General features: G+C 44.5%; 3 protein-coding genes and 1 non-coding gene across 7 annotated transcripts; 1 reads left to right on the top strand and 3 right to left on the bottom strand.

The window, feature by feature from the left end:
* Positions 1-10,959: 10,959 nt before the first annotated feature.
* Positions 10,960-48,005, bottom strand: LOC126543558 (uncharacterized). Of its 2 annotated transcripts, XM_055062560.2 has the most exons (8): positions 47,246-48,005; positions 30,155-30,288; positions 29,483-29,545; positions 23,996-24,126; positions 19,542-19,606; positions 17,295-17,400; positions 13,511-13,576; positions 10,960-11,132 (listed from the first exon to the last, which is right to left on the bottom strand). In XM_055062560.2, exons 1-8 carry the CDS (start codon positions 47,316-47,318, stop codon positions 11,099-11,101), a joined length of 672 nt encoding a protein of 223 aa, XP_054918535.1. In that variant the 5' UTR covers positions 47,319-48,005; the 3' UTR covers positions 10,960-11,098. The 2 variants fall into 2 exon arrangements, with proteins under 2 accessions (XP_054918535.1, XP_054918536.1); XM_055062561.2 differs by lacking the exon at positions 29,483-29,545 and having other exon boundaries at positions 47,246-48,003.
* Positions 48,006-49,225: 1,220 nt separating this feature from the next.
* On the top strand, positions 49,226-49,422 carry LOC126546416 (U2 spliceosomal RNA). Its single transcript, XR_007602588.1, has one exon. It is a non-coding gene; the product is annotated as a U2 spliceosomal RNA (small nuclear RNA).
* A 9,006-nt stretch (positions 49,423-58,428) lies between these two features.
* Positions 58,429-76,439, bottom strand: LOC129380725 (uncharacterized). Of its 2 annotated transcripts, XM_055062558.2 has the most exons (7): positions 74,939-76,433; positions 72,120-72,182; positions 71,700-71,827; positions 68,187-68,242; positions 64,447-64,558; positions 61,303-61,368; positions 58,429-58,590 (listed from the first exon to the last, which is right to left on the bottom strand). In XM_055062558.2, the coding sequence occupies exons 1-7, from the start codon at positions 75,149-75,151 to the stop codon at positions 58,524-58,526; spliced, it is 705 nt and encodes a 234-aa protein (XP_054918533.1). In that variant the 5' UTR covers positions 75,152-76,433; the 3' UTR covers positions 58,429-58,523. The 2 variants fall into 2 exon arrangements, with proteins under 2 accessions (XP_054918533.1, XP_054918534.1); XM_055062559.2 differs by lacking the exons at positions 58,429-58,590; positions 61,303-61,368 and adding an exon at positions 63,243-63,711 and having other exon boundaries at positions 74,939-76,439.
* Positions 76,440-89,835: 13,396 nt separating this feature from the next.
* Positions 89,836-109,918, bottom strand: LOC129380131 (uncharacterized). Of its 2 annotated transcripts, XM_055062556.1 has the most exons (6): positions 108,755-109,918; positions 105,553-105,693; positions 104,672-104,753; positions 103,987-104,082; positions 93,443-93,588; positions 89,836-91,720 (listed from the first exon to the last, which is right to left on the bottom strand). In XM_055062556.1, exons 1-6 carry the CDS (start codon positions 109,090-109,092, stop codon positions 91,717-91,719), a joined length of 807 nt encoding a protein of 268 aa, XP_054918531.1. In that variant the 5' UTR covers positions 109,093-109,918; the 3' UTR covers positions 89,836-91,716. The 2 variants fall into 2 exon arrangements, with proteins under 2 accessions (XP_054918531.1, XP_054918532.1); XM_055062557.2 differs by lacking the exon at positions 93,443-93,588 and having other exon boundaries at positions 108,755-109,917.
* Between the last annotated feature and the right edge of the window lie 6,401 nt (positions 109,919-116,319).

The following is a 116,319-nucleotide window of genomic DNA, read 5'->3' as shown; positions in this document are numbered from 1 at the left end:
AGACGGTCAATAAGAGAGAGCAACGATGGATCTCTACGTTGTTCTTCGGCCACATGGCTGAAGTCTTTGATTGCTAAACGTAGGTGTCGAGGTCTGTTTCAGGGAAGTCAGATGGTTCAACGGGGTCACGGGATAGGCAGTCGGCGTCAGTGTGTAACTTGCCAGATTTGTACGGAACCCAGAACGTGAACACTTGTAATCGTAATTCCCAACGGCCGAGCCTCCCTGTGAAGTCTTTAAGAGTTGACAGCCAGCAGAGCACAGATGGGCTGTTGTGACCACGAACGGCCATCCAAATAGGTACGGACGGAATTTCGTGACAGCCTAGACGTGAGATAGGCACTCCCACTCAGTATTGCTGTAATCTTTTTCCGACTGCGACAGGAGATGGCTAGCACACGCTATCACACGCTTAGCTCCATTCGGTCTTTGGGTGAGGAAAGCACCTATCCCATGGCCACTCGCGTCGGTGCGAAGCTCTGTTCTAGTAGCTGGGTCAAAATGAGCCAGCTAGTGATATGCGGGCAGAAATCAGCGATACAAAGGAAGTCGCTTGGTCCGCGCCCCAAGGAAAGCTCGTATCGTTTTTTGAGGGGGTCCTTGAGGGGCCAAGCAATGTCCGCGAATTTGAGAACAAAGCGGCGAAAGTAGGAGTAGAGCCCAAGAAAGCTGCGTATTTCATGCGTGGCCCGAGGAACTGGGAACTCGCGGACGGCACGAACGTTTTCACGGTCTGTTTGGACAACAGCAGCATTAACTAGGTGTCTATAATTCCCTTCACTCAAACATTCCCCAAATAATCTTTAACACTGAACAACTTGTTAATCATAAATATACTCGATTTGCATTACCTAACAACTTCTTATTACCTAAAATCAAAACTACTTTTGGCAAATTCACTTCTTCGTTCACAGCGATGTCTTGCTGGAACTGTATTCCAACGGACATAAAGCTGTCTCCTAGTGTAGGCAGCTTTAAAAAGCACATATTCTCATATTTACTTAACTTGTGAACGCTGTAATGTAATTTAGCATGTTCTGTTTCATTATGGGTAAACTATTATACCTCTAACATTTCACTTTTCACCACATTTCACCATTTCACCATTTCATCATATCTGTCCGCTTGTTTCCTTGTGTAAGTTATTGTTAGAACACTGCCTCTAGGCTAAATTTCACTTTCCATGATTTGTTTTGTTTTTAATTCAGTACATGAGGTAATTCTGTACAGCGTTATGCCTTGTTTTCAGTTTACTTGTTTTCTTGCATTAATACATGTTAACAACTCTACCTCTTTCCTGTATTTGCATTAACCTGAATTGTTTTGCTACTTTTATTTGTTCAAAACGCAATTCTGTGTACTTTTATATAACGTTTCGGTTCCTTTGCTGTCATGTGTAATTATTTGTAGACAACTTTAAAACTTTGCTGCATTTGCTGTAACCTAACGTGTTTTTATCTTTCTAATTAGAACAGGAGGTCCCCCTACAGCCTTGAGCTTTGGGACCTCCTTCTGTATATCTTGTTACTGTGATTTTATTTTCGTGAGTGAATAAATAAAATTCTTCTTCTTCCAATTAATTTGATCTCGTGGCTCCCAAAGGTGCACTTAGATAGACTGAGCTGGAGGCCAGTCCTGCGAAATATGCCTAAAATGGCCGACAGACGAGGGAGGTGGCTTTTAAAGCTAGGCGGGAAAACGATGACATCGCCCAGATAACAAAGACTGGTCGACCACTGAAAACCACCTAGAAGAGTGTCCAGCATGGGTTAGAAAGTACAGGTGCATTATACAACCCAATATGCATGACCTTATTTGGGCAGAGGCCATCGGATGCTATGAAAGCGGTCTTCGCGCAGTCGCCGTCATCGACGACAATTTGCCAGTATCCCGAGCGGAGGTCTAGCGATGAGAAATATTTGGCATCATGGAGGCAGTCGAGCTCATCATCAAATCGAGGGAGAGAATACACATCCTTCTTAGCTACCCAATTGAGCTGGCAATATTCCCCGCAAAACCGCCAGCTGTTGTCCTTCTTTTTCCCAAGCACCACAGGGCTAGCGGAAGGGTCAATCCCATCTTTGTCAAGCATGTTCTCTACCTCCTTTTGGATGACTTGGCGTGCAGAATGAGACACTCGGTAAGGGTACTTGTGAAGGGGCTGGCATCTCCAGTGTCGATGCGGTGCGCCACGACATGTGTACGGCTTAGTTGACTTTTCTCAACATCAAAAACGTCAAGGCAACAAAACAGGAAAGCACAGCGTGCTTCATTTCGGGGAGGTAAGAGGTCAGGGGATACCATTTTGTTCAGAAGTGCCTTGGTTGGTGCTGGTATAGCAGGATGGGGCACGGTCTCATCGACAGCAGTGAATGCAGAAATTCTACATTCTTCCAGCGGTGACAGTTCGGCTAGTGAAATTCCTTGAGGGAGAGTATGCGTCGAAGTACAAAAGTTGAGGACTGGAAGCATAGTTCTGTTATTGGCAACAACCTATATGGAGTGACCAAGGAAGTGCGATGTTGCCCGAGAGGATGGAATCTGGGGATCTGTGAGGGCAGCGGCCATATAGTCAACAGCAGGGACCTGGGGAAACGGTGACAGAATGTCGTAGGTAGTAGCCTTATCAGGAAGTCGTAGGAGCTCCACGGAACGTAGGCGACCGTTACTTGATGCGGCGTCATCAGGACACAGTAACAGTTGGAGCCGCAAAATGCCAGTAGAACAATCCATGAGAGTGGGTGGTCAAGAAGTCAATACCAAGAATGACATCATGTGGGCGAGCGTCGAGAACAGCAAAAAAAAAACTGATGTTTGGTGGCCGGCGGCAGAAACGCGGGCAGTACACATACCAGTAACCGTGTTCGGGGGCCGTATGCTACTCGCACAGTAGAAGAGACGACAGGTGTCAGCACTTTTCGTTGGCGGCGTCGGGGCATAGAACTCATAACAGATATGTGGGCGCCAGTATCAATGAGAGCAGTAACGGTTACGTCGTCGACGAGAACACCGAGCTACTCTTCGTAACAATATACAAAGAAATTTATGATGCATATGCGTGATGAAATAATACACCAGGGCCCCTTCATAATATTGTTCGGTCTTGAAAGCTGTATTCTTTTTGTACTTGAACCTTCAGGACACTAACGTAAATGAATAAATATTAGCTGGACGAACTGAATGTGCAGCAAGTCTTGCAGATATTTTCACATCATACGCAGAATATTTGTTGCAATAACAACACTGCAAGCCTCTGAAAGCGTGCATATTATACTTTCATGCGAACGCATCAACTTGAGTGGAAAAGTCGGCGTTTGTAGCAAAGAAATGGACCTCTAATTCCCTCTGACTGCGATGCCACGTCGCATGCGCACCTCGATGGAGCAGAGCGGGCCAAATGGAACACGAGCTGATGCTCCAGGAGTTGCGTGAGGTGATAGGGTGCCAACGCTAGGCCATGCAATCCTCGCATCGCTTTTGGAAGCCTGCGTTGTCCACTCGTTCATTGTCAGCGCTAGCTCTCGCCTGCGTTCTAAGTTCACCTCGGCAATCGCTCTAAAGAAATTATAGTTTAAATACAGGACAAACTCGAAAGTGAAAAGATGACGGTAATGAGTTTCTAGCCCACGACCGCACGCTCAGAAGCCGAGTTTCGTACCCAATGGGCTAAACCAGTGCCACCGGAATGACGGGCCTGTGCACTCCGGTTTATGACATCAGGCCACTTGGACCGAAATTTTCATTTTAACGCCCGACGGAACGAAAGCAGTGACGTCAAAATTACCGCGGCTTATTCGCGAACTTCCTCTTTATATTACATGGCAGTCTGTGAGGTCACTTTCTCTACACGCCGGGGTTGCTTAGTAAGGATATGCGGCTGGGCTACTAAGCACGAGGTCACAAGATCGAATCCCGGCCACGGCGGCCGCATTTTCATGGGGGTAGATGCGAAAACACCCAAGCACTTCAATTTTGGTGCCGGTTGAAGAACCCCAGGTGGTCCATTTTTCTGGAGTCCCCCACCACGGCTTGCCTCGTGGTCAGATGGTTGTTTTGGCACATAAAACCCCGTTATTTTGTCAATTTCTCTTGTATGAAATTATTACTTGATCGCAACAAAAACAGTTTGCCGAAAATTATGAGAAAAAAAAACAAGACTACCAGCGCTTTCGTTTCGGTATTGTGCATCTTAATACGAAATTTTAAAAGATATGAAGCAGGTAAAAACCGTTGTCGCTCTAGAGGCCCTAGAACGAGTCATTATCGGCAAGTACTGTTGCAGATATACATAAGAGAATAGAACAAAGAGGGAAGAGTGAAGAGGGAAGTGTCCGGCCCATCATGACATTGTTCAAGCAGTGAATATCCTGATACTTCCGCATCATCGCCATTGGTAATGGGTAGACAATGCGGTTTTCTATATTCAAGACATGCTCATTGAAAATTATATTCGAAAATTATATTCGTGTAAAACACAGCTAGTATTATTCACTCATGAACTGCATCGCATCCTGGATCTCTCATCGTGCACTGACTGTCTTTTTGCATTTTATTAAAGCATTTGATAAAATATGCATTAAATTACTAGTTTTTATTCTAAGATTGCCAAATATAGACCCTAACCCTCTAAAATAAATAAAGCATTTACTTACTAACTGCTTCCAATTTGTTACTGCTAACGATCGTAACTCTCCACTCACTGAACTTCAATAGGGTGTACCACAAGGTTCTGTGCTGGGTCCAATATTATTTCTTATCTATAATAATGATCTGACCATTAAAATATCTTCTAACATACATCTGTTCGCAGATGATTCTGTTATATTCCGGGAAATTAAAGCACTGATGATACTAAAGCACTCAAAGCTTATCTGGATAATATAGATGACTGGCGCTGGAAGTGGCTAATGGAATAAATAATAACAAATGCAAAATATTCCGCGAATCCAGATTTAATTGCACTTCTAGCAACTATCATCGGAACAACGTTCCCTTAGATTTCGTCGTGTCATATAAATATCTTCTTAATCCATTACAAATACCTTAAATTGGAGCATTCACATAGAGTACGTCATTAACAATGCTAATCTCATGCTCTGGTAGTTACGGCGCAAGTTTTTCAAAGCACCAGCTACTTTAAAGTTGCAGCTTTACAAGACTCTAATACGCTAGAAACTTGAATATGCATCTGCAATTTGGGATCCAAGTCACGTTAATCTCATTACGTCACTCGAACTTGTACAAAACAACTCTACCCGTTTCATTTTTTCTAATTATAACCGTGCTGCGAGTATAACCTTATTGAAAACTAACCTAGCACTTTTTCCACTCGCTAACCACCGCAATATTGCCCGTCTTTCGATATCTCATAAAATTTTTTAACACACCACGCTTCACGACGGATTCATACTACGGCCTCAGTACTTTTAAACCGCGTCGATCATCGCGGTAAGATAGGAATTGATTCTTGTCACACGAACTACTCTTTCTTTTTCAGTCTTTCATCCCCCATAAATCTTAGGAATAGAACCACCTTCTCTCAAGTATCGTAGCCATCACCGATAACAAACTTTCCCGTGGAACAATCCCTAACATTGTACAATCAGTAGAATCATTGTATTAACAGGCGTGACGGCAATTATTTGTTTGCTTTACACTAATATTCTGTAACCGCTGCCCTCTTTAATGTAATACGGCCCTGAGGGTATTTTGAATAAATAAATAAACTATGTTCCTTCTATAAGTGATACTAGTTTCCTAAGCACCCAAAGCATAAATACTGTTACGAACAGGAAGGCCGATGCACAAACGTATATACAGCTATATACATGGGGAAATGTTAGTGGTATTTGTGTAAGCTGGAACAAAGTTCACATCTCCAAGAGACAGTCTACCACTTCCCATACGACTCTCACTTGCACGCAGGGTCCTGTCCAAATGGAACGTAACAATAATAAAATTTCTGTAGGACAAGCCTACTCCTATATCAGAAAATTAGCCTCTCCGGGCATACTTTGTTTCGCATGTCGGAACCGCCATATCGTTTGCTAAATGTGACGGCTGATACACTTGACATTCACTTTCTTACTCGGCGCACAGATGGAATACAAAGCACAGAAACTGCATTGGTGGCCTTCTTCTACAAAATCTAGCTGACGTGCACAGTGACACACAAGTCACGCACATCCGGTGCCTAAAACGTCATCATCATAAGGTCATTAGTTCTACGTTCACGCTCGAGCTGAGCAATGGAGGACAGCGTTGTGAAGTTCTATATGCTCGTTGTAAAGGTCATCTAATTATGGTGTAGAAAAGAAGCTATTCTTACCTCATGATTGTTCTGTAGTTCGGAGCACACGAATTTACACGAGCTATTTTTTGCAACTTCTCACCACATTTCGCCATCCCCTAACATATCCGTCAAATAATTTTTACCGCAGTTTCCTGTCTATGCATCCACGATTAAGTTTCGCAGCAATTCGTGTTGTCATAAGTTATGCGAAGTGAGGCTGGACCACCAACGAAGTCAACTTGCGCATGAAGCCCTAACACTGTAGTTGTGATAATATATCTTGATTATAAAATAGCTTTATACAAACGTTTTCTGCGAATCTTCTATGGAATAACCTACATTAACTTATTATTGATTTGCTTAGAAGACTGAGCAAGTGTCTGGTCCATAATTTGCTCGCAATCACAGGTTCGACATTTCTGCTCAGTGGTTGGGACCAGTCTGGTATTTTATTGCGGTAGCAATTATATGAACAGGTGTCGTGACGAACGTGCTGGTGGTAGAAGTGATTCGCGCAGATGTTGACAATGGTCGTACAACTTGTGGAATAAGCATAGACGTGATATCTTGCGTCGATAGACTAATGTGGGCAAATTGAGCGATCACTTAATACTACTGATACTAGTTTTGTAGTCATATTTTGAATATATGAATCGAGCAGCACGGTTCTGGACTGATTCTATTGCATTGATTAGATGTGTTCGATGTGAACACCAAATCGTGGAAGCGTATTCAAGTTTTGTTCGAACACAATTTCGTATGCTAGTTTACGGGCGGAAGGGGGTGACAACGGTAATTTTCTTCTGATGGAGCCTAGAGTTTTAGAGCTGTCGGCAATCAGTTCCGTGATGTGTTTCGACCAATTTAGATTGCTAGCGATTAGGATACCAACGTAGCGATACGTTTGTACCTACGAGATGTTGACTGTGTGCAATGAGAACGCATGGGTGATGTTAGCGCGCTTGCGGGAAATTTGAATAAGTTTGCATTTAGAAATGTTAAGCTGCATCAGCGACTTGGTGCACCAGTTCTCTATTAAATGCAGGTCGTTCTGACGAAGCGCCTGCATGAAAAAATGCAAAATGTAAAAATTGTGTCACACATTGCACTTACCATGAGCTCCCTCCCCTTTCCGCGTAATATAAACCTCTTATAACCTACAGCTATGTCGAAACAGTGGGAAACGTTGCTAATAGCTGCCGTATTGCAACCTCTACTGTTGAATACGACTTTTTTTTACCACGGCTGTGTTTGATCCAAACGAATTTCACTTCGCACAGAGAGTTTGCATAGCGTACCACCAGGCCTCACTAAATTTGGTCTTTGTGGCTGGTGTAGTTAGGCCAGAGCAGAGGGCTCAATTCTTCCCCCCTCGTTAGATACTCTCATAACATTCTAGTGTGCTTTCTTGCAAAAAGCGCCAATTACCCATCTATCTGGAACGTCACTTACACATCGCCCATTACATTTTCCTTACAGACGCCAAACATAACGAAGCTGCCTCCTTTAGTTAAGGGAAAACATTAGGCGAGCCTGTTATATCACGCGTGGTAAGGTAAAAATTAAAAACGAACATGGCAGTTTAGTAAATGTTCACAACCCGCCTAAATAAAAGATAAACGTTAAAGCTCCAAGACACATTACAATTAAAAGGCTGCCAATTTATTCAATGTACAAAATATGTGAAAGGCAGAGTTCTCTTCGGACATTGAGAAACCTAGCTAACGACATCCACATAATACTTTTGAACGCTTGCTTACAGGTATTTAATGCGAAAGCATCATATGCCCCATTGCGCGGAAATAGGTAAACCAGGGACGTCGGCGTCGCCACCGAGCCATGTGGTACCAAAAGTTACCAAAGGTGCAGAGAGTAAAAACACTTCAAAAATGCTCGGATCGACATCAGATTTACCAGGCAGATTGCTGTAAAAAAGTTAATGAATGGCTTTGAGATGTAAATTTGGTAAATATTGGTATGGGTGCAAATCGAACCCGTTCCTCAAGGGTGCGAGAGGAGCACGCTTCCCAGACGCCATGGTGACTGTGCCCTACCCCCTCCGTCCTTGATTGCGGGTACGTTTGTTTGTTTTCATAACAGTTCTTAGTACGATCGCTTGTCCAGTGACCATTCTATTGCTAGTGAAAAAGGTGGTCACACAACACTGGTCACCATTTCCGAATCTCTTGATATAAAACGATCACTCACATTTGCAGATAAGTTCCAACAGCGAAGCTTGGAGAACGAAATTATCTGATAGCGAAATCCAAACACCACTACTACTCCTTATTGCTCAGTCAGACCTGTAGAACTTGATCTTGGTCTTACAGTGCGAAATTTGAGCATTGTGAACTCTACTATGCAGCCAGGTTTCGGTTAGCACCACTATATCAGGAGAGCAGTCGCCAACTAAAGAAGATAGTTTATTGTGTTTCTTCAGTACACTTCTCATATTTGTGAAAACGAAAGAAACTTTTTCTAACTTGGTGATGGGCATAGTATGAGAGGGCTGTTTTAATGTGGGTGGAACCTTGTTTAGTGTCTGAGAATCTAATGCCCTATTTGAAGCCTCGACTTCTTTATTATCGTAAACACAGTAGGTCCGACGGCAGTAGACGAAACATTTTTCTTAAAAAATACATCATTGTAGCGCAAAATCTGTTATTGACGAATAATTTTTTTACTTCGGTGAGTTGTTTCGTTTCTTTCTAGATTTTGTGAAAAATCTCTTGTGAAACTAACCCATCGACCTTTCAGTTTGTTTTCGTTTTCCAAAATACTTTCCCTGGCCTTAAGAGAAATATAACTTGACAATCATGGGGCACTTTCCAGTAGCGCAGTAACCCAGCCTAAGCGCACGTTAAGTGCTTTCAGCCAACAATCGGACACCAAGAAATTACGCAATTGAGCGAACTTTAGCTTTTCACGAAGCGAAATTTGCTAGAATTCTCACATGCAGGTTCTGCAGGTTCTCACATGCAGAACTGTCCTCTAAATAATTTAGGCGTGAATGTAGTTCCGCTATCTCTTCAGAATAGCATGATTTATTACTTGTTTCGCTTGGTTCTATTAGGTACAAAAATAAACACTAAGTTCACAACCAAGTACCCCTGAACTGATACCAAAGCCCCTCTGTTCCAACATCGCCTGACTCGCTTACACCTCGTCAAGTAGCCTGCTTTCGTTCGTTATGCTGTGCATCTAGCTGCGCGTTAACTGCCTTAAACACTTTGGCCAGCTCATCAAACAGGCAAGCTATATCATTGCGACGCGGATTAGATTGCACTTGTCCACTCAGAGGTAAAAAAGTTACATCGTGATAGCATTCATAAATACCTAGAAAGAAACAGGTTATTTGCTTTTCCAGTTTGAGAGGACTTATAATTTCCAACATGGACAATAGTAAGAGGCTGGTTTAAGCCGATTACATTCCTGCTGCTCGATTATGCCCACTGAAATCACTAAGGCTTGCGCCGTTGCTTATAAGGTCGGTCCGCCATGATTACGTTGTTGATGGGGAGCCTCACATCAAGGGAGCCAGTACAAGCAGATTGAGCCACTGAAAACCATAAGCTGCAGTGGTAGCCAAAGAGGACTGCCGAGACATTGGTGAACAACACAGATCATCTGCTGGCTCCAGTAAAGCAGTGAAACATGGGGATGATGTCGTTAGAGGTTTCCAAAGATTAAGTGCAGCTGCAGGTGGTGCTACTTGGCAATGAGTGAACAAACCGAGCACTAGCATAAACTGGATAAAAAACTAGTTTACAGTCACCTTCGCTGCTGCTGAAAGATTCGGACGCAACGGGAAACATTTGTTGCATTGGTAATTAGGCAGAGTTTTCAGTTAGACTGGAACAACTTGGTTAAGTAGTGTATCCTACGAAGGCCCAATATCTTTACTATTGGCATTTTGCTCGATAATAAATATTTTCAGTACAACGAGTAAATACTGCATAACAGCACATGTGGACTCTCAACTAGAGCCATGTCGCCCTGCGGATACAGTTGATTGCCTCGTTATTCTAGACAATACTAGACGGACAAAACCGTTGTGGTCATACTCCCACTGATAAGCGAAGTCGCTATCTCCGCAAATTGGCATAACGTATCAGGTAAACAATCCACTTAGCGCTACCACGGCGTCTGCTCACGTTTATTTTGTTGTGTTTTTTTCTTAAGGAAAAAACTATCACATCCGGAGCTCTTTAGCGTGCCCCTGCACTCAAGTAAAATGAAAAAGAGTTTTGTTTTGACGGAGAAGTGAACATTCAGACCATATGTCTCACAAATTTCCAAGTCCGCACCTAATATTTCTCTACTCTCCTCTATGAAGTATTCTTAACGCGTCTCCGCCCTAGTTGACAAGCTTTAAAATTTCTAGGGTGGGCGCGCTTGCCTTGGTGATAGTGCGCGGTCAAGTTTATAAACATATTTATGCCCTCATGCTGTTAAACAAAGCGACAACCGCATGTATACGTCCACATTTCCACTGTCCACCCCTATACATATACGACTCGTCTATAGCACACTGGCAGCACTACCTGTCCTCGAGCAAGAGAAAAGACAGGTCTTAATTAAACCAACACAGTCACTTTATATATTTAATTTATGTACATTCAGGTAGACAAGAGAACCTATAATTCATACCTCGGCGAAACATGGCAAAACATTTCTCATTGCTCTTTATTACGGCGCTTTGGTCATTTGTCACAAAAGGGTTCTCTTTTTTTTCTATTTGTCCATGGTTTTTTTAAGAGCCTTTTCTAAAATGCAGCTGGTAGGCAGATATTTTTGTACTTGTTCTTAAGTGCTTGTCACGGTGTGCTTTCCGCATCGACTGAAATACAAAAAAAATATTATACAACCACATCGATTCAGCACCAACCATATTTCGAGGTAATCGCATTTCGCTAGATATACCGTTGTGTATGTAGTCGTTGAATTCCCTACATTAGTACAGCGTAACACTTAGCCACAAAACAAACGAGAAACTTCGCGTCCCTATACCCTTATGCCTTTTATTAAACGCACTCGAAGCGTTACAATTCCATCTGCGCGTTATAATGGGCCTAAGGGCAACGTTCCCTGTTTAAATAATGAGAGCGTGATTTGGCACGTTATATTTTGTTCATTTCGGTCAGTTACATACGGTGAGTTCTTTAAGCTTGCTCTAAATGAAGGTGCATATTTTTTACGTGTTTACATGAGTACACGTTTTCTGAAGCTGATGTTCTGCCTGAAAAAGCCCTAAACAACGTCCTCTTTCAAAAGATTCATTTTATTATTTCAAAATAAACGCAAAGCTCCACAGCTGCAATTTCTACCCATTTCACCAAATATTAAACAAATCAGAGAGGCACGACATAAGATTACCCGAATAGGAAGAAAATTCCTGCATGTCAATTTCGTAAGGTACATTTTTCTTGTATAGTGCGTTCAAACGACAATAAAGATAAACATTAGGTAATTCTAGGATGATAACGTAGTGTTGGAACGCTCTAAATTTATTAATTTCAGGAAAGAGATTGATTAAACGAGCAGATAGTGAAAGTCAAAGTTACAACACCAGAAAAAGCAGGTCAACGTGGTGTCACATGTTTCAAGGTCATTTTTCTGTACTTCGGCCATGGTGTCTCAGGAAAAAAAATTGAAAACTTGCGCACTACTGGCGCTGGCTCATTTAGAAATACAATGTAGTTAGTTCTTCCCACAGAAGATCTAAGTAGGCCGAAGCAGATGCCCTCAGGATTCTGGTTTCTGCGTCTTTTCACTCTCACCATGGGTCTTCTTAAGGTAACAGGTGTCCTTTATTTTTTTGTATTGTAGAAAGGCAATTTAAAAATACGGCGCAAATTATTTTTTTTTTTTCAGTTTGCACCTTGTTTAGAGTAATATATTCGGAAGCTACAACAAATTTTCGTAAGCTTATTGCGTTATAAAATCGCAAATTCTTGACTGAGGAGTTTCCGTTTGATATGGCTAGTGCAAAGTTCGCATATACGAAAGGAAACTCGACACCAAAAGAGCACGTTGAGTTACTTAACCATGTAGCGGCATGTGACCACCGCAGATTGAATCACTACATCTTAAATTTGCCTGCAATGGCAAATATTTGATAACTAACGGTAAATCTAACACTATGCTATAGTGTCCTATTCACTGGAGTGCGGATATAAGACTGTTTGCGACACTACAACTCTAGCGAGTGACGTAAATTAATAATCTATCTAAATATCTAAAGCACGCATTTTAAGCCGCAATTCCAGCCTGAGCACGCCAGTCCCACAGGTACACTCGAGAGAAGAAACTCATACAATATACTACAGACACACTGAGTACATACAGTGGTTCATGGAAACATTGCACAGACCATGAATGAGGGAAGCATGCATGCTTACTGTGTTGTAATATATATGAACAGGTTACATAGCGTCTATTATCTTTGATTAGCAAAGTGTAAAAACTGTGATCAGCGTTGGTGTCATGGAAGGAGACACAACCACCGGCGCTTTATTCACTGCAGACTTGCAAGAGCCATACAATATAGTATACAGAGCGGGTGTGCTGTAATAAATGGCGAGATTCGTCAAACAAACAAATGTTTGCAGATGACATTAGAAAGCATCGCAAAAGATGACACAAAAACTGATGGATTTGCAGAAAAACCAACGCCTGAGGCTACACTTAAGAAGAAAGTTATTTAGCAGTGAACAATTATAGTGAGCGCTAAGTCTCATTCTGCTAGGTGATCTTTACTAAAACATTTCCTCTGTGTTCCTTTCCCCATTGTTGAAAGGATATTATCTCCATGTCCAGCTTCCGTTCTGCGTGGAACATTTGTAAACTTCGCTTTCGTTGTTTTTATTCAACAGAAAAATAACTGGCCGACCAAATGGGCGCGAAGTTGAACTACATCGACTTCTTAGGTGTCGTCACTAGGGACGTAGTTGTTTTACTGCTTTTAGGGCACTGTATTCATCGTTGTTCTGTTTAGCCGTAACACCATGTGTAATTAGTAATCTTAATTTGATAACACAGCAGTTATTGCCCTTAGAAATTATATTTGATGAAGACCACTGATAAATATACAATGACTGCAAACAACCAGATAAAGAATTGCGCCAGCTACTTGCGATCCTCAGAACAATACTACCGATTTACAAACTGTGACTTCACTAAAATATTCTTAGGAAAGAGAATACAATAAACACTTACGAAAAACTTTCGTTCATGTACTGTCGGTCAGTCCGCTGAAAGCTTGTATACCTCGTTGAACCAAAGCTGAAATTCGGTAGGTTTCACTAGGTCCATGAACACAATACATTCAGGTGGAAAACACAAACAAATTGAATTGTGCACGCACAAGGCTAAAAATGGACATTCCACTACTTAAATGTTTAATTAAGTACTTTCCAACAAAACCCGTGTTTGATGCTGTGAAATGAGAACGTCGGATACAAAGAAAAAAATTAAAATAGCGCGCACGCAAAACGCTGATATGCGTCCCGAAAAGAGCGCCGAAAAGTATCCGCACACGTGCTTATAGCACTCGCAACCGAAAACCTCCAGCCCAGTAGCCGCCGTTTGCGTCGCACTCACAGCCAGTAGCCTTTGTAATGTCACTTTCCGTATGTGTACATCTGTATGTATTGTTACGGGGAAGTTGGGAGGATAGAAAGACTGTGTTTACCATATATACGCAAGCAGAGCCAGTGAAGGTAAAATGGCTGACTAGCAACAACACGCAGCAGCCAGCGTCTCACGATCTTCGTCTTCTTTTCTATTCTTTTCTCCTTCCGTACCAGGACCCCCGGGTGGTGAAGCGCCGTATCGGCGCATGGTAGGCGAAGAATTGCGAGAAAAATAAAGCTCAGCCGCGAAACGTGCACGATGTCAACAGGCGTCGGACCTGAGGATGGATCAAACTGTATCGGCGGAATCCCGTAACTGACATGCCGTAACTGGTACATGCCGCCCAACCCACTGGCCTTTGAAGGCTTCGTCAAGCCAGGCTCGGGCAAAGCTGCTGCTGTGAGCTCGCGCACCGTCGTGCTGATACCAAGTTCGCTTTAAAAACGCAAGAGTAAGGTCACAGCGAACATCTTCGACTGGGCCTTCCAAGATGAACAGTGAGCATGTGGTCAAAAAATATGGGGCCAATTATTCTTCCGTCAAAAATACCGCACCACACACTGAATGGCCATTGGTACTGGTGTCTGCTCAGCGCCACCCAATGCGGGTTCGTATCGCTCCAGTAATGTGCATTGTGGATGTTTACTTGCGCATTTCTGGAGAAGGTTGCTTCATCTGTCCAGACCACTTTGTCAACAAAATCCGGTATTTGGTCACTGCTCACAAGGGTCCAATTTGAACAATCAAGCCGCCATTGAAAGACTCTTTCTTGCAGTTTTTGATGCAGTTTGAGGTGATACGGATGCATTTCAGCCTTCCTAAGAACTCTTGACACTGAAGACTTTGAAATGCCGACCTCACCACTCACGTCACGCACGCTGGAATGAGGGTTTGCAGTCATGAAAGCCAAAATGTCTCCTTCAGCCTCTTCACTGATGGTCTCCTTTCTGTGCCGCGTCTTCTTGAAGCTACCTGTTTCTTTCAGCGTCAAGTAACTCCTCATAATTGTGTTCGCGCTCGGTCTTCCCCCACATTGCCAATTTCGGTATACCTTGGCAGCTTTCCTCTTGTCACCCTGTGCCGCTCCCAAGGCTAAGACCATGTTCGCCTTCTGCTCGCTTGAGTATGGCATGCTTTAGGCACTGCAAACAAGTTCTTCGAAACGCTTACGCGGCACGACAGTAATAGACAGTCGAGCTCACCTGCATCTAGCAGCTGACACAGCTTGGAAGAAAAGCGATGTTGTAACAAATGACGCTCTCTCTCGCACAGCTTCCAGATGTCTGATGCGTGTTTTGTATGTATTTTTTCTATTCCGCATCGACTTGAACGCTGGAAAATAAATTGCTCTTCTGGTCATATCGGCATTAACGGCTGATGATGGCGCGTTCTTCAGCAGCAGGTGCGAGCGGCTGCTGACGAAGTGCTTTTTCGGAGCGCCGTCGCCAGCCGCTAGTGTCAGAGCCGGCAAACGTTGAAGCCCTTTCTCGTAAGTGAAGGGAAGGGGCGGCGCTGGCGATATTTTTACAAATCACTCATGAGAGCGCTGTAATCGGGGCACATTCGGACGCACAGAGCGCGCTGTCACGTGGTATTTTTTAAACTCCGCGAGCTTTTATTTTTCCCGAATAAATACAGCCACGCTAAGTTTATCTCGTTGGAAGTACCTGGGTTAGGCAATATTTGCGAAGCTCCACAACTTTACAATGGACGTCTGAGCGTTTCAAGCTATATTTCAAAAGTTACTTAATTTATCTCGGCTAACTGCTCAAAAAAAATCCGAGCAAAAATATGGTACTGTAAGTTTAAATAAACGCTAACAACATTCACGCGATTTCGGTTCTGAAGAACGCACAGGTTTTTTTCTGTATGTATGTTTCTATGTATGTATGTAAGTATTTATGTATGTATGTATGTATGTATGTATGTATGTATGTACGTATATATATGTATGACAGTTTGACATGTAGCATGACATGACATATATGTATGACAGGTGTATGACATGTAGCACAATTCTACTTGTTCAGCTGGGCTGCTTCTGGACACAGACATTATTGGCCCGAAAATAAAGTACATTCTTCACTAATTAACCAGTGTTTCTAAGGAACTAATAAACTAACTACTCTGCGCTTCATGCTGCGCTTACGAAGTGTAGTCGACGACTTTTAAAGTCATATCCACTTTAAAGGAATTGTCAGGAAGACACTAGTGTTTAAATATTTGTAACTAAATTTTTTGGAGAAATGCATTAATTACTGTTTAGTAACTTTTTAACTACAATGCACAAAAAGGCGTTTTGTTGAAAAGTACGTGAAACAACAGTGTATAAAAACAGAGTAGGACAAGTAGTGCTAGTTTCAAGATTTGTTCCAAGTGGACGTGACTTGTGAAATACATGGCTTCCATTCATGCACTACAATACGCGTTCTAAAGCAATTACTTGAAAAGTCAATTATTAGAATTTTGGTAAATATTTTTTCATGCGTATTGATATCAAGCCTAAGTAATGTGCGCATCTTCGAGGATTTGAGCTTAGTAAGCAGATTTGTGCTAAATCGCACAGGCGAGCTTAAGAATACTGGTAAAGGCAAACTAAAGCACCAGATATATACGGGGTGATCATCTGTAAGTTTTCCGGAATTCTTCAAGATTACCAGTCGCAAATAAAGAAATTCTAAGCTTTGAGCTTGATTATTCAGAGATGCGGACATTAGTTGCACGAGAAATCGAAACACATGAGCAACTAATTATGAAAATCACTAATTAACTTGTTCATCTATTTCTTGTCACAGATAGCAATTTACGACTTTCAGCAGGTGAGTTCTCAAGGTTTATAACACTTGGAATGGATTTACAGAATAACACCCTCTTGGAGATAAACGCCATCAAAGTCGGCGCAAATAGGCAGTGTTGTTGCATTACATATTTAGGAAAACGCCCTTTTACGCATTAAAGCACAACATTAACTCGAACGCCCATGCATTTCATCCTACACATTGGCAAGTAATAACTCGAAACTGGTGTCATCCTCGAGATTCATTTCAAGTAAATACGTCGTAGACTCATTGGCTACAATTAGTAATTTGCAATCTGAGCCGTAAATATTTGTTTATGAAGGTTATTAGTAGATTTTTGTAAATTAGTTGACTATGTATTTTCATTAGGAGTGCTAGCAATATCCACCTTTTCGAATAATCCAGCTCATGGACAAGAATGATGCTATCTACCACAAGTGAGCTTTTTTCAAAATTTCGGAAAACTGAAAAATGATCACCCGTGCATGGCACCTTAGGCACTTGAAGCCAAGAGAAGTGAAGTGTCTGCATAATTGCGGCCGGCATAAAACAAGAAATTGTGAGCTCACATGAGTGCTGCTGCTCGGGCAGGAAAATCATAGGAGGTCGCCGTTTCAAAGTATACAACCGCAGCGCTCACATTCTCGCTACAAAATGTTCTTCTCGTCTCAATATCTGCAAATAAAATGCATAACGCAAAGTCGCTACTGAGGTACATTAATTTTTGTAGGAAGCGGACGTAATTGCTCCTACGTAAGGTTAAAATGCGAGCGTAACAACAACACTTTCCGTAACAGCAATTCTAACTGCCCGCCCTCTACGCACCCATGATGTGGCATGGGTAACTTCACGCGTACAGCTCACAAAGTAATGCCAATTAAAATAAGGAACAAAACTGACTTTCTCGGGGAAGAATAAGTTAGATAGTTTGTGTGCTGCCATTCATAAGTTATTCCTAATAGGGGCCGGCCAAGGCGCAAGAGCCGGCAGGCACAATATCAAGTTTCTCTTATGCTCATTAATCGTGGACAGTGTGCCTTTCAGATGTGGACGTCTATGAATACCTCAGATATCAAAATTTCTAACCAGCGCCTACAGGAACATTGCAGGAACTCTGCTGACTAACAATTATCTATTATTTTAAGCAAAGACAGTCTCGCTTGATCATATAGATGTCATGTTCTGAAGACTGTGGTAGCCTGTTTTGTCAAGCACAACGGTAAAAAATGCTCAAGCCAAGCTTCCTTAGGAAGCTATATCTAAGGTAGCCTTAGGTATAGGCATAGGCATAGGTCGCAGTTAACCCGAGAAATAATGGAAGCAGAGTAAACTCACAATCTATGTGACGAGTGCATAAGTACCCCTTCCATTGCTTTATCGCGACCTGAGCGAGATTACCTGGCCGAGCGCAAGGCAATCGTGGACACGTGAAGTGATTTGACTTGATGTGCTGGTTCTACGTATTTCCCTTTTTTTCTGTGTCTTTTCGTATTTGCCATGCACTTATATTATGGTCGTCCGCAAATAAAGATCAGTTGGAAGTTAGCGCTCTTTACTCGTCTCTATCCTTTGCCTACTTTCGTGCGCTACGCAAATACCGCCAGTATGTGCATATATGCTTGGAAGGTTTTGGAAATTTTTCAAATTGTTAAAATTGATAGAATCAACAATTATAACGATACCGTCATAAACTTCATCTAGCAGTCATTTTTTATGGACATCTTAAGTGTCCATGCAAGCCTTGCTTCGACGACAGTCTAATAAGCACTAGCTATGTCCTGGAGTGATTGGCACACATAGCTAAAGCTGGAGTAGCCAACACTAACTTCAACATGTACTTAATTTTTTGTACTAAGATTTGGTACCATAACAGAAAAAGATACACGGTACACTCGGCCTCATTACAGAAATAATAAAGGTGTAATATTGGAATACGAATCTTAATATAAAAAATATAGCGTGGTACAGCAGCCTACCTTACTAGGGGGGCTGACCAGACATAATTGAATATTACATAATAGAAGGCAATGCTCAACATTGACTCGTGAATCCAGAAAAAGGAAGTACTCTGTTAACGTAACCTAGGCGAAAGGAGAAAACGTCAAAACCAAGATATTGGTAACATCCAGGGGCACTCGCTAAAACAAAAATGCGACTTCTGAAATAAACAAACCTAAACTTGGAGCCCAAAGCAGGCAAGCTTTATTTTTCATCTAAAGAAGTTGTGCACACAATTTAAGGAAACCGCAGATGATGTGCAGAACCACTAACAAGATGCTGTAGATAACTTTTAGTAGGGTAGATAAAATAGCTTGCAACTCTGCTTGAAATATTGGTAAGTTTTTCCGCCTTGCCCCACAGACACACTAGTCCCACATAAACAATTACTTGCTTTGAACAAACATTCTTATGCTTCTGCGATGTTTTTGTGATGGTGGGTAACATTTTGAGGAAACCCAAACATTAATGTCCACGTAGGCGTTTTTTTTTTTGTATTGGTGCAAAATTTAACCAGCCGCTCCATACATTGCTCAATACGAATTGACACCAGCTCCGTATGTACACTCACAGGGAAAATCATACTCATCAAGGCTACAAATGGCATTTTAAATCCATAGAAATTCCAACTTGGAGATAAGAATCATTGTTACAATTTCCCTGCAGAGAACAATACACGTACCCCAGCAAGTACGTCGATAAACAGTGACCCACCGTGCAAAATTTGTGACAACACACGAAGCGACAGTTCTCGATGGCGGAAGGGAACCTCTTCCAAGACCCACACTGCTCTTTTAAGATACAGTGAAACTTCTTACCGAATAATTGGACAGGAACCTGGTCATTTTCGTGCTTTTGGCCGCTTTCTTTGAGGATAGTGTAACTGAAAGAAAAAAAATACAAGTGCAACTTACAATATCTCCAAATTATTAGTACAATAACCCAAACACTTACTGCTACTTTCACTACAAAACAACATTCCAATAAATCCGTACGACGATATCACGTACATGCGCAGATTATAGACGCCTAAAGCATATTTGCCTTTTATTTGGACGGAAAATTTGCCACACCTGGAACTCATTATCTATTTATTTAGTCAATTGCTTCTAAATGTAAATTTTTAGGGCTTCGTTCTTGTTGTGATCCTGTTAAAAAGTAAAGTAAAAATCCCGGTTCCTTGTTGAATTCAACGCGCTCTTCACGTCGAACCAGGCACATTGCGGTAGGTACGTTAAAATTTGCCTTAGTTTAGTGGAGTTAATGAATAATTACGTTTGCAATAATGAGAACGAAGCAAGCTGCGCCTGCAAAAAAAAATGTCCGATACTAGAAACATTGCGTTACGTACGCATGCATGCTTCTGTACTGTCACGTGCGAATGCCAACTGGCGCTTTGATGCAATCCGTGCGGGCGGCGTATCGCCAAGCAACAAGATGTTTTTCAAAAAGCGAAAAAAAGTGCGACCACCCAAGACGTGGGAATGAAACGTGAGAATAGAGATTCTTAGTGATGCGTAAGAAGGCTTGCATTAGCGTCAGCGTGCGACGCAACGCTAACGCTACGATAGGCTACATTTTGGGGCACAAAGCAGTCATTTATAATGGGGGAACGCAGCGAAACGCTAAAGGCTAACGCAAACATACACGGCGCCATCTAGAAGGCTGTTTAAATGGTTTCAAGACGAACACCTTCTTTTATAGATTGAAGTCTTCTTCAACTGTGAAGGGTACGGGCATCGTGCCCAAAGCACCTACCGCACGGCAGTTTATTTTTTGGCCGTGAGAAACACGAAGCGTTTCAATTTGACTTTTGTGCTCTCGTAAAACACGGCTATTACTTGCGCGCTAGTAAAACGCACTCATAATAATACCGAGCGCTCGCACACCCAACATGTTTCAACGGACTCAACTAACTCAATCACTTTGAACTTTGCCTACACGAGTCTTCACCTGGCCCTTACTGTCACCAAACAAAAAATATTGTGCATCTTTTAGGTCCCCAAGGACACGGGGCGAATATTGTATAACACATATGAATGCCAAAAATATATCTAGTGTTCAATTATTATCTTAAAACTTATTAATGTACAAAGTTTAATTTTTCCAATACATTGAACTTCAGATGCCTCCGAATCGTACAAAAAATAAATATTGTGTATTGCAGAGTTCTCCATGAACAGCGGCAAACATATCTTATAAAGGCCTTGTCACACTTTCACACAAGCACTTCAGAATTTTGTTGCAAAAGTTTTTTGTTTATCTACAAGCATTTAGCCTCCCACACATATTTACAATAGTGGTCCGCTTGTATTTTATAACATTTATCTCTGTGACATTTGAATTTATATCAGAGCTATGTCCTAAGTTTTTCATCGCTTTTCAATGCATACGCTCTAGACTGTTTAAATACATTATTGATCGCACACGCCGTAATTAGGTCCCATACTTTGAACTTTGTTTACCGATAAACCATAACGTCCGCCTAATTTTCTCTTAACAAAATATTTGTATAACGTGGAGTTCACTCGAGACATTGCAGAACTTGCCGTAAAATGGGCATATATAGCTTTCCTGGACTTCACAAAGTTATAATTTACAGAAGCTATATTCGATCCACATGTATTTAGGTTCACACACGAGTCCTCTATAATGCTGGCCCCAGGTTCGTGAAATTTTATATCGGTGGCATGTGTAGGCATGCGAAGACAATGACTATATTTGCACAGTTCATAAAATACATTCATAACGCTCTGGAGTACTTGCATAGGTGATTTATCTGAAGAGCCAGAACAGGGTCACACACTTTCAAGTTTGCCTATAGAAAACACATGGTGTTTAACTTATTTTCGGGAAATACCAAACTGTGGTACCACAGAGTTCCCTCGGGACACTAGGAAGCACATCATTAACTAGACTATAACGGCTTCGAACACTTCCTAAAAGGACCTTTTGCAAAGGCTGTATTTGATATACATGCACTTGGGCTTGTAAAAAAATTTGTCCGAGTGTTCATCTCTTTTCCTTTAATTTCATCTTTGTTGCTTGCGTAGCCATGCCAGAGAATTCGTCCATATATTTAGCCACTTTTAAAACACAGCCATTGTGCTGCGCCGCACTTGATTTAGTAATTTATCAATAAGTTACTACTAATTTATTACTAGTAACACCCCAACTTGTCCGAGACATTGCCCATACCGTGTTCCTCAATTTCACCAAATATGAACAAGGTGCCTTTTGCAGCTTAGCGAGGGCACCTGGGCAAGAAACTACGAACCTCGTATGACGCATGAAAACAGCAAAAAATACCGCGGGTTCTCTAATCATTTGTGACGTACTTAACTGAGGCAGGATCTAGAAAGTTATGCCACACATTGCGCATCACATACCCACCTTTATCGCTGAGGCTGAATTTAGTGTCTTTTTACAGGTTTTCCTGTGACTGTGTGAAACTTTGCCGATAATGGTGGTATGAGACTCTATATCTTTCATAAGTATCTTTCTGTAGACGGTACAATCAACCTACACAAACTCAACATTTATAGTTTGTTCGTTAAACATCACAAAATAAAAATCTCTAGGAAAATATTTTCTCATCTGAGTTTTATGGCTGTGTTTTACTTGTTTGTAAAGTACATCTTGCGCATTTTGCACCTCCCCTTAGCTAAAAAGAAGCCTGCCTATTCGGGCTTGCCCCGGCTTTGCTATCAAACTTTTGGTATATTTTAAATGCCAAGCATTTCTTGGATTGAAGCGCGGAGTGACACAGACAGAGACTAGAAGCAGACAGGACGAGCGCTCATGCTTTCTGCTTCTAGTCTCTGTCTTTGTCAGTTCGCGCAACGATCCCAGAATATGTTAATGTGCCAACTCGCCCAACTTTCTATCCCTTTGCAAGCATTTCCTTGCCAATAGTCGAAGTCAAGGTCAGAGCAAGGACACGCTCAAAGACCCTGCAGTTTCGTCTCCGAAGGAAGGTGGCCCGATCCCGTATATAGTGCAGTCTAAAATAAGAGAAAGTAACTTCTGCTCTAGAAACCGCCGCTTCGCGCCCTCATACGGTAGCTCGCCTTTGAAAAGCTACTGCGTTTGGGTTCGGAGAGCATAGGCGCAGATTATGTGCCGAGAAAAGCGCACATGCTCGAGAAGACTTGTGTGCTCTCGTGCCACGAGTGGCGGAACCTCACTGCTTGAGAGAGCAAGAACGTGCAGTGACCCTCACGTGATATTTCACTGTGAACATCTCGAACCCGACTAACCAGTAGTTCCTCCCGTTACGTGTAGGAAGTGTATGGCGTCACCCTGTGCCCCACAAATATGGTGACCACTACGCCACGTGTCCGATTCATCGTCCATGTGTTGGCCAGAGCAGTCGATCTAGCCCCGCGCGACTAGCTCCCGTACTGGAGTATGCATAGGCCTCTACTGTCTATATTCGGTAGCATATAGACGACTGATACAGCGTCACAGAAAATAAACTAGCGCTTAAGAACAGCATATGGGAATAAAAACTTTGCCCCAAAATTTTCGCCTTCCATACACTTCAAAAATGCTTTGACTGACATAAACAATCAAGGATGATTTCTGCCTTAAATTTTTCAGTGCCTCGTTTTCCCTGCTTGGTCCGGTCCTGCATGTTTAGTGCTGGTCTTTGTCCCATGGGTCGACTGATGGCGGTGTGGCTTCACAAAAGCCAGGGCTCCTTGAGTTGGCACCGTTTCCGCTCTATGGGGACATTTCTATTTGTATGGTAAAAGGGTCACTTCAACTAATGTCCTTTCTCTTTAGCAAATAGATGTGCTTCTATTCGTTAGTTCCTGGAAGACCAGCTGTGGTGTCCCTCACAGTGGTGAGCTGGAAGCTGCGATGCTGCGGCTCCATTATATAGCCTTCCTCTTCCATTCACCTTGCGGTAGCCCCATTATTTCCGCCTATTAATATTTACTTCTACAGACATTATTCGGAGACATCCTTAACCTAGTCACCTTTCCCACTTGTAAAAACTTTGCACCAATATTTTTTTAAATGTGTCAGAAAGATAACCATATTCTATAAGTAGCCCTCGGGGAGTTCATACCGAATGGCACAATAGCCTCCCCAGAAATAAAGTGAGAATGCTGATCTGCTCCCAAAGATACACCAATAGTATTGCGTAAAGGAAGTAGCTTGGCATGTTTGTCGAGTCCAAGATATTTTATTACTGTGAATTTATACGTTCTGTGCAAATATTGCCACCTTTACAATACATTTTAGACACGTAAAAAATACCAACCTTGTAAAATAATAGAATATAGTGTTATTTGGCGCACTTCTCGCCATACCGAACGCTTTCACGTTTTCGAGAGTTTTCTCACCGTCCACTGCTTTAGTCATATTTACGAATGGCACAGAAAAACTGTCATTCTGAAAAGACAGAAACAGCAAACGTACATCACTGGTTATCCTAATAATGCATAGGTGTTTTATACCTCCTTCTTTAACTTCGCAGGCCACTTCCACATTTTTCTACTGCCTGCACAAAGTTGGCGACTGGTTCGCCCAATGGCTAGACAGGAATCCGGTTTATCTTTTTTTCGTTTATAGAATAGCCAATCATGATCCAGCTCTAACCATAAAAATTTACGTATCTTTGTCGCCACGTATGAGATCTGCTAAATAAAAAAAAGGTTCCCAATAGTAGTACTTTAACGAAAAGATCCAGCGTAGTAGCCGGATGCTCTGCGAATTGGGCCGCAGGCACACATAAGTCAATAAGACCCGCTGCCATCTACTTTTCCTTAAATAAGTTAGCGTTTTGGTTCAATACGTGCATGCCACAAGTCTCATAGCATCATTTTATAACAAAAGCAACACCCCCCCCCCCCCGCCCCCCACTCTCTCTCGTTCGTTATGTAGCAGCTACCATTTCAAAAGTTGAAGTGATCTTTCCCGTTCTTCTTTTTTCAGGATCGATTCAGTTTACCCCTTACACTATTATCGAGGTCAGTCCGTGTTGCTACTGAGACGGTTTAAACTTTCTTTGTCAAGTACGAAATATGGCAACTTCCCCCGAAGGAACAAGCATTCACAACAACTGGAAGATTTAGCATTAAGCTTGGGCTTCCTAGAATGGCGTTCTTAAACTCAGATGCGACATGTTGGCAAGACGCAGCCCGCAAGGCAACTCCTACTGTGCCAAGGAAACAGCGCCCAGGCAGCTGACAGGCGTCTCACAACGCTACCGCGATGAGCGGTGTCGCCACTGGCATTGCCGTCGTTGCACATCAGCGATGGACGCGATGAGACAGACGGATACCGTCTGCCGTAGTGATAGGCTAGTTTCATTTTAAATAAAGTCAACTTCTTTTCGTTTACTATTCAGGCCAGAGCACGTACACAGCATGGGCGCTATGATCGTTAAGCTATTCCAAACTTTTCTATTCCATTTCTGCAATCACCCCTCCTCAATTCGTCGAAAAATCTGGCTACTGCCACTTCGCTTGTCTGTCACAGGACGTCACCAAAACCGCCACAACTCCCCATCTGATATTACATGTACACACTGATTATGCTTGATTGAACCGAAGAAAAGAAAAATAATACTTCTGATTCCACACCTTTTTTCGCCATCAGCTCATCGCTAATAGCCATAAGTTTTCAGGCTGGTCCTACTTCCTCTTTCCCTAACCCCACGGCACAAAACCCCGAAAACTCGCCACGTTAAGGGAGGTTTACGCATTACCTATGCATAAATATTTCGAAAAAGAAACTTATCTCTTTTTTTGAAATAGCGGAGACTACCCCGTTCTGATAGAAATAAAAGACGCCTGGTCACCCATCGCTCTGGCACTGGCTACTTGGCTGTGCCAGTGACGATGATTTTATTTGCGTATATTTAAAACATTTACGTGACCGTATAACGTTGTCGAGGCCTTTCAAGACGTATACGACATCACTTTCCGACCACTTTTTCGCTGAGCATCTCTTTAAGTGGCATTTTTAACCGCAGTTTTCTACCAGCCACCACAACCTAAGCAAGCGGAAGCGGGCCGATCGCAGACGCCGGCACCACCCTCCTCATCCGGTTGTCTATTTTCACTGCGCTAGCTCAGCTAGCTCGGGCCCAACGAAACCGCCTCCACTCCAGTGTGCTCCCCTCCTCTCGTCAGTCAATTAGATAAGAAATACCCGTCAAGGTTTTAAATGCTACTAGCTTTGAAAAACAAACAAAACTGACCGCCTGTAAACGAGAAGAGCGTTTGATTGGGCGATTCAAACCGCACTACGGGTCATCGCCCGATGCTTGCGTCGGCGCTTACGTAACTTTGACGTCAGGGGATTAGAATAAAAAGAGACTGGAATAGCTTGAGGGTATAAGGCCCCATCTAAGCAGGTGAGCTAGTGTGCTGACCGGATGCGTACACACAACGCCCATGTGAGCAGGCATTGGAGCAGGAAAAAGTAAAACGCTGCCCTTGCTGCGAGGCGAACGATCTTCGCGCTGACGCTACGTCCGCTTCGTCGATTTTCGAAGCCAAACGCAATACGCGTATCCATGCAGAGCCTCTTAACCTCCACGTGCCAGACGCGCATGCGCCGTAGAGTGGGACCGTACGACAACGGCAGTGGGGGTACCAATGGCGGTGGTGGCGCCTACGGCGGGAATTCGTCTCGAGCGCTCGTGTATTTGTTATCACAGTAATAAATTGATTGTGGCACAATCGTCGTCGCCATTCCTGTTACGCTTGTGCCATTTTCATAAACTTGAATTCGTTGTCTTGATGTTATTGTTACGCACATGCTCGCAGACACACAGAAGAGCTCGCCTGTCAGGGATATTTCGCGCCACCTGGCCCCACGTCGAGAACAAAGAAACGAGGCTAGTTAACCAAGATGCATGACGTATGACGTTTATTTACATAAAGTATGGGATTTGCTTATATATTCTGTTTGCTCTCGGAAGCTAACATAGTGAATATATGGGAAGCTAAAGAACCACGAATATTTTTTCGTGTACACTATCGGTGATGTATAAAGACAAAATATATTTAAAAAGAAGCTGCAAACTGCCGCCTTTTGCTCATGGTGATCTTGTCTGACGGCATTCCATTTTAATTGTTTTCTTTTTCCCGCCTTTTACAGCCGTTTCATTTAAGAATGCTCTGTGGTGGAGAAAAGCATTATTTGACAAAAACAAGGAACCAAGCCAGCCAGCACGTACTACACTGCTCTGTTGTTCTACCTGTCTACAAATGGATACTCATGCACAGAATCTCGCCGAAACATTTGATTGAGATGCCTTGCCTGTCTCACGAGATCGTCGCTGTCCTGTGACTGAAACACACAAGAAGCCAACAATCACTGACACCAAAGACAACATAGGGAAATTACTTATGCTTAATAAACGAAGTAAAGAAATGATAAATTAATGGAAATGAAAGTGGATGAAAAAACAACTTGCCGCAGGTGGGGAAAGACCCCACAACCTTCGCGATTAATAAATGAAGTAACGAAACGAAAAATAATGGATATGAAATTGGATGAAAAAACTTGCCGCAGGTGGGGAACGGTAAGTTGTTTTTTCAACAACTTTCATTTCCATTTATTTATCGTTTGTTTACTTCATTTCTCAAGCACAAGTAATTTCCCCTATGTTGTCTTTGGTGTCAGTGTTTGTTAGCTTCTTATGATATGACTAATAAAAATCGGGCCCATCGGTTAACCCCCTTTCTTTTCGTGAAACAACGTATGTCTTTCGTGTTTATTCAATATATCTGCACTATGCTCTCTGCCCTGGAATGTACAGGGAACTGAGTGACAGTCAACTGCCAGTGATTTGTACTCAATGCAGTCAACGAAACCGCAGCTCCCGCTTAGTCTTGTACTTGTCTTACTAATGGCCACAGTAGCATGTCCTCCTATGCGCCCACCTGCTTCAAGTGCATTCGTAAATACAACCATATTCACATTAATCATCATTTGCAGTCCTCGTCGCTGCCCGCCCTACAATAGGCGGTGAGTGGATGAGTAACATACAGATCGGGAATTTCCTTGGAAATGGGCGCAATCGAACCTTATTACACAGATGGTCATTCAGAGGTAATGAGAAGTGCACATGAAGGGAATGCAGAAGTATGAGATAAGATGAAAACAGGAGGAGAGGTAAACGCCCAGTCCGCGAAGTTGCCCCTTCGAAGATAGCGCAACAGAAGCACTTTAAAAAAGCCTACAAATAAAAAGTAATCAGGGTTAATCACAGCGTCACTGCAAGCCTGCGAAAACTCGCTATGTTGCAAATAAAACGAAGGCATCAGTGTCTCATGCTTTACAAATATAAAATAGTTCAAATTACGCTATTAAAAAGACCCTACCGGTGGCTTAAGCCTTCCTAGTCTCGAGGAAGACCTAAGGGAAACAAAAAAGCTAAATTATTCTTACAGGAGGCAGTCATCTATCCTAACGAGCTCAGGAAATAAACTTTGTCTAATGTAATTCTAAAAATAAAACGGCACGAGTCACACAAAAGGACATTGCACATAACTGTGCATGCGCTTAGCATGCTAACAATTATGTGCAAGTGACTAGCAGCTATCGTCGACTCATCACGCGGAGCTTGCCACGTACTGGTGGTGCTGCAGCCTGTCAGCGACCAGCACACAAACGACGCGCCCCACTACTAGGAAACATTTGGTCTATCGGACAGGCCACAGCGACAAAGTTCAAGGAGGATATGAACTAGCAGTGCCACGTGGTTGATGATAATGTCGGAGAACATGCCTGATCTATAATGTGCCGTCAATCTTACATGACACTTTACGTCACTGGTCACCCTCGACAGCAATTGAAGACAGGCGGTCAGCTTCCTTCCCAATTTTGAGGGCAATGTGCTATGTCATCCACTGACATAAAACGACTCCTCCGGTGCATCTAGTAATATCGCAGCTAATGACTACGATGCTACTCACAGAAGGGCTGCCATTATGTGCTTTCAAAAAGCGAATAAGAGCCTTGCGTGAACCGTGTAGAGTGAGAACAACCATGTCATGTAGTATCTCAACAGCACATTGTAACAGTCGTACCAAGTACAACTATTCCTGCGATTGCTGCGAAGGCCGAGTAATCTATTGGTGCAGCTCTGCAGGAGTTTTTTTTTAGTATAGGAAAATGCGGCAGCAAACAGCGTTCTCCACCACTGACTGATGCGTTGATGAGCACATTATGAAATGATGTAGTCTTATTGTAATGCCTGATTCAATCATGCGATGAAACCCTGGCACAGAAAGTTGGCTTTTTTTTGTATTATACAAGACGGGTGAAGCTTCTCGTGACACGTAACTGCTCCGTTATTGCGTCAATCTGTGCATTAAACAAAGTGGCACGTAAATATTGAATTTCTGAATCTTTGAACGAGATCGCGGAAGCAGCCGCTCCAAGAGCGGCTATTCTGATAAGGGCTACGTGCATTCTTGTCCTTAAAGCACTATTATCAGGCTAGTAAGTATGGATTCTGAATGTTAAGTAGCGCAAATATAGGGGCAGGGAATAATTGCCGACGCTATTTTGTTTTCGCCTCCGTCCATATTTACGCAATGCCCAAATTTCGCTCCTCAGCCTGTGTGAAATGGTGAGTGCTAGCCCTGTGAGTCAAAGTCGCTGCCCCTCACGGTAAAGGTTGCTGCGCACTTCAGAAGGAATATATACTCTTTCCAGAATAATATAAATAAAAGCACAATTTTGATGCTTTAGTTGGCATTGACATGGTCCAACGATGTGAACTTACCGCCTTGGCACTTTTTACCACAAATTTCACCATTATTTTATTATTTCTGAACTCCTTCTGGACCTAGTCAAAGATAGAATGTAGTTACATTAAATGAATGATTTCTTTGAAAGAGCGTTGCCGTATTTCTTTTATGAGATCACAGTGGCGAATCGTCTTTCAAGAAGTCGCAATGTTTCCATGACGTAAAGTGTTAGACAGTACGGTGGCTTCCCGATTTCGCCGCCACAAATTACTATGTTGTAGTTTCAATAAGTGTGGAAATGCATCAATGTAAATGTGGGCGAAACAATACAATAGTTGTTCACAATAAAACAATTACTTCACTAGTGCTTTTCATTCGGGTTGGCTCCTCTAAATCCCGCACTGCGCTGGAGCAAGTGCATAGTAATACACCAGTTTAGCTCCCGTTCTAACGGTTTTACTTTTGCATATATGCTCCCGAATATCGTGTTTTAAAGAAAAATTCGTGTACCTTTGATGATGAGCAGATGGCTCAAATTACCTGAAATGGCAACTGTTCCAATCTTTGCACTGTTTCTTTGTCATTATGCCTAGCAACAGGCTCACAGTTGTACACTCGGAATAGCTTCATATTGTTGCGCTAGATTGCTTCATACCGCATCTTTCATTTTTTAGAACCATAATATCTCAATGCTACAGGAGACTTACCTCTAAGAAAATCTTCTTAAATTCTTCAAATGGCCTATTTTCGTTTGTAGCAGAGAAATTGATAGTTTTGTCGAAGAAAATGCGCGCTTCAACGGTAACGCCAACGCCTATGGGATGAGGTTCAGAAGTCGGAGCTGAAAAATTTAGCAATACTACATTATTCATTCTGATGGCTTCTGCTGTCGGCAAGTGCATTGCTGAATTATCGATCCCGATATCTTATATTACAGGCATTAGCGACATAAAAAATACCCAGTTCTCCTGCAATCCTGTGAAGACCTTAGCGCAGATTTTTGTGGGAACTGAACTCTGCAACCGATTTTCACAATGCCAGTGGACGCTATTCATTGTTCGTGTGACCAGTGACTCGCTGCTTTTCTTGCCGTTATTTTTCCCTGCTTTCCGTGCTAGCGTTGTGGGGCACTAAACCGGTCGCTACCGTGGTTACCACAACTGCATCTGCCCGACACTATTTCTTCTCCTGAAGATTTACGGTGCGCAAGAACAATCTCTCCAAATGTGAGACGCAAGAAAACACACACTTTCTTGGGAAACTGGGCTTTACAATACAATTTTTCGTAAAATGATTTTTTTGCCACTCCTAATGCCACACATCATTAGCTAAGGCTGCCAGCCGATGGCAAAGAGCACTTACGACAGTGACAGTGACAAGAACTTTATTAGAGTGTCCTGAGGAACTCGATTGGGGGGAACCGAAGGCTCCCCGATCAAGTTGGTGTCTCCGCCCACGACGGGACAGGGAGGTGGTGAGCACTTACGAATGAAAAGTTTTCTGGATTCGGCCCTTGATGTATGCCTCCAGCCACCAACTTGTGTTAAACGGTCTGAAAGCGGGACTACTACTTCTTCAGGGCACATCAAGTTGCGTTTCTATCTTACATTTACCCTGAGAGGCACAAATGCAGAAAGTTCGGCGGCTTAACTTCTATGTTCGCCGCAATGCCGAAACCAAAGATGTCAGATTTGACTTCAGTAAACAGAACCCGTACATACATCTTATTCACATAGGGTGCGACCAGAGAGAATGAACTTCAATGACAACGCTTAGTCACAGCATTGAAATAATGCTTCGCTACCTACACGCCTGTTAACTAATATTGTTTAGCAACGTCGTTGCTCTCATTTATTTAGTTCACTGCAGTCAGCAATTTTCTCCGAATGTGTATAATCTGTGTAAAGAGAGTAGAAAAAAATATTTTACGATATATTAGTACATTACCTTTCGATATGTGCCAGACCAAATTACTCTTAATGGTACCAAAGTGACGCAAAAATAAAAACGAGTGATGACGCGTCTTGGAGTTCCCGAACCAGCTTGGGGTGGCGTCATTTGTTTTGAGTATCTCCTTCGTCCCCAATAATCTTAAATGGTAATTATGAAATGCATCCCATTCCGGAGGAGTCAACTTAGCAAGTTTTAAGAAGTTATGCTGCACGATAAGGGCCCTACTGCGAAACCCCAGTCTGAAAGTCCTGAAGGTACACTGACGTACTTCGGCTAGAGTTACGGCAGGAAATTAAAAAGATAAATTGACTTTCATCTGTATTTTCACATTTCCCAACTTATTTTTATGAAACTAACAAAATGAATTTTGAAAGCGTGCTTTCTCAGTCTTAGTTGATCTCGTGTTTTTCTTGTTCTCTTAGGCATTATTCTTCTACTCTAACCGTACCCCTTTCTGATACTCGTAAAAGGAATACTATAAGGAATGTTTCTACGAACACTGAGTAATTTGTAAAAATAGCCGTTACGAAACAGTTTGTTCAGAGACATGGAGACAGTGGAATCGACTACGAAGTGATGGGCGATACGTGGCAATTAGCCGCTAATTAACAAAAAATCATTATTTAACGTTTAAGCTTTCAGTTTTCGGGGGCTCATTGTAATTCGCAAATTGAAGCAAGCTCACAGTGCGTGCCATATCAACTTTTGAACCTGGAAAAATGAGATAACCCGCGAAACTGGGGCACGGCGAATTCAGGCTATCAGAGCGCGCGAAACGAAAACTGGGAGGCTGCAGCAAGCGCAAAGCCGCGCCCCTCGAAGTGACGATCTGCTTACGTCACCCAGCAGTGGGCAGCCAGTGCGCTGTGGCTTTGTGCTCGTCACTATCGCGGCACTCTGCCTGCCTGCTGCCGGGTTAAATTACGAAAATTACTTCTAAACGACCTCAGGGAATGACTATACAACGCCTTCCACCGCCAAAGGTATACACCAGACTACGGCTGCAAAGAACAAAGAGGGAGCTTCCTGAATAATAGATTACAGGGACCCTAAAACTATTCTGACGATGTTGTACAAACGTACTCAGTCGTTGTGGCAGGTCCTTCTGATCATGAACCGGCGCATTTAAGCGCTCCGCGGGAAGCTTGAAATTTATTATAAGCTTTTAAAGTCAATTGCTCACGATCTCTTGAGCTTTCTGCCGACCTTACAATATGCGTAGTTGGGGAACTTGACGTCAGTTGGTTGAGTTGTCCGATTAGCTCACCAGGTAGCGTCATCGATAGTTTTCCCAACGTTAGGGTGAATAAATGTTCGTGAGAGCTGTAATGTTCGTTACTTTCTTTCTACAAAAAATGGAGGACGCTTAATCTTCGCCTTGAACAGTGGAACGCGATAGCATTCAAAGATTCCTGACTGCTTCTCACGCTTCCCGGCCACTGCAGCTTATGCAACCGTAATGTCTACCAGGAAACGCTGGTGGCGAACGCTATGCACGAAGGCAAGTGAGCGAGCGAGCTTTCTAAGAGAAACGTGGCCTCTTGCGTGGGCTGCGGATGCGCGGAGGCGAGCGCCATCTGGGTGGTGTTGTTGCAAGGAGCCAAGCACAGCTAGCCGCTCTATGAATGCTACAAACGCTAGAAAAGGGGTTTATATTATTGTTTCCGCATAACAAAATTATGTTTTCTGCAATGTCCAAATTACAGTCCGACGGTATGATTTCCGCAGCTTGTGCTTAGGCTGTGCTTTACGATTTTTTGACGCGTCTTACTTTGAGGCATTCAATTAGTTCAATAAGGTCTCTGCGCCACGCGGAGGGCCTGCGTGGTGGTGGATTGGCATGATTTTTCGCGAAACGAACTCCGACACAAGACGCCGACATCGGGCTTTTTGCGACACGGGGCCCTTAACGCTATCGCCTTAAATGTAACACAGAGAATACACAACGGCAATTCATCACTACATTCAGGCACTTCCCGCACACGTCAAATAGTGTCTGTATGTGTTATAAGGTGCTCCATGCTAACGCGAGCTGCGGGGTGAGTGTTGGTCCCACGGTTTCTTTTCACGAGCACAGTGAATCGCCCTTTTGCTCTGTGGGCTGCAAACTTAGCGATTGGCGACATGTCAAGTTGCGACACCGTGTCTTTCTGCAAGGCGACTGTTGAGCGGAGTGGCTGCAGCGAATCGGGCTGTCAGTTTCCGATCGGCGCCAAGATTTCACTCCGGAGGATTATACAACAATAGAAAGTTTTAGCGCGTCCAGTATTCCGGTAAGCGCAGGCGAACTGGACGTTTTGCTGCATGGGTGGATGCGAAAAATGAGCGGCCTGCACGGTGCAGCTATCTGGTGAGACAGAGCTCAAAGAGAGAAACTGAGAGCTACTATAGCAACAACGAAGTTTATTCTACTTTGCTGTTGGTGTCAATTTCCGGCAGCAGCGTAATTGTGAACACACTGTCGTTTTAAATGTATAACACATTTGCACTACGCTGCATCAATATTAGCTCTGCGTTTGGCTGGTTAAGCTCTGCGCCACCAAGTCGCTGCAGCGTGCAGACCGCTCAGGACTCTCACATTTACGGTAGAGCCCCTTATCACAGCGGTAGTAGCGTCGAGGGGCTTTAGTTTACGCACATTCGTCAAAACTCCCAGCTCTCCTGCACTACCGAAATATTGGACACGCTCAGCATGGTGACAGGACGCTAGCAACACACGCTCCTTGGACAGCTCTCGCTGAGGATTGACGGTCAGGCGGCTAGCGGAGAGGATGGATAGGCTTCGAGCGCTGGCTCCAATGCACCGGATGTAGACGACCTGGCGTCACATCGGGACACAGAGCCAGCGAAGGCGGAGCTTAGGCCGGATCTATCGCAAACAACTTGAGGAGAAAAAGCGTGCCTAGAGAGGAGGGTAACTTGTAATCCTCCATAGCCCTCCTAATATGAGAAGCTTCGCCTAAATCGTGGGGCGAATGTATTACAGCCACTGTACCCTACGCGTCTACAAAATTTGCCCAAAGCGTTTCAGGGACCTTTCAAGAGACGGTATCGATTTGCAGGGCTCACGGAATATAATGTGGCCGGAAAGTATTCAATAGACTACACAGGACACAAAGTTACTCGAAAATGCGATGTGACGGCGCTGTGCATATGGTCACTAAACGTGCCAGAAACCCTTATATGAGCATGAAAGTGACAACTACGCCAATATAGCATAATCTAGAGACGGGGAAACAAGAGTATACGTACTTCTTAGGCTGTTAAGAACGGCCAGCTGCAGTGCAAGTTTTGCCAACCGGTTGCGACTGTGGAGGCAACATTCCGGGAGCGTCGCCGCACACCTCTAGCCACGGCGTGACTAAGTCGACTGTGTGTGAACAACAATGCGTGCGTCCTCGACTCTCCATCGCTGGAGCCGAGTTTGACGAAGTCGCCATTGTAAATAAACGGGCTCGGTGGACCAACTATTGTTACTGAGCCGCGGGAACGTCTCCTGACACCTCTTCCCACGCGCCGACCAAGACGCCAGACAATGGGCGGCCGGTGGGCGCGCTGCAGTTCGGGGAATAAATGCCCCTACGGTTCCGGGTCGTCTCCCCTACGGTGCTTGGACGGCCGTTTCCGTCACCTGGGTATCGGGGGAGGACCGAGTGTTTAAAAACCGCTGTTCTGCGGCTGCTCAGGACACTCTCTCTCAAGCGGTCATGTTAGACTGATGTACTTTCTCAAACAGTCATGTTAGACTGATATCGATACTGTAAATAAACCCATATTCCTCGTTCTCAATGAGAAGCAGTCCTTCCCTTCATCAACGTCCTCAGCGTGGATAAGTTGGACGACGGCATGGGCCAGCTACCTTCTAATTCATGCCCGACACCAATCTTGACAACGGATCACGAGCGATGGGATTGAACCCCCAATCATAACAAGGCTTACGCTGACGCGTACGTGCGTACGTAAAACTTTATTGGCAACAAGAATCAAAAAGTCATTATGCGGCCAGGAGTCCATAGGCCCTGGCGGCGTCCTCAGCCCGCTTACTCTCTCTTTTTCCTCTTTCTATTCCCCTTTCTCCCACCCTCAGTGTAGGGTAGCAAACCAGGTGCTCTTCTGGTTGACCTCCCTGCCTTTCTTTTCCTTGCTTTATCTCTCTCTCAGCCAACTGGACAACTCGATGTTGTTGGTCCGGTTCGAGCGGAGTAGAGCAGCCTCCCAATCCTTGGCATTTAAAACTGCGAGCCCTCGTAACGGTGGGTTGGCCGGGTAGGCCCATATTATATGATTAATGTCCTCTTGTCTGTCGTGGCACCAGAGGCCGATTTCAGAGTTTTCCCGAGGATAAATTCTGGAACGTAGCTTTAAGTTGGCGAAAGTGTCCGTTTGCAATCTCCGCCACGTGACTTCTTGTCGCTTGCTTAGCGATTATTCGCCTGCAAGGTATAGCTTCCTGCTAAGGCGATAGTGGGTGGTGATTATAAAGAAAGAAACCATCCGTTCCCTCACTGATGCCAGGTCATCGTGGCCAAAAGCGCGGTGGGTAAAATCTCGCGCGATGGAGTGGGCCACTTCGTTTCCGGGCAATGAGCAATACGCCGGTGCCTAGGTAGTCATGACGGGGCGCCGATATGAGCTTCGTTTCAGGATATTATAAGCCTTGGGGGAGACATGCCCGTTAAAAAGATTACGAACAGCTGACTTGGAGTCGCTGATTATAATCTTGCAGTTGGAAGAGGCGATGGCCAGGGAGAAGGCTGCCTCCTCCGCACAGTCAATGCCTTGGATTTTAGTCGTACCTGCGGACGTGATAGCACCTCTGCAGTCTGCCACGTCCATGGCAGGGGCACTACGGTCTTTATATGGCGATGCGTTCACATAGTCTATATCTGCGTTATTGCGATATTGCTTGGGCTTTGGCTAGCCGGAGCTCCCAATCGTGAGTGTACCGCGTATTTCTCGGCAAAGAGAGTACACGGATGTCTTTCCAGTGTAGAGGGTCTATTGGCGGCATGGAGTTGCCGTCTGTCGGAAGCATCTCACTTGCGTAGTATGAGGGATCACGCGGCGCGCTACTCATGGGTTTCGCATACGGCGCTCAATAAAAACACCCCGCGGCAGCCCTCCTGGGCATTTATGTAGGTACTATCAAAACGAGGGAATTTTTTGACCGTCGATATAATAATCTTGGGCAAAGTGAAAGCACGGAATCTTTCACAGACGCTATCTCTTTACCGAATACGTACATTGAACGCCACTGTGCGCAGTCGCCGCGATGGAGTCTCTTGCTTGCGTGAAAGGTAGCCAAACGCTGAGAGTAAACTATGTGAACTATGTTGTTAGAGAGGGCTGTCTGTATAACCAAATGGGGCATAACAGAATGGAGCCTCAATCCAGCGATCGAACCGGTTCGCAGCGACCGACTGTGTGTCTGCATGAATGTCCGCGCACAATGTTTTGCTTTCGCTGTGAGCGCGTTTTCGCACCATGCCGTGAGCTTTAGGCCGCAGAATATGAGCATTTGACAGTATACTAGCAACCATTGTTGCATGGACGTTATCAGACCTGTTAAAAAATAATTCCGTTCTAGAGACTTCGACGCCTAGCTACGGCGACTGTGATTTGCTGTCGCGACGATTCAATCTTTTTTTCTCTTCTAAATTCTTGGATATTTCAATATTATTTCTCAAGTTGCGTCGCACTGTATGTTCTCGGTCTTCTCAACATGCGATTTCCCTCTGCTTCTTTCTCGTAATCCAGTGCATTAATTCATAACATGAACAAGACCATACGCTGTGCCTTTTTTTAATGTGCGTCTCACCGCTCCCTTTCCGCTCCAGTGAACTTGCCAGTATCTAGCATCAACAAGTTCATAGACCAAACTGTCATGACATCAGCCGGGCATCGGGCGCGGGCGAGCGTCTCAGTGCGCGTTTTCTGCTACTCACCGAACATAGCGCAGTGCCGGGGATGTAGCAGAAATGTTCCTCACGTTTGTGCTTGCTGCATACCCGAGTTGTAGCCGATGGCTGTCTGCCGGTTCTAAGTTTCGCCAGCCAAGCTTCACGCAGCTCCTTTCCCTGAAGCTACGTGTGAATAAGGCTGACACAGGGCTCTGTACAGTAAACGAAGTGTTTGCTGTACCTGTGTGTTGAGTTTGTTTATCATCTCAGTATGTAATCCGTTGTCATGAATTAAGTAGTCGAGAATCCTGATGGTTTTAACTAGTGGGATTGGTTGCGCCCCCGCCAATATTCTGATCTACGGGGGCGCACTGCACCTTCTCTGCACCTGGCTGGGGCCTCGTAACAGGAGAAGCTTAGACTGTTGCGAAGAACATGTAAGTCAGCACATTTTCGCCTAAAACTGCATCTGTATAACTGCTTCTTGCAAGGTTTCTTCTACTTGGGCATCATTTCCTCTGTTAACCCAAAAGGTAATGTCGTCCCCGTAGAGACTGTAGTGGACATTGGAGATACGGTTAAATATCTCAGGAAGCAGGAACTTGGCGACATTGAACAGGAAAGGGGACAAAACCGATCCTTGAGGTGTGCCGCTATTTCCTCATCTTATGGCGTTGGATCTAAGGTCGCCAAGATGGTGCTCTGCCGTTCTATTAGTGAGAAAGCTACCGATGTACATGTAAGCCTTCTCTCTTACACATAAGTATTGAAGCCGAATGAAAATTTGGGAGTGTTTGACTCGGTCAAACGCTTTTGTGAGGTCGAGCCCAACAATCGCTTGGTTGTGCCCCCGGCGTTAGTGTTCGAAATTTGATGCTGAATTTGCAGCATGATATCCTGTGTTGATAGTTCCTGTCGAAAGCCAATCATGTTGGTAGGGAAGAGATTGTTATCTTCGATGTACTTCTGCATTCGGTTAAGGATGACGTGCTCCATTTCCTTCCCTGCACATGATGTAAGAGAGATGGGTCTCAGGTTATCCAAATCTCATTTTTTGCCTGGCTTGTGAATAAATATAATTTTGGCATGCTTCCACGTTTCAGGTACTTGATGGCTGTCCCATATAGTGCTCAGGTAAGTAGTAAGGGCAATAACGGACCTGTCATCCAAATTTCGGAGTGTTTTGTTGTTGCCTTGTCTGGACCGGTGGCTAATCTGCTACGGAGCTGCTATAAGGCTACGCGGACCTCAGCCTCTAGTATAGGAGCATCTAAGTCTCGATTGCCCTTTCCGTTGTAGTCCGGATGGGAGATGGATGGTGAGTAATAAACGTAACTCGCCTCTAATTCTTTAAGGAGGTCAGAGTCATCGGTGCCTGGGTATTGGTGGGCTATTTTAGTGAGAATTTCGCTCTGTGTAGATTTACTTTTGGCGGGGTCTATGAGGCGTCTCAGTAGGTGCTAGGTGTTCGCCATGCCGAGTTTTCCCTGCATGCCGTTACATAGCTGTTCCCACTGCTTCCTCGAAAGGTTCTGTGTATGGGCCTCTATTTCCCTGAGAAGCAGGGCTACCTTCTTTCGAAGTTTCCGACTTAATCTTTAAAAAAAATTTAAATGCTGGTTTAAAATGCTGTTGAGGGCTCCCCACAGCTGAAGGAGTCGGCTATCTATCTCCTGCAGGCCTGCCTCCTCTGGTAGAACGGCGGTGACAGTGCCTACATTCTCTAGTACCGCTTATGTCCAATCTCTGATGTCTTAGACCATGCCCGGCGCTGTTTGCTGCCGCAGGCTGCGAAATCGGTCCCACACTACTTGTGCATTCTGTCTGCCCTTTCGGCGTCGTGGGCCTGTATGTGGGCCTTGCCGGAGATATCCGGAAGGTCCTGTGATGTTATATACTGCAGGAGGTTGCCACGTTTTTGACGAATTCGATCCCCTGCAGTTTCATCGCCAGATTTTACTTTCTGGTCTCGAAGCCATAGTCCGGGGGTAGGGGTGCCACTCCAGTTGGAGCGATTGGCGCTGTGATTGGTCTTTGATATGGCGTAGGTAACTTGGGTCTGGGTCTGCCCGGCGCGGTAAGGATTGTGGATTCTACGCGGGTTAGGCGGGTATCAAAGCTGTCTACTTTTTTTTCTCGACGTCGTCGAGCCTAGAGTTAAGGTTCTGCAGCTGTTGTTGCTGCTGCTGTAGCTATATCTCTACGTGGGAGGCAAAAGACGTAAGCACGAGCTCGAGCCGTTTAATGTCAGAACCTGCGTCACCAGAGGGGTTATATACGTCGCATTCTTCGGGATTTTGCTTGGCGAGATTGCTAGCTAAACGTTGGGGGTCAGCTGTAGCGCAGTGGCTGTAGTTGAGGGAGGGTCCTGTTTTAGTTCAGCAATAGTTTTGGCCTGATTGTTAATACTTAGTTTTAACTGGGAGATTTCGGCGCGGAGGGCTTGCATGCCTAAGTTATAGCTGTTAAAAAAATATTTCGAATTTATTTTGGAGCATATAAGATGTTGCAGATGATTCCGTCTAGCCCTCTAACGTCCCACTTCAAAATGCGCGTCTACATAACACAGATAAAAAGTGCTGCACACACTAAACAAAATGCATTTCGAGAAATACTGCAGGCTCTGAGCATCGGGATAGACGCATAAGCGCAATAAGCGAAGATTTTTGTGGCTCTCAAGAACCGAGAAAAGGCTTGCAGAAGCTGTGATCGAGAACTGGCGAGAAGTTGTTTCTGATAAATTATTTTATATCGTGCACACGTTGTGTGAGCGGTCACATTTGTATTTTTTCTAGCTTTTTTGTGTTTTCTGCATTCTAATTCCGAAGGGGTGGGATGGGGTGCTCTGCACATTTTTTTAAGCAGCTCTTATAATGGCAACAGTTTATTCAGAATAAACAGCTGATAGTTCACCCTGTCTCCTTTTTTTCTTTGCGTGTCCTTTCGTACTTGTAGGTTGTACTCAGCACATTGTAAGCACTAACTACTTCAATGTTAATCTATATTCCACATTTGGCCTCTCACAGCACGGAACAATCGCCGCGACATTCAGCTGTTGCCTGAATGCAGCTAAACAGGGGAGGTGGCCCTAGTCGCAGTATACAAATGGCCCAATGCTGTAGCGCTGATTTGATAGGGCCTACGCTATAGTCCAACAACAGTCTGTTCATCGTGATGTCCCTCTACCATACATTTTTGCTGCTTCAAGCGTTTCTGTAATTGCTATCAAAAGCAAACGCGTTCGACTAAAGCTGCAGACAAAATAAATGACAAATATTCCAGATTGCTTTAGCAAGTTTCCATTCGAAAGCTTTTTCCGCCCAAATAGACAACACACCAAATTTCCTTTAGCTTAGCTCTTTAGAGCTTCGCGTTTAGTTGCTGGCATCAGTGACCAAGAGTTTTGCAGGCAAGCTTTGACGCAAATTATGCAGCGCATGCAATTCACCAGGATTTTTCCGGCGGTCTGCCTTTCGATTTTTTCCTGCTGTGAAAACAGCTTGCATTTTTCTGAAGGAGATCAATTTCGAACAGTAAACACGATGTGTGAGCGTAGTCACCTAACAAAGTTAGCAATTCTTTTCCCCATTCCGGTTCACTTCAAAAATGAGTGATCTTTTTTACGTTGCATTTTTGCATTGCAGAGCTCCCTCTCCACTACGTAAGTATTGTTGTCAGACGCGTCAAATTCAGCTATGCAGGTAAAACAACACTGTAGCGGCAGTGACAGTAAACGACGCCTAAATGACGTATGCTACTGAAGCATCTATTCGGTTGATGAATGTCTATAACGTACAGAAAAATACAACATGCTCGCATAATTGTATAAGCCGTCCCATGCACAGTAGCTGGGCGAACAGCGATATCATTTCATGCTAACTCATTGTTCAGTAAGCTAATTGAGCAATTATTAACGCTAATTGAATTCCTTCAGATATACTTCGGAAAATTGCCTGCCCGTGTTAGCACAAAGAAATTAATGTTGCAAATGTTGGCTTCGCGATAAAAAAACTATCGAAAAATGTAATACTCTTAATATATTTGGAGATTAACATCAGTATCCAATCTAGGTTTCTCTTGCTATCCGTCTGCCGATATATCTTAAATACTATGCCCTGTTTTTTTTTTCTATGTCGGAAAACGACTCACTCACTGTTAGCGGAAGAGTCTCCTATACTGTATGCGACAAGGCAAAAACACAAGGGCAAGCCATAGCTCCTGCTCATTTTCACCATTTGCAGCGACAGAATACGATGTGCTCCCCTCATGTAGTCTGTATATCATTCTGCAGGCAACCTTGGAAACATGTGCAGAGCTTGTTTCCTTTGTTATGTTGGAACACTATGATCTTCACAAAATACGTAGTGCTTACTTTCTGTCCTGGTTTAATTACCATAGGACGCACAAAACGTATTGAAAAGACCAAGCTATTATTGCCCTCGCGTTCACGGACATCTTCTAGAAGGCAGATGGCAATCTTGTCGTTAAGGGCGCTCGGACGGAACTTTTCTAGACCGCTCCATCAACTTACAAAATACTAGTTCGAAGATAATAAAATAACGACGAAGCTACACACTTTTGTATGCAGAGTTATTGGAAGACGAACGCGCAGCCTTATATTTAACAACGATGAAGCTGACCTTTCCCAGAGAGCCAGCTCCTAAGATGAAGCGTTAACTCGGGAGCTCCGGAAGAAGCCAAAGTCATTTTTTCCGCGGCAACCACTGCACGAACTTTGAAGACAATTTTCGCATTCAAAAAAGAAATAAAGTTGAAGTTCACTTCCCGGGCTAAGCGTCTTTTTTTATTGCCTTCAATTTTTTCCGACAGTTGTTCCAGAATACAATAAGTTAAATTTACTTGTAATACAGCAAACTATATTGTAAACTTCGCCTATGAAGACACCAAAACCGAAAACCTTGACGTAATAAAGAGCGGTGTAATATAAACCACTGATTTTCCAGTGTAAAATTTGCAAGGTACTCTTAAACACTGTAACGATTTCACGTAAGCTCTATATTCGTATGTCAATTTTTTTTCGTTTTAGACGCTTTCGCAGATATAGTTAACGTAACTGCGATATGTTCATGTTCTTTAGCGTAGAGTTAAGGATTTGTAGACATCATTATAATCGCTTCTTGAAATGTGCAATATGTCGGGAATGTTAATTCTAGATAATCTAAAGACTCAACAATTTTTTTTTTCTTGTCTAAGTAAACTTTTACTGCATCTCTAAAATGCAACAAATTTCATTCTGATTGGCCTAGTTGGTGTGTTATAAAACGATTTATTTGTTTTACATTTATTTTCTTAACGGGAGTGGCACTGCCGAGGGTAAAGATTGTTCTTTAAAGTATGTTTTAGGTCTGCAGCTGGTATCTAAATAATGTTCGTCTCAAGGTGTAACTCTAGCTACCGGATTAACAAACGTAAAATCAGGCATCCAGCCGTTCGTAGCATTCGCTACACAGGAAAGTCATACGGGTTCCTCGAAAGAAAAGCCTCTCAATTGAAGAAAAATTCGTCCTGGTCCGGGTTTCGAACCTGGGACCACCGCCTTTCTATGGCAGTCGCTCTTCCATCTCAGCTAACCAGGAGGCTAGCAGATGGCAGGGAGAAGTCGAATTTGTCGACAACCCGAAGCAAAGGCAAGAGTTTTAGGTAATAGTTCTACGGAAACCCGCAAGTTGAACACGAACCGAGGCAAAAAGCACAAACCCGCACGCAAAGTGAATCCGAAAAGATGTTGGTTAAATACCTTGGATGGTGCTTCAAGCTGCCAACGACAAGCTGAATTTATTTCTGTGTGTCGGTATGCCAGTAAGAACATTGCGAACAAAACGAACGGTGGTGCAGTGTTTTTCGCGGCAACCCCGCCATACAAACGCACACTTGCGTCCAAGGTTGCATGGTTTGAAAGTCGGCATATCTTTTTGAGAATTTTTTGTGGTAGACGAAAGCATGCTGCATATTTTTCACGAACAGTAAAAGAACTCAAGGTTTCTAACTCAGGTTGAGATGCTCCACGCAGATGCTGAAGAGCTGGAAGGAAACATCATGTGCTCCGAAGTTCCAACGCTTTGGCCTGCGGCTGGGCTTAGCAGATTAATTTGCCGTGCAAGGAAGAAAACCACTGCATTCCTTCGATAAGATGGTCACCACGATCGTCTCAGAACGAGCCAGAGACATCTAAAAAAAGCATAATTTATGATTTTGAAATTCTGTAGTAGTCGAAGTACTGTCGATCCGACGTGCCTCAGGTGTAGCCTTAGTCCAAAATCAAAGCAACCTGTGTTACCCCTCAGCCCCGCCCCGTGAGCTGTCGCAGGTCATGTAGGCTAGAGCTGGACACCGTGGCTTCCGAGTTATTTTGAGCAGGTTATGTTATAGGTTGGCAATCGATGTGCACCCAAGAAATAGTCGTCAGTACGCAAAGAAGTAATATTGATTCTTCCTAGGATACTAAACGATTATCTTAAACTTTACATCGGGAAAGGTTCGCTACTTTGTTGGTGCTACTACACGTGGAGAATTGCGCGGTGCCCAATATTCTTTATTTCAGTGGTCGAGCTTATATTAAAGGGGATAATAATGGTGATAATCATGTGTGTATATATTCGTTTCAATAAGCAATGAGAAGGGGAACACTCTGACAACAAGCAGTCCAGTGCGAGAAAAATGCACTCAAGAGTGTTCCTGCGACCAGTTCAGAAGGTGATGCTGTTTAGGGAGAGTAGTGATGCTGGAGAATCACCTAAAAGTGCCCATGAACTTTTTAAGCGTATAACTTTCACCGCAGAGAAAGCTGCGTAAAGGTCTGCCGTGGTTGATTGACAACGGTGAGACAATTTTAAAGGTGACTGTTCCCCGTAAGTTGAAATCCAGGCAACATACACCAAGTTCGGCGGCTTGGTTTCCTTTCTCAATGAATATTTAGAACGCAAAAAAGGAAAGATAACGTCTTCTTTATGTTCGTACCTTTCTGCACGGCGAACATTCATTATGAATAAGATTAATAATGCTGTGGTAGAACTTTGATCACAGTACGATTTGTTCTTGCATACTGAAATTAGGTCCTTGTGCGCAGCGTAAATATGTGAAAGTATAGAAATTTCGCATTCGTTACCGGTAGCTCCGAGGTCCAAATGATGATGTAATCAACCTGCATCCTATTTAAGGCAAATTAGGTTAGTACAGCTTCCACCAGCGGCAACGTTTTTTTCGTCCGCTTTTGGGTTGTTGTTTTTTTCGTTCATTTCTTTGGTCCAGTGTCAAATTTCGCACATATACATAAGTTTCCGAAAATGTAGACGTGGAAACCACCGCTGCCGAAGCACCATTGGTAAGAACAACGTATGCGTAATGTGAAAAATGTGGGTTCGGATTCCACTAGCGGAAAGTTTTGGTTCCGTCCACATTCATTACAATTTCCCTTATCATTCCTGCACCTAAATAAAACAAAAAGTAGGTTCCCGTATGCTTCGCTTAGTTTCATTATCTGTTGGCCTCGTATGGGGGAAATGAATATTTATTTTTATTACCTTCCGATAACTACCCGCACCCAGCCAATCTGGGTGTCCGCTACCCTTGCCAAAAAGCCTCTTGCAAGCTCAAAGTTGCTCAATTTTAAATCGAATACCTCTCTTTGGATCTCTGGGGCCGTTTTCATGGTGGGTGAACGTACTTTCTCCTCCAATGCTAAGGCACTGGTACAAAGTGCTAGTATGCTAACACGAACTAGTTGTGGGATGGTCCCATCGTCATTGTGCCATCACCTCACCAGCACATTCGCTCGTCCTTTTATGCTGCCACGGTGTCTACCAAGGCATGCTGGCGATAAATTGCGCAGCGATCATAATGCATCACTGTACACTTCAGCAGTATACTTCGGATGTGTTGATAATGTGTTCATTTGATTTTCGCGGGTTGTATAAGTTATTACATTACATTAACAGTAATCTTAGATATTTCTGCTGCAATTTTTCATCGTGCGTATTTTCTTTCTTGCATGCGTTTGCGAGTACTCGAAACTATGTCATAAGCATATCAAAAGCGTATTCAATTGAGGTCCTGTCGAGTCGCTTACAAATGAGCTGCTGTGTTCTTACAAGTGCTGCTTCTAGAGTGAAGCAGCTGGACATGAAAATGCTTCCCGGCCCGTGCGAAAATCACGTTGTACTATGCATAGTTTTGTGCTAACTAAATGACTTCTTTCGGTGGGTTTTTACTAAAATACCAGAAACGTTTATAACCAACGCATCACAACATTTAGTCCAGTTCATTATTAGCGAGTTTGGGTATATCTAATGCTCTGATGTGGCTTCATGTTAGTGCACAAGCCTATTCAATTCATTGAAATATATACAGTTGATAGATACATATTACATGCAAGACATACCAGAGAGACTACATCTGTAAGTCATTACACAGATGTCCAAGCAATGCTCACATGTGGGAAGGCGAAACGCCATAAAGTACAGCCAGAGCGCCTTTCCTAAAAGTCAATGGCCGAGAGCCACTAGTAGTATGACTGGTTGACTCCTTACCAAAAAGAATACAAACCATGCATGGTGAAGCTCATCAGTAAAGCAAAGTTGGCTAAATGACGGAAGGAGGCCCATTAACATTTCGTCTTTAAGTAAAACGCCTTCTCTCTCTCGAATGTTAGACTTTCTACAGAGTAAAATAAACCATTAATAGTATTTATTTATTTTTATTCATATAATACATACTGTGGACACGAAGTCCATGCAGGGTGGTTTGCATATCTTTGCATTCAGCATATCTTTGCAATAACGCTTGCTCGTAGCAACTCCGGAGCCACAGATTTCCTCCCAGGTTTCGTCATATTGAGTGTGTGCATAAAGACTTCAAAGAGAACGCACTTACATAAGATATTTGTAGTTACCTTAGCAGTGACCTCTTTCGAGGCATACAACGTGAGGTGGTGCTTGTTATCACCATTTTAACGGCGCAATTTCCCAAAGTACATGTCATTTAATGCGTAGCCTGCCCTGCCTACATCGGCAGCTCTAGAAACGAGCCGTCGTTTTCTTGCCTAAAGAGCACTTGATCCAGGCTACAATACCAGAGAGTGATTAGCAATAAGTGTTAACCATGTAATGTCAGCGAGTGCAAAACAATTTTCTGCATTTAAACAGCACAATCACTATATCAAGTTTGTACTGGTAATATCGTCTTATAAATTATTCTAAACATAGATATATCTTAATTGAAACGCGCTTGATATTGATTGATAACCTCGATAACTTGAAACTTTTATATTGTCATAGGCCATTCGTTCTTGATCAGGTGCGTGGCATAGGTCAATTGTTGGTTTATTCTTAAGAATCAGTTTAGGCTACTATGCCAAAGGAGGGAAAAAATCCTGAAATATATTTGTATATGAGTCGTACTTGTCTCTGCATACAACGCTCACCACTGTTCTTTCCTCGCCAAACTGCTTATATCGTTTTAGTCCTTGTACGACCACTCTTTCGACATCTACAGGGCATGCACCTGATTTTGTGTTATTAAATAGTCTTGTGCACGAACATAAACATTATCTGAGCGTACCTGTAGCGTAGAATTAAAATAAAACCAATTGGGCGCATCGAAAGAAACATGCATAGCATATATGTTACTCCTTCACTAAAGCTTTATTTGACAAGCATTTCAGCATGTCAGTTCGATCTGAAACATTCTTTTTTCGAACATCACATCGCTACTAATCAACACATATTGAACATTCCTAAGCTATATTGCTGCATGCGAGAGAACTATACGAAAGCTCACATCGGCATGCACAACATACACAGCCGGCTATTTGATGGCTCCTTCCACACTGCTTAGCTAATTCATTTCTACCTAAACATTCATGGATATCACCTGATAACACAGGAATAATCATATATCGTTGCTTTAGAATAACGTGAAAAAACTTACTCGATTCGGTGAGAGTTCCTACAGCCATCAAGATAATGAATTGACGCAGAACCAAGCCCCTTGTAGCAGTCATCGTGAAGGGACCGGGATGAACAATATAGGGTGCCTTAAAAGTCGATTATAAACAAATTCATGATCCTCGAGTCTTTATAAAGGGCTCTGCTTTTCCAAAGATTCATAGGTCATCACTTGATAATTCCACAAGTGCTCAATGAAACTTTGTGAGTGAACTTCTGTGCAGTGCTTTGTGAAAGCCGGTGCAGGCACCTGAGGACCTATAGAGCTCTTACTGCATCAGAAACATCACTGCAAAGAAAAACATCAAGCTGCGCCATTTTAAGTGACTGGCCAGACGGAGCTGAAGATGCTGACTCATTGTGGCTAACATGTTCACATAACCCTGGTAATTTTGCAATGATTAGTTTTTTTTTTTTTTATATACGCATGGCGTGCTATATAATAACTCCGAAGTTCTGTTGCCTTCCACTTTAGAGTACATGCATAAAGCTTCTGCATCTACCAATGCCCTTTAAATCCAAATCTCTCCATGTTGGGTGCATCAATTTTCACAAAAACGTTAAAGCTCCATCTAGCACCAAGATCAATGCTACAATGAAAGAAGAATGAATAAACTTTTAGGGTGCTACGTGTCTAAAACACAAGCCTAGTTATGAGGCACGCCGTGAAGACCCTGTATCAGGTTTTACTACTTGTTTTATTTTAAGATAAATAAGAGAGCATTCTTGCATTGAACCCCCCCAAAAAAATTGTGGCCGTCATGACTGAAATTCATGGCGCGACATTGAGTTTAGCAGCGCAACTACAAATGCCAGTGGGCTGCAACGGTGGTTAACATTACAATTACTATTAAAAAGTAAGAATGCTGGTTTTTTCTAAAATCCGGCAAAACATTTAGAAAGAAGTTCGCTGCACATTTTAACGAATAAAAGCGAAGTAAATCCACAACAGCACCTAAGCTTTTATTTATGCCTTGTAGTATATCTTAAATATTATATATGATGATAGAACGATGAATGCTTATAATTTCAAGCATTGGGCTGCATCTGGCTATAACCAGTATACGAAATATATCTGATATACGTTTTAATGTTGCCGAACTGATGCGTTAGATGAATACTGTTATCATCCCCGTTTTGCCAAACGGGACTTTTGCAAAACTGCCATCATGACCATCAAAATTGGACGAAGAGCCGAATTATTGGTCTGTGCACGAACGAATACAAAGCAATCTCGAATTCTTCCTATTTATCTATATTCAAAATCAACATGGATAGAGCTACGAATTTTCAAAGACCAACACCAAACTGCTATCGAAGCGCATTCAAACTTCCCTTTAAAAAAAAAGCATTAAGTGCTGCAGCCGACATTTATGAGCGCCTATGCACTTTAGCGGTAGTACATTCAGTCCGACTTCGTTTTAAGTTCACTCCAGAACAAATAAAAAATGTGCGTCATTTTTGTGCGTCAAAAATTATGTGCGTCAAACGACGTGCGCTCATAATTGGAGGGCGAGGCGCGACTAGTCGCTCCTCCTCGATGTTGGGCCTCGGAAGATCATGATGCACCGGGGGGTATACATACACATGCGTTGTCGCGAAAATCGGCACAATAGCCTTTACTGACGAATCCTGGCACAAAGAACAGACACGCACCTCACCGCACTACGAGGGCACACACTGCTTGACCGTAGCCAAAGCGATCGTGCGTTGGTCAACGTCCCGCAGTGCAGTAATGGTTATGAGGCCACTCGAAAACCACAAGTGCACGCACACGGGCCACACAAAATTGGTTCCCCACAAACACCCCCCGAAACATAGCCGTTGCCCCGGAGAAACGTTCCAAGTTTGGGGGATCGGGACCACATGAACGGTCGGCATTTCTATCCGCCTCGCGGTCCGGGTCGGCTGCTGACGGGAGCACCATAACGGGAGAGTGGAAGGAGATACGCAAGCGCTTGGAATCCCGACAAAGAGACATGGCCGACGTGGGTCAAAGTGTAGTATTTGTTCTTCTCAGCTTAATAGCTTGTACGGGTTGCATTTGGACCTATGATGTTAAAATTTATTTCTTGAAGTTGACGCAGAGCTTAATGCATGCTTCACCTCCGCCGCGGTTCGGCCCGGTATTGCACCATCTTCAGAATCAGCCCATGTATGGGGACAAATTCGCGATATACGCGGTTCTTGCCCACGGATCCATCTTTCATCAGAAGCTACTCGTATAGAGCTTCGCTGTAAAACATGCTACTGCTAGAACAACAAAATAGCGCACAGCGTGCACTTTCTCGGGGTCAGGTTGTATTCCCGCCATGTTTATGACGTGTCGGAGCAGAGTACCTTTGCGGCGGCTGACATGGCACTTAGTTAAGTTTAGCTGAAGGCCAACACCGCGGAAGACGGAGGCGATGGTGAAGAGGTTCTAAAGGTGATTCTTAAAGGTCAGTACAAACACGATCACATTGTCAGGCTAAAGACACGTTGAATTCTTCAAGCCGCGCAGAACAGAGCTCATTGCGCGCTCCAATGCAGCTGAGGCATTTCATAAACAAAAAAGAGTGTATTTGATTTGGTAAAGACCGTCTGGTGTTATTAAGGAGGCCTTCTCACAGTTTATCTCATCTACGCCAACCTTCCAATAGCCCGAACGAAGGTCAGTTGACGAAAAATATTGTGATCCATGAAGACTTTCATGGAAATCCCTGAGCAAAGCAGTGGTTACACATCTTTTTTGTTACGCTGTTAAGCTGACTGTAGTCAATGAACAAGCGCCAGATGTCCTTTTTACTATGAAAACCGGGTATGACTCAGTAATGTACTTGTCTATCATTTTATCGACATCTTTTGTCCACAAGATAATGAATTTGCATGCCAGGGAGAAGATGATTTATCCTTTCGTACAGAACATTATCAGCCCCTGGAGCAGATTTTTCGCAGTTGAAGGAAAATCTGAACTTGGGCACAATAAAAGGATAGTTCTGTGGCTCATATCCACTGCACGTTTGGTTCAGTGCCTTGCTTCTCCTTATTTTCCTTTGAAATCGTTCAACATTTGTAACTGAGCTAGAAACCCTCTCAAAATAATCTCCAAAAACATTGACTTGGTTTTCAAAGTTGGTGGCAGGATCATCCAGTAAATACTAAAGATAATGGTGTCGACCCAACATATTCTTTCCCTGTTACGAATTTGTAAGAATTCGCGGAAACTATGTAGTTTTACCAGCTGCTTGCTCTGGCAAGACGTCAGGTTCACCTTCGTTGTGACTTTACTTATTTAAAGTTTTTAACATATTCGGTCATTTAGTACAGACGTAGCGAAAAAAATTAAATTAAATTATGGGGTTTTACGTGCCAAAACCACTTTCTGATTATGAGGCACGCCGTAGTGGAGGACTCCGCAAATTTCGACCACGTGGGGTTCTTCAACGTGCACCTAAATCTAAGTACACGGGTGTTTTCGCATTTCGCCCCCATCGAAATGCGGCCGCCGTGGCCGGGATTTGATCCCGCGACCTCGTGCTGAGCAGCCCAGCACCATAGCCACTGAGCAACTACGGCGGGTAGACGTAGCGAATTCAAAGCTTCTTTCTTTTTCTTCCGGGCATTCCTGCAATTCTTTTTCAAGGAATGCATGCATCTTGATTTTCGATCACCCTCTGTTTGCCGATTTCAGTTTAATTCGCGACAAATATAAAAGCACTAAAATAGGTGATGTCCTCGTTTACTATGAATTCCTAAGGCCGTTTTGGGCCCATGGGTAATTTGATTAAATGGTACAGAATCTGCAGGTGCTGCATTTTATTATGGCCCGTATAGGGCAAAATTATGTGGTTCTTACGCTTTGAAACAGACAGAAAAGAAAAATCACTACCATACGTTTTTTATGACTTCCCATTCGAGGCTTGACCAAAACTTGACAGCACAGATAGCTAATGTTAGCATAGTAATGGCATAGCTAATAATCACCTTATCACAGACTTCCGATTATGTGTTGCGGTATAAAATGGAAGCTCTTATGCAATAGGTATACACCGGGTGTCCAGTAGAGTTGTTTTGTCATAGGGCACTTCCCATTATACAACGAGCCACACCAGATCGAATTCTTTGCATTAAACAGCCCGAGTAAGACGAATGACTGCGGCACGTGGTTTAATAAAGATTCGAAATTCAGCCTGATGATCCTACAATCGGGAAGGGTATATATCGAGCAGATAATTATATGTTTGTTAAGTATGATGGTGCCAATCGTCAGTGGCTCGAGGGGAGTTTCAAGTTTGACCTGTTAGCTGGCAACAGTGTTCACTGCGATGATTGAAACGACACCTGCTGGAGCTAGGCCGTCAGGGTAGTTCTTACAGACTGTCACATTAAAGTTTACCATTATTTGACTTGAGACGTATCTTCTGGGTACACGGTGTATTATGATGAAATTTAGTTTTCAGTTCCCTCCCGTCTAGGTTAGCAGAAGACTTACATTTCACTGGGGTGCATGCATCATCTTAATGAAATCAAGGGGAAGCGTACTCTTTACACTAGAAGTTGAACGTTTCCATCATAATTTGTGTTTCGCGACCTGTTATTTTTTTTTAAGTTTTACTTCGGGGTACTCTCAATTAAGTCGTGCCATTCCCTTGACAGCAATAGTATCGAAGTGCCTCGAGTTCTCGGTCACCTCCTGGCAGGCACCAGAAGAGTACTTCAGCGCAGAAGAACGTTTGTCTGAGGCATTCCTTGAAGAAAATATAGATTTAGCGCCAACAAGGCATGGCTGCTGGCTATTTAATGGTGGCGTAGGGGCACTGGGTGCATTCACCGTGAGCTCTAGTGCCATAGCCGATGGTCCACCATGTGAGGTGCAAGCGACCTCCGCAGACACTTGTGACAATGCCTCCTTATGCGTCACGTTGGTGGAAGTAGTACATTGTATGATTGCGATGCGCTTTCTTACTTCTTTGAAAGAAATCTATTTGTTGACTTTCAGTGCTATGAACTCCTTTTCCGCGCGAGGCTAGACCGAGTGTATTATCGGTGGTCACCGTCATAGTTCCCACTGTGGTGTGTGTTGTTACAGTCATCTGTGGGCTAGTTATATTCATCAAACTTTTCAAAAATTAGCCCCTCCAGGGTCTGTCTCCAGGGTCGGCTTTGACACCAAGAAGCTCGCGTCTTTCGATACTTGCAGGGTAAGATGAATTTGTTGGTGAAGTCACCGCGTTTTCTTTTGACTTTCATGGTCATAAAAGACAAAAAATACCAAGTATCTAGAGCGCAACTAGTATAGGTTCTGTACTTGGCGTCATTATTCTAGCATATCAAACATTTTTTTAAAGTGAAACCGTCCCCGTATACCGGAGCACATTCCTGACTTATGGGCCCTCGCCTCGGCACCATTACATGCGTCAAACGAAGATATACCTTCTCAAAATAACATTATAGGTGCTTCATAGTCAAAATGACTCACTAAAACGTTTTGTGGGAACAATTTTTAAGATTGTGGCGCCAGCAGTACGAGCTTCCGACGCAATGAAAACAGAATCATTGCATCTCTTAAGCATAATATTTATATTACTCCTTCACAACCGTCCGTCTTTTGGTACCCAAATTATCTCACAGCTACACGCTAAGCACCCTCGTCCCAGCCGATGTAAGCTCGAGCGTCAGAAAAAGCACTAGTGCACTACTAGTGCATGCATGGGGACTGAATGAAAATTTATGGTCCTTGTCAAGTGCTTTGTTCATTTGCGCACACTTCATATTATTTTCTATTCTATTTTTGTTACCATTATTTCCACCATTTCTCCAGACGAGAGGGGCGAAACAGACAGTTCATGTTGCTAAACTCCTTGCCATTCCCTTTTTCTGCTTTGCACCTCTCAGCCATTATGTCGGGCTTCATACTTTAACCTAAAAGTTATGCCAAGATGATTTACCCATAAAAGTTCTCTTCATAACAAAACAAAATGATCAATTAATCAGTCAATCAATAAATCAACCAATCATTCACAAGTCTTGTGGGAACGCACTCATAAATGTTTAAAAATGCTGAATGCATAACAAATATTTCTTAAACCTGCATTTTTAACTGTCTTTGTCATGCAGTCCCCCGCATCACAACTAAAAGTTGTGTAGCATTGTTCCATTAGCCAAGAAAGGGTTCTCTAACTACCACTCAACTTATCGAACTACAGGCTGCTAGAAAATAGTGGAACATGCCATCTGCAGCAATACGGTAAAGTTCCTAAATTTCCTTACCTCTTTTTATTCGACCAACATGGGTTCAAGAAGTTTTCTAGTGAAACTCAACTCGCTCTCACTTTATTGCGATTAGCATTCTTGAGGTACTTCTCCGATTTTCTAGGGCTCTCTATCTATCTATCTATCTATCTATCTATCTATCTATCTATCTATCTATCTATCTATCTATCTATCTATCTATCTATCTATCTATCTATCTATCTATCTATCTATCTATCCCTCTGTCTATCACATGCGCCTCTAACTGTTTTCCCGCCAACATGAGTCGTTGAGAAGTCTCTGGTCAAATGGGCAAAACGTTGCGCTGTTGTGCTCGTAGAACCTGGTTCGATATCGAACACCGCACCGTCTTCAGTCACAGTGTATGTGGAACTGGGTATGTGCTGCTCATCAATTAAACCATTTCACGCCAACTTCTGTTACCAGGTACGCACCGCCTGCTTATCCCGCTCTTCACTGAACCTCCTTGACACCAAGTTGGTTTCCTGGGTATGTGTCACTCTTCGGTGAACTTCTTTGAGACCGAATTTGGTCGCTTGGTATGTGCCAGTTATATGTACTGCATTTCAATGTACCTATTTGATGCCAGCTTGAGTAACTGTATGCCTCAGAGTATGTACTGTTCTTCAATTGAAAAAAGATTGGGGGGATTTCTGAGGTACTCTGTCGCAATCAATATCGCGCCCTATAAATTGAGACAAATGCCTATATGTGTATATTCTCACAAGCGCCTTGCAAGGACTTCGCGAGGGCGCCGCTGAATGACCCAGCATGGCCAGAGAAGAGCGGGAGAGGGGTCTGGATGCATACACGCCTCACACATGACGCGTTTCTATGGTGGCCATACGGTGTGCCGCTACTTTGCTTCAGTGCTATTTACAATAATTTCGATGTTCATCGAAAGATGGCTACCACTGTTTCTTATAGTGCTTTAAAATTCGTTAGGCACATCACGGACTTTTAGGGACTGTATATATATATATATATATATATATATATATATATATATATGTCTGTTGCTCTGTTTATGTTTGGATTAACTTGTCTGGCACCGAGGGGTCACTGGTTTAGGGTAGCGGGTGTTCGAATGTCCTAGACAGCCTGTACGTCAGGTGGCGAAGAATGAATTCTCAACGTCGAAATCTCGTGGGCCAGGGACTCGAGCTCGGAAGACCCGAAGACGCATTTCTGGGGATTCACGACCAACCAAGTCAAATCGTCGAAAGCGTTGAAAGAGTTCCTGAATGTGACGCTGCCGACTCGCTACGAGGGTGTCATAGACGCAGGCAAATACTGCACGGAGGCCATGCGTTACCTCGGCAATGAATCTTTGAAACATTTGAGCTCCATTGCTTAGTCCAAAGGGCATGCGTACATACTCAAACAGGGCGAAGGGTTAGTAATGGCCGTCTTTGGGCCAGCTCAATGGCCGGCTCAATGATTGGCTCAATGGCCGCCCATCGGTCGGCTCCATGGTGATTTGGTGATAGGCCTTGGCAAGGCCCACTTTCCTAACGATCTTGCATCCTTCCAAGTGCCCTATGAAATCTTGGATGTGTGGAAAGGGATAGCTATCATGGGCCATGTGAGTATTGAGCGCTCGGTAATCGCCGCATGGACGCCAGTCAGGTGGTTCTTTATTGGGCACCTGATGAAGTGGGGAGGCACAAGTGCTGAACGAAAGACGAATAATCCCGAGCTGGAGCATGTGATTCGACTCCTCTTTAACAATCGTGAGAGGCTCACCGAAGAGGGAACGCAGACGTGCTGCGACAAGTGGACCACGCGTGAGAGTGTGGTGGGCTATGCTGTGCTCGGGTGACTCATTTAAATTGCGGAGCCTCGTGGCCACAAAAAAGTCTTCATGGAAAATTACGCATTTATTGCAGATATAAGGCATCATGGAACGGACAGATTTGCTGCGGTACTCGTCATTACGCGCGCTGCGGTCCATAGTTCGAATCCCGGTAAGAAGCTTATTTTAAAGCGAGAGCCCTACTCCTTGGGGTACAAATCCCAAGGTCAATCTCGAAGTGCCTTTGTTCTTCAGCCGCCGGCGCACAAGTGTGAAGGAGTGTCGTCACGTCACGTGGTCCGCTGCGGAAGGCGTCGCAGCTGCGCTCGCTCGAGCCTCGCTGCTGTGTACCGTGTGACTAAGCGAGGGTTTAACAGCTGCTTCACCGGCGCTTGCTCGCTCAGTCTCACCATGGATGAAGCATGCGCCAGTGCAAGCTCGTGAACTTTTTGTCACAGGCAACATGCTGAGTCTGAGCACCCTGCCGATATAGCTTGCCAGGAAGAAGCACTGAAGAACCGTGTCTAGCTATGCTTCACAGCGATGTCACTCGTATAACTACGTTCAAGCCACGTTGAACCCCAGCGACTTGTTTTATAAGACAACCAATGATCTACTATAAAACTATTATATCAGTTGCACTTATTAACTTCACCAAATACGCATTAATTTTGGAGTTATAAGACGTCACAGAACGGACAGGTTTTGCTGGAATACTTGCCAAAGAATGTTTGCGCATTCGCACAGAACAAGAAGTTAGAGAAAGACAACGCCTTTTATTTTCGTATGACAATGACTAACCAAACTTAAGCCCCCTGAATAACGTTACTTTTCTGACTCATACTATAACACGCAACCTACAAGATGCAGATTTGATTCGTAGCGCCTAGAAAAACATCCACTAGCCAAACATGTTGACTCCACATCTTCCAGTTTTTTTTAACCTTTATTGATAACATGTTGCCTTCGTTATCCTCAGCATAATCGCTATCCGCAGGATAACAGATAACGCTATAGGACCGAGGTCTCGACCGGTGACGACTACCGTACAACACGGTATCTTAGCGGTTGTGACCTTGCGCTCCTAAGCAGGTCATTGGATAAAATCCCCGCCGCGATGAGCGCATTTCGATGGGGGCGAAATGCAAGAACGCCTGTGTCCCGTGCATCGAGCGCACGTTGAACATCCTGGTGGTCAAAATTATCCGGAGTCCCCCACTACGGCGTGCCCCATAATCAAATCGCGGTTTTAGCACTGAGAACTCCAGAATTAAACTCAATTCAAATGCTCCCTGCACTATATATTCGTTTTGTCGTGTCAATTGTGTATTTCTAACAGCCGCCATATTATCTGGTGTAAGCTCACATGACCTGAATTGCTTCATTTGCTTCTCTTGATCTTAGGTAAAATATCTTCTACGCTGGTTTCCTCAATATCACTATAAGCACATTTTTCAGCCTCGTCACTTTGACCTTACATGATGTTGCATAATAGAGTGATCTTATTTTTTGTATTCAGTATTATTGTTCAGCTTCTGTTGTTGACACTGGTGTGTCTACACCATGTACTCCGGCACACACGTGTTCTTCTTCAGAACTCTCTCTAGTTCTTCGAGTCTTGCGAGGCCTATTGGTCTAGATTACCGGATTACTCTTTCCGCAAGCCGAGCATAAATCACAAAATATTAGAGCCCAGTTCCTAGGCAGCCGTTCCTGCAGCGAGCGCTGGCTTCTGCGTCCTACATCGTAACCGAACGAATAAGCATGGCGAACGAATAAGCGAGCGCGGAGCGCTCTGGGAGATGAGAGACGGGGATAGCGAGGAGAGCGCGAGGAGGAAAGCGCAGGAGGAGCGTCAGCGGAACAATGAGGCGGAAAGAGGAGGAGAAGGTAATGGTGAAAGCGTGAGAAGGAAAGCGTAGTGCCGCGCACGACGGGCTTTAGATGGGCTTCAGGCTACGACGGGCTTCAGGCTACGAGATGGCGTCAAAGTAGCGCGCTTCATCTGTATGGAAATAAAGCGCTGCATGAGCGGAGGTCTGTCTACAGTGGTTACTATGAGTCGCGCCCATGGGTCACGATTAGCGAGGCAGTTCCCTCACACTTCGCTCGGTTCGTAACTCAGATTGTGTACATCAGCCAATATATTGCGAAATCAAAACTCGTATAGAGCTGCACTCAAATTTTGGATCAGGGAGTATCGTAATCGTCCGTGAATTTTTTCCTTGGCTTTTCTATTGTATATAGGCTTTGGCATTTAAATTAGAAATTCGTTTGGTGTTTTGCAACCCAATATTTATGCTAAATAATACATAAATATATTGACTTTTCTTTGATTACGCACATAAAATGTTCAACAAATACTTAGAATGCACAAGTTCTTTACCTCAATGTCGTGCTCGTGGCGACTCTTCTACACTGCATCTGCTACCCTATTTTACAACAGGGTGATGCTAAGATAACTTCGTGAAGAAAGGGAGAACACTGCGATTCAAGTCCTAGTCGGCGCAACTGCAGTGTCTATCATTGCCATCATCCTCGTGTTGGCTTACTTGAATTACAAGCTACAAAATACCATGCGATGTGCCTGAGATAGATATATGGTCGTCGCTAATGTAGATTGCATATTCTCTCCACAAAAACAGACACACTTGAAGCATTTATGATACTGCTCTCTTTATTGCGGCGCTACAGCAGGTAAACAAGCGCTTATAGCTTTAAACGACACGTCGCCTATCACTACCACTGTGTTTCAGTCATACACTCTAAAAACAGTTACACCCTTTGGGTTGTACAGTTGCCACACAACAATAATCTTTGTCTTGCTCCCATTTCCTTTCTTTAACGCTGCGAGCCTAGTAATCCAAGTCACGAAGGGCATGCGCGTTATCAGCATGACAGAGCATTCTCGAACGGAAAGTAACGAGCGCAGCGTTTTCAAGAAAGAAAATGCGAGAAAGACAGATGATTATTGTTGTGTGGCAAATATACACCCTAAACAGTGTAAACTTCTTTTAGAGTGTAGCAACCAACTATATTGCGCATAGCATTTGACTACATTCAAGAACGTATAGCTGCGATATAAGAAGATACGCTTCAGACAGATCACAATTACGAATAAATAGAGCAACTTTATTATTTGCATTTCATCTCAGCTACATTCATTGCATGCTCCTCATGTAAAATGATCCACAAACACCACCAGGCGATCTTAGTTCAGGATTTTCGGTCTATCTTCTTGTAGGCATTGTGTCCAACAAGCGCTTTTGGGGCAATTTCTACACGGAAATGCAACAAACATTTCAGTTAGAGAATCACGTACCAGGGCCTCTAAATGATGCAGCAATCTGTCATGCTCAGAAACGCGCCAGAATCCTTTTAACTCGTTACTGCGATGCGACAAAGAAATAACCTAATGACCTTGATAAGGTGACGCTTACATTACACTACTTTGTTTTTTTCCCGGTGACCATTATTAGCAAAATTACCACTGAAACCTGGCAATTTTAAAATCCATTTTAGTTTATTCTGGCAAGTAGCTTATTTGTAATGTACTCGAAACAATAGAGCACTGTTTTACCAGGTGTAAAAATGGGATATTGTTTCGAACTTGCTACAAAAGAATTTTGAGAAATACGTTGACTTTAAGCCAAATAAGCTCAATATTTCAATGAGCACGATGAAGATGACGTGCCTTTCATATGTTTCTCCTGACTGGACCACACAATTTATGGAAGACGCAATGTTGCACAGCAAAGCTGGAGCCCATTGTTTCGCCGACAGTACAGTTTATTGGAATTGTCGTTCACCTAAAGGTGCATCTATGCCCAAACAGAATTTATACCACACTGGTGCCCAGGACTAATTAATTGTCTGTCGTTGTCTTCATTTACGGAGCAAGTATGACTGCTTGTCTGCTGCTTGACCTTGGCGTAGGTGGCCGACTCTACGCATGGATTTTTAGCCACCTTAGCGGGCGTACTATTTTAGTGTTGACAGCTGACAGTGAAACGGGCAGACACCACGTTGGCCGTGGGGTTCCACAAGGTGCGATCATCAGTCCTATGTTACTCAATACACGCTCATTGACCTTGGAGCTGAACTGACAGACAATGCTAACATCAGCGCATACGCGGACGATATATGCATATGCGCATCGGGAATAACGCGCCCGCAAATGCACGCAAGACTGCAACGGGCCACAACCGTAACATCGAAATACTTGCGCCGTCAAGGCCTGCGACTTTCTACAGGAAAATGTGCTACAATGGCATTCACAAGGAAATCAATGACGCGGTATCCAATATTATTTAATGGAGCAGTGATCCCGACTATCACGCCTCATAGGTACTCTGGTCTCATCAATGACCACCGCCTATCTTGGCAGAAGCTCGTCAGTGTACTGCGGACCAAACTATCAAGTTTTATACACGTTCCTCGGGTTGTAGCTGGAATAAGAGGGAGGCCCTCTGAACGAAGTCATTTGCAGCTATATCAGAAGTTATTTTCGGGCTACCAACGATACAGCATGCCTGCGTTTTTCAATATACATTCAACTTGTCTCCGGCGATTGGAAAGCCTTCAGGCCCAAGCTCTGCGAACATGCTTAGGCCTGCCGTGGTATACATCGACTTCCGGCACCATTGCGAATTATGGATCTATCCAATTTAAATTTACATGTCTTGTAAGCCACATCTAATTCACCTCCGACTCCTGACTCGACACACATACCATCCCCTGTCTTCAACTCAAGGAAATCACCCAAGCTGCGCTTAAGATGCCTCACTGCTCACCGGCATATCATTCCCTCAGGCTTCCCACCTACCATCATGTCTGAAGTGCCACCGTGGAGATTATATAGACCACAGGTGCGCCTTCACATACATGGAATTTCAAAGAAACCGCGTATCCCTTCCACTGGCCTAAAAGAACTCACTTTGGCCCATTTAGCTCGACTATGCGATGGCTTCGTGCACATATACGCAGATGGATCCGTTACTTCATGCGCCTCGACCGCTACCTTTGTGATCCCTCAGCTGGACACATCCCGCCAATACAAATTGCACCGCAAATCGTCTTCCGCTGCTGAACTTGTTACAATGCAGGAAGGTGTCCGTATGGTATACAGCCCTGATTCTCAAAGAACTTCCTTTCTGATATAGATAAATTTCATGCAATATAAGATTACGGATGCACTGTGCCTTATAAAGGTACGTCTGAAATATTCTCACATTGGAATGCGAACATCGTGCATTACTGCGCAATAGCTGGTGCTCACGCATGTTCCAGAATGTTACGTGCCAACTCATGAACCCCGAACACATGATCAATCCTGCGAAATGCATTATTTTCTTAGCGCGCTGAGGGGTGTGGTACGTCGCCGTATCGCCTTAACCGTTTAGCCCCATGCAAGGCTTCTCCGAATGCAACGAAACCCAAAAATCTACGGTACAACAGGCACGTTTGTCGACATGGCTGGAATAGTAGAACCCATGAACAATTCAGCTTCTATATTTTGCTCTTATTAACCTTTTATCTACATTCGTTTACTCTACATTTCTGCTTCTATGGGCGCATTACCTCATTCTTTGTTTTTGGTACATTTATAACTGACAAGATCCCTCAATGTTAATAAAGCTGTTAAGCTTGCCCAAATACTTAACAAAACAAAATGCGCGGAACTATTTTACATGCAGCAGGTGGAGATTCTTTAGCCGCTAATATCGTCCTACATTGTGGCCTGCTGGTTTTGCCTCATAGCAATGAAGCATTTCTTCTCTTCTATTTCTTCTTTTTTTCTTTTGACGGCTCGTATTAATTTATAGATCAAGAAACAGTAAGACCGTTAGGTTAAATTTGTTTAGATCAACAGGAAACGAAACATTGACTTTCATCTTTGCTCAAAATTGGCTGGTAACACTTGTATACAGTCCGCAAGTAGAACTGCTGCGGCATTTACGTATAAAGTAAACTAATTAACAATTACTTACGCAAACATCAGCAACAGTCGTATGAAATCAGTCAAGGTAAATTTCTTGTAATTCCGAAGGCCGAACCTGCATTTGGGTTGAAGCACAAATCACAGTCAGAGATAAGGAACACGTAACCCAAAATTTTAAGAGGTTTTCATCGGCTTATTTTAGAGCATTACAGTTAGCAATTTTCGTAGCGGTATGTTCACTGAACGTGTAATATTTTCCGGGGTAAACGCTGTTCATCAGCTTGACATGTCAAATTCAATCAATTCTAACTCATTCGGAATGCAGCGTTCACATGACATGTCTACTGCCACTTATTATAACCGTTTTCTTTATCTTTCCCTTAAATTTCTGTGCCATTAAAATGTAAAATCATCACTTTGTAAGGTTGCAGCGCACCATTACTTGCATTGTAGACGCCGTGGACTTGAATACGGAAATGTAACGAATTCTGAATATCGATTCTTTCTTATACTTGAAGAAGCAAATTGGCTTACAATTAAAATATCAAAATAACTAGCGGCATTACTAATGGTATAAATGCACAGCTCAGATAAATGTTTGTCTTTTTCTCCCTCGAGATGCCGCAAAAGGAAGGAGGCCTATCAGTGAATATGATCTCCTTACAATATAAACTTATGACGTATTAGTTCTGCGGAAACCCGCAAGGTGGAGAGAAGTAATGAATAAAGGGAAAATCAGACATCCACCTGTTCGTAGCAATTGCTACAAAGTAAACCCATACGGGTTCCTCGAAAGAAAAGCCTCATAGTTGAAGAAAAATTTGTCCTGGTCCGGGACTCGAACCCGGGACCACCGCCTTTCCGGGGCAACCGCTCTACCATCTGAGCTAACCAGGCTTTTTTTTTCTTTATTTCCAGCTTGGCTACAAGCCTCAAAAGTGTTTGTGATCATAGATCACACTCGTTTTATATGTGTCAAAGTATCAAGCGTTGACACCACAGCTTCATCACAGTCATTCATCTAGTACACGTCACGTACCTTCACAACCATTTCCACAAAATATTCATAGACATTTCGGCCTTTAACATCACAATGTCTATATGCCAACAGACTACGCCATACTGCGTGTAGTCCTAGTAAAAATATAACATCCATCTGTTCAAAATCGCGTTAAGGGGTTAAAAAACGAATGCCATGTGGATTGAGGGGCAGGTCTATCTTTAACGTTCTCTGTAATATATCCCAAAAGAATATGGCATTATTACAATCAATGAAAACATGTTCAATCGTTTCAGCTTTGTTGCACAGAAAGCATCTGCTTCCCCATAACACATCAATCCCTCTTTCCTCCAGCCACGTTTTAACAGGCAAGGTTCCCGTGTGAAGCTTGAAGAAGAATGTTTTAACGTTCGCCGGTATACACATATTTTTAACCCTTTTAAGTACGTCTTGCCCAGGCCCTTCTTGAAAAATTCACCGATACAATGGAACAGGGAACACACTTTCAATGAGATCCTTCATAAGACGCTTTCTTTTTACATTGGAGAGGCGGCTAGCAGATGGCAGGGCGAAGTCGAATTTGTCGACAACACGAAGCAAAGGCAAGCGTTTGACGTAGTAGTTCTGCGGAAACCGGCAAGGTGTAGAGAAGTAATGAATGAAGGGAAAATCAGACATCCACCTGACACAGGTAGATGTCTGATTTTCCCTTTAATATAAGGTTATGCAAATCTAGCGGTGAATAGCGCAATTTCCACATGTGCAATTTCCGAAGCATACGCATTTCCATAAGCGGGCGTAATGCTCGTGAGGAAATGCACTTACCATTCAAGTAATCAACCAATCTAGGCTTTGTCATGTTAAAGTTCAGCATTTAAGGCAGCACATGTGCAAAGTATAATCCCAGTTGCTAGCAATCCTGCAACTACACTATGTGGCGGTACTTTTCTACTTCTGGCCGGCGCCCAGCCATATCGTCGTCGTCCGTTCGTGTCGACTATGACTTCCTGAGCGCAACGCCCGTAGTTCGTTCCTCGAGGAGGAGCTGCGAAAGACGAACCACAACACACTGAGGACAAAGTCGTCCAATTCACTCACGCTCCCCTGCTTCTGCCGCTTTGCCGAACCTGTATGTGCGACAACTCTCTGGCTGGGTGACGTTCAATGGCCCATTGGTACAACAAGCGTTCACTTGCATTTGTAAGTTATCCTTCGTCCTTGATGATGGAACACGTGCTCGCTTTGTTCTAGAGCTTTCTTTATTCCGTAGTTCTCCTGCTGCATTTAAATGTACTTTCTTTGCCACCTTCGTTCAAATACCTAATTTCGAGGGCTGTCACACAGGCAACACTGTAGTGGCCATGGGCACGACGCCATATTGCGCTAGGCGGTGAACGAAGGAACTGCTATGTTCCATGGCTCGTGGACAAGGCATTTCACATGTCGCTGTTGCAGTATCTGCACGAAACGTGCCACGATAGAGTGGATAAAGTAGACCTAACACCATTTAATGTTGCGCTTGTGAAAAAAACTTCACTTTTTGACATGAAATCGCAACATGAACTGTTCGCCGGGCTATAAAATTAAATATGTAGGCTTGGGACAGTTCTCTCGCTTCCCCGATTTTTTCAGGCGTTATGAACGGAAATACAGAAAAGCTACCTCGGTGCTTTTGTACGTTGCAGTACAATAACGGCAGAAGTAGTTGTCACAGATAAGTCCAAATGTTCCTTCGTCAGCTCATAGACGTTCCTTTCCATGTCACCGTGAATGTCAGAGAGTTTGCTATTGTGGTGTGCCCGAAATATACGTGCTTGTTCCGAGCACTAAGCGTGCTGCGCATTGGCACAGTTTCGAAACACCCCGCAACCTCCGAACTTCGCCGCGCCCTGATCAGCGGTGATCTGAAGATACTAATGAGATAAACTGTATCGAGTCGCTCTAGACATATCCATCTTCAACGTGTACCATTGTAATCATCGTTACGTTCTTGGCAGAACCTGAAAAAATCTAATACAGAACGTGAGGTAGGTTCGAATATCTAGTGTGCGTACGCTAGAGAAACGTTATTGCTTGCGTAAGTTAAAGGAATGCAGCCACGATGACTTGGTGTACTGAGTGCACTATTATCTTTCCCACATATTTCATTATTCTTATGTTAAAGGCAAAGAAAACGCGCAGCGTTTTACTTACACATCCGCGGTTGCTCTTACAGCGTGCATGTGGCAATCTTTCCCTCCAGGGAAGCATTTTACGACAGCAGCGCTGACCTTTCCGCTGCAAAATGTATCGTGAGTCGCCTTTTCTGCAACAAAAAGACGATGACGAATGTAGGAGGAATATTTTTTCTGTGTTCACGTTTTTATTTGCTGGCGATTATCTTAGACCTTTCATCATGTCTCACTTTTCCAGTTAATTAATAACGCTTTTCCAGTGAGGCGTATAGGAAATTATCACAGTGTTGAAAAGACCAGAATAGTCAGTTACATTATATCATGCAACTTAGAAGGCCCGGTTTCGGTTAGCAGCTTCTCATGAAATATCACTGTCATAACAGGCTGGCCAGTTAGATCATCATCATAAGCACAACGAAGTCTCTCAAAGAACAAAGGTCTCTACCGTCGACTACTTCTGTACAGCGTAGTCCGATACCGACCAACACTAACTTAGTTCCTGATCCCATACCTCAGTTCATTGCAAATCAAATCTAGTTTTCTTTCTTTCCTTTCCACCAATTACGCATTCCAAGAATACGCCACATTGTTCCTAGTAAGCATAGATGGCTTTAATTTATGTTCTTCTTTCTAACAAAAAACTAACAAAAAACTTGCCATTTCGCCGGAAAGGTGAAGCATCAATTGCGATAGCAAATTAGTAGACATCTATACGAAGTAAAAATACTAGTTTTATCGGCTACATAAACTTGTAAACATTCGCTTACTAAGTAAATTAACATGCACAGTCTCACGCGCGCACAGGCATACATGAACACATCTCACTCGATGACCGCGTATGCTCACTGTCAAAACGCTTGAGTGACGAACCGTAGCAGCAGCAGCAAGCAAATTGACCTTCGTGCTGCCTTTCGCTTCAGTGCGAACTAAGCGGGGAGAACACAGCGCCGACGAAGCTATCAGCACTCGGCGCACTCTGTTCCGATCGCAGATGGCTTTCAGGATAGGGCCCATGCGGCCGCGAAGTACGCAGGTGCCGCTGGAGTAGAACGCCGCAGCTGGCTCTCAGGTTTGTCTAGTTACCGGCAATCCAGTTCTTCTCGCTTGACGCTTTATGAAAGCTCGCCGCCAAAAAACTTCAGAACCGTGCGTCGCTGACGACTGAGATCGTAAATGCGGCACGTGTTGATGGCTGTGATCGCTGATGCTCGTGGCGTTTGGAATCGGCCAGTGTTGTGAACTACGCGCCTGTCTCATCTCGGCGCTGTACACGGCGGTAGGCACACACAGCTGAGAACCTATTATACTCGTTCATAACGCTCTCCTGAAGCAAGGGTCCTCGACAACATACGCGCCAGCCGTCTCTTTACCTTTACCCTGCTGCCGCAGTTTCGTACGCCAGCCCCAAAGGGACAGGAAACGCGGAACTCAAGATTCTCAAGTTAATATTAAGGAAAATAATCGCATTTCTCTAGCAGTTGGCTTACAGCCATAGCCAATATTCTGCCTCAGAGAGTAACGTTTAGCCATGGGTGCTTTTTTTATACGTGCGTCTTCAAGAAACTAGAAATTGATCTATTCAATTCGACGTTTGAAGTAGTTCTTAAAGGTGCGCATTCAATTATAGGAAATTTTATTCTTGCACGCCAGCTAAGTTCTATAGCTTACTATTTATCAAACAAATATTGTTTTGTGCCGTAGTGATACTATCCAGTATTTCATGCTGATTTAGTCTTTCTTCTGTGCCATCATTCTACTCCAAACTGCATCAGCCGAAAACTCAAACCTGTCTGTATTATTTTAAAAGCTACCTGGGCATTTATTGCATCTAAAGAAATGCATACATAAGATATTGTGTATGGAAAAAAGATATATATGCCTGAAGATCATTTGAATTATACCCCAAGAGCGAAACACACTTCAAAAGAAAAAATAGTAAATTTCAATAAATTAACGCGAAAATATCGAAAACGAAACTATAGACAGATCGGGGTGAAAGACTTAATAGGATGGCCCAACGCGACGCGATCCCTCCTTCCTGAGTGTAAAGCGACCGGAGCAGCACTGCACGTTGCATAGGCAACCTTCCCCCCCCCCCCCCCCCACACCCCAGAGAGGGGCTGGAAACCGCTGATACAGTTACCTCCCCTGCATACAAGGCGCATGTTATTAAATTGGTTTGGTTATACGCTGGTTAAATTAAATTTGGTTATACGCTGGAAATTGCACGCCGCTGTGTAGGAGCGTTATATCTAAATAATTTTTCAGTTGGTTCATTATTACAGGATGCATACAAAATTGAACTTTTCTGGTATGCCACCAGGAGGCGAGCATCACTGCAATATAGACACTCTCCCCCTTACCTTCAACGAGCGTCGGCAAGCAGCGTTCCTTTCCTGCCTTCTCTCATACTGAAGCCTAGGAAGGTGTCACGTCACGTGACGTGCTACTCATTCTTTTTTTTTTTCATTCCATATTTTTTTGGCGTGCGGTGCATTACCAATGGCGGCATCGCGCGTTTCAGATTGAATGACTGAGCAAAGCCCCGTTCCATGTTCAGTGGCGTCGCAAGCAGTGTGTGTTGCGTAGAAACATTTGTGCGTGTGACCTTGACACTCGCTCGAAGCGCTGCCTCCTCGAAAGGAAGCGCCCCGACTTCTGCTTGAAATATAAATCATTTTTGGGCAGCCAATACTTCCCGTACTGTGCAGATGCGATCGCCATCTTGCGATATACATGCTCCGCTTGTTTGTTTGCAACGCCTAAGCCTGATTTGGGGCACTTTAAGAAGCTTGCAGGACTTCTTACGGTTGCAGTGGAACTGCGATAGGTTCTCTGACATGCCGAGATTTCATCTAAAGATCCCGCGTGATTATATGAACGTACTTAGGAGTCAGGTGTTCCTTTCTGCAGTTGGCTGTAATTTAGTTAACAATATGAAATAGCCACAGCAGCGCGCTGCTTTGCAGTTATCAAAAAAGGAGCACGTTCACTCTAAAGGCGAAGCCCTGGTAGCGATGGCAAGATGTTAGAAAACTACACGGAGCAAATTTCGTAGTTATATCCACTGCATAAATTACAGTAAACATTTGCTTACGAATTAAATTAACGGGAATGGTGTCGCACGCCCAAACGAAAACATCAACACGTGTCAATTTATGACAACGAACACTGGCTGTCACGACACAGGCTTGATAACAATCGCAACCGCAGGGGAGCGAACGCTTCGGGCTGCCTCGCGGCTAAGCACGACTGCGAAATAACAGATTACGCGACCTCCAATACTACGCGCACGGGAGGACAGCACCCATGCAGCCACCAGCCATATCGGCTCGTCAACACTTTACACCCGCCGCAGATTGCCTCCAAGATAGGGTGCGCGGACAACGCGCACGCGTCGACTGCCACCACAGACATAGCCGGCCGACAGGAGGAGACGTGCATTCACACTCACTAGCCCTCGCCTTCTTGAGCGTGCTCGCTATCGCGACTTCCATCATTGGGCGCGCAGGAAGACGGTGCGGCTCATCAAGCCACCACCCTCGACTCACCCTCGCAGGCTTTTCCCCGCAACCACAGCACACAGCGCGCAGGGCGTGATACGATCTTATCGCACTTGGACTTATACCGATCGTCACGGTGACGGCGAAAATTCACCTGGAGTGTCTCTATGATTGCTACCGTAATCAAACACGAACCACCGTTTCGAACACATCTTAGATTGGTAAATTGCGACTTTATCGGTTTAGGTAATCTTACCAGTGAATTCAAGCTCCAGATGGTCGCCTCTTTTTGATTCTTGAAGTAAGTCACTCCTGCAAAATCGGGAATCGTGATTTCAACGCAAGTTCATCCCTTATTATAAATCCTGGTGCGTAAAGTAAAAAAATATTATTTGCTCAACATCACAACGACACAAAATAAACTTGTTCAAACAAGAACCATATGCACTAAGCTCTCCTGGCAAAAAAGAATTATGGGGTTTTACGTGCCAAAACCACTTTCTGATTATGAGGCACGCCGTAGTGGAGGACTCCGGAAATTTTGACCACCTGCGGTTCTTTAACGTGCACCTAAATCTAAGTACACGGGTGTTTTCGCATTTCTCCCCCATCGAAATGCGGCCGCCGTGGCCGGGATCTCTCCTGGCACATGGCGTCATTTGTATACTTGGAAAAATTCAATTCTAAGTTATTTCAAGCTTCACGGGATCCCTGTACGTTTGCAGAGAGTCAATGGCAGGCAGTAGTGGTTTTTATCTATATTAGAGAAATATAAACAATCATAATAACTTTGAGTCTAGCGAGGATGCGAGAATTATCGCTTGTCGAATGCAAAAAAAAAATGTGGACAGGTAAAGAACACACATATAATGAGGTGCAATACAAAGAAAGATGTACACCATTTAACAAATTTAGAAGAAATCAGTCGGGGTACATGATAATGTATAAAAAAACTACCAAGAACTGCTTAGAAAGTAAAATCTGAAATAACTATGCCTCACCTCGAGGATATTCATACGACGAGATAGTCATTCATTCATAAGTCAGCTTGATTGATGTTTTATGCTGTTAGAGCCATGATATGTCCTACAGAAAGGTACTAGCCATGTTGTCTTACTCCAGAAACTGTGCACTTCTTCTAGGGCACTCCTTAGGTTGCACGGCGACATAAATGACGTGTTATTGTACTTTAATCTCATTTTGCAACAGAGCAATAATCGGTACTTGTAGGAGTGTTCAAAAGGTAAAATCCCGTAACTAAGGAATAGATGATGTGACGGGGAATCCCAGGCAACGTTTTCAACTTCACGGAGAGATTTTTTCTGTAATCTGCGAATCTTAAATATATTATGAGCGGCGTCGTACCCCACACTAACGAGCAGTAACTTCTTGCACGGAAAAAAGCGAGTTCTACACTAGAGCCTTCAGTCTCTCAGGTAATACACACCGGCAATTGCACAGCATCCCAACTATGCTTAATTGAAAATATGCTTAATTTGAGAATCACAGAGTTCGTTGAGTGTAACACCAAGGACCTTAGTTTCTGACAATAAACCAATTTCACAGCGGAGCAGCATACGGCTAGGGTACCATAGAAATTTCGTGTCCGTACACAAAAAACTATCATCGTCAATATGGCTCATACCCACATAAGCACTAGTACCCCTCTAGACAAGGAAAAAGTGCAATTGGCCAGAGCCCCGCGAGGAAGAGGTTACAAGCACTCAGCAAAGTGTAGCGAACACTGCTTACATTCTTTGGAATCACGCATACAACATGCAGAAAAGCATGTCGAAAACTGTCATCGGCTGCTTTGTAGAAAGTTAGTTGAGTAGTGTTGAGTATGAGTTGCGATAGGGAGACCGCGCATGGTTAGGACTCGCGAAGAACAGCTCACTTACGAAGCGCAATGGCGCAAACTTAGGCGAGAGTACGACGGAGGCACACGGCAAACACCGCCGAAGATAATGCCCGATAGGCCGACCGTAAGCGACAGACCAGACGCTCACCTTGCCTGAGTTAGTTGCGATCACACTATCGTTGTCGGTGATTTCAGTGAGGATGTGTCGGGACCGAAAAGTGAGTGGTTTACACGTATTGAGTTGAGATATTTTGCTAGCGATTCCACACCGATCCGGCCCAGCCGACCACCCAACCGCGTCGCGTATGTACGTCAATTTGACATTATCAAAGAATGTGTCTGCGGTTGGAAGTATGCCGATCACTGTATATCACAGCGACCGCAAAGCCATTGTGGCAGTCGTTACTAAGTGACAATGAGTGGTGCAATAAAGTCTTTGCCACAAGCTTTCTTGCCTCGAAATTTACAGCTCCGCTGGTCATCAACCTTCGCAAGGCTCAATGGCCTTGATAATTTTATTAAGACCAATTTTTCGAATAAAGTTAAAGCGTATATGTTTCTGGAATGGTCCAAACAAGATTGCCTTTGTCTGTGTAGTACTGATTTGCAGTGCATTTACTATACAACGGCTGGTCAATTTGTCGAGAACAATGTCTGCCTTAAGGGAAAGATTATCAAGCCTATCAGAACTTAAATATATACTTGTGTCTTGTGTATAGATTATGAATGAAGCCTATTCCGTTATGTTTACATTATGGTTAACATGCAGATGAAATAATAAGGGTAGTAACAGACTGCCCTGAGGAATACCCGCTTTCGCAGTTTCTATGACTGAGAATTCTTCATTTATTGACACAGTTTGCTTTCTATTCGTTAGGTATGACGCCATAACATTTAAGGCCAAGTCACGAAATCCACAACCCTTAAATTTTGCTAATAATGTCAGGTGATTTATTGAATCGAAAGCTTACAAAGCATCAACAAAGGTGCCTATAATTAGTTGTCTTCAATAACTCTGATCATCATTTCTTTTTGCATAAACAGTGCTAATTCTGTTGACAGTCCTTTCCTGAGCCCTTTGCTGCGCCACCTGTCGACCAAGGACATGGAATGATTCTGGCGTTGCTGTTACGAAGCGTCAGCTCACGGCCGAGCGTACGCTTCACGTTTTCAATCGCGGCAACCCACTTCAAATCGTCGCCAAGCGGCCTCGTTCATATAACCTCTCGCAGGGTACACAGATCCCCTTCAGTGGTGAAACACCTCCGAGGCTTTTGTGCCTGCAGGCCAGCCAGCGCCGTTGTAAACGCGACACCGACGACATGCCACTGCTATTCGTGCTGGTGGCCGCTATGTTTGTTTCGCAAAAACGCTCGGTCCACTGCGCGCTCCGCTGGGGAGAGGAGGCAAGCGGAGCCAGCGGTCCGCTCCGTAAACACGCTGGCCGTCCCAGCGTACCACACATGCGCAGTGGCGCCTCCGCCCACCCGCTGGGCCCTCTGGCCCGTAAACCCGCTCATCTATAATTCTCTCGTCTTGGCTTCTTGTGGTCTAAGCGTATTTCTTGGGGGGCCATGGCCGAGCCCGAGAATCCACTATATAGAGAATCCACTTCTATAGAGTGGTTGCTTGTTCAGTGTCAAACAAAAAAATGTAAGCCCTCGAGGAAGAGTACTGCAAGAGGACAACCAGCTTCGAAAACATTGTGCGCAAAGCTGAAGAAGAAACGATAGGAAATGTTTTTCAGAGTCGCTGGTTTTTCTAGCACTTCTACAAAAAAGTTGGACATCAAATGTTCCGTTATACAGGAATATACAAAGTTCATTCTCTTATTAGATACTTTCATTGATAGTTATATCCAAAATATATGTAGCGCAAAACGTTTTTATCTCGTTCAATTGCACTTACTCAGTAAAATAATAGAAAATACTGTCGTTGCTGGGAGATTGTGTCACAGCGTATGCACTCAACCTGTCTAATGTCTTGGTTGCATCCAGGGATTTGCCACCGCTGTATGGAACACGAAGGTCATTGTTCTGGAAACAAAATGTCAACATCCAAGAACCATTGCGTCATTTTTTGGCCTGCACCTTCCAGTCAAACAAAAAACGTAGTTTCTTTTTCGTGTTTCATTTCATTAAGTATAACACTATATCATTTCACGAACTATAACATTATGGTCAACTAACCACCTCCTAGTCATTCCGTTCCCTGTCTCATTGAAACTGCTAATAGTGTTGTACACAGTATAAAGGTGGTGAAGATCTGGCTTCCATATTTATAAGAAAACCGCACAATATATGTACATCTAAAAGTTCATATACCTACCTTCTGTGTACTTTCGATTGAGAACTTTACCATTATTAATTCATTGTTAAAATACTGCTGAACCTGAAAACAAAAACACCCTCATTGAGTCATGCACTTAGTGACGTAAGAATGTGCGCTGACAGAATCTTTGCACTTCAAATGATATTAAAGCGGTGACATCACAGCCAGTTTCCTAATATAGATCTGATCCACGCACTTTGTACTATAACGGCAAGAAACGCTGGGATGTGCCTATAGCAGAACTTTCTTGGGGTATGAGGATCTGAATCGAACAGATGCACCGTTGTTGCTGCACTCCTCATGTTGAGGGTATGCCCTCGTCACAAGGTTGTCATACCGACAGATTGTAAATTGGCACTTAAACAACTGCTTGCTGTGTTTCCTACCAAAACGTTTGTCAGCGATTTATATTGCTGCTCCAATACGGAAAGAAATATTTGCGCATCCTATTTTAATGCGCACATTCCCACGTGAGTATTTGTGGCAACGAAGGTAATTAGACACACGACCGAAGCACTGTCGAAAGCCTCCAGCTTCACAGTACAGAAATATGGCCACCTCGCGGCGTTTTCAATCTTTCTTGATCCTTCTGCAAAATTCATGTGTATTTAACTCGCGTAACCACATCAGCATCTTTATTGAGCCTGTGACTTTTACTATAGTTCGTGCTTCAACAATGGAGTCACTAACTTTCCCTTTTACGCCGACTGCAACAGGGTGGACTAGCAGGGCTGTGTCTTTCATGCTCCCAGTTTCTAACTGTTTCAAGTGCAAAACTGAACAGATGGACTCGTCCATGTGCTTTGAATGCAACGCTCCTGAAGACCTGCAACATGTTCTGTGCGACTACGGCCGTTGCGAGGAAAAGAGACAGTCTTTGAAGGCGGCACTACACCTGTAACAGGACTTGTGCTTAGAACGGCGGCACATTCTCGGCCCATTGCAAAGCACCACCTGAGCGTTACTTGCCACAAACGCGTTGTTAACGTTCTTGCGGGCCACAAGCCTCAACGAAACTTTCTAAATATCTCTATCGTATATATATATATATATATATATATATATATATATATATATATATATATATATATATATATATGTGTGTGTGTGTGTGTGTGTGTGTGTGTGTGGATGTGATTATACGTGGTGTTTAGTGTTTATCACTGTATATGTTATACTAATCACTCAGAACCTGGAGTAACATGGCAGACGATCAGTCAGGCTAACATTTTCGGCATATCGTTAAATCGTCTCTCTCTCTCTCTCTCTCTCTCTCTCTCTCTCTCTCTCTCTCTCTCTCTCTCTCAGTTCGACTAGCAGCACATCTGCACTATCGATTGCGCAGCGTGTCACCGGAGTATCGATACGGGCCCGTCAGACTAAAAGATTATATCTGTATCGACGACATGACAAACATAGCTAATAATTTCTTGGAAGCAACCGAGTTCTCTACGTAAGTCACGATCTTATTCGTGGTAGCTCCAAGCTACATTGATCTCGACGGTGCGACGCCTGTTGCACTCCGAAGCCTCTCCGGTGAAGCAGCTCGCCGGGCAATGTCCGCGGTGTGGTCAGACGCCGCTTGGCGACGACGGCTCAAAGCCTCCCTCTCCCGCGCAACGCTCAGAGAAGACGGCCCGGCCTCGCTCTCATTCATGGCCAAGCTCGCACTGACCAGTCGAGCGCGGCTGCAAGGCGCGCGGCGAGTCGCGCGGGCGCGATCAAGCGGCTATTCAGCTGCGGAGAGCGCATGCGCCAAGCAGGGGGGCGGCGGCTGAGTTCGGCGCGGCGAGTCACGTGATGCATTGCCAAGGCTACCGCGCAGCTGCGGTCAAATGACGGTCAAATTGCTGGCGACAGCAGAACTCGGCTCGACGCGGTAAGTAAAGCTTTCGCTTTAAAAGTAAAAGATGATTCTTGCACTCGCAGCAAGGAATGACGACAGCATGAATGCAGTTGAGCCTACAGTGCGTTTAACTTCTTGTCACGTGCGCGCAATTAAATTTTTTTTGCATGGCAATTTTTCACGGGATTGTCACAATATTCAACTTGTCAATCGACGCAATATGAGCCTACTCTGTCCGAAATATATTGAACGTTGCCGGCTGTTCTGTAGCAGAGGAGGCGTCACTGATCAGATTGCACGTGCGTCGCAAAAAGAGTTGTACATTCTCGAATGTATGTGAGCACGAACGCTTAGTGAGAAATATATTGTAGCACGCGTCAAATAGCGGAGGAATCCGACCGTGGGATTAGATTCTATGACCGACGACTATGAGAGCCGCTATTAATGTGTTTGTAGTGTCAATTGAGTGCCTTTCATGGTACAGGTTTGCCCAGGAAAGAGTTAAATTGCTCACCATCATTTTTGGCAGTCTTTACTTATTCACCGTCAACACTACAACAACCCAATGTATAGCTGTACAATACATGTCAGCAGTTGAGTTATGCAGGCATGGCAGTGCTATCGGGATATCAGTTGTCTTAAATTATTGTACTGAAAGGAAATTCATCGGTGTGGTCGGAGGAATTACTGCTGTGTATTAAGTAGTGGGTTCAGACGTTGCCGAAGCTTACATCAAGCTTATTAATACAAAATTCTATTGTTGTGCACTGAAATTTCAGCACACAAAAACAAACATATGAAACAGCCATTGCATTGCTAAAAACAATCTCTTTCCACAGAAGCTCGGCCTGTGTCCACGTTTCAATTTATTGCATTTAAATAAATGCACTTAGTTGTACCTTGGACTTGTTGCCGTCACTTGACAATGTGCTTTAGGTACAGAGAAAAAGAAGAGCCATTTTTATCTTACCTGTGAGAAAAGCTTCTTAAAGTCATCCATTGAAGGAACATTATCAGCTTCAGTCTCTTCATTATTCAACCAACTTTGCGACTTAAATGTGTCATCGTACAATATGTATGCATTTACAGTGACACCTACACCGACTGGTGGCAGTGACCGCTGCTTCGCTGAAAGATTAAGCAAGTTACTAAAAGTTCCACAGCAAAAACAATAGCCCCTCATGCATTACACAACCGCTTTCTTCAATTTATTTTACTTCGAATATGTGTACTTTACGGCAATCTTTTATAAAACCATGTTTACTCTTCCACAGGATTCGGAGTCATCCGACGCTGGCACGCACCAGTTACGGCGTTCTGTTGCGGATTACGCAGTAGCAGTTTCATTTCGCTGCCGTGCCACACGCATTTTGATCGAGGCGAAATACGAAAATGCCCTTCTTCCTAATTTTTCTTGCAAGTTCCCGATCTTTAGACCACCAAACTTAATCCGGAACCCCATAATGCGGCATCTCTCGTAAACAAAGTGTTGCTTTTCCTGATTGAATTTTCAGACTCTCATTAGACCATCAATAATTAATCGGGCTGACTGGGCGCCGTACAAAGACATGTGGGCATCACATGGGCAGTTTTAAAAAGCAGGCAGAAATAGTGCCTGTTGAAACGCCGAATTTAAATCCGCAAAACACTTCTTTCATGTAATGACAGTCGCTGGTTTTTCAATACCGCTGATCGCCAACAGTGGCCTGTGACGACAGCTAACACCGAATACACGGTGAACATCAAAGCGAACAAATAAAATTAATTTTGGGGTTGTGAGTGCCAAAACCACGCTTTGATTATGAGGCAGACCGTAATGGTGAACTCCGGATTAATTTTGACCACCAGGGGATTTTTAACGTGCCCCCCAATGCACGAAACTCGGGAAGGTTTTTTTTTTGCATTTGGGCAGATCGAAATGTGCGGCCGCCGTGGCCGGAATTCGATCCCGCGACCTCGTGCTTAGCAGCGCAACACCATAGCCGCTAAGCCACCGCGGCGGCTTATACACATTAATGCAAGGAGCTTGCGGAGACATGATAGAAACATGCCACTCCCCAACTAAAACTAGCCCGGGAAGCCTCCTACAGCGTGCTGGCTTTACTCCAGCATGGACTTATAGCACCAACTAAGTTACGAAAGAATTTGTTACGACATTGTGAAACTTAGCTCAATCTACCGTGTTTAATTCCCCGCCGCGCCATCGTCCACGAGTGTACATAAACAAATATCCCAAGAATTTTTAGTTCTGCTTGCATATGAATGCACTGGCGATGGTCGGACAGCACAGCGTGTTTTCAAGCGGCGCTTTTGTTGCGAATACACCCGGACACTCCCGATCGTCACTGCTTGGCGCTGCTGCTGTATTGCTTAATAGCTAGTACTCATGAAAAATGATTGAACAACGTTACCGATGGTGGGATCGAACATCGGTCACCACAGCAAAGTCCTCCTAAGCTCCAACCATTAGAGTATAATCGCACGCGTATTTCGGTTGTGCCAGCGCTGGCTAGCCCTTCGAGACGATTGCCGCGTGTGTCGTAATGCCGCACCTGCGGTACGCAGGTGCCGCAGAGCATTCACGCGTGACCGTTTGCTTTACCCAAAGACGCAGGAATGAAATAGGAAATCTTATGACATTTGATTAACCGCTTCACGGCACCTACGCTTCACATATATTCGAAGACGTGCGTTAGATCTGCATAAAACTAAAGTGATAAACGTGCATAACTTTTCCTTTGTGTTGTCGTTTTATTGTTATTTCTTTTTTTCCTACACCTTGATCACGTCAGGTTGAAATCACGGGGGGTCGCAGTGCTACGAAAAGAGCTCGAGTCGTTTCAACTGATGAGCTGGTCAAGCCCGGCATTCGCTTCAACAAAAACTTAGAGGCAATGTGGAAGAATACGCCTTCGAACGAGCAAGAACTGGAATTAATAACTGCAGGCTCGATGCTCTTGCACACGGTGCTAAACAAAGAAAAAGTCTGCGACACTCTTCATTTTCGATGCCCAAATCAGTTCAATGGAAATTCACAAAGTAGGGGAGTAGCAGGGAAACATGAGCAGGTTGGTGTATTTTTGCGAGAACAGCACTCTTTATGAACCCACCTTAATGTTTTCGTCCTTCTTTTTGTTAGCGCGTTTTTTTTTTATTTGAAGGAGAATAGTAGAGCAACTGGCCTCAAAATATTTTGGTCCCTGGCTCAATACTCGTGCCTAAGACTTTAGCTTCAATTACGAGGCCGTCTTTTCGAGAAACCCATTGTGGTCTTATTTGTATGCGTATATTTTTGTGCAGCTCTTAAGAAAGCAAATATTGCCTTCTGTAAAACTATATTTGCAACGTGCTACGACTTCGAAAGGCTTCTATAACTTTCGTTGGCTCGAGCACCAGTTTTTTTAACTGCTTTTGTAACCTGTACTTTTACGATTTTTTTTTCTTTTGTGAGTGTACTTTAAATGCGCAACCATTTCTATGTCCACCCAACTAGGGAACCAGTCCATCCGTTCATCCGTCCGTCCTTCTCTCACGGAAGACAAGATTGCTTTCAAGATGGGGAAATTGCAGCAGTGCGCGAGTTGACATCTGTGCTTCGTCTCACTAAGAAGTAAGAGGCGAGAACAGAGCGCACACGAAGCTATCAGCACTCGGTGCACTCTGTCGCCCCATCGGAAATATCTTTCAAGATAGGGCCCGCACGGCGGCGCCATACGCAGCAGTCGCCGAGTACGGTTGATCACAGTTGATAATGATTAGCATTGAAAGGAGGCAGCACCATCGACCAAGTCTAGGTACGAGGCCTACCAAACGTGACACTGTTCAGTTACGCCACGTAATAATGCACGCACAGTATGAGAACACCACAGTTCCTGTTGAGTTTGTGTTGTGTGCTTTATTCTCAGCGGAACGACGCCAAGCTAAAGTTATCTTCTATTTCACTGGCGCTGTCTTTCTGTCTGTTTAAAGCATAGTTTTCAAATATATCTTGTATCAACGACCTTATTTAAAGAGTAGAACAGTATAGCATAATAAGAGTTTCAATTTAGTGTTAGTTGGATTGTGCCAACAAAGTGAAGTTCATGTCCTAAATCACAAAAAAGAGTGCTTGAAGTGCGAAAGCTGCCAATTTTTGCCCGTGCATTGCATTTGCCACTTCAATTATTTAACTGGTCAGGCCGAAATAAATTCTGCGAAGAATATGAAAGGAGGGAACCAAATACATGAAAATATAGTGGCGGCGCAAACAATTGCTGACATGTCCCTATTACACCAATTTTCTACAGGGAGAATTTCACACATCCACCAATCTTCCAACATACCAGGCCAATCACAAGTTTCCTAAAATGTACACATCCCATTTCAGATGTCAATGTTTTTTTTAATAATTTTGATTTTGAGGCACCGCGTTGGCGTGTACAATACGCGCACCAGAAAATTATAAGACCCAGTAAATAAAAGGACTCTTGCCTGACCCGGACGACCAGAAAAAGAATACGCACATTGGCACGATGAGCCCTGCCTACCAACTTCTTATTTCAAATACAGAGGTCCAATCATCTGTACAATTTCATGCGAGCACTATAACTCCCCCCCAATATGACTTCTTTATCACAATCTCAGAGGCGTTGTTCCACGTGCATGGCCGATATACATGAATTCTCTCTCGTTAATTGACACTGACGTATCACTACCGCAGTTTTCATCTATGTTTTATTACGAAGTAAGCCGACTGATATCTCACGGGCTAATACACCTTTACTCTCCTGAAATTCTTATCTCCCCAAGAATTTGCTCACACCCACATGCAGAGGTGCGTCCAGTTATTCCTTCCACTGCCACTCTCGATATAACTGTGGCAGGCACGCTCGCACAATCCCTGCTTCTCCCAAGCACACTCTTTTTGTGTTTTCAGTGCACTGTCTGTCTCTTTGAAAGAAACTCCTACAAAACACAATATTGCGTAGGTGTTGCGCCATCGACGGAGCGGTGATCTTAACACACAAAAAAACTTGCAAGGTAAATTTCTGACTGCACAAATTTGTGCGAAAGGTTGCATATATGCTTTATCTGAAATAAATAATTAGCAATCGGCGTTCGTCTTCTCTATGTGTCTATTCTATTGTGGTCCTCTGGTTCGCGGAAGAGTCCTCAGGCATGCACCAACTAGCCCAGCAACATGTTCTCCTTATTATAATACACAAACCCAGAACTCATTCATTTCTAAGATGTATAATACAAATGAACACACCAAACTAAAGGGTATGAAATTACTGTTTATGAATAAATCCACGCGCTTATAAGAAGTTGCATATGCTGTTAAAATCCGATTGACTATTATCAATAAGGTACAAAGAAAAGCCCAAGTGTTTCTCTGAAAGAAGGCTTTGAGTTTAAGAAATATTCCTTCTGAACTCGCCATCGAATTCAGCACTTAAACATTCCCCGGTGCCGCGGCTTTACCAAGTGAGCAGCTGGGAATTTTCACTTCCCAGCTGCCTCTAAAGGGAGCGCCATAGATTCGACCCCTGACTTAAGCGAATGTTTCTAATGTTCGCGTCTGCTTCAGAATCCTGGGTGGAGGCAATATTTTTGTCTATCCGCCGTTACCACATGACACTTAGCCCTACAGGTAACGAATTGTAACTGAATCAACTGTTTCATACATTTCATATAGCTCTTGAATACCTTACTTTGCTGAATAGAGTAGTTGACGCTTGAAACCACGAGGAGCAGGAGAAAGGCAAGTAGACCAGGTGGATTCATCTCGAGGAAGTCAGAAAGACTGAGAGCACACCTAAATATATATACATTTCCTAGGAAAAATACGGGGAATTTCCTACATTTCCTTGTAATTCATGGTAAATTCCATAAACAGCTTCATTTTGTTCATGCTGTAAGTTCAAAGCACATGATCATGTGCTTTGAACTTTACTCATAGCTCCATTTCGACCTTCCATTTCGCAAACACATCTACACTTCCTGCATTTTCGAAAGGTAGCAAAATTTGCAGCCGTTGTTCTGACATACATTTCGTGCACCGACATTGTGTTTTGCTCGCGTCTCACAAATGTTAACGTGCGTCATTTTAGTCGCTTTAGTAAAGAGCAAAAGCCAACATTTATCTGCAGTATTTAGGAAACACTTCCTAATGTTTAAAAGGGCGACTATTATGTTTCTCTACGTCGTACGTTCTTCAAATCAATGCAGAACTTACACCAAACGACTGCTCTGTCGAAGCTCCAATGTCGTCACTAACATAAAATACACAAGAAATGCTGTGTTCAGAAAATATATATTCACGACAAACTACGCTTACGTAGCCAAGAGTTCGACGGAAACCTGTTTTGCGATGATGAAACGAAGTAAAGCTAAAGAAATCACAAAAATTTAAAAATAAGAGAAACATGCGTTAAAAAAAACCGGGGCGCTCCGAGACTAATATAACAAACTGATTAGAAGTAGTAGATCATACTCGTCAATTTCCAGAACACTCTAATTATTGCTCCTTCAGGTATCATCCGGTTCTCTTTGTGTTGGACACATTAGCTTATGCAGACCTTCACAGCAAAGTGGACGCTTCAATCTCATGGGTAGCGCCGTTTTAATGTGCATGTACATCAGCTAGTAACGCTTGTTTTGTACAGCGTGAAAGAGCGCAGCACATCTTCATGCATCACGCGTGTTAAAGGGAAGCTGAAGAGTCTGTCGAATTCAATAAGACGCTCATATACGGATGCGGGAACCTTATAAACCATGAAGGTAAAATTTTGGGGGGGATTTTTCACTTAGGAGCGACGCAATCGTCGGTTAAAATTGCGCTGTAGGTCCGCCCCCCGTCGAGCGCCGCGCGCTGCTGCTGACGCTGACGATGCGAGCGGAGACCGGAAACCGCGGCTTAGTGACGTCAACACTGGTGTTCCGCTCCTTCGCAGCCTCCGCGACCGTGCCTGACCGGGCTTATTTCTGCGTGCGTGCCGTCCTAATCTGCTTCGCTCGACCCTACATTCCTTTATTTGTGTGTATATAGGAGTGGTAGTTGACGTGCGCAGCATCAATTGAACTTGTAGGCCGATCATGCCGGCGTTCTGTGCAGCCTACGCTTGCACGAACACCAGCGGCCGCGACAATGTTCCGATGTTCCATTAGTTCCTGCAAGACAAGAAGCTTTCAGATAAGTGGGAGGCTGCTGTGAAGCGAAACAACTTCAAGCGCTCAAGAACAAGTGCTGTGCTCTAACCACTTCCGTGACGGTTACTACCGGAGTTTATCAATAATGCCTGCTTTGGGTTCTCCTAAAAAAAATAGTTAGCACGCTGAACGGAAGGTGCATGTTTATCACCCACCCATGACGCAGGTTTCATCGCCAAGCGTCACAAATTTTCTATTCGCACGAAACAGCCTGCATGCAGCTACCATAACGCAGTGCAAGCGTAAAGTTTGCATGTGTTGGAAAGCCTGCTCACGCCAAGACGCTGCACTCCCCCTTCTCTCGCACACATAAGAAACCGACCATCTCACGTAGCCGACGGAATTCGCCGGTTACGAGTAGCGTGCGGATGGCGCGCTGATGAAGGTTCTATACTACACGTGCTACAACAGCCAGTAAACTTTTCCTGCGTTTAAACCGTCTGTGTAGATTGCCGACAGCTTTGGGGCAGCGCACAAATGCTGAAGATCGCATCACCGCTTACGTTCTACGAGGAGGCATGCAGGAACATAACACTACAGTTGTTTGCCCGGAAACGTACTCACTGGAACGCTGAATGCAGCTTAGCAAAAAACATACTCGCCAAAGAACACTTCCAACACAAGGAGATGCTAACACTTCGCCTTCGTTCGCATGGAAAGCAATGCTTGCACCAGCATTTTTTGCTTCTTGGAGAGCCCGGCTCTTCGCAATCGGCTCGTACATGTAGTATGTACAAGTATGAACCCCTTACAAGTGATCTTGCACGCGACAGCGACAGCGCTACAAGCGAGGCGATGACTGTCGCGTTCACTCGTCGTCTGCAAGCCGAACTCTACGCGAGCGACGGCTTTGAGCGATGACTTCTCGGAATGAGGGCAGCAATATACGCGCCGAAACTAGCGTGACGCATGCTTTATCAATTTAAGTTGATGTATTTTACTCAAGAAGGAGCATAAAATATTTCTGAAGGTCTTGCACTAGGTTCTTATTCTTGCACGTGTAAAATTCAATAGTTTGCTCGTTCCGTGCGACAAACAGCAGTATTTGAGTTGTGTACATCCAGTTTGGGCTTCGCACAATTGGCTAGTCACTCATAGCATTTCCGGGCGACGAGCGACGAGTTCTAGATTTCTAGAAACGAGCGATCGAGTGACAACACCGAGCGATTTGTTCAAGCGACGGCCCGTTTTGTCGCTCGAAGCCGTCGCCCGTCACCGTCGTGCGCAAAATCGCTCTCGTAGAGTTTGGACTTAACGCCGAACTCCTCAGGGAAACGCAAGCTCTCGAAAATTTCCATGACTGTCTCAGCAAAACACCACCAAACTACTTTGCACCGTGCTTTGTGTGTAGCGGCAGCAGCCGGTCCGGACGAACACCATTGTTGACGTCACGAGGCGCCCGACCAATCACAGGCGGAAACGAGGCGCGCGAGCTGGGCGTGTCTGCTGCTGCACTTTTCGTCGAAATAAAATATGTTTGCGCTTTCTTTCACTCAATTTCGATGCCATATTCGAATTCAGAGGGTTGAAAACCACGGCGTACTGCTCTTCACTCATTTTTTCTGGAAAACCTTTCAGCTTCCCTTTAAGCAACAAGTTTCTATCACAAATATCTGATGACGTCCTGTGTTTCTTTTAAACGCCATGATTTTAAGAACGTTAAATGGCTTTAGTTACACGAACAATTTTTTTTTGTTCGCAAGAGTATTCTAGCCTGTTGTGATAATATTTTACCATTTCCAGACAACATGACAAATGTGTTTTGTTTTGTCCATCAACTTTCACTCGAAAACATCCTAAACTTATTGTGCATAACCCATTTCATACTAGGCGCGGCAGACTTCGCTGAACAGCAACAAGCAGACCCAGAGCCGAAAAACCTCGTCGAGTATTTGGAAGGGCACACCGACGTTGTCCCTAAGGCATTTAGGCGAGGATTGTCTTCGTTCTCGCTTCAAGACAACCTACTCGTAAAGAACTTCTCACCAGTCCGCACCAACTACCTTCTTGTTGTTCCCTCAGGGCTGCGTCCAGATGTACTGCACGCCCTGCATGACGATCCGACCGCTGTACACCTCAGATTCTCCCGGACACTATCGAGGATATAGGAAAGGTATTATTGGCCGCACCTGACCGCGGACGTCGCCCGTTGTGTAAGAACATGCCGAGACTGTCAGCGACGCAAGATACCACCGACAAGGCCAGCGGGATTACTAGAGCCAATCGAGCCTCCTTCCCGACCATTTAAGCATATCGGTATGGACTTGTTGAGACCCTTTCCGATGTCAGCAGCCGGAAGTAAGTGGATCGTCGTGGCGACGGACTACCTCACCCGCTTCGCTGAAACGAAAGCACTGCCGAAAGGTAGCGCAGCCGAAGTGGCGAAATGTTTTGTCGAGAACATCCTGCTGCGACATGGCGCCCCAGAAGTCCTCATCACCGACAGAGGAACGGCCTTTACAGCGGAGCTCACCCAAGCCATTCTGCAATACAGTCAGACAAGGCACGCGAGGACAACGGCCTACCAACCACAGACGAATGGTCTTACGGAGCGGCTGAATAAGACCCTCGCCGACATGCTAGTAATGTACGTACATCGACGTCGAACACATGACCTGGGATGCCATCCTGCTGTACGTAACATTCGCTTACAACACAGCGGCGCAAGGAACAACACAGATCACGCCGTTCAAGCTGGTCTACGGCAGGAACCCGACGACGACGTTCGACGCCAAGCTGCCACACGTCACTGACGAAGAGAATCTTGACGTCGCTACCTATCTCCAGCGCGCCGAAGAAGCCCAACAGCTTGCCCGCCTGCGGATCAAGAACCAGCAGAGGACCGGCAGCCGACACTACAACCTCCGACGACGCTTCGTCAAGTATCAGCCCGGCGACCGTGTTTGGGTATGGACCCCTATACGCCGACGAGGACTCAGTGAGAAACTACTGCGACGCTATTTCGGACCCTACAAGGTCATCCGACGTATTGGCGCACTGGACTATGAGGTCGTGCCAGACGGCATTTCGCATTCACAGCGGCGCCGCGCACGATCTGAAGTGGTCCACGTGGTGCGTCTTAAACCCTTTTACGGACGCTGACCAACTTCTTTATTTTGTTGTTTTCGTTGCTACGAGTGCTTTTCTTTATTACTTTCGTTTGTTTGCAGCATCGGGCGACACGTTACAGCGCCTAAGAAATGTTATCGCACAGCGCAGGATGCGCTTGCAGGTGTCGGAAGTTTCTGGAATGTTATCGATGGCTCCATCCGCTGTCTGTCGTCGCCGAATTGTGTAATCTGATTGCATGTATGGGCGACGCGAATGGGGTAGAAGTTTGTGGAAGGCATGCGGGTCCCAGCGATTACACTGGAACATTCGACGACTGATCTATAAAAGCCGACGCGCTTGACCCGCTGATCAGATTTTCGACGACCGCCGATTATGTTCGCCGCTACCGTTCTTCTTTGAGTATAGCCTGTTTTTGAGGGCACAAGTTCGCCCAATAAGACGCTCGTTTCGTTAATCACAGTTTTGCTGCCTTCTTAACCGTCACTATCACGTGAAGGGGGTTCCAGCAAGTACAGATGCGAGCCCAAGTGAAAGGAACGAATGCTGGCGTTGTCCTGTCTCTTCCTTTTACTTGTGCTCGCGTCTGTACTTGATGGAACCTGCTATACGTTCCCCATGCACCAACTGGCCCAGCAAACCACACTACTATACTAACCATAGAATGATGACGCTGAAGTAAGGACGATGGCGTGATGACTATGAGATGAAGACGCTTCAGTAACAACGATGCTATGACATCAATGTTGTGACGACGACTTTTCGATGTCAGTGAGATGAAAGCTCTTGAGCGACAGTGTTTGTGTGACAATAAGGGAAGGACTACAATAGAACGACCATGCGAAATGGTTACAATGGTATGTCGACGACGGCATTGCCACTATCGAATCCCGAAGATGTAATGGCGATGGCGGTTTAACGACAAAGGCATGATAACAATGAGATAGCGACTATGTAATCACTACGATACAACGCCGACCATGTAACGACCCCGGTGCAATGAAGGAGACTCTGGCAACTATGCTAATACGATAAAGACATGACAATGATGGAATGATGACCACGCCCTAAACACGACGGAATGACAGTGGTGGTGCGATGACGACGGCTTGAAGATGGTGGCGCGATGAAGTCGATATGAGAACGACAGAGCGAAAACCTCTTACGCCGACACAGTGGCCAGCTTGCCAAGTAATCTGCTTTCGTGGGTTACTAGGTATGTGTTCCTGATCATAATGCTGTCGTGGTCGTTCCATCATCGTCATTCCAGCTTTGGGATCTTACTCTCGTTATGCTATCATAGTCACGCACTCTACTCCGTACTCAGTGGCCAAAGTTGCCGAACAGCATGGGCCACTAGGCACTAGTCTCGTGGTCGCGATGCCGTGGCGGTCGTTGTATTGTCATCATTCCAGCTTTCTCATCCGACTCTCGTCATGCCCTTGTCGTCACGTCATCGTCGTCATACAGACTTCATGCATTCCTTGTCACACCACCATCGTGATGCTGCCGTCATCGCCATTCGAGCGTTGTGATATAACTATAACCTTGCTGTCGTTGTCATGCCTTCGACTCCAACTCAGTGTTCCAAGTTGTCTAATTGTGTGGGCCAGTAGGTATGTGTTCGTGGTCGTGATGCGTCGTGGTCGATGCACCGTTGTCATTTCAGCTTTACTGTCCAAATCTCGTCCTGCAGTGGTCATCACGCCATCGTCGTCACACAGTCTTCGTTACGCTGTTCTTTTATCATTGTCATCGCTTCAATAACATCATCCCATTGTCGTCATACCGCCATCGTCATACAGCCTTCGTCGTCTAATCGTCCTCATTCTCCCTCATTCTAACATAATCATATTGTCATTAAATCAAGATTATGCTGCCCCTGTCATGCCGTCATCGTCAAACAGTCGCTATTATGCATCCATTGTCAGACTGTCGTCGTCATCCTGTCATCATCGTGTCACCTTCATCACGCCAGCTTCGTCATACGCCTCCCTTCATGACATCCTCGTCGTTAAGTAGACATCATGCATCCTTTGTTATACCATCTACGTCATGCCGCCCAGGTCCCACCATTCTCATCATTACAACTTCACTGGTCATCATACCGTTGCCGTAACGCCATTGTCATCTTATTATACTCATGTCGTCGTCGCCACCCTGTGGCCGTTACACCATTCATCGTCATAATTTAAATATCGACATCAAATTCTCATAATGCCGTTGTCGTCATACTGCCTATGTCGTCCTCCCATTCCTTCTTCGTCATTCCATCATCTCTGCGTCGGGGTCATCCTCTCTGCGTTAGTCTTTATCAAGCCGCCATGCTTATGGCTGACCTCGGCAAGCGAATGTCATTGCAAAGTGGGAAAATTCCCGAGTATGTGATATATATCCGAAGCAAGGAAAGTCTTACAATCACTACGCACACGTGTTAAATAAACATCACTTCAGGAATGTGGTCTGTCTCTAGAGTACTCGAATCCTATTCGCATTACCATCGACAGTCATCGTGAAATGAGTTCTGCCGTAATTTTTATTTCTTTCGTGTCGTTTCTTTTTTATTTCTTTTTTGTCTGCGGTAGTTTGTCTGGCATCGGGAATTACACCTGCATTGGCAAGATTACAACAAACAGCCCGTGTCCTTGTTGTCGGACAGCCACATTTTTTAGGCCATCGGGTCATGCGTATGAGTCCGTTTATTGCGTTGTTTTGACACTACGCTTATTTCGTGTTTATTCCGCGTGTAAAAGCAGAGGAACAAAACGAAGTTTAACAACAGTGCGATCAACGCACGCGTGACCCAACTGTCCAATGATATGCCGACGAGAGGTAGCTAGGAAGCGCTGCTTGGTGTCATTTGCCATTGTCAGATCTAAGTGTCGGAAAGCTTCTTGCCGCGGCAAATCGATCGATTCAATCCCGCGCGAAAACAGTTAGAAAAAAGTTCATTGAAAGGACCGTCCGAAGTGCACTATTATAGAGAACTAGAGCAACAAATGGAAGCACTGTAGTTGGCACGCGGACTCCTGCAAATGATAGAGAGAGAGAGAAGTACAATGATACGAAATTCTGAGATGTCGGCCTGAGGTATATTCCTCTAGCCAGCTACTCGGCATTGGGGGAAGGGTAAGAGGGAAAGAAAGAGGGAAGAGGTGCATGATGGGTGACGATGACGATAGAAGGAAGATGTAGACGCGAGTACAGGCCCTGGCGTGATGTGAATAGCGATCGCAGTGCCCCCTTAAGCCGCACTTGTGACTAATTGTAACATAACAAGCAATCGGATCGGGCTAGTTGGTACAAATCTATGATGGTAGGCAGCACTGTTTAGTGTCTCTGTAAGTCATTGTGTTGCCTGCCATTGTGTAAATGTATGAACCTCCCGACGTAGACCATAGACCACTTGTTTTCTCACCTTCAAAGGAACGTCACTTCGATATCATACAATGGATTCACCTTTCTTCCTTTTGAAAAGCATACGCTCCGTTGGAATAAAGTACACGTTATTCTGCGGACGCACAGCTGCAGTTTCCACAACAGGGTAAATTCAGAAAAAAAGAAACAGGAGCAAAGTAGTCAGTATGAACTTTTGTATGGATGGATGGATGGAATAACTTTAATGAAAGGTCCTGCGAGCTACGGGGCGCAAGGTCCCATAGAGCGGCCCGTAGCTCGCAGGACCTTTCATTAAGGTTATGAACTTTTGAGGATTGTGGCAACAAACTAACTTGGTATGCATATTGCTCAAGCTGAAAAAGATGCATTTATTACCATTTAATTATTTCTCAAGCACCAGTTTGCAGGTTAGCGTTAGCCTCATCATAAAATGCATGCGCATACACAGAAAAGAAGCGTATGATCTGCATATCCGGAAATTCTGCAACGGCAGAAGTCATTTCACACAAAATTGACAAATGTTATATAGCCTCTAGTATTGACCTTAGGAAACACCCAATGAACAACGCTTACTTTTTTACCACACCAAGCGGTGATAGCTTTAAAAGGCACCATAAAGATGAGCAGTGCCAGCAACAGCCCTGCACGGGCCTGATTTTTGGACCCGAGCCCGGCCCGGGCCCGCTTTAAGAAGCCCTAGCCCAACTCAGGCCCGTCCCGAGCCCCTGGTTCCAAGCCCAGACCCACCCTGAGTCCGGACGTTCATTATTAAGCTTAGCCGGAGCCCGCGTGTGCATGACCAGGCCCGGCCTGTAAGCGAAGAATATCTCTTTTTACTTACAGATTGTACCGTATGTGTCAGCCTCACCTTCTCGGGGTCTAATAGCGGCAGTGTGCAAGCAATAAAAGACCCGAAATCTTTGTTCCTCCCGTGGGAACATCGGTGATCTGGCCCATTCATTGTTTGTGCTGTTATTTTTCCGCTGGTGTCGATGCATTTACCTTCATCGTACGATTTGGTCCTATGAGGTCATTAGCATGCAAGTATATATATATATATACAAACACGCGAATTAGCAAGCATACAGCATAAAATAAACGCACAAGAAGAAAGACTTGCGTTAGCGCTAAAATGATATAATAGTACTGTGAGTTGCAATAGTGCAATCGGAAAAGCGGTGACAGGGAAATGGTTTGAAGAGCGGTTTTCTATGCACTTTATTTTTAAAACAAAAGCCTTAAGTGGCTCATACCCCCGATGGTCTTGAAGAAGACGCGTCGTCTGGTGTAATGATACAAAAGTTACCATCATGAGCAATGGCTGATACACCCAAATCAATCAAAAGATATAATGGCTCATCCCTATCGCACTGCAGAGGTTACAAGCGTTCAGCAAGGTGAAGCGTACAGTGCATACATTCATTGGAATAACGCATACAACGTACTGAAACGCGGCGTTTAGTATAGTGGTACAAAAAAAAATATCGCGTGAACTTCTCAATGGCTCATACTCCGGTAAGCAATGGCTCTCACCGCCGTAAGGCTGAGGCCATGATGGCTCATTAAGGTGGAGCGAACAGTGCATAAATTCATTGAAATCACCCATACAACACAAAGAACAGCATACGTTTCAATCCCCTGCTGAGAGGATGTAACGTAAAGTCGAAGAGAAACATCGTTGGCGCAAGTATGACCCTGTCATACGAACGCGCGAAGCCGCAGCTAGGCGTCGAAAACGAGCCGAAGATGCCGAACTGCCAAAGCAGCAACGCGACTATGTGAGACGGCGCACTACGAAGAGTGGAGGCGGCTTTGGCCTTCGCGTGTTACAGGAGTGAAACATGCTGCCGAGCTGTTTCCTTACGCGGAAACAATGTTCGTTTCACAATGTCATCTGCTATTCTTCTGTTTTGCTAAATAATACTGAGAGTCAGCTCTTTCCACGCGTCATTCAAGCTTAGCACAGAATGCCTTGAACCATGTATTGAATAATGTTCGCCCGTGCTGAAGGCACGATTTAGGCCATTTAATGAGCACGCCCGAGTCCGACCGGGGCCCGCTGCTTCAAGCCCGGGCCCGGCCCGGGCCCGTCAAATACTTCGGATAGCCCGGTGCGGCCCGCGTGCCGGGCCAGGCCTGGGCTTTCTAGTCGGTCCGTGCAATGCTATAGTGTCAACGATTCGGCAAAAGACAATAAATAGTTTTGAAAGGCACCACAATACTACACAGCGCCAATTTATTGGTAGAAGAGAATGAAACATACGGTAATGAGTTCCACCATCCCAAGTACAGCGATCCCTGTACTTCGAGAAATCTCGCACGTAAAAGCTTGCTCTCATTAGGCATTTAAACAAAAAGAAACTAAAAACATTCGCCTCATCCCACACGACATAACCATTCATGCAAAATTCCTCACAATATATTTTGATACTCCTAATAATGGGGTGAAAAACCAGGAGGTAAACTTAGGCTGTTGTTGCGTAAACATTTAGGTTTCTGAGCTGAAATCTGTCGACCATCGTAAATCAACTAAATGGTGAAAATCCACTAATGAGCTTCCGATGCTTTAGCATTCTCAGGATACTTCACGCACTTTCCGCGAGCTACCTATCCATCAGTGCATGTATTTATGCACCTATATTTCTAACAGTATTCCCACCAACCTGGGTCGCTGGATAGTCTGCAGTCGAATGGTTAGAGCACCGCGCTGCTCTGTTAAGGCAGCAGAGTTCTAAACCACGGGACTAACATGAGTCATTTAATACGTGCCAAAGTGTTCATACATGCCCCTCTTCAACGAACCTCTTTCACGTCGACATGGGTTGCTGAAGATTCAAGACTCGGCGGGCACCGCTGTTCTAAGAAACTTTCACGCCCGTTTGGAGCACTGGACATGTGCCGCGACGTTGGTCCTGGTCACTAATGAACCTCTTTGATGCCAACTAGAATCACTGGGTATGTTCCAGTAGGTGTGTGCCGCTCTTCACTGAACGACTTTGACGCCATATTGGGTAACAAGGTATGTGTCACTGGGAATGTGCCGCTCTACAATGACGAAAAATATCTCAAATTGCTCCCATGCTGAGTCGAATAGAACATGCGTAACAAGGCTTCCACAAGGACATCAACCCAACGCATTAGCAGGCTGAGCCACAAATGCACTGGATATGTGTCGCTTTTCAATTAACGCCTTCCCCGCCAACGCTTTAGCGAGCTGTGCCATGAATGCACTGTGTGCCGCTCTTCAACGAACCTCTCGCTAAGTTAGGTCACAGGGTATGTTCCACTGAGCGTGCGGCAAGCGAGGGAACAATTGCCAGCGTTTGAAGGCACCAATGCGCCACGCTTCTCGGCTCGGAGAACACGCGCAAACTTCCAGAAAGAAGAGCGAGACAGGAGACCGGTTGCCGCATGACGCGTTTCTCAGTGTTCGTACGCACCGACGCACCACGCATTTCCGAGGCCGCACGCGAAGGCGTCGTGGCGGCGGCGCTAGTTGAAGCCGAGCGTCCTTAAGGAAGCACGAAAGGAGCCCCCGCTGTAGTACACGCCTCATGAATAGCTCGTTTCGAAGGTGGCAGTACGTTGTGTCTCTAATGCTAAACGCATTACAGTCGACAGTCGTCGTCAGTCCGAAATTTTCCGGCCGAAATTTTCTCTTCTCCAACTGTTCGTATTTCAGCGGCACCATGCAGCCTTGGAGCCCCTTCAACCGCGGGCAACGCGCTGCAGCTCATACTGCGCGCTACTGTACGCGGCAGCAGCTTTTCGTTTTAGCCTGGAAAACATACAGTTTTCTTTCTGGGACAACAGCAATAAAACGATCCTTTTTTAGCTTAGAAACTTGACACAGTAATACACAATGGTACCATCTGAGAGGTGGTGAGCAAGCATTCTTGTAATTACACTGATGCGTCGTTGTACGAAATATACGCGACGACAACCCAATACGCCTAGTTCAGGAAAAAAGCAGAAATCACGATGTACAATCGAAAATATCTCGATAATGCTACAAGATGGCCAAAGTTGGCAGCTTCTTCTACGCGCTGGGACAAGTGAAGAACGAGTCCACTGCCATTTCCTCTGTTGTCACCTGGAAAAGCGAAATTTAAAGAATACTATTAAAAAGAAGCTCGCCGGTACTTTATGTATCGCATTTTGTTTATTAAATAACAGTGTTAGGTCAAGGAACGTCGCTGAAACCGACGCTTCGACACGGCGATTTGTCTTATCAGGGCAGCAACTTCATTTCTAAGCAGCGTTTCTATGTTTCGCAAGGCTCACTGTCCCCAACTATCAGTGGGAAAGGAGGAGAAAAATAAGCCTGTGTGCGGAATAAGCCAAATTACTCAAAAAGGGGGAGGAAAAGGAGGGGACAAGGATGAGGGGGGGGGGGGGGGTACGTGGTGTTTAGTTATATAGTGGTGACAGCTGTAGGGAAGCTGCAGCTGATTTAGAGGCAAGGTTGAAAAAAAAAACGAAAATGGATCTAAACATTCATTCAACGCTGACCAAAGTGCGGGCGTATCTTTCCGCAAAACATGGTATAATGAGATCTGCTGATCGAACACGTAAACTCATATATATATATATATATATATATATATATATATATATATATATATATATATATATATATATATATATATATATATGTATGTATATATAGCTAGGCACTACAAAATTCCAACAGTGAATACGAGCGCAGACAAGCCGCTTCCGTTTGACAGCTGAATTAGAGGCAAGGTTGAAAAAAAAACGAAAATGGATCTAAACATTCATTCAACGCTGACCAAACTGCGGCGTATCTTTCCGCAAACCATGGTATAATGAGATCTGCTGTTCGAACACGTAAACTCATATATATATATATATATATATATATATATATATATATATATATATATATATATATATATATATATATATATATATATATATATATATATATATATAGCTAGGCACTACAAAATTCCAACAGTGAATACGAGCGCAGACAAGCCGCTTCCGTTTGACAGCCGGTTTTCAACGGGTCTGTTAGGAAAGGATGACACATTGCCCAAGAAAAGTGTCAATCAACCCTCTCCTTAACCACAAGAACGTTGCAAAAACGGCGCTCTTGATATTTTTCTTATTGCTTTGATTACAATATGAAGCCCCTTACCGACTATCAAAGAAAAACTGGAGCTCATGCTGCCATTCATGGTTTTATGCTAGGCATACCAGCTGCTCCAGCCATGTGTGCCCGATGATCAGGGCAGCTCCTACGTACAGCGCGTGTGACGACCTATATGTAACTTGCAGGTCTGACAACTAACAGGAGTAAATCGGCGCTCGCGCGATACAGGCCGCGTGGAACAGCAAACCTACAGGCATGCGTTGCACTGAGAGCAGGACAGCTGCTGTGTGCAAAGTAAGCGACTACATACATCATGCTTTGTGCGCCTGCACACACTCTACAGCCAAAACGACTGTTCTCTATGAGCTTTAAGTTTACGTAGCAGTTTCGAGCTGCGCCATGTTCTTGGACATCGTACCAGCGCTGCTTATTCTTCGCGCGCAACGAGGGCGCTCTTGATCTTCATCCGGAACATTGACCCAAATTGCTCAAACTGCCTATTATTCTGTGCGCTTGCAACTTACTGTCGCTTCTGTCGCCGCTTGTGAATGTTTAGTTCTCGCGTGTACAATGAACGCCTCATTTCGTGCATCACCCTTGTCATCCGCACTAGCCTGCTGGGTGTTCCACCAGGCAAAACATCTGCGGCGCGCATTGAAGAATGTTATCTCTTCGCCGAGCATGGCCTTCACTCACACCGCGTCCCGCCGCTCCTGCGTCGGGCGCGGCCTGACGGCCAAATGAGCCGCGGTGATCGCGGGCTGCCTGCCGGCCCGGTAGAGCGAGGACACGAGCCCGCCCAGGTAGGTGACCACCTCGCCGCCGGGGTGCAGGGTGGCCTGCTGCTAGCACGGTTGAGAGGGCCACAGATTATGCAGGAGGCGCTTCGTCAGTACAATTTGCGAGTCACTGCTCTTTAGTAACTGTTTCGCGATGCAGTCAATGCACCGATCTCGCCCCGTTCGGTGCGCCCGAGCACCTGACCTGCTGCCGCCGTGACGTCAGCAGTAATTGGGTCATTGCTTTTATTTTTCTTTCCAGACAGGCATCTTCATACCTGTCAACTCTACCGATTTGTTTCGTAACGTTTAAAGGGACAAACAACCAGCCATAATGTGTTGTGAGACGTTGACGGAAATTAAATGAGCATGATCTACAGTGACAAACTCCAGCACGCTGTAGTAGGAATTAAGGAGGAACTACAAATTTAAATTGGCAAAGAATGTCTCAAGAACCAGTAAGTATGCCGGCCTGGCGGTGAAATCTTGGTGCTACGGACATAGTATTTGACATTACTGTTCGCAAGTCAGCTGTTATTAAGTAGAGCATACTTATTGCTCAAAATTGCAGTTCGTATATTATCAGAGGCTTGCACTTTAATATTCTACGCGCATTACCAAGAAACTCCGCACTAATGAGCAGCATACTTGCCTCACAATCCATGACGGCGCACGTGCTATTGTAAGCGCGTGAGTTTTCAGGCAACTATCCGGAGATGTGTCCTCCTCATCTGAGATACCAGATGCCATCGACTATTTGTGCCGTAAATGGGCACCAGCACTACAGCATTAGTAGACGCGCGGCTACGGCAACACGCCGAACTGCGTACAACGTGTAAAAGGGTAGTTTCGCTTTCGAGAACATAACTCGGCTTAGCTGAAGAACGCTCTTGGCTGGTTAATGACCAAAGCAATTAGACAGAAAACCGTGAAGACACGTAGCTATTATTTGTAGAAATAATTTAACAGTTCGGAAGACATGAATCGGAAGACATGGCATGAGTCTGCCTCCCAACTATGCCGGCGTATAATCGCTATCGCACTCGCCTGTCACTGTTAACAGCATGCTTCCAGTGATCGACTACATCCTCACTGCAGATCAAAAAATTTGATAAAAACGTTCTGCGACATTTTCGCGATACCACTTAATCGTTAGACACTTTGACCGGTAAGGTTCTCGCTGCACTAAAAAAATTGGGTACTATAAAAATTGGTTGTCAGTCCTTTTAAGGGGTTAGAGCTCGTCCTACAATTTTGGGAACGTATCGTAAAGTCTTACGGAAAAGAAATTAGTTTCACGAAAAAGTTGCGTTGATCAATTTTATACACATGGAAGACTATCATTATTATTTAAAGCTTTATTCTTTTGTTTGTTTTTTTGCACTGCTGACCTGTGATTTAATTTTCCACTGGACTGATCACTAGCCAATGTAGGCTATCGGTTCAGATTGATTGACTGATTGATTGATTGATTGATTGATTGATTGATTGATTGATTGATTGATTGATTGATTGATTGATTGATTGATTGATTGTAAAGGAAGCCAGAGGGCGCGATACCTTCTCCAAGCAAGTTCTTTCGAACAAGGTCATAAAGCAGGCAAAATAGTCACAAGAAATTCCCTCAATCAATCACTGTAATCTGAAAACGTTCATTTGCTTCTCAGTTTGTCCTTTTCCAAGGTCGCTGGCGTAGTCCATTTAGATGTTAATGAAATCCGTATGTATCCTACAAACGGCAAACTTAAAAGTGAGTGCGTCTTATCCCAGCTTTCGGTATAGTTTCCGAAGAATGCTTACGAATATTATAGTTCACACATTAGAAGGTATGCATTTTGTAAATGATGTCCCCTTCAGAACAGGGCGGCGAAAAATACTCGCCTAGACTGCTTGACCCAACCACGTTTTACTACATTTATTGCAGTCTACTATATTGCCTATCTATACTATTTCTCTCTTCATTAAAGCCTTTATCTCTAAATTGTACAATTACCTATGCGTCTGAAAAATCCGGTTCTGTCGATCTCTTCCCTACCTTTTTTTTCCACCAATACTCTGAAACGTGACTTGGTTATCTCGACCCCTGCGCAATGGGTGCTTCCAACCACTTCGAATCCCTGTGCGTCTGGAAGGCGGATGTTCCCAACTGTTCCTGTTAGTGAACATCTTCACATTCCATCACGATGCGCTAAGTTGTTTCTAGCCTATTGCTAAAGCAGACACATGCCTCGTCCTACTGCGAATAACTGATCCAGTGTTTCTTTTTCTCAGGCAAGGTGGCCTGGCCGCAAATAGCTGTGCACTGCCCTTTGTGTTATCGTACAATTTCGCTCTCCCGATTTCTTGCTACCGTCTTTGTTAATCTGCATGAACTTTGTGTTTATGTCGTTTGCACCTAATTTCACGTACATGCCGGCTTGACAGTATACTTCGACAAGCACCGTTACGGACACATGCACACAAGAGCCGGAATGTACATTAGCGAAAGGTCTTTCTGCAGAAGATTATATGATAATAGTGTAATATGGTTGTACAAAGCACAAAATGAACCGAGCTAAAAAAAATGCAAATGCAATACACAGCGCATAACTTACTTTCAAAATAATATAAAGGGTACTGTACAGAGCGATGCACAACACAAGAAAAGTAGCCATTTCACCCGAAAAGCGAAGCATCGATTGCAATAGCAAATTAGTGGACAGCTACACGAAGTAAGGATCGTAGTTTTATAGGCCGCATAAACTTGTAAAGATAAGCATACTAAGTAAATTAAAAAGCGTGCTGCCACGCGCGGACAAGCAAACATGAACACTTCTCACTCGATGACCGTACAAATTTGCTGTCAAAACGCGGAAGGGAGGAACCACGGCAGCAGCAGCGCGCGAATTCACTACGTGCTGCGTCATGCATCAACGCGAACTAAGCCGCGGAAACACAGCGTATGGACGACCGCACGCCAAGTTTCATCCTAGACGCCAGCGCTCGTTTCTCCCCTGGCGGAACGATTTCATCTCCAACGGGTGTAGGTTTCCGCCGCCGCTTCCCTTAGCGGTCGCGTCCGCGTTCAGTTCGCGCTGCGCGCGAAACGTCTCTTGTTTGCGACGGTGCCTCTTCGGATGACCGGAAATTATTATTGTGTTGTTAACTGTCACGACAGCAATGTAAACACGAAAGGGTTGATGCCACCAGTGAAATTCTGCCGATTCACAAGAAAATGGTACGAAAAAAGCAGACGACACGCATGGATTACTGCGGTGCGCCGAGCGAAGTAAACAACTGACAAACGAAGCGAGCTCGTTCATTGATCACTCCTGAGTGTACGACGGTTTTTATCTGTAACCCACATGAATTTAATAATTACTCGGTACATAATCCTATCATTCATATAAAAACTTTAAGTTGTTCGACGAGTGCTTGTCCTGTCTTCTTTCTCGTGTTTCGTTTATGTGTGCGCTGCCCAAGAATGGAAACCACTTCTGTTGTATGCACTAGTAGTGGCCCAAGTTCACGCGTGCCGAGAAATTGAATATGTCCACGATGCATTGAACATGACCGGAGTTCATTCCCGCTTCACCACTGCACCGATCGATCGAGTTACTGGACGATACACGCCCGCGTCTTGGTCGCGCCGGCATTGCTGAAGCAGAAATGATTACTAATACTTTCAACTTCGGTCTCTTGAGCACTGTTAAAAAATGGCCAAACTGTCTACATTGCTGCTTCTATTCCATATTGTAGGGGACGCACTAGTTAAAGTTGTGTGCGCATGTCGTACTTGTGCTATGCAGCGATATATTTTGTTTATTTCCGCACAGTGTCGATGGAAGTCCGTTGTCGCCATCAGAGACAACACGGATTTGTAGTAAACATATTGTGAGAAACTGCAAAAATGACTTTAGCTCGTATGTGTCGTATGTATGTGCCACATCGTATGTGCTGACGATTTTTCCGGCGGTACATACGATGTCGTTTCCAATCACCTGCTCAGCGTCACTTACATGGTTAAGCAGACGCTGCCCTTTCGCCGCATTGCAGCCATAAAAATAATCGTCAAGCGTACCGAACTTCTTAAAGGCAAATAGAAGCGTGTACAGTCTGTTTCACACTTAGGGGAAAACTCGGAACGTATTGCATCGCGATGCGGCAAGCAATGGAGTCGTGCGGTAGCAGCAGCTCGAGCAGGCGCAGACGCTCGAGGGGCGGAGTCGTGATCTGCGTCGTCTGCTACGGCAGCGCGCGCTGGCCGCATTGTTGCGAAGCGTGTTACTGTCAGGGGCAGTGCGCGTATATTTCTTCACTGTGTGTGCTACCGTAATAAGCAGCGACAAGATGCACCAAGATGTGCGCGCAACGTGTTCAGTCTTTGTTTGACTCGAAAGGAAAACAAAGCACTCAACAATGATAACTATGGGAGTCGAACACGATGAAACAAACGAATACGATTAAATGAATGTTTTAGGTTCAGACAATGAGCTGGAAATAATTTTTCTCGGCAATCATTCGCTACACCAGACAGACTCTGCCCGCCGGCGGGGAATTGGACACGTCACGCACGGAACTTCAGTTAGTATCTCGTCATGTCCCCAGCGGCAACGATGACAGCGCTCATCCTGGAAGGCAGTGAAGTGCGGAATGACTTGATCAGGTATGAGTTCATTCGCAGCGCGTCTCAGTCGCTGACGATGGTGGATCGAAGCCTATCCTCGGGCGACTGATAGAGGGGGTGGTGCGCCAGCGATACTTTCAACGAGCCCCAGACGTTTTAAATGATGTTGGCGCCCGGGGATTGAGGCGGCCACTCCAAGAGAGTAACTGCGCGCTCTTCTAGCAGTTGTTGCACAACACGAGCAGTGTGGATCGGCGACCTATCGCGTTAGTATATATAGTCGCCTTCCAGAAACGGGCCGTCAAGAATGTATGGAATCAATAAGTCGTCTATGACTGCCCTGCAGCGATGAACTTACCTTCGAGGCGTATCAGTTGGCGTCGCACAACGCATATTAAAGAATACCGGCTCATTTCACGCCGTAACGATGAGATCGGCGCCCTGCAACTGACAGTAGAACGTTTCCCGACAATGCGGCCAGCGCGCGCCGCCGTAGCAGACGACGCCGTTCAACATCCCGCCCCTCGAGCACCTGCGCGAGCTGCTGCCGCCGCCTGACTTAAGCGCTCGCCGCATCGCGATGCAATGCGCTCCGAGTTTTCCGCTAAATGTGAAACAGACTGTACGCCGCCCTTCGAAGGAAATCTCCAACGCGCACACGCGTAGGCACACACATCGCGCGGCGCGAAACGTGCCCAAACACGCGCAGTGCAGGAGGCAATCAAGGCGGCGCGAACGAGAGATGGGAGAGGGATACCACCCGCTAAAAGAATTTTGCTTCGCGTGCGGCGCTCTCAACGCCGGCGCAGCAGCGCCGCTCTCGGTGCCGTTCTTGTCCATAGAAGATTATGTCCCCATCAAAGATGGCTTTCAAGATACAGCGGCCCGGGCGGGCGCGCGCGTCCACCCGGCGCCCACGCGGGCCCCCTCCCTAGACCCCGGAGCCTCGCGCGACGAAAGACGGCGCGCATCCTCCCTGCATCCCTCCCTTGCTTGCGCGAGATTCAGCTGTGATCGCCGGCTCACCCTCGCATTCTTTCACTCGCACATATACCATACGGCGCGCGGCGACGATTTTATCGCTATTTGGCTTCATATGGGACCTCACGGCGACGCCGATGCTGACAGCATAAATACACCTGGAGTGTCCATATAATTTATATCGCAACAAAAAAATAATTATTGTTTCTGCATTAGCAATCAAACGTTTCGCATTTCGGCGTGACGTACATCGAACTTATTGCAGGCTGGCGTGGTGGATAATAGCAATCATTGCTGTGGAGATCGTCGATGTATTTTTGCTGTATTCACGTTGAAGGTTTCATGAGTAGAATCCGGAGAGCACCTTCGGTTTGCATTCTACTATATCGGGTGATGTTTTTTTTTTTTGTGTTGTTAGGGGATTGCGTCTCGCTCAACTCCCTCACTGTTATAGAATATTCATCCTAAGTTTTCTGCCAATTGAGTATGCTTCAGGATTAAACCAGTTAGTCACGGAAACAAAAGAGGAGGGCAAGTGAAATATGTAAATACAACTACCCGCTTCAAACCATATAGTATCTCTTCAGTCCGCTGAGAACTAGTACTATTGTAATCTTTTTTTTGCGAGTGTTGTAGTCGTTATTTTCCCCATAAAACCGGTCGAAATTTGCGGATTTGAACGCACGACACCTGGGTTTTTCCCTCAGAGATGGTAGATTGTATACCACCTGGTTTTTTTTTATTTATCTTATTTAAAGAATTGTTTCATTCATTTTGGCAAATAGCGCAATTCGGCCTGTACAGGTAGATTAGCTGAAAGTGCTCACATTACTTGAACAAAAGATCGTTATGTTCACTTAGTTAAATACTTGTTTCTTTATTCACTTGAGGGCACAAGCGCTGATTACGCAACTCATGCGGCGCAATTTAATGAGGCCACAGTCGTTTAGCCGAAATCCTAGTACCAGAGCCGTGTTCGAGTTATGCGCCACGAAATTGGCATTCCCTCCAGTGTTGTGCCGCATATAATGAAGCAAGCCATTAAGAAACTGCAGACAAGACTCTTGACGTCGCAATAAAGCCAGCAGAGATAACTAATGTCGCAAACCTGTCTCATCAGTGCACCTCTTCTAAAATGAATATAATACGATCGGCAAGAAGACTGAATTCAAAGAATATGAAGAGCGTCTGGCGATACCTTCAGGAGAAGACCAATTTTTTTTTGTTTTCTCTAGTTCAATGTGCTGTTTAACAGCATAATAGCCAGGTATGGCCAAGGTGCGCAATGTCATGCAGTGTTAGTGAGTTCACAGTGGAGCGATGAATTCTGAAAAATTGAGGCTGTAAAGGGGCCTAAAAATAATCTCTGTAAAGTGCGCAAAATTTGCACGCAATAACAATATGGCAGTGACTAATGACGTGTGCGATGAACATGAAATATACATTGCGAAAGAATGATACTATATACAAAATATGTCAGATGCATAAATTGACAAGAAACACTACTGTCTAAACAGAGCCCTTGAAACACAAAGGCCTGCAGGCATGTGCTGTACAGAACTACTGTCACAGCGGCATCCTCTGGAAAGAGGATGCGCTATGAATTCATTGCGCTAATAACTTGTAGGACCACATTGTTCAAGAAACCTACGACTGCTTTGGTGTTCTTCACCAAGAAACATAATGGGATTGAGAGGGACATGATAGCGGTATGCTAGATCAAAATGTTTCTTTCTTTCTCTTTCAGCTTCCCGACTCTCCAAGAGGACGTGGAGGACGGTCAGCCTCTCAGCACATGTACCAAAGATTGGTGACTCACCACTACTCAGCAAAAAACTGTTGTGGGTTATGTGTGTCCTATTCTGAGACGACAGAATAGGACATCAGTTCGTCGTGTTTTCGTTGCGGTGGGCCAGAAACCTAACTGTGGCTTAATCAAGTGAAGCTTACTATTTGTTTCAGCGTCCTACAAAGATTGCCAGTGGCTTCGAAGTTTCTTTCACAAAAAAAAAAGGTTTCAGGCGTATTGTGAGGATAGAAATCGTAGAATTATTGGCTTGCAATGCAATTTTTGTGGCCAGTTAATCTGCTTGCAGATTACGCTCGATGCCTCCATGGCCAGACACCCAGCATATTATGACTTGATGTTTAGATGCAAAACAGTGCCCATCAGTGAATAGATGTTGGTAAGCAGAGGGTTTTTATGTTTTTACCACAACACAAAAGCTTTAACAAAGTTTAAAGAATCGGTAATATTACAGCCTGTTGAAGCTTCAGTCTAGGAATGTGTTTCCCCGCCGATTGTATATTGCATAGGCTTCTGCCGTAAATATGCATGCTTGTTTCGGGGTGCAGTACATCGGATACCGAGAAGGACGGACCGAGTGCCGCATAAGACACGCCAGCATGTGACTTTGATGCGTCCGTGTAAAAGTGACAGCACGAATACTTTAACTCTAATTCTAAAAAGTGAATTTGAATGTGTGTATCAGGCCCATGTTTTGTGACTTCGATAAAGGCTGTGTGACACGCTACCATCTGGCACTACCACGGTGTCATTAAGCCATTAGCGATTAGGCGATGTTCGAGTAGTGGAGTACCTATTTTGGGGAGTACTCAAAAGGGCTACTTTGCGATGGGTCGCTTATGAAAAAGTGTGACACATGTGGTATCATTTATGGCGAAATAGGAAGGATGTTCACGGTTTGAATTTATTTTCAGGAAATAACTAAAACTTATATTATTTCTGAAGGTGGAGTGCCTCATGTTTGCTTAAACATAAAAGATTTGCACGGGGCTTGTTCTGAAGGCCTCGGCCTCGACGTGGAGTCAAGATCTGAGCCAAGAAGGCACCTATACAAGTACAAAAGGCACTTCCTGTGTCACTGCCAAATGTTATATGCGATAGAAGCTTTATTAAGGTTATTGTTTCAGGCACTGAGCTTTCAAGTATTTGACATACAGCATGCATGTCATTTGGAACCTAATATGATGCCGAGAAACTTGTACTCGGCGCTTACAAGTAATGTGCAACAAGAGAGCTCAATAGCAGGATCCAGCACCACTCCTCTCTTACTAATGAAACAGACGCATGTACTTTTCTGTGGGCTCAACCTAAAGCCTTATTCATCAGCCCATTTTGCCACTTTATGTAAGGCATGCTGGAGATATCGTTCGCAGATAGCAAGGTTGCACAATTTAAATCCAATGTGCACATCATCTACGTATACAGAGTAGGTCATTGTTCGTGGGACAGACGTGGGCGAAGAATTCTTTTACAATAAACAGTCTATAGCTTGGCACACCGCCCTGCGGAACACCAGTTTCCTGGGTGAAAGACCTCGACAACGCATGGTCCACCCTTACACGAAAGTTAAGGCTTGAAAGGTAACTTTCATAGTAGCCAATTTATTGTCACGGACACCCATAGCGGAAAGGTCTCCAATAATAGCTAAGCGCCATGTGGTGTCATACACTTTCTCTAAGTGAAGAAACACGGAGAGAAAAACAGTTTGTGTATGAAGACATCCCTAATATTTGCCTCAACCCCCAAGATCCCCCCTTTTCCCGGACACGGCTAAGCAACGCACGGTTAGACGTGGGAGGGTCCAACCCTCGTGTGCTCGGGTACGTGGTGTCGCAACGCACCAAACGCCTGCTGACGCAGACGCCCCTGCGGGGAATATTCTCTAGTTCAATACACTAGAATTGAGTGCGCTCACTCCGAGCACAAGCTGCGCTAGCTTAATTCATCAATCAGTGCGCGAGCTCTCATAGAAAAGGCATTAGAACCTGCCCCTTGAAGCATTTCAGTACGTTGAACGAGGAAACACCGGAGACACCCACGTACGCGGCAGCGCTTGTGGCGGTATCACGTGGTGTCAATTATAGAGCCCAAAGAATTCACATCACCAGCGATGTTCGACCCGTCCATCGCTACAAAGGCATTGCGAGCAATCTTTTTCTCTCTGCGAGAACAACGTCGCAACCCAAATCACTTTCTAAGGTGTGTTGGCTGAAGAAAGCATCACAAGACGGCGCTTTCAACTGCAGCTGCCATCGACATCTCCGGGGTTCTTGTGTTTCGCAAAGTTGATGCGTTTTGCAGAGGAGCCATAGATCTAGACTATCGGATTGAAATATGAGTCAAACTCCTTATCAGCAGCTGCCTATAGTATCTACACTACATGATTAAAGCCCCTTCCACCGATTTCCATCCATTCCGCTTTTGCATGAGCCGATCCCTGTAAGTTTCCTAATTTCATCACGCAACCGGGACCTACGCCGTAAATCACCGCGTTTCTGTTCCCTTGGTACCCATTCTACTACCTTAACAGATCACCGCTCACATGCTCTATGCATTACACAGCCTGCTTCACTCGACTTCTTGTTAATGTCAACCTGAATATCAGCTACCGCCGTTTGCTAACTCGCAAACCTCCTTTTTCTCCTCTTTTTAAGTTACCCGCACCATTATTTCGTCGTAACTCTTGCTGTGTTACTCAGTTTGCCCTCGTACATGTTTGTCAAGTTTCAAGGGTCAAACATCATTCCAGCGCTAAGGAGTTGCAAGTGCTCCATTACTCAGCGTGTATTCACGATGTACTTCTCGTTACATGTTAAAAATGTATAACCACGTTCTCGCATTGGGTAGGAACAGCGATTAAGGCGAGTCGGTCTAAGTACTCGTGTTTGTGCTTATTTCGCTAACCGTTTGGTTATTTTCTTTCAGCACTTCGGTGCTTCGCGCTGCAAATCACGTCATGTACACTATTGCAGTTTTGGTTCAAGCACCAACCTATCTAAGAAGCCAACCGCATATTCTGGTAGAAGAATTAGCTTTCTTGGCACCATAGCGAGTGCTTATTTCTCACCTCTCCGTTAGTGCCGAAGTCAGCAGCCGTCATGCAGCGGCAGACGAGCGACAGGGTAGCCATCACCCAGCACAGCACAATGAGCCAGGCGAAGATCTAAGGTGAATTAAAAAACTTAGAGATAATATCAATCGGCGAATAAAGGCACAAGAATACGTTGGTATTTTAACGGCCATGCACAGTTTGAAACTTTGTTGTGCAGCAGACAGTCAAAGTTCATGGTGCTCCGTCGCGTCCAATGACATTGTAAGTAGATGAAAAATAAAGCAAGAAAGTCTCCGGAACGTAGGTTCAACAGCAAATGCGAATTTGCGCTCCTTTAAAACATACGGCGCTTGCAATTTAGTAGATCCCATCGTAAGCCGTAACACGTACTACAGATAACTTTAAAATCGAAACTATGTGCACAGGCTTCACGGATATTTTTTAAACGAACGCCATGTCCTGTAAGCTTTCGCAGCCAACGGCATAAAACGCGCCAGAGCAACCAGCTGAAATAGCCACTTTCTCTACTAAAAAAAATATATTTGCCGGTGACTTGTGTGAAGAAATCCAAAACCCATCTTAATCAGCGTGGTATCTTTAGCTACAAAACCCAATTAAGTCATAGACAAACAGGCCACAAAAGAGCCCCTTCAGCAGCGCTAATTATTGCCGTTATGACTGCTTCGTGGTCGTTACGCACCTGCGTGGTGAGCCTCTCGTTGTAGAGAGTAGCCACGCTGTCGTTTTCCCAGGCTGCAGGTCCGCCGGCACGGGTGGTGCAACTGGTAATTGCAATTAGTAAACAAAAACAAATTTCATTATATAGGAGAGAATTGTGACTGTGAAAAAGTTATTCCTGTCATTGCATAGTCTTACTGCCAAATTTCCGCGTTCTTCCCGTGTTAGGAGTCGTCTCGGTGAAACCTTTCTTACGTTGATTTCAGCACAAGAACATCAGAAATTGCCGACTCGAAGCAGAATCGCGAACGTACTACAGTTTACAGAATAACAGAACTTAAAAAATGCAGACGTGCGCAGCATTGCTGGTGCTGTCACCGTGTGACGCATTGCGACGAAAACTAGAGCCCACACGATAACTGCAATGCTCTTGTTCTACCTATGTGTTGGTTCAAAGTCAACAATTATTTGTATAGTGCTGATTTTTTTCTACACTTTCTGCGAGAACCCTGATGCCACCTGAAATCGCCTCTAAAGAAATTACATTCTGAGGTTTCACGTGCCAAAGCTAAGATATGATTGAGGCATGCCGTAGTGGGAAACACCGGAATACTTTCGCTCATCTGGGGTTCTTCAACGTGCTGGGGTTCTTCAACTCAATGCACGGTACGTGGGCACTTATGCATTTCGCCCCCCTAGAAGTGAAGCAACCGCGGCCGGCATTTTATTCCGCACCCTCGCGTGCTTATTACCGCGGCCTGTTTTCTTGCGACTACCTAAACACGGCGAGCATAGTAAAACACTATTTTCAATCAAGCGACCTTATGAGTGCCCGAAGCACAGTGATCAGGCCAAACTTTTCTTTTTCCGAAACAGGAATATTCCACCCTTATCGGTGCTCACTTCCTCAGCACGCGCAGCTCGAGCTCGTAGAAGAAGGTGTTCACGCCACTGGTCACCAGCCATGCCATGATGAACGTGAGCAGCGTGAGCACCGTGCTCAGAGCCGTGGCCGGTGGCACTATCTTCCACACGTGCACGATGCTGCGAGAAATCGACCAAACTGTTGTAGCGTAAACATATTACAGTCAAACGTCTTTATAAAGAAGTGCTTAGGGCCTCCGAAGTTATACGATCTAAAGGTCACTTCGTTCCAAAGGGACGCGCGCCTCACAGCTCACAAAAGGACTGGGACAGAATTAGTCCTTCGTTATACAGGTCATTTCGTTGTAGAGGCGTTTGTTGTAGAGGCACTGAATTGTAGGTGTTTCCCACGATGCTACTTCAATGCAATGAATCCGAGAAAGAAACATCATTGTTTCGCATATTGCCAAAAAGCTATCCGCCACTTGGAAAAATAGCGACAGAAGGGAAATGTAGTCGACGACGGGAGAGGGAGAGGTGTCATGAAATCGGAAATTTCGCAAGCACATAATGGAGTCAACTAACACAGTATGGGGCGCCAGTGAACTGCAGTCGACAGAAGCAACTGAAACTAGAGACCTTCGACCTAGAGAGCACAAAACTTATACTAATTATGTTGAATGTGACGACGGTGTTGACGGTAATAATGTCGTTAATGCGCCATTTCTGGCAGAACCCCGAAAAGCAGGAACGAGTATTCAGGAACTATATTCCGGTGCCACTTCAGAAGACAGCGGCATTTGCCCCTCAAAGACGGAAGCACACGAGCCTCTACCGATGGGTGCGCACTCTAGACTGACGTCATTAGCCGGACGGCCGGTGACCCCGCGGACAGAGAACATGGCCACCCGCACCTCGAACTGGGGCAGACTTTTGAGCGGGACTGTTTCTTTAGTCGCGGAGGCGATCGGGTGCCGCACTCGGTCATCTGGGCGGGGCGTCTCCATAGATGGTCGCAAAAGAAAAAATAATCATAGAGCTCACACGCTCTTTGATATAACGCAGTGGACCGAAGTTTTAGGCAACGCGTGATGCGCTATGACTGCCGTATGGTGCATCAGCAGTTTTGCGGTAGATCGTCTTCATTGCGAAGCCGCTCTTGGCGAACTAACGGTTATAGTGAAGATAACCGCCTGTCCCAAGTACCGTTCTTAGGCTTCCGTGTAGTCTTGCACTTAGAGAGTGAAGGCGGGTCCGTAACGTGAATAGCCGTACCAATGAATAAAAAACAAAAGAAGAAAAGGAAGCACGGAAAACGATTCCATCCTGACGATGACGTATTAAACAATAATCTCACTCGCTGTGGTTTCACAGTATAGTTCCAGCAACTACAAGAATTAGCATGCACACTGGCTGCCTTGAATTCTGATCAGGGTGGTCAACACACTTTGATGTCCACACGTGTAATGATGGCTGTCCATCCCTCTGTTTTGGCCTGCATCTTGCGCGGTATCATAGCCTTGGGCAATAGAAACAGCCTTTGAGCAGCTTTCAGTGCTTAAGTACATGTCTCAACGTTGGATTGTACCAACCGACTGTCTTTCATATAAAAGGGGAAGGTTTTGTCTCTTATCGACAAGCAGAAGCTGGCTTACAAAGTCGACGCTCAGAGGGTAAAACGCAAGGACATAGCCAAGTATGTGTAATCTACGTTTCAATAAAGTTCAATATTTCACTCCTTTCGGGGAGAATCAACCAGCAGTGCTTAGAAAAACCATATCATAGTTACAGAAATGAAAAACGATGAACTACTGCGGTGGCGAGGATACTCGAACGGTAAGAATTTTTCCTGGCCCCATGAACTTCACTATACCGAAGTTCTACTGCATTTGTAATGAGTAGGACTGTGCCACTATTATCTTTTGAGACCGAATCCGATACGAATCAACTAAAGCGAGAAAGGAATCGAATCGAATGTCAAATATTTTCGTATAGCTAGCGAATAATGTACAGCCTTCTCAAGATTATTAACAACAATTGTTAAATTATGGTATTCACAACATTACAATGTTCCCGTCATTAAAATACAGATTAGAAAGTATACTTTATTAAAAGGACAAAGGAGGCATTAGAAACAACTACGCAGGTTGCAAACTCGTGGCTCTTAGCAGCACACGCGGAAATGCACTATCAATAAAGTTTCGAAACGCAGATTTGGCGGCCAAATATCTACGTATACATCCGTGATCAAATCAAAAACGCATGCCGTCTGCCGTGCTGGCAGCGGAAAAAAAAGAACACTACTTTTGTTTCAATGGTCGCTGCCGATGCCACTATCGTACCAAGTATCTCGCAATGGAACGTACTCATAATAATTCCGATGAGAGGACACAGGTGTTCTACCTCTAAATAGTAATAAACAATGCTCACTGCACAATTCTCTGTCTAAAGAGCATTTTATTCCGGATGATCGCGTGTAGCCGGCAAAGTTTGGATGTCTTAACAACGCGCCATGCTCGATTACCTTCTGACCGTTGTATATGGGATGAAAGATATCGCATTTTTGCTTCAACTTCATGTTTGATCGTGTACAGCAAGCTAGGCAAAGTATTCGAAAACTATTAAAAAAATATTTGAATTTTTAATTGTAGCTTATCAATTTGTGAACCGAGCCTAATGGGACAATACTCTATTCGTTATTAAAAATCATTTAGCTATGAGCCCGGCATCAGAGAACACCTCGCTTTCAGGCAGGATTCATGCACAGGAGTTTGTAAATTCAGAAAGGTAAAAATTTTCAGAACGAAAATACTCCCTTTCTCATACCGCTTTTTTTTTCAATCCACTTTCATTATTTATAGTATGCTCGAACTAACCCAACTAAATACTCTCCTGCTGAAACATTTGTTGCAGCAGCGACTAATTCGTTATCGAACCACTTGCTGTACGTATGAAAACTTATTCATTTTCGCAAAGGTTTTCAACCAACGGTATCGTAAGAGTACTTGATGGGCTAGTTGGTGAAACATAACCTTTAGAATAGGGGCGAAAATTTACACACGTAGAGAAGTACTGACAACACAAACGCCCGTCGTTCGTCGTGTCCGCACTTCTGTGAAAGTGTGACAATTTGCACTCATCTTTTATTAGGAAACAATGGTTGGTATATCTCCCCATTTACCGAGTTGTAACATTACACTCAATCCAGAAGACCGCGGCAAAGCCAATAAAGGTGACTCACCTGTCGTCCTCGGGCATGCTTCGGCTGGAGGCGCACATGATGAAGAACCAGACGGAGACGATGCCGTACACGAACGAGGCGAGCATGGAGAACAGCACGAAGTTGCAGAGCACGTCGCCGCCCCACTCGGTGCGCGCCAGGTCGATGCGGCAGTTGCCCGTCTTGACGTTCAGCTCGACCCAGGGCTGCGTGTAGAGCATGCACTTGCCCATGGTGGTCTCCAGGCTCGAGTTCATGTTGCGGTAGCTCAGCAGCGCGCCCAGCGACGTGCCGATGGAACAGACGTAGATGAGCACGTGCGTGGCACGCCACACGTTCAGGTTCCGGTGCTCGGCCATGGTCTGAGGACGGTGGAGGAGTCCGGCGGCGTTTGAACATCAGAGCCTCGAACAGCCAGGACGACCACCTCCTCTTCTTCTTCTTCAACGGTCGCTGGCGCGAGCGCGTGACAGTGTCTCACTTCTGTCTTGTTGTCCATCGCTCAAGACCTACACTACAGGAAGGTAGCACAGTTCATGAATGCAAATATTATATTGCGGGGCCTGACGTTGTAAAACTGCACTGCAGTTTGTGATGGGCGCCGCAGTGGAGATCTCCGTAATAAATTTGAACTTTACCGTACGGGAACATTTTTTTTTTTGCATTTAGTCACCCCTGTCCTTGTGTTCAGCAATGCCATAACCATTGAGCTACCGCGGCAGAATTCCTATAGTTATTATTGTTATAGTCATTATTATTGCCAAGTAGGGAAGACATTCATTTACTCTCTCTCCCTCTCTATATTTGCTATCATCCTAGATAGTGAACTAAAATTTCAAGCGCATGCTCATCCACTTGTGAAAAAAAATTTTTTTCATTTGGCATTCACTATATTAGCAATGTAAAAAATAGTTTTCGACCCTAGACTGCTGGGTATTTGTATTTTTGTCTATATCATCATAGCTATCTTTCTTAATGTACGTCATCTTGGGTCAACGCGTATTTTACGTGCATTGAGCATCTACAGCGCCCCTTCAGAGTCCAGCCATCACATTGGTGACTTTCAGCCCGTTTTATCGACATGTAAGTATCTTTATATCAAGGTTAACGTTATTCGTTTACAATTATTCTGTCAGAAACTATCCATGATTGCATATACGCTCATCATGCATGATATCTGCATTGAATGCATAAATTCTGAACAGTTTACTAACGACAGTTGAACTCAATTTTCCCAGGATAAAAGTATTTGTTTGCCTTCGGTGAAGACAAATTATAGCAAACTTAGTCTTGTTTTCTGGCACATAAATATGAAATTCGTTGCGTTATAAACCGTACAGAAACTGCACCATAATTTTCATTTATTTTCCACGCGCAGCAGGCAATATTGTGTTGTATAGCTGAGCGACTCATCAGAATTGGCCAAGTAAATATATAATCTTGTGGCTAACTATTATTTGTTATAGTTTATAGATGTTTCTAGACAACGAATTCAGAATTATTTGTATTGTATTCATAATGTTCATTCTTTGCAACGTTGTTCATAAGCTGTACTTTGATTACTGCTATTAAGTGCACTGATATTACTTTTCTTGTAGCTATCCACTTATCGGGTTATTCTTATGTTTCTTTCATGTCCGCGCTTTTATTACTGCTTCCTTTCTTTCTATAATTATTATATCTCTATTGGATACCAGCCTCTAATTTTTTTCTAAACTCTGGGACCTCCTGCTGTAATATGTTTCTGCCCTTCATAGACAACTCCAACGCATTTTCTGAAATGCAGGTGACGTGGCACGTTGCTTGCCACAATTTACGTTCCTTTTTCTACTCTTTATGCATGTTTGACTGCTCTTAATTTTCTTTTTTTTTTCATCCCGTCCCATATATCTAGTTTAAATAGAAGGCCTCCCAAAATTTTCCATTCGTGATGGATTCCCAACAGCCGGAATGTGTCACAATACCACAATTTCTGCAGTCATAGGCATCATCATCATTTTCACGTGCCTGCTGACTGTTTATTTGACATGTAAGGTTTACAACGTTTATTGTAGCTGGCAGTGTAGCTCCAAAAAAAATATCGGGGCATGAAAACGCATCATTTCTGTTTGTGTACGCACGCACGGATTACGTGCACGCGTTTATAGGAATGCACTTGCACGTATGTCTTCGTGCCCGCATGTAACGCATAGACTCGTGTAGAGCCACACCTGTCTATGGGATGCAACCTCAACTTGGCAGCCCAAAATTTTGAAAAAATACATTTCCAACGGAGAAGCGATCGCGTTCGGTGCCCCTATGCCAGGCGCGCGCATCGGCGAATTTTCGCGAACTGCCTACTTCCGCATGCTGCTACTAGATGGCGAGAGCCGGGATGTGCACAAGATCCGGGGTGTGCACTAGTCGCCGGCTGGGCCGGCACCATTCTCAGCAAAAGATTCGGTCCCGTGTAAGGGCCGCACCTCGACAAAATTATTTTTAATAAGTGCGGCCATTAAACGATTCTACACGGTATGCGTGTTTACTTGCGTGACTTTTTTGTACGTTTGTAGTGATGCGCATGAGCACACGTGTTTTTGTTTTTGTATGTGCGAGTACGTGCAAATTTGTGCGTATGATGTAAGTAAGCGAATGTGAGTATTTACGTGTGTTCGTGCACGCGTTTTCGTGTATGCTTCACTGACAGCGTGCGCAATACCCAAATCTACGGTTTTTGGAATTCGCACGCTCACCCCGAAAAGTTCATCCAAGCAAAACCAAGCAAACGTAATTAAGATGCTGCTTACTTTTCATTTACCGGCCCTTACTGAAGATTACATAGTTCGTTAGGCAACATATGTTGAAGAACGGTGCATTATGCCGGAGCTGTTAACCACAAGAAAAAAAAGACATTTGCTATGTCAGTTATAGAAAATAAATTGATTTTTGAATGTATATTTCGAACGCGTGAAAGTGCAACCTGAAGCTGCCGAATAGCACTTTAAACATCAATGTAACCAACAAAGACGTGGTGTCAGGGTTCAGGGCATGTTCTCAGCGGTTCATTTCTTACATTAACGAATTCATATCAGCACAGCAGACCGCCCAAGGAAGCAGTTGCATTCGACAATTAGGCCACCACGGCAGGAAGGAAGTCTGATGCAAAAAGATCCCAGCTTCCTCTATGCTGCTACTTGATAAATACATTTCGGAAAGCAGTCCTCGTATCTTTACAAAAGTTCTCGTGCGCAGTTGAGCAAAGCCTTGGTAGGCGTCACAAAGAAGTTTTCACTGTTTTCACGTCTAAAGCAACGTTAACTCCCTGAAGAAAAGCATTTAATAGTTAGAAACGGGCATTAAGATAGGCGTGCCGAAATCAACGACCTACTGACGCTCCCATAAGCCAAGTTTCGCCGGAGTCAGTTTTTTTATTTTTTCTTTATTCGTTATTGGTATATATTCAGAGTACAGAACCATAATCTCCGTTTGCTTTATTTTCGCTTTTGTTCTGGTATAACGTCAGCTGCAGTATTCGGCAGTGTGCAAAAAGAAGAAGCAGCTGAGGACGAGAATTCGAACGAAGTGCACGCGCATACCCTGCTCGAGATCCAGGTCCAACAAACGTTTCTCCAGCAGCCTGCTGCGATTTTCCTGCTTCGGCCAGTCCCGGAACCGACGAGTCAAATGCTCCGTAGCGAGGTCGACGCAGTCAGTCGGGAAACGGAAGCACGTTCGGGAAACCGGCGTCGAGACGACGGCCTCCCTGTGTCATTACACCCAACGGTAGGCGACCACGGGACCGACTGGCGAACACAAACCGCTGGCCGTGGAAGAGGTGGCTCATCACTTGCACCTGTGCGGCTGTTCAGCGAGGGCTCCAAACAGGTGCAATCCGAAGACGAGGCCGACGCCAATCAGTACGCTCATGAGTGCGCCGTAGAGCATCCTGGAGAGCATCGTTGCCTGGCAGGCGGCAGGGTGTCCCGGTTTGGATCGGCGGCTCGGCAGCGCAAGCGCGTCTCTTCGTCTCCTTGGAGATGGACAGCTTGGGCTCCACGGACCTGGTAACGGCGAGTTCGCTTGCTGGATCGCTAAGGGCCCCTTGTCTCCGAGCGGTCAGGCGGCGTCGAGTTGAGAGCACGTCGGTTGTGGAATGGAACGTTCAGACTGTGCGATTCGCAAGCTTCTGCATTGAGCATGTATTTATATTAAACCGCTTTTTGATCATCTAGGCCACGCTGTTGACGTGCATTATTGCTTTTAATAAATAAACGCCATGCAGTATAAAAAATGCGGTTTCGCATGAACAATGTAGCGTGTGTCAACTTTGGACGTACGAGCAGTATACGTGACGATTAGCAAAACGAGAACAAGGTAAACGCGGTAGTCAACGTTTCGACAAGTGGGCTTGTCTTTTTTAAGGTGACATATGCTTTCCTCCTCTCCCCTTTAGAAGAACCCTGCCTATATATATTGTGCCGAGGAAAGCATATGTTACCTTGAAAAGCACAAGTCCACTTGTCGAAACGTTGGCTACCGCTTTTACCAATTGTTCTCGTTTTGTTCAGTAACGCCTGCCGAAATGATATCTTTCGCCAATCACGCACTCGGATGGGAGTGACACGTCAGTCGCTGATGTCATGCATCTGCTTTCCAGTAACTGCACCACTACGCAGACGTGCACACGAAAAATTATCGGGTATTGAAAGGCTACTTGGTACATGACGGCGGCGATTGAGATGTATATAGTAAGAAGAATATTAAAGAGAAACACGCAAAAACGCCCGAGTCACATCTTAGTACTCGTCTTATTATGTGGCTCAACACCATTATAGTATACGAAAGTTCCCCTCACGACAATGGTGAAGGGTACGACTAAGCTCAAATAACACTGCGCTTGTCAGTTCCATAAAAGAAAAAAAATTTGCACTAAACCGTACATGTCATCTCAAGTCGAAGTACACGACCAGCAGGCAGCATTGCTTTGAGCGAAGTGAGCAAGGCATTGTAACTACAGAACCGTAGGAACTTGGGCTGGTTGGCTTATGTCCTTGCCGGAAGCAGCGCAAAATAACAGGACGTGAGAAAAGGACAGACAACAGCACTGTTGTTAGCTAACAGAATGGCACCGCCACCAACAAATTGGCGGTCCAGGATTTTACTTCAGCCACTCTGCCGATGCTATATACTGTGCTGGAAAACACTGACCTCGAAGAACGCGGTCGACCCAGCAGCAGCTATGATTGACTCAGTGGTGCCCTGGAATAGGGGCGTCGACCCTGCGCAGATGGGGAAAAAGACCGTGAGGACGGCCGTCCACATCTGCCACCGCTAATTTCTAACCAATTAGAGCAAGTAAAGTTTTTCCTCCTCCTCCTCCTCCTTAACTATGCAGTCACCTGTACGGTTGTTCTTGTTGTTGTTGCCATTTGCCTCAAAACGTGGCTCGTACCCACGAGGGGGATTGGCCACACTGGATGGATGAAAACATACACCCAAGAACATACTAAAAGGGGTAAAGGCGAACATTCTAAATGAACATTTGGCAACTAATTGATAACAGGCACTTTGAGAGGAGCTTGTACACAAACTTAGAAAAAAAAATTAGAAGAAAGTGCTCCCCAGTGCACAATTCATCATCATCATCATCATCATCATCATCTTCATCATCAGCCTGGTTACGACCACTGCAGTGCAAAGGCCTCTCCCATACTTCTCCAACTACCCCGGTCATCTACTAATTGTGGCCATGTTGTCCCTGCAAACTTCTTAATGTCATCCGCCTACCTTACTTTCTGCCGCCCCCTGCTACGCTTCCCTTCCCTTGGAATCCAGTCCGTAACGCTTAATGACCATGAGTTATCTTCCCTCCTCATTACATGTCCTGCCCATGCCCATTTCTCTTTCTTGATTTCAACTAAGATGTCATTAACCCGCTTTTGTTCCCTCACCCAATCTGCTCTTTTCTTATTCCTTAAGGTTACACCCATCATTCTTCTTTCCATAGCTCGTTGCGTCGTCCTCAATTTAAGCAGAACCCTTTTCGTAAGCCTCCAGGTTTCCGCCCCATACGTGAGTACAGGTAAGACACAGCTGTTATACACTTTTCTCTTGAGGGATAGTGGCAACCTGCTGTTCATGATTTGAGAATGCCTGCCAAACGCACCCCAGCCCATTCTTATTCTTCTGGTTATTTCAGTCTCATGATCCGGATCCGTGGTCCCTACCTGCCCTAAGTAGATGTATTCCCTTACCACTTCCAGTGCCTCGCTACCTATCGTAAACTGCTGTTCTCTTCCGAGACTGTTAAACATTACTTTAGTTTTCTGCAGATTAATGTTTAGACCAACCCTTCTGCTTTGCCTCTCCAGGTCAGTAAGCATGCATTTCAATTGGTCTCCTGAGTTTCTAAGCAAGGCAATATCATCAGCGAATCGCAAGTTGCTAGGGTATTCTTCATCAACATTTATCCCCAATTCTTCCCACTCCAGGTCTCTGAATACGTCCTGTAAACACGCTGTGAATAGCATTGGAGAGATCGTATCTCCCTGTCTGACGCCTTTCTTTATTGGGATTTTGTTGCTTTCTTTATGGAGGACTACGGTGGCTGTGGAGCCACTATAGATATCTTTCAGTATTTTTGCATATGGCTCGTCTACACCCTGATTCCGTAATGCCTCCATGGCTGCTGAGGTTTCGACTAAATCAAACGCTTTTTCGTAATCAATGAAAGCTATATATAAGGGTTGGTTATATTCCGCACATTTCTCTATCACCTGACTGATAGTGCAAATATTGTCTATTGTTGAGTAGCCTTTACGGAATCCTGCCTGGTCCTTTGGTTGACAGAAGTCTAAGGTGTTCCTGATTCTATTTGCAATTACCTTAGTAAATACTTTGTAGGCAACGCACAGTAAGCTGATCGGTCTATAATTTTTCAAGTCTTTGGCGTCCCCTTTCTTAAGGATTAGGATTATGTTAGCGTTCTTCCAAGATTCCGGTACGCTCGAGGTCATGAGGCATAGTGTATATAGGGTGGCCAGTCTTTCTAGAACAATGTTCCCACCATCCTTCAACAAATCTGCTGTTACCTGATCCTCCCCAGCTGCCTTCCCCCTTTGCATAGCTCCCAAGGCCTTCTTTACTTCTTCCGGCGTTACTTGTGGGATTTCAGATTCCTCAAGACTATTCTAGAGAGACTATTCTAGAGAGACTATTCTATTCAATTGATTTTGCCTAATTGACAGGCACCAAAAGAAACCTGCTGCCGATTCGCTATCCAGAAAAAGAAATACTTGGAAATTGCATTCCGAAAATTAGGCAATGCTATTAACAGTGCAAACATTCTTTCCTTTGGGGCAACTACATTGGGTTTTACCTACAGGAATGTACACAGGGCCGTAAGTGAGTTGCTTGTTGACACAAGAAGAGTACCTATTTAATTTACTGATTCATTACTTATCATTTTCCAAATTCCAATTTACGTAAGTTTGCCGATCTATTACTTCTAAATTTACAAACTTCCAATAATATCGATGAAAGTTTATTACCTTCTATATTGCTCTCCTTTCAACAACACACGTTTTCCGTTTAAGCACTGGATTCTT

The sequence above is a fragment of the Dermacentor andersoni genome, chromosome 10 (genome assembly GCF_023375885.2).
Source record: "Dermacentor andersoni chromosome 10, qqDerAnde1_hic_scaffold, whole genome shotgun sequence".
Classification (NCBI taxonomy): domain Eukaryota; kingdom Metazoa; phylum Arthropoda; class Arachnida; order Ixodida; family Ixodidae; genus Dermacentor; species Dermacentor andersoni.
This window is presented reverse-complemented; position numbering and strand designations above follow the sequence as displayed.

What these genes read in the sequence shown, in the direction of transcription:
- LOC129380131 (XM_055062556.1), bottom strand. Translation starts at nt 109,092, where the DNA reads ATGGCCGAGCACCGGAACCTGAACGTGTGGCGTGCCACGCACGTGCTC. An exon ending in AGCATGCCCGAGGACGACAG is followed by an intron (nt 105,694 to 108,754) that starts GTGAGTCACCTT and finishes GATTTCTCGCAG; the next exon opens with CATCGTGCACGTGTGGAAGA. An exon ending in GAGCTGCGCGTGCTGAGGAA is followed by an intron (nt 104,754 to 105,552) that starts GTGAGCACCGAT and finishes TGCAATTACCAG; the next exon opens with TTGCACCACCCGTGCCGGCG.
- LOC126543558 (XM_055062560.2), bottom strand. Translation starts at nt 47,318, where the DNA reads ATGACTGCTACAAGGGGCTTGGTTCTGCGTCAATTCATTATCTTGATG. An exon ending in TGGTAAAAAGTGCCAAGGCG is followed by an intron (nt 24,127 to 29,482) that starts GTAAGTTCACAT and finishes CTGTCTTTTCAG; the next exon opens with AATGACAGTTTTTCTGTGCC. An exon ending in GGTTCCTGTCCAATTATTCG is followed by an intron (nt 17,401 to 19,541) that starts GTAAGAAGTTTC and finishes TTTTATTTGCAG; the next exon opens with ATATTGAGACGAGAAGAACA.
- LOC129380725 (XM_055062558.2), bottom strand. Translation starts at nt 75,151, where the DNA reads ATGAGGGGCTATTGTTTTTGCTGTGGAACTTTTAGTAACTTGCTTAAT. An exon ending in CAATCGAAAGTACACAGAAG is followed by an intron (nt 71,828 to 72,119) that starts GTAGGTATATGA and finishes TTTTGTTTCCAG; the next exon opens with AACAATGACCTTCGTGTTCC. An exon ending in GTAAGAGCAACCGCGGATGT is followed by an intron (nt 61,369 to 64,446) that starts GTAAGTAAAACG and finishes ACCCAAATGCAG; the next exon opens with GTTCGGCCTTCGGAATTACA.